Here is a 144,179-nt window from a genome sequence, read left to right as displayed (position 1 = left end):
CAACACCACAATTCTCCTGCTTATGTTTGGGAGTGTTGTATAATACAGAGCCAAATTATGTATTGACATAGTTTGTCTCTTAAACTACAGTCAAGATAGGTAACATCTTGTGCTATTCTCCCAATTGTCGCCCTGATTTTTAAGAGCTTTCTAAAGCCTTCTGAGTTTACATTCTTGTAGAGAAATTTCTCACACAACTTTCTGTAAACAACCTATTGTTTTGCATTCTTTCATAGAGGCGGAGAAATTTGATGTACAAATAGTTTGTCCAGTGTCATTGGAGAGCTGGCACATTCACCCTCCAATCCACTGGCACCTTTTGAGAACTATAAAAGATTGGAGTCAGAGGAAATAAATTAGTCTCTTTTCATCGTGACCATAGCTGTGGTGCGTTGTTTTTCCTTGTGTCATCTGGTGACACCCAATGCCCTATCATAGAAGAAAATGTGGTTATATTTTAATTATTTGTTCTTTTTTTGTTGACAGTTACACTACTCCTTGTGATGACTAATGATTTTTATCTTTGTGTATATTTTTCAAATATTTGTAAATTTTTAATACATAGTTGTATGGTTTCTAGCACTTTTCCTGCCCTTTCTCACAATAAGCTAGTCCTTACTGTCACATTCTTGAAAATATGCTTAATCTTATTCTTAAGAAGAGAATTTCTGACACGGACATCTTGTTTTCCAACAGAACTTAAGAGACATAACAAGAAATGGAGCTAAGAAGCCCCTGGACTGACTCCAAGAGGCTGGCCCAAGGGTGGGTTATTGGGGCCACTGATGTCCTGTTGGATGTACCTGCTAGATATACTAATTAATTAACCTTACAAAAATTGTAGAAATACTTTATCATGTGTGCACAAAGCCACATTTGTGCCCCTGAAAGCTTTCATTAAAGAGTTGTTTTTTACATTATCACTCTTAATACCATTTGGAAAATTTTTATTTCAGGCAACACTTGTTCCAAGTAATTACATAGAATGTGTTGTTGTAGTATTATTCTATGAATTTAAATATGAACTCACCTCCTAGTCTCAGCCAACAAGCTGCACTAACCTCGATTCCCATTTTCTTCACCATGCAAAGGTGGCGAAATTATTTCTGCACCATGGCACAAAAAAGAAAACCAACTAGTACAGTTTCTCGTTTTGCTTTGGCAAAGAATCCCTTTTTCACACTTTTATAGGCACAAAATAAAAATTCAGAGACTTTTTAAGCACCTTGTGGCAAGCCAGAGGTTTCAAGCTAAAATTTCTATCATAAGCAGTTTACTCATCTCTGCTCTCACAGCATTTTTGGCACATAATTTCGGAACCATCATAACTTTCAAGCTCAAGGTTTGGAAAGAAAACAAAAATCAGGAAGTGGTGATAAAAGAAACAGATAAAAGCTTATCAGCAACAAAATAAGAGTCCCCTGGCAGAAACACTTTCTCCCTTAAGGTCCTTGGCCTTCTCACATTTCTTCTGATGTCAGGCTGAAAATTCTCACAGCTCCTCAGCAAAAAGTTAAAACACTTGATAAGTTTCAAGGTGGAATTAGACTGTGGCTTCAATTTCATAATAGCTTTAAATATTGTTGTGATACTTCAGCAGATGCTGAAGCAAGTTAAACTATTACCAAAGCAGGTATCAAAATCTTTCATCAAAGCCATAGAACAACTCTACAGGTCATAAAATTCAATTGCTTACAGGGTCCTTTTAGCTGTATGGAAACTTGAATCCCAAAGTTTTGTTTTCATATTTATCATGCATTTCACTTTCATCATGTATTATGTGTTTATCAGGTGCTTAATATTTATGTTAGGTACATATCTTTAATCTTGGTAAAACATTACTTGAATCTAGATATAGGATAGCCTGAAGAAAAAGACAAAAAATTTGCATTAATTGCTCTGCCAGAGATGCTTTATAAAATGTCTGTCCAACATCACTGTGCTAATAGGAGTCTGAACAACTCATCAACATATCTCCAGTAATTTCTCAAAAAAAGAGCTTTCTCATTCTAACAGTATATTCACCATTAATACCTCCAAAAAACTGCTGTAGTGACACAAACATATAAAGATGGAGATCCTCAGAGTGCTTCTGAAGGGTGGAATCAATGGCAATTGCTACAATGCTATTTATACATCTCCACCATCAGGTACCATGCACAGCTGGGTTTTTTTTGGGATCTGGCCCAGAGATGTGACATATTTATGGGGACCTGCAGTGTATACCAAATTTGTGTACATGGACAGAACGTATGTGATACACAGAACACACCAATCAAAGCACTTCTCATGTGGCACTGTGAAAATACAAACCCTAACACACACACATGAGCCTGATCAGTGTAATTAGCTCCTCTGGTAAGCAGATTGCCTTTATCCATCAAGTACTTGTTATTGTTTTTCAGTTTAACATTAATAGAACCAAGCAAAACTTCATTTACAGATAAGCATGTTTTAAAGAAATTCAGTGGCAGTGGCTTTGGAAGTGCTTTTTCTATCATGGAAGTAATGTATTAGAAAAATTATTAGAAAAAATGTATTAGAAAATTATCATCTCACACTGATTAAGGATGCAACATTTTTATCCACCGAAATGTGCTTTATATCTGGGAGGCTGCAATGTGTCTTGGAAACTACTTCAGTATTTCATAGACAAATTATCTATTTCTCACTTCCATGTGTTCTGTCACTAAGAGAATGGAGATGCTAAAAACTTCAGCTCAAAAAAATGTTGACTGAATTTCTGTTCCAAAACAGTAGTTTCATTACAATCCAACCTTTTTTCAAGGGCTTTAATCCATTTTGAGATGTTTCTCTTCTACTCCCATAGCAGGCTATGATACGGTTAGACATGAGGAAACTTCAGCCCTGTGAACACGCTCAAGAGAGACATGTAATCCCTGGCAGTAGTGCTTAATCACATTCCTCAGTCAGGTGTCAAACAGAGCAAAAGCACAAACACACAAGCAAGTTCTGTTTAGAGGACCTAAAAAAACCAGCCAAGTGGCAAATTTGGACATCTGTGCTAGACTATGGCTGTCCTGTTTTTTCAGTCTAATCTGTCAAGATAACCATTTCCCCATTCTCTTAAACAAACACAGACTTCCTTGTTTAAACACTGCAACAGTTCTAAAAGAGAACAGGTTTTAATCATTCTCTGCTAAGTACACTAGCAAGAGGCTCAGAAAAGAAGCAAAACATCTTAAATGTAAGCTGCTGATTTTGCAGCATTCAAAAGAACAGGGCATGTGACCCTCAGATTTCAGATGAACTGTAAACATTTGGCTTGTAAGAAAAAAAATGTGACTCAAAAGGAGACAAGCTTTTTTTTTTTTGGCCCCTTAATTTAAAAAGGCCAAATTAAATTCAATTATACTCTGAAAAAACAATTAGAATAATTAATCTGGGGGGAGGGTCACTTCTCCTATAGGATAACCTTTCTTACATATTCCTTTTATTACTCAGATTATATTAATGTAGCACTAGTACAAGTTATACCATGAGAATTATAATGACAAAATGTGATAAATGCAGCATATTATTCTATAGATGGCCACTGATTTTAATATCAAAATCTCAGAAGGATATGCCTCTGACAGAAAGACTGTTAGATATAAACAAGCAAATTAATACAATTAAAATCCATCATCTATTTTTTCCCAAATATTGACTCATTTTTATTCTCTTCAGTCTTTTCTCTTCCTTTTCTCTTTTATTAATTATGATTCATTTCATTCACATCTGTATTCTTTATCTTAGATTTTTATTGTTCTGCATGTTGTTCTCTTGCCTCTCTTCAGTAACTATTTGTTCTTTTTCTCCCTGAAAGAAGTGTTTCTTTTTCATTCATTCTTTAACGCTTTTATGCCTATCACCCTTTACTGACTCACACACTTCCTCTCCTTTTACTGTGATCTTTCGTTTTTTCTTTTGTCTGATTCTTTTCATTGCACTCTACTCTTCTTTTCTTGTTTTTTTTTCCTACCACATTAATTTTTCTTTATCCCCGAAGTCTCTTTTTTCTTGATATTGAATCCCTTCCTTTATCTCTTTCTCATCAGGGGATTTCCCTACATCCTAATCTTACATCTTTTCCTACCCAACATATGGTGTCTCCCACCCTCTCATTCCTGATGGCGTCCTTTTTCCTGTAGTGCTTCAGAGGATACGTTTACATTGACAGAAATTCTATTCTCCCATCTTGCCCTTTCACCTCTTGCTTTATTTACACTACAGCACAGGCTGAGTCTTACCACATGCCTCTGCTTTGTTGGGAGCCTCCTTTTCACTTGGGAATGGGGTCTTGAACAAGTCAGGGAAGAAGCTCTCCATCAGAGTTTCCTTGGTAGCTGATATAATCTTCTCATGAAACAGGTCCTCTTTCACAGCGCTCTTGTCAAAAGTGTTTCTCCTTAGAAACCATTATTAAAGAAAGAACAAGGAAGGAATTTTTAAAACACTTCATTCTTGGACAATAAAGGAACCACATCACAAACAAGAATACCTGTGTTTGTCTCTCACACAGAGTTTATCCCTCTCACAGTAACTCTGCAGGCTCAATATCTAATTCAGGCAGCTGTACTCCTTTCTTCTTCTTTGTTACTCTCAAGTTTTCAAGATAATTTTATCAGTGAAGTAGGGAGAAAGAGCAGGTAGGCCTGGAGAAGATACACATCTCCTGCTAGACTTTTCCTTACCTGTCATGTTACTCACCACTTTGTTACTCTGGTCAAAATGTTCATACCTAATTCTCAGAGACAGACTGAGACAAATGGCTTCCATTAGGCAGTCTAACTGCTCTTGGCAAAGACAGCAAACAAAACATCTTCTTCCACTTCTTACATTCAGGCTAAAAATAATTAGGCATCTGGTTTTACAGCACAAGCTGGATAAAACAGTCCAGAAGGAAAGTGTCATGGACAGTGAATCTGAAACACAGCCTGAAACGAGATACAGACAAAACGTCATGTTTTCTTGCACAATGATGTATAGACATTACTTCACAAGTGATGTACAGGCACTGGAAATAGCATGTCACATGTCTGAAAAATATTTCTCCTACCCAAAAGCTGATCTCCTCAGACTAATATTTCAGTTTGAATAAAATAGTAACTCTTAAGTGTTCGAGTGACACAGCTGCTCTTTTTGCTCATTGCTGAATAGTGCCAACTTCCAAACTACCTTTCAGAAAATAGTAGCAGCTGAGGATCATAGGCAGTTCAGATACAGAAAGAAGTGGAAGGTGTGAATCAAAGTCCCAGCAGGCATAAATTCTCAAAACCCCCTGGAAACAAAAGACTGAAAATTCACCTAGAAAGTGTCCCCATAGAAAGTATTAGTTATAGTCATGAGGCAAATGTGAAAAAACAGCCCTGAACTGACAATTGAGAGTGGGGGGAAAAACAAAACAAAAGAAGCAAAACCTGGCTAGGGCCTGTGACCCAGGCTCTGATTGTCTCCAGAGGTGAGTTCCCCTCACACCAATCTCATCAAACCCAAACTGCAGTTTGCTATAGTGGTTCTGAAAGTGCCAAATGCAGAACAGCTGGTTGTCCACACTCCCCTGAAAGCATCAATTTAAAGTTTTGCAAAGATTTCCAGCTGTACTTACACAGAAACCCTCCTGTTGCTGAAGAGTGTGAGCATACTTAGAAAATCATTGACCTTAGAATTTATTTACAACAAATTTTAAACATTTCTAAAATTGTACTGTAATCCTCTTACAAAGACATAGCCATCTTTGGATCCTCTTTAGATGCTACTATCTTGATATTGTGAAAAATTTCATGCTTCACAATTATAAGTCCTGTCTTAGATGATTGCTTTTGTGTACTGTGTTGAGTCATCCATCAAAACTACACATCACTGCTCTGTAGAGCCTCCCACTTAGTGTTGGAAAGTTCTGCTGAAGGCTTTTATGTTTAAGCAATATCATGATGCTTTCCATTAGTTGTGATAAGACGAATAAATTTGTCTCACAAACTAGAGACACAAGATTCAGATATCCTTCCATATATTACTTGCAATCCTGCCCTACAAGGGGTCAACTAAACAATTTCGTAATCTATCAAACACTCAGACATTCTGCAGTACCTAGGGAAATGTACAGCTTGGGGGAAAGGGCATAGTTCCAACATGAATGCAAATATTAGTGAAGGCTGAGGTTATAAAGTTAAAGGATTTACTCACAAAGGGAATATTGCCCTGGAGATTGAAATGTCAGAAGTATATGTGGGAAAATACAATCTCAGTGAAAAAAAATTGGTTTTTCATAGAACTAGATGCAAAAAAAGCATGAAGTAAGGAATCCAGAGAAGACAGCAAAGTTGTGCGAGAGTCCAGAATTGGAATATAAACATCAGGAGCATCAGAATGGAAGAAGAAATTAAACAGGAGAAATCTGAGAATGAAGAAATAGTGTCCTGTCAGACATGGTATAGGAGTCTGACTATGCATATTTCAAACAGATATGACAGCAAGCATAAAATTTGCCCTGATCTGTCCCAGGATTACCTTGCCTTGCTGCTGAAGCACACCCCTAGCTCATGCTCAGATTGGTTGCCCACCAGGAACCAAAGGGCCCCTCCAGACAGATCTCAGCCTGTACTTTTGCTTTGGATTACTGCATCCCAGGAGCAGGAATTCACGTTTCCCTTTGTTGAACCTTGCACATCTCTTCATAACCCAATCTCATCTCTCTGTAGAGTGGCTATTCCTTCCTGAGTATGTACAACTCTTCCTGTCACGTCACACATAAACCTGGAGCAGCAGGTGCACTCAGTGCTATCATCTGGGCCAGTTATTAGGATGTTGAGCACTGCTGATCCCAGCATTCCCCCTGAGGAGCTCTGTTTATGAGTGGCAGACAGTTTGAGCCATTGACTACCACCAGCCAGTCAGACAGTTTTCCATACTCCTCATGGCCCTTATCATAATGGGTTGCCAGCCAAGACACAACGGCACAATTGCATCAAGCATCCTGCTAAAATCCTCAAAGTGGTAAGTGATATCCTTAGCTCTCTGCTCACCACCAAGCAAGTTGTTTCACCAGACATCAGGACAAGAGAGATAAGGCACCATTTATCATTGGTAAATCTGTATTGGTTTTCCCAGTCACATTTGTGCCCTCCACGTTACTGGATAAAATAGCTTGCAAGAAGACCTATCCCATAATTTTCTCAGGGACAGTAGCAAAGCCTGTGACATCCTCTATATGAATCTGCTTTGATCTAATTGTGACTTCATGTAATTGTTTTCAGTTTAACACACGTGTAGTGAAAGGACACAAAGGAAGGGCCTCCAAAGTTTGTGTGTAGCACTTGGCAGATCATGCAAATTAGCACAGCAAAATCAGTTGCTCCTATAACCCCTAGGAAACCCTTTAGACTAATTTGGGTCTTATAGCATTCTATAGGTGAGCTTGAGGAACAACTGGAGAGCTGTAGAAGGAAAAGGAAAGGAAAAGGAAAAAGAAGAAAAAGAAGAAAAAGAAGAAAAAGAAGAAAAAGAAGAAAAAGAAGAAAAAGAAGAAGAAAAAGAAGAAAAAGAAGAAAAAGAAGAAAAAGAAGAAAAAGAAGAAAAAGAAGAAAGAAGAAAAGAAAAGAAGAAAAAGAAGAAAAAGAAGAAAAAGAAGAAAAAGAAGAAAAAGAAGAAAAAGAAGAAAAAGAAGAACCCTGTCTGAGCTGTGAAAAATGTCTTCAGCCCGTGTGTCAGGACAAGGACCAGTGATTGTGCCTCTGCCCTTTTCCCAGGAATTCCATACACATGCAACACTGTGCTGCCCACTGTGAAGCCCTGCATGGCTGTGAAGTCAGCACCTTCACTAGCCTGCCCTCCATGAGAACATAATACTCACATCTCTTGGGGTTCAGCTGCCTGGGAGGATTTATTTATGCAGGCAGGGGGTATTGGCTTACGTCTTAGGGTGTCTCTGTTCAGGAGCTGAATCTCTTGTCTGAGCACCTTAAAGACCCAGGGGAAATCTTGTTTGATAAATTTAATAGTACAGATACCTGGGTGCATTTTCTATAGGACAAGACAAAAGAGGTCTTACAAAATAACAAAGCCGTATTTTGAATATATGCTAAAAGAAGAAATAGATTTGGTAGGACAATAGTAAAGGAATTAAGTTGTGGCTAATATATTTCTACTGTGGTAGAAATACTGCCTTTACTTTTACGCAAGGTTATTTCACTTTTTACACTGTACAATTAGCTCATAAAGTCACAGCAAGGCTACATTCTTTTCCAGAGGAATGTAAATATTAGCTATTCAATAGTGAGATGGATTCAAGGCCTATGTTGGCACAATCGATACAGTTTATGAATACTTAGTTTATTAGTGTCATACATAATTAATTAGACTTCTTCAAAAAGCAATTTGCTAAGCTGTCCAACAATACAGCAAAAAAAAAAAAAAAAACAAAACCAAAAAACTTTGCTAAGAGGCCTAATTAAAAAAATATTAGTTACTAGATTAAAACGATGAGAAATAATTTTCTTCTGAACCTGCAGTTCAACTGCAGCATTGTCTTCACAAAAATTCACAACTAGGTAAGGTAGAAAGACAAACAAAAAATATTATTTTAAATAATAAAGATTTAAAAAATGTAGCTTAGTACAAGAGACATTTCCTATTTAATAGAGGTGGAAAATGAATACATTACTTAGTTCAGAATGATTTAAATATTGCTTAATAATTAATGTGCCACTGTGCTAACATGGCAGTATAGAGAAGAACTAATTCAAAGGTAATTAGTAGTATTAGATAAAAGTTTTGCTTTGGGGACTTTTATTGTTTAGAAGCTATTTTTTACCATCAGTTGAAACTCAATAGCTTACAGTTAGGCTTAGGCAGAGATGCATGTACTCAAGCTGGTGAGTCCTTGCAGCTCAGAAAGGCAGTGCCAGAACAGCTCTCTGAATTCAAGCTGTCCCATGGCTGTGTGAACATTTTTAATCCTGCCATCCCGTCGGCACTGTAGCTAAGATATAAGGGAAGAATGCAGCATCCTGGCATTGTCTTGCACTTCAATACTATGGAGAGGCAAAGGTTAAGAATGAGGAAAATTAGGCAGACAGCCCTGTGTGGCCCAGAGAAAGACAGACTATTCTGTGGGGACCAACTCCCCTGACATAGATGGGAGAAAGCTCTATGAATGAGATCACTTTGACTTCCTTTGCTTACATGCTAATGTGGGCTTTCTTTCCTTGGAGCCGGAGCAGGTCAGCCGTGCGCGGGTCCAGCTCCCGCAGCCCCGGCGCCGCGCTGCTGCTCCGCGCCTGTGCCTCGGGCTCGGCCTGCCTGCAGCCACTGCCAGGGCGTCCTGCACCCTGGAACCCACCACCCTGCTCCCTGCAAGATCCCTGAAGATCCCTGAACACAGGCCCACAGGATCTAGGGGAAGAGGGCTGGATTTCAGAGCACCTTTCAGGAGTTTATTAAAATCACATTTGTGTATGCATTTGCTTTGGACAAGGGGGCAGCATCCCAACATTTAGGAGTGCCAGGGATCATGTACTAGTCACTGTGACCATTCACCAGACAGACACTCTTTCTTCTGCTGCTTCTTTGGTGACTTTTTTTAATCCTTGAGTTACTTTCCAATCAAACTCTTTTATAGTTTGCTCACTGAATTATGTTCACTCCAGAGAAGTGAATCCAGTTCCTTCTGTTCCCACAGTAATCATCAATTCAAGCTGAAGGGAAAGGGTCAAATTTAAAGACAAGAAAACAGTAGTGTAAATTACTCATTAGCAAATCAATGCAAATCTGTGAAATTCAGTGTCATTGAACCACAGTCAGCCCCGCTTTAAGCATAAACAAATTCCATTACTTTCTATGGGAATAGAAGAATATTTTTTACACTCCATTTTGTCCACTGGGCCAAGTTGCCTCTATACCTTTGACACTATTATGAATTTGAATTTATCGGGAAGGTCAGCATCTCTGGCACAGTGAATGTAAATCTATACTATTTACCTGCTGAGAGTGGAGTGGAACTGAAGCAGCAAAAAGAAAAAGTCAGTATAAGAAAATAAACTCAGCCACCATAACATTTTCATCATCCCTTTGAACCTCGCTGGTGGTGGCAGCTTCTACTTCTCAAAATGTGCACTGCAGTACCCTATCCAAACACTCAAGGAAATGATGAGCAGATGCCTGGGAAATAGGACATAGATACCCAAAAGGAGGCTGCCCTACCCAGAAAATGCCATTCGTGCTGTCTCAAAGCTTGCCCTTGACTGGCACTGTCCCCCCAGACTGAGTGATGCTTCTGGGGGAAGAAAAGCAGCAGGACCTCTCTGGAGTATTGGCTAGCCATGTGCTGAAAAGCAGTATATACATGTACTAAAGTCCTCCAGAAAAATTAGAAATACTAATGAAGGAGGAGACCCCAACACAGCCCCCAAAACCTAAAAAATGTCCTCCAACCAACTCACCTCACAGCTGTCCACAAGCATGTGCTGTCTGATCCCCTTCCTAGAGGATCACTGTGTCTGGCGTGCCAGGGAGGGTGCAGGCAGAGTGCCACCCTCACTGCAGTGATGACAGTGGTGGCATCCACTGCTCCTGCAGCATGAAGGGAAACCTGCCACAGGTATCAGCCAGGGCTGGGATGTACTCTGGGCTAGTGGTCAACAGCAGCTCGCAACTTCTACATTGACATTCTTTCTCCGTTTAATTAAAAAACAACTGACATTTCAAAAACAGCCTTTAAAGCTTCTGCACTTAGGGGTAACTTAGTGAACTTTATTTCACTTACGCCTTTGAAAATATAACATGTATTTAAATGTCTGAAAATCAGTTAAAGTTTTACATATTTATGTACATGTATATATACGTAAATATCTTACACATAAAGTTTTAAAAGTAGACTTACATATAATATGTATACATACCTATAATATTAGAAATAAGAAAAAAAGAGACAGAAATGCACTTGACTGTGAAATTTGGTCTAATTACAAGCTTCATAACAAGCCTTTTGTCATTTAAAGTTCGTATCGGAGTGCATTTTCTCGTCTTTTTCAAAAGATCTTACCAATACTCTGTCATATTACAAACCCACTTGTAAGAGACTTAAATTCTTGGGTTGCATGGATGCATCATTCAGACTGGGTCACATTCAGCAGTAATATTGTCAAGGTCAGCCTTGGCTGCTCTTTTTTTTATTATTTGTTTTTCATGTTGTTTTGCATTTTTAGCACTGTTATCTCTGAAAACTAAGATGAAGAACCATTATATCAGATTCATCTTATTATCTCTGAAATAAATATGAACAAAGAAAAACGTGAAGCATAAGCAGTTTGGAAATAATGCCATATTTAACACTGGAAATCACATTCTTTTTGGCCCCTTTAGGCAGAGCTGTTTCTTCTTTGTGCACACACATACACACATACTAATACTAATATTCTAATTCTAATATTCTCTTAAAGGAGATTTTTGTGCCCAGGAGCCTCACAAAACTTCTATCAAGGCTAAAATGAATTTGAGAAGAAGCCAGAACAGGATGATAGTACCTAAAGGTGTCAAGGTCACCAAACTGTATGCCAAAAACATGAGCACTCGCCCACATTCCTGCCATAGCAATCAATATATATTTAGGCAGATCATCTTGTCTGGAGCAAGAACCTAGCTGCTGTTGTGTATCTGACTGCCAAACAAACCTGGAACTGGAGTTTGGTTTGCAATCTGCAGCATTGTTCCTCTTTTGATACTCACTAAATGTTGCAGCGTATTTGGGGGGACCCTCCGGGGTGTCCCCGGGGGGCCCCCTAAGCTGTGAGTTCGCTGGTAGCAGCTGGCAGGCAAGGAGACTCCACACGGGTTCTGAGGGTGCTCATTAGATGAGGGTTTATTGGGAGTCCTACCCCCGGGAGGCAGCGTGGCTTCTGAGGTGGGGCGGGGGGGGAAGGGGGAAGGGAAAGGGGAGGTGGAGAGAGGGGCCGAGAGAGCACCGGCCAGGAGAGCCAGCTAAGAGAGTGAGCCCCATCCCCCCGGCACACTTAACAGGGAGATTCAAAGTGGGTGCGGAATAAGATTGGGCCAATGGGATTACAGGCACGTGATACTTCAGGGGAGGATCACAGGCTTGTAATAAACCGTACATTTTCGAGGCGTGAGACAGAGCATACCATGTAACTAAAATGTAACACCACAACTAAATACACTTTTCTGGAAATGGTAAAGATTTGCAATAAATTTCAGAACCGCAGATGTAAGAACATACAGCTGGAATAAAATTATTGTCTTTGAATATTTTAAATTTCAGACCTGGATTCCAATCTAAGCAGACAGGTTTGGATTTGCTGTGGTCAGTGTCTTGTGAGTTGCCAATTGTATTTCCTATAAAAATAGCAGGAATTTTATGAAAGCAGCTGTTCTGGAGAGATTTTTTTTTGCTGTCCTCCAGATTGATTTCAGCTGATTTGCCTTTACCTACCCATAGGAAATGTACTTCTGTGTGCTCTGTGGAGCAACTGAGAGATGACTCTGTATCACCAGCAGACTGAAAAGACTCACCTTGCCATGGTAGGGTTGTAGATGTGAAATAATGTAATGGCAGACAACTGAGTGGGATAGTACCTAACACAAAAACTCCCAGCACTGTGGTGAAGGCTCTCTCTGCCACTCTGCTGTACAGTTCCATCCCTTCTGCTGGGAACCACAGGAATATCAAGAGCAACACACACAGCTGCTGGGTATTGTAAGACCCCAAGTATGCAAACTAGCAGTTAAGACCTCATCTGGTCTTTTCAGATCTGCTCTGATGGAAATCACTTTAGTCTAAGCTGGAGCATTCTGCATTGCTTCAATTTCTACTAGCTTTTGATGACCCCCTCTGGGATGATTATTCTATTAGGATTTAACTTTGTAGTGAACATGCTCTCTGCCCTCATACGTACTGTACATATTACTACATTCAGCCAATGCTTCAGGAATTAATTAATTGCTGACTTCTAGTGAAATTCTTTAACCTGTTTTTGAGGAACCTAATTAAAAAACTTGTTAAGGATTTATTTCAGCTCTGTGTGGATAACATTTACATCCTGGTCCTGTCCCGTTCATTATTAGGAACAAGAACTGAAACATGCTGTTGCTGCTGGTGCTGTCAAACCAATGCATCAGGTCATAATGGCTAAAAAGATCTGAGTATGTTCAGCCCTGAGAAAGGAAAGAGGAAAGGAGATTTGACTGCTGGCTACAGCTACATGGTGAAAGGATAGGAGAAAGTGGAGCCAGACCCTTTCCAAAGCTTTCCCCCTTCCCAGGGGTGGGTGAAAAGACAAAATATATGAGATGGAACATGGGGAATTTCAACTAAGTAATTTTCACTGTGAAGATAATGACATACTGGAACAGAAGCCTAGAGAGGAGTGGGATTTCCATCCTTTAAAATTAATTTCTTCAGCCCTGAACCTCTTCTAATAAAAATTTTTTGAGCTAGATGCTGGACAGCATACCTTCACAGGTGTCTTCCAAGATAAATTATTCTGTGATTCTAAGAGCAAAATAAGGAGGTAGATTTAATAAAATATGGCTGAGGGTACACGTTTCTCATTTTCCTAAGTTGTTTCCTAAAACAAATGTTAAGGACTGTGTGTCATCTGCTGTATTCCAAGTGTGTCTAAAATCCCAAGATAATTCACAGCATTAGATTAAAATGTCAGAGTGCCTCTAGCTCTAAGTGACTAATTCTCTTTCATTCTGGAAACATTTTAAGCTAGGTTCCTGTATACCATTTCTGGCAAGGGAAGCCCTGCCTCACAAACCTGTTGACAGTCAGGGGACTTGTGTATATGAAAAGGGTGATTCGAGCAGACTGCTCCTATTTGGCTTTCCACAAAGCTTTTGACAGGCACCTTCACCGTGCCTTTTAAAGTATAGAAACACACATAGGAAAGATTACCCAGCTAAAATTAGGAAGACAGGAATAAATAGAATGTTCTACAGCAGAAAGATAGATATGAATCCCTGCATATACAGAGGATATATTAAAATAGAAAAGTTTCGAACAAGAATGGCAAGGATGTTCAATAAGTTCCATATAGGAAGAAGAAAAAAAATTAGGCTGGGAGTCCTTAGTGTGGAACAGAGATGATTTAAGGTAGAATATGTTGGAGATTATAAAATCATTATAGGTATCGAGGGATGTCTAGGAAAGAAATTATTTTGCTTTTTCCTCCAGTACAAGAATCCTTGGTCATCAAAAAAAGGTAAGAAGAACTGTATCCAGGACACAAAGAGAGTCTTTGTGTGATTGGCAATGCATGTGAGAAAATCCTTGGCAAAAGAGGAACATCATGGATACAAAAAGCTCATACTGAGTTCAAGAGGAGATTGAAAAAGCCCTTTGCAGCAAAAAAAAAAAAAAAAAAAGAAAAAATGTTTGTTAATTATTGCATAGAGAAACTATACTAGAAACCCCCTGACTGAAAATTGTCAGAAGATAGAGGAGCACTAGCACTGAAACATTCCCTACTCTTGCTCTTCTCCAGTCATTTAATCATCGCCAGTTCTGATGACTGGGCTACCTGGAAACTGGTTGAGTTTATATTCTCTTACCTTCCTTTGGCCAGGCAAGAGATCCATCAGAGATCCCCATGCCATCCTGAGTGCAGCTGACTCACCCATGGCTGTTGGCCTCCCTGTTTCCTGATGAGGTTCACACAGTGCTTTGGACTCCTGGGATGGCTGATGCACATGTGACCTCCTGAACAACATAGGCATGTCCAGGGGCTGCTGCAGGAGCCCCAGCCATAAGGACAAACATCAGCACAACTGAGATGATGAGACTGGGAACGTGAAACCACTGTTGGCCTCAATTACGTGTTCTGAAGCTTCCTACAGCAGGAGAACCTAGATTTCCAAAAGAATTCAAGCTCTTTGCAGAAATCTCAAAACATGCTTTTCAAGATAGTTACCAGATGCCTAGCTCCCCTTGACTGCAGAGTGATAGCACTTCTGAAAATACATGAGACACCTATCTACATCTTTAGGTGCTTCAATTTCTCCAGTGTGCTGACCCTGTGCCCTCCAGAACTTAAAAATAACTCTGCCTAATTGGGCTCCTACTTGACCCTGTGTGGTTTGAGGCCTGCTCCATCTGCATAGGCTGACAGGGCAAATGAAAATATATTAATCTGAAGTGAAAAGCACTTATTGCAGATGGAGCAGGATCCCTTGAGGCACATACCTGATCCCAAAGTTATGGACAGGCACGGCAATTTTAATATTAATACTATGTTTTAAATAATTGAGAAGGTGCGACATTATCAATTTATGGCTTAACAAAATACAAATCATACTGTTTTACAGGAGGTTAAAGGATTGAAGTCTATAACTTTTCATGATTCTCTATTAGAAGAGTACTTGTAGTGGTAAATACTATGAGACAGGAAATTTCCATATATGGGGCTTTTTTTCTTCAACAAAACAAAGAGAAAGAAAAGAATAATGAAATTATTGGGGACAAGCCTCTTCCTGCAAGTGTATTTCTGCAGCACTAAGCTGAGCAGGTTGGAACCTTTGGTGGGCAGAATAAAATAATTTAAACTCCAAATAAAAGAGTTCAGAAAGACAAAATCAGGAAGCATGCCAGAAAACAGTATTACACTAATTGTGTGTGCATGTGTGCCAAAGATGTACCTGATCACCAGATATCTCACATATATGCATACTTTTCTAAGCATCTCACTATTTTTTTTTTTCCCAGAGAATGCTTTTGTTATCAGACACTTGCATTCCCATGTTTAGCACACTCAGGACTAATTTCTATGCCTTTGCTAATTTTTTTCATTTCTTTTTTTCAATTTCAGTATAAGGCACTGTAAGCACAATTTTTTTGGCTGGTGAATAGGCAGAGAGATCTTGTACAACTCAAGGACACATTCCCTCGCATTTTCAAAGCAGATGATTAGCTGTGCTAGGCTTTGCCAAGACAGTGGGTGTTTCATAGCTATATCCTTGTGCAGGTCTTTGAAATTATTCTCCCTTGATAACTAATTGCAGTAGCTGACCTTCCCAGTTTCACATCCATCCACAGTTTCCCAGCAACAGTGCAATGAGTCACCTACTACACCAGTTATCCACTGACCATTATTTGCAAAACTGCACAAAAAACGTTTACTTAGTACACTGCTTTAAATTCAAAAGCAGGTAAATGGGCAGTGTTGTGATCCTGGATCTGATCCCTGTCATCTGACGTCAGTGGTGACCCAGAGCTTTGGGATATTGCTACCACCAGCTACCCTCGTTACCTTTTTAAAACACAGAAGTCATGCCTGTGTGAGCAGCAGCCAGGCAGGTCGTGTGGGTGTGACCAGCCTGCCCATGGGAGGGGCAGGTGCCACCTCTGTGCCGTGATGCAGGATGTGCCCCCAGCGCAGCAGGCAGGTTCAGCCATGAGGCAAGCAGAGTACGTGTGATGGGAAAATTCCTGTGTTCTCCCCCAGCCTCAGCAGAGGCAGGCTGCAGTGCGCTTGAAAGGCTTCTCTGGAGCACAGTAATTATTAGTGGAGTGTTTACTGGGTCACTTCAAATGGAAACAGAATGTCTTCAGAAACACTACACAGGGCATTTGATTAGCAGTAGAGATGAACCTGTATCAGGAACTTGGATTCAGAGAATCCAAGTTCAGCCTTTGTGGCTGTTCAGCCTTTGTGGCTGTAATTGCTCAAGTCAGGATGCCCTCTTTCCCCAGCTATTTATCCAGCTGAAACACATGATGTTCTTGTTAGTTCAGCTAAGGCTGGATATTTCTTTTTTCTCTGTTCCAAGAGAAGCATTGTTCTACAAAAGAACAGCTTGAGTCTAAAAGTAAATAGGTTAGAAAAATAACCCATGCCAATGGGCAACAGGAGCACTCTGGGTGGTTAAGGAAGAAAATAAGAGTTTGATTTTAGGTGCCCAGGTTTGAAAATATTTGCCTATGCTCCTCACTTAGTTCTCTCACACCCTAATTCAATTCATATTACCCTTTCTGTACAGCAGAATGGTGAATCCTAAAACTGGATGCTTGTTGTAAACAAACTGGAAAAAAAAAAATCACAGCTGCACCTTCAATGGTAGTTATCTGAGCTCATCACAGTAGTGGAAGTATATTCTTTGCATGTATATTCTTTGCATGGTGTTTCTTAACACTGAGTGTACAAGTGCATGAAAGCGAAAAATGATCTCCAGCAGCCGTGCCAACCTCATTTGAACATTAGATTATTCACTTTCCCAACTAATCAATAATTGTTATAATTAAAATTGATAGTTGCAAATAACATGACAGAGTCCTGCTGCCAGAATACTGATTGTGTATTTGGCTTGAAAAGATAGGCAGTAGCATGGAACACTTATTTTCCAATTTGCTTTTAGCTGTGTGCAAATTGCTTTAGCTGTATCCAGCTGATTTAGACCTTGCCTGGAGGTACACTAGATTAATTGGGAACCACACATTCATTGCTTACAGAATGGATTCTGTAATTGGTGAAATTTGTTAGTGCCAGTTATAAAATAACTATATAGTTCTGCTTTTAGTCATCTTTTCATTACTCTTTAGGAAAAGGAAAAAACAATTAGAATCTTTCAGACGTCCAAAATTGCTTTTAAGTCTTTATGTAAAACTACCAGTGTGACTACAGTCAATATTTTATGCAAGCCAACATTAGTGTGAATATAGTATTGATTTTTTTCAAAACTGAAAAGCTCTTCAGCATACATAAGAGGGATTTCTTTGTTCTTGTTGTGACTGAACTTTAGATAATGAAACCATTATATGCTTAATACCCAGAGCTTTCAAAAATAACTTTGTTCTTTTTTTGTACCTTAACTAGCTTATTATTAACCTAGAAAATTCATTGTTGTTTGCTGGCACCCAAAAGCATTTAAAAGAGACTACAGCTTTTCTTAAATCCAGGCTCCTTTTTTGCCTGTGTGTATATTATAATGACACAAAAAGCCTATAGCTAAATACACAAATATAATGGACTACTTCCAAATTATATATTCTCATGATTATTGATGGATTTAAGACTCAATGCATTAACTGGGCTTTTTTCAGTTTCCCTTTTTCATAACTTTATCCTAAGACTAATTAAATTCTGAACAAGTTACTTTTGTTTACCACAGCTGTTAGGCCAGAGATGTTCTGCACTTTACTTGTGGTGCAGAGCATGGTGCAAGGCAGTGGAGTGGAGTTATTTCCAGAAAAGGTCCAGGCTTGGCCCTGAACACCTCCCATCTTTGTGAGGGGAAAAGATGCTCTCAAACACATTGCTGCCTTTCAGCTTTGTAACTGCTCAGGAGACACACACAATAGGGCCATGCAGAGAAGACCCTTGCAAAGCTCTCAGTTAAGTTCCTGTGACCACACCAAGTCTACAGCCTTTCCCTGGCACAAAACATTTGACCCCATTGACCAGTTGCAAATAAACTATATACCCCGAAGACAATCTCTACTTTGAAAAGTATTACTAAAAAGGCAAAGCAGAGATGGCCTGTTAGTGGTCTCATGTAGGAAAAATTAAGAAGATGACTATTTATTAAATATCTGAGGGTCTGAAAAGAGATCCACTGAAAAATGGTCTTTATTAGCCTCACTGGTCACAGAACTATTTGTTGTTGTCTCCTTTCCTTAGTGATTAGCTAGCAATTTGCTTTTGATGGTGTCAGAAGATATGGGTAATTCAGCTGTTGATTCAAGTAGAGCATCTGACCTTGATGTTATCACTAGAGACTAATGGATAGCAAATTTAAGCAGCGACCCAGGGGCAAAGCATAATCTAAAAGGAGTGTGGGAGTTGTGAAAGGAAGATGGTGGTCTGGTCTACATCCCTAACTGCTCTTAAACACTCTGATAAAGCTTCCTGAAAACTGTGTTTGCCTTGCGGATTCAAAATCGAGGTTTTCAATTCGCATCCTACTGACCACTGTATACTAGTCAAATGAGTTTTAGCATGAGTCAGAGGGGTAATAATATTATTAATAAATGTTGTCTTCATTAAGTCAATGACTTGTTTTGAAATTTGTTTTCCCTGTCAGCTACCAAATTCTACCAAATCCTGAATGATTTGGGAATTAATTTTGTCCTTTTGAAAAAATGGGGGGGAAGGCCCCAAAATGTCAAAGCTGAATTCCTGCAAGCCTCTTTTCCTCTTTCAATGAACAAGGTTTAAAACAAACAAACAAACAAACAAACAAACAAACAAAATCACAACAAGGAACAAAACCACAAGACTGTAAAACATTACTAAATATATAGGGCACTTAATATGAAAGTATAGTACCAATTTTGAACTCAGGAACATATGAAATACTGCATCCTGAATATTCAGCTGAGCTCATCTAAGCTGCACACTGAAGTGCTAATATTTAAAACTAGAGCAGTCAAAACGAAAGCAAGTACAAAAGCAAATACAACAACATATCCCATGATGGAAATATCCTTCTTACAGTGAAAAATACTCAAACTGGCTTCTTAAACACACATCAGCTTATTAATGAGGAGACATGGCCCCTTTACACTGGTGACTAGTAATCCAATACTGCGAATTAACGGGGACCAAAAGAATGTAAGAATTAATAATGGTAACAAACAATGAAAGAGAACCATACCAAAGGTTTCAACTTACTACCATGAGAGGAAGTGTAACTGGAGACACACACCTCTGGTTTGTCACATACAAGTCCCTTGACTGATAATTTTCTACTCTGCAATAAAGTTTTTTTCTCTATCATTTACTCCTCCCCTCAGATGTCAGACACAGAAGGTGTATTCTTGCTGTATAGCAGCCTGAAGCAGGAGAACTCATATCCTTTGGGGCAAGTGAGTGGCATGTCAATAATAAGACAAGTGTAGTGCTCTTTAAAGACAACTTTTTGTCAAGGCCATGCTTGAACTTTAAGACTGACCCATGCTTTATCCCGTCTTACTCTCTGTAAGTTGCTCAGATGTATTAGGGTAACTCGGGTCTCTTCAGACTGTAAACACCTTGTCCTTTAATGCTGCAGGCCTCTGCCACTGAGGAAAGCAGAGCACATGGAGAGGGCAGCTCATCAGCTCATAAGCTAGTGGCATGTAGCAAGCACTCAACAGCTTCATAACAGCCAGATCTGCCCCGAGGGCATTTGCTCCATGTTAACTCCACAGTGAAGGTCTGCCTGTCCAATGCCAAGTTTTCTTTACTAGGACTCACTGCAGTTTGTAGTGTCAGTGTCTGGGCACTCACCTGCTCCTGCTCAGTGACTTATGTGACACCACTGCTCCTTGTGCTGCTTGGGTGACCTTGCTGGACCCACAACTCTCGAAAGCCCTGTATGTCACTACAGAGCACAGCACTGAAGTCTTTAGAGCAGACTCAGAAGTTTTCTCCCAAGTCACTTATATGTCAATTCCTCCTGTCCTCCCTACATATCAGGGCCAGATTTAATTGTTCCGTACCCTTTCTGGGTGTACATTGAATAACTTGCCAGGCCAATACACTGATGTACATATCCTGCTCTCTTTTAATACAAATGGATTTTAGTGTATGTTCACTAATCTTTTTAGAAGTAGGACAAGGTTTTAAAAGCTTGTGATCTAGTGTGAACTGCAGATACAAAACTCCAAAGCTGAGCAGTCATTGCTATTGGAGAGCTATTTTATTGCCAGTAGGCTACAAAAGAGACCTCTAAGCAAACTGGCATCAAATTATGCATATGGCATATATATGTGACCCTGTAATAAAGGGGAGAGTGAGTACATGAGCATCTGAAAGAGCACATATGCTCAAGGAAGAAGGAAGGAGCTATACCAAATATCAATTACTTGCTATGCCTCAAGGAACCAAATCCTTATCCTTCTGAGTTGCAGAAGAGTCTGCCTAAGCCTAATGAAAGGTGTTCTAGCATAAAGAACTGGACCCTGTCTGGCTATTTTCAGTGTTTTCTTTCTCTAGCTGTTTCTTCTACAACTTCTTTGGGGAAATAAATCCAAACATGGGGACAGACTTCTGACAGATCAAAGGGAAAGTGGTCAACTGGTTTCAGGAAAGCCACAAGTCATTTAGAGTCTGAGGATCTGGTGATTTCTCTGTTCAAGTAAATCAGCTTCTTTTCAATCAGGAAGATAATTAATTAGGGCTGCAGATACTTGTGGCAAAGCTTGGTATTAAATTGTTATGTTCCAATGCAGGGCATGGAATATGTTGTCATTGACATTTTAATGACCTTTTCTGTCTGGAGCTCTACTTGAAAATCAGTGGCTTGATGAGGCTTATCACTGCAAACACTTAAGTTCACTTAGTGACAGAGTGGGGAAAGGTATGAACAAAAGGAAATTATGAAAAGCAAGCCTTGCTCTGGTTTTTACAAGCAAAGAAAGAGCAGAAATTTCTGCTCTTTTTGCAGTCCACGTAGCCCTTGATGTGGCTCCTTCCACTCTCTTCTGGGGAACAGAACCTCAAAGGAAGAAGGTAGTCAGCTTGCTGAAGCAGGCAGCAGAGCTGACCACTGCTGAATAGGGAGTTCATTAATGAGAAACATGTTCTATATACAGAAGGTGCCTAGTTTGAGTACATGTATTAAGAGCCAGCTCCTTTCACAGCTAACTGTCCCTTTCAGTCACTCTCACTGGAAGGAGAGAAGGAAAAAATGCTCCTGTATCCTCATGTTACTTCTAGTGTCACATGGGACTCTCAAATACAAGTTTATACTGTTGAGGAAAGATGGATTAAAAAATAAGGAAAAAAAAGACTGATTTTTTCATGGTGGCTGTTAACTATGCAGGGGGCTCTTCAATATGGGTTTTTTTATTCCACACCTCATTTCCACTGTTTGATTTGAAACATATAAAGAAAAAAAAAAAATCCTCTTTAACCTTATATTTGTCCATTTAAAAAAAAATATTAGCAGGGGTCTTACCGAAGCCCTTTCCCTGCGTAACATTCTGTAAGAAACAGCCTAAACAAAACTCCCTTAAGAGCAGAAACTGCACATTCTTAGTCATTCTAAAGGTGCAGTCAGGGCTGGAGGTTCCTGGAGCCTGGCAGGTCCCACCCCACTAACCCTACCAAAAGGGAAAGGCTGCTGGGCTACAGCTGTAGCCCAAGGCATCCCTGTCCCTGAGCCAGGGATGAATAGCCGGGACTGAAATGGGAGTCCTAAGCCACTGAGAAGGGGTAAGAAGAGAAAGCTCCGTGGGAGGCTGGGCAGGGAGAGCAAGGCTTGGTAATACCCTCAGGGCCTTGGAAACAATTAAAAGAACCGAAGTCATTTACTTGTCAAGATGGATGCTTTAAAATTAGTCTCCTGTATTAAGGGTTTAAACAGGCTTTCAGAGAGCCTTTGCCTACTGATCTAATTCCACTTTTTATCAGGCATTGCCGCACTCTTTCATGAGGAAGTCCTGTAGCATTATGCCCAAAGCAGTCAGCAAGCACTTTTGTCTTGTCAGCTAACTGAAATGATAGATATTATATAATTAATTAGCATACATCTTTATACCATTCAAAATGGCCACGGAATACTGTGGAAACATCTGTGAGGCTACTGGAACTGAACTACAGGTACCAGCTGGATCTGCAGGAATTCACTTGTTTGTACCAAAATCTACACTTTCATAGCCCTAGAACATTTTTCTATTGCGTTAAGCTGGAGATTAAGTTTTCTTCATGACAAATATTTCTAGGCTGCAAGTAATAATTACCTTTGCTAAACCTTTAAGTTTGCTAATTTATCAGTCCAGATGAGAAATTTCGGAGTTGCAACTGAATTTGAAAGCCCTATTTAGTGTATGTTGCACAGAAATTACTAACAGCTAGTGTAAGAATTTTACAGGGTGTCAATCTCCCCACCACTGGAACATGCACAGCTTCAGCTGATGTCTTCTCTCCTTAATGAAAACCTCTTGCATTTCTTGATAACAGTGATATTTGACCCCTTCCAAAAGAAAAGAAACAAGAATGACGAAAGAAAGGAAAAAAAAAAAGACTGATAAAAAACAAAACAAAACAAACAAACAAACAAACAAACAAACAAAAAAAACCCACAACATTGACAAAAAGGCTGAAGCTATGAGAACTTAGGAAATACTGACCTAGAAAAAAGAAATCTTCCCGAGAGAGAACTGTAGTTCACTGTAATGCTAAAGGGTGTTTAGTGCAGAGAGCTACATAAAGTGCTAAAAGTGAAACCAGAACTCTCCTTCTAAAGCAGAACAAAGCTGGCATATTAAATAATGACTGTTGTGTCTCCAGTTCCCTCTGATGCAGGGAGATAAAGGCTCAGACCTCCTATGTGGGCTTCGTATAATTCACAATTTCGCGTCACTGGATGGTTTCAAAATAACTTTGAAAACTGTAACGTTTTTTGTTAGTTACCTTAGGCTCCTTGTTAACCAGTGGTCTGTCATACCTACTCATGGCATCTTGCACTATCCTCTATGAGGGGCTGTTGCTATTATTAAGAGGTAGCTATAAATATGTACTACACTGTATGAATTTGAAGTGAAATATGTTCTCTGTCTAGGCTAAAGAGAGGCAAGCTACATTAACACAGACAAAGATAAAGGTGCAGGTCAACAGATGAATTGTGATAAAAGGAAAGAGAGAGAACTAATCAAGGGTCAGACTCACAAATGTATGCAGAAAGCTTTTAGATGTGCAAATAGAGTTTTGATGGTATCAGATGGATGTAAGAGGGCTCCTTAAGCTGGCAAGTGGCACAGAGAGGGGAGACTAGAAAAGAGGAGAGAGAGAGTAGCAAGCAAACACTAGAGTGAGATTCTGAGACAGAAACATGAGGACAGTACTTCTGTCAATTGTGACAGTGACAAGACTGATGCCAGGAATGAAATATGAATTAGACTGTCTGCCTGACTCTCACTGGTTCCCTGAGAAGAGCCAGGGTGGAGAGTTGTAGAAGGGGACTATAGTGTCCTTTGTTTATGCCAATATCAACAATCCCTCGTGTGTGTTTTAGGATGGATTCAGGGATTCTCTAAATTCATGTCCTTTGGGGGTCCTTGTTCTGACAGCAGAGTGACAAGTGTAATTCAAGACCAAATGGTTAAGCCCAACCAGTGCACCTATCAGAAGCAAGGAGGGGATGTGTGGCACAAAATTAGCTTTGTGACCTCTCAGGTGTTCCCCAAGGCCACCAAGGAATTCTAAAATTACAAAACTGAAGTTATGTTTCTCTTAGCCCCCATTTTCACCAACTCTAGGCTAGTCCTGGTAATCAGCCAGCTCAGCTGGTTAGACCTCTGTTCTATTTCAGCCCCTAGAGCTACATGATAGCTCAAAAAGCACCCCACCCTCCTCTGCTGTTCTATTTTTCTCCCCCCACAAGCATCACAAGCAGTAGCTCCCTGGCTGGGTTTTTGAGTCTGTGGGATGGGCTTGCACTGACAGACCTTTCATTTCTCTAGCTGCATTTACATGGACAGACTTAGAAACTCAAACGAGCGTACCGCATAAGCCCTGCTTCACCTTTGCAAGACATCCAGCAATGTCTGGATGAAAGACAGAAGCAAGGTCACTGTTAGCTGCTGCTGGAAGGGCAGGGTGGTAGAGATCAGCTAGAGGTAGCAAAAAGTATAATCCCATCCTGTGGAAAACAGAGTGCAAATGTATCTGTATCATGATGCTTCTGCTGCCCCTTTTCAGGGACCGGCCTCTGCAGCTGTTAGTTCCCAGGTGTATAAATTGTCTTCCTTGTATTACTGCTTCAGTTTACTCTTCCTTTGGATGCTCACACAGTGGTGAAATGACCCTGTAATGAGCTGCACATCAGTGCTCAGATGTGTGGTGAACACCCTTTGGCTTTGGGGAGTGCTGAACCAGAGAGTGACATTCACTGTGGCTCAGCCTTTAGGGAGGTCAGTATGGCCTCCCTAAGTATGAGTGTTAAAGCAAAAAGAAGGCTATGAAGCTAGATGGAAGACATAATATCTTAAGTGGAGGAAGGCAATAAATGGCAAGAGATGTTAGCTACTCCTGCAGACTTCAAGGGTACAGTAAAACTATAACATTAATTGTAATTTTAACTGTTGCTTACCTTGTATCAGAGTAATTAATTCCAGCTATGACACTCAAACCACACTAAAAATCACCAAGAGTGTGAATTTGTAAGACCTATTTTGCTGTGGTAGCATTAATGGTTTAGGCAGAAAAAAATAAACGTCAATGGTATGTTTCAACACAAAAGCCATCTGAGCCTTTACTATAGAAGTAATAAGGCATTTATTATTTCAAGAGCCCTGCATTCACAATATCCCCTTTTTCAAAGAAAACACCCCTTCCTTCCCATTTTTTATGAGGCTAACTTGTAGTATGTCACCACTGTGAGACTTCTGAATGTGTTCAGAACAAGACAATAATAGTAAGCCACAGATGAATGATGTGTAGTAAAAATCAATAAACCTTGTAACTATTCACTAAGGGAACTGATTTTATGCCTATAAAAATAAAACAATTATAGCAATATTAATGGCAGATTCATCATAGTAATATAAAAGTCCAAGTGTGCTTGTCTGTTGGGAATCTTTAATTCATCCTTCTGTATTAAGTATTCACAAGGTAGAAGAAATTGAACCAACTTCAAGAACAACCTTTAACTTCCAGTAATTCACCCTGTCAAAAAAAAAAAAGCCCAACAAACACAAAACAAAAACAACCAGTAAAACTTTAAAAACCAGTTTTGACAATCAATGTAACCAGGATATGCAGAAAAGGAAAAAAGTTAAAGCCTCAAAAACCTGACCAGTAAATTTGATTTTTTTTCACATCATGATTAGCGATTTCATGTTACTGTATACTGTGTTAACTGCATTGTAACAAAACAGGTGGTATAGCCACATAAAATATTTATCTTGTGGTAATGCAGGTTAGACACAGCAAAGGATTTTTTTTTTAATTGACAGGTCTTCTGTTTTTAGGCATCTATTAATTTTTGGGTGGAAGGGCAATACAGATTTAATAGGAAAAAAGTTGCCTATAATTTATAGCATACAGAGCTGCTCTAAAGCAGGTATTAGAGACTTCAGTTCCACTAATACCATCCAAAGTGTTACCATGGGCCTTTTTTGAGCCTATCAGGGTCAACAGAAAAAGATCCATCCACCATCTGGCTTGGACCCTACATTGCCCGCTGGGAGAGGACAATGGCAAAGGCCCAGCAGGAGCATGACTAGGAGCTGTGCCATTGCTGCACCCTCTGCTATCTACAGCTATGACACATCTTTCAAAGTGGCTCAAGAACACCCAGAAATTAAAAAAAAAAAATTAAAAATTCAAAGTTTTTCATTATTCTGATTGCCAAATTATTTAAGGCAAGTAAAAAAATGAAAGCATTTGATATAGGTTTTACATAAAATAAACTAGGTTACAGCATAAAACAAGTAAACAGGGAATGGCATTAAAGTCTCTCCTCTAAATCTGGGTAATTGTAAACATTAAAAAAAAGACTGCAGGACTATTCAAGTAATAGAACAATCACAGATGTCTGCTCATATGCAGGCTATTAGGTTATCTGCCATTCAAGATTATAAAAAAAGACATTTCATTATTCACAGATGCTCATTATCTCCATTTAAAATCTATACATTATATACAACACAGTTTTTGTGGTACTAGAATCCCCATGCCTTCCAAAGGTATATTTTTCACAATACACAATTACAATGAAACAGTGAATACAGTAACATTTTACACTGATGCATCTTAATAGGAACCACCAAATAGACATCTACATTGTACCAAAGTGTCATCACAGTTAGCCTCTCTGAGAGCTTGTGGGAAATACCAGAAGGGTATGCAAGGTTCAGGCACACTGATACATAACATTATTTATTTACAATTGGAAAGGAAAAAAGAGAGAAGAAAAAGGAAAGGAAGAAGAAGAGAAAAGAAACAAACAGCCTTTTGCAGTTAACACCTTCCAAACATGACAAATACATATCTCCATTTAGTGTGTGGTTCGCAACTTAGCAGCAGACCCTGTGTGCGAGCCTTGGTACTGATACAAAAAAAGTAAAGAATATATATATATTTTTATATATATATGTATATATATATACGCATATATATATATATATAAAAACAGAAGTCTAATTACAGCAACATTTGTTACTCTGTGATAAAATCTGCAATTTACAAAAATGAAATGACTGGTTTTTGCCTGCCATTAAGGCATTTCAAATTAACACCATGGAACTGATGTCTGTAATAAAGCGCTTCCTCATGTGATCCAGTCACATGACAATGTTCATCCCCAAATTCATCATTCTCTGAAAAGAGAAAGAAGAAGGTTTTTAGTGAGCAGCATCCTTTCCTCACACTTTTTTTTCCCTGTACCTTGAATGCATCATGAAATAAAATCTGTACACATATTCTCAAACCCAAGAAGAAAAGACAGCAAGCCCTGTCCTCATCCCTCCCCTGCCAGGAACAACATCCTGAGAAGTCACCTGTGCCAGGATTTTTCTTCTGGGTTCTGATACCCTATCATCCATCTGCTCTTCCGGGGCTACAAACCTTTCTTACTCAAATAATTATAGCTAAAGGTTGCTTGTTACAGCATCAGCTTTCAGTCAGACACCCGAACATGGAACTTCATGGTTCTATTTGATACATTAAACTCTGAGCCTTAACATGGCAGCAGTGAACAAAACCCTAGTGTTAAAAGATGCTTTGGAATTTTCACTTGATATGGGACCATAATAATGCAGAAGTTTTCCTCTTGACAACCTAGTAAACAACTGAGAGGCTTTCAGGCATGTAATAACATGCCTGACATGGGTATGCAACTTAATGTATGACATTAAGTTGAATACCCATGTATGGCATGTATGACATGGGTGTGCAATTTAAATACAAGACCATCTCTCGTGGGCTTTCAAACAAACCTCTCTAAAAGCAAGATCAGCAAGCCAGGCAGACTTGCAGAATAGATAAAATCCTAAGTTTTTCTGGTCATGCATGGAGCCAACTGAACATTAATTTTAAACTCATTTTATTAAAAGTTTGGATCTCATAAATTATATTTAATAATCTCTTGTTTTATCTTAATACCAATCCTTAAAACACACTCTATGGAAAATCTCAGAAGAACTGTTCTTTCTTAATGATCTATGTTACAATTAAGGAACACAACTAAGGACAAAATATCATTCTAAGGAGAACAAAACTGAAGCAACCCAGAGTACCAAATTTTTCCTCAACCTTAAAAACTGTGTCATACAAGGAAATGCACACCAGCAGGCTACAAAGAATCTGTGATTTGCTTTCTCCTCTGTATGTTACAATATATAATTTATTGGCTATTTACCTTCTTTGTGCAGGAAACATACCAGATGCAGATGCCTGTGCAGCCACCTGCTGAGTGGCAACAAGGGCAGCAGAGGTCAATCCTGTGAAAGAAGAAACAAAGGAATGTTGATGTACCTCTGGTTTTAATGCATTTTTGTGGTCAGAGAAATGGTAGGAAGGATCTCTAAGGCAAACAACCAGAAAATGCAGGGGGGTTATCACTACATAAATAACAAATATTACAGGCAAGATTGTTAAGACAGTCTGCCCAGTATGATCGATATACCTTTCTGTAATAAACTGAATTGTCTTTGATAGATATTCTACAAGAAATTACAGCATTTCTACTTACTGCATTATTTTCCAAATACTGCACTGCATGATGCTAAGTGGTTTGTATGAGAGTTCATGAATAGGAAGCTCAGTAGAAATAATAGGTATCAGGAAACAACAAGAATCAAAAGTCAAAGTGAATTACAGAAACAACATGCCAGCCGCTCAGGATACAATACTTCCATAATAACTTACAATTTTTACAGTTTTGCTGCTGAACATGCATAATACATCCCAAAAAGCGTATGGAATCACTGAATCACACTGAGAAATGTCAAGACTTTTACACAGGAAAAATAAGTGCTGAGGCACCAAGTCTTAAGAAGAAATGTCATTTAGCCACCAATTGTGGTAGCACATACTTTGCTGCATGGGAGAAAACCTCCTTTTAATTCAGCTAGAGTCCATGGTTAGAGAAAAAACATTCAAAGACCGGTATAAAACCTAGGGAGAATAAATTGTATTTCACTGTGCTGCTTTTTCCCTGACTGCAACTTTGTGCACGGCATTTGCCAAAATACAAAGAGTCCTCTTTCAAACAGTCAAATTATAACGAGCACAGACCCTTGTGACTGCAATGCCTTGTACATAAAATATGTTCAGTATAAAAAGCTTTTGTCTTTGCTACACTCTCTCCACTGCTTACACAACCCTAATTATACAAAAAGGAGGTTGTTTGGTTTGGATATTTTACTGCCTTTCAACCAGTTAATGTCAGTTTGCACGAGGAATCAAAACATTCATGTGAATGACAGCCTACCTGGTACATCTTTAATAATGATCTGACACCCAGTTTGAGAAACAAAACTTGGTATTTCTCAGACATGAAACTATTAATTTATTGCTACTACATGCTGTGAATTTTCAAGCCTTCTTCCTAAATGTAAAGCACTTCTGTTCTAATAGCATGCTGTCTATTCAAAATGCTTCATGTAGGCACAATTTCCAGTGTCAATGCAACAGTTCCATGAGGCAAGCTAATCCTACCCATTGACAATTTTCTGCTCACCTTGAAATGGGTCATACTGTCCAGGTATAAGAGGGTAGCCCATTCCAACGTGTGTGTGGTGGTGTGTATGGAGATGCCGCTGGCTGAAAGGAGAATGGCGGTCTCGCTCCCTTTCTGCTTCCCGCTCACGCTCAGCTGGTGATTTTTCCACAGGCTAGTAACAGAAAGAAAACTGATGTGAGAACTTTAAAAGGGATGAAATCACAACAAAACCATGTGCCACTACCTGTCAAAAACTTTTTGAATACAAATTATGAAGATCACTTTTCCTGAAGAAGTGTCTCTACTGGAGTATTTGCACTTGATTCTAATTTTAAGCTAATCTTTCTGGATAATGGAAGATTTCCCAAATCACAAAGATTTTGAGGCAACACACTGCATCTTGAACACACCATGGTGACTTCTAATTTTGGGCTTCCTGAAGCCTGTCTGGCTTGCCAATGCCTGAACAACCTAGGTGAGCTGCTGAAAATGCTCAACCATCTAAAGCTCTCTGGGAATCAAGTTTGACTGAATAGCAGAAAAATCTTTTAGAAAATAAAATGAGAGCCAGTGACTTGCTCACAGTTAAAGCCAGCAACAGCTTATCTGAAAGTGAAATAACAGTATTTGTTCCAACTTATAAATCTTGTTTATAAATCTTCAGAAATGGGGACTGGTAATCAGCTACTTGGAAGATGTGAATTCTTGGCAAATACAAGGAGGGGATATTATCAAATCCCATAGCCCAACTTCTCATTTCATTATGTTTCCAAACAGGAGGTTCCTGTTTAACTGCAGAAATCTGTGCACCAGGAGGTATCTCTGAATCTGTATTTCTGTATGAGTCTATTAAAGACAGGAAACCTCAGCACAGAACTGTATTAGATGTGTTACTTCCAGTTTATGCCACAGAAGAATTCTGACTATAAATTGCTTTTATTGAAAGCAGTACTATAAAGAAGAATCATGCACTCATAGCTTGATGCCAGATTGTGTGCTTCCCACAATTATGTTCCTTCTCTACCCCCTCCTGTATGTGACACTCTCCAGAAAGAACAGATGAAGCCTTACAACAGGTGACTTGCTGCGATACTGGTTGGCATGCTGCTGGAGCAAATCCAGTGCTTTGGACTCAGTGGTTGATTTTGCATTGATGCTCGGGCTGGTATTGACCTTCTCTGCCTCTTCTCTCCCTGACATCTTCCCATAGACTGGATAATGAAATCCTGGAGAGAGATAGGCCCCTGCAGATAAACAATAAATACCACATCAAGTTACTGTTTTTACATTTTGGTTATATCAAGGTAGGAGAAGAGAATATCAGAACTGACAATTACGTCAAAAGTAGATCACATGACTACCAAATGGCACGACTACTCTTCAATTTCATCACCTAATTTACCCTGATGAATGGACATTATAAAGAGGGTTGAGTTGATAACCATTTCAGACATTTATGGGTCCTCTTTAAGTAAAAGGAATAGTAACTATAATGGTTCTGACAGTGAGTACTTAGAATATTTTTATAGGCAATAAACTATTTGTCAGTCTAACAGCAACAGCAGACTGTCAAGTGTTGAGCAACTTGAGAATTCGTAAAGGGAACATCTTGTATTAAACCAGTTTCATCTACAGAATGTTCCCCAGTGGAAGCACAAGCAACACAATGTCACCCATGAAGCTTCTAATTTAGCCTAGCTACTAACAGAAATATTAAAATGCAGGCTTTACTGAACCTGAGGATGCAAATCGTAACTAGCACGCAAGGCGGGTTTTGGAATACATACCAGGATAGCTGTGCATTAGGACAGGAGAGACTGCGCGATAGGCTGGATGGTTGGGATCGTACATCTGCGGATACGGATAAGCATGCAAGTACTGAATGTATGACTGATGCTGACTCATTGGTGAGGAAACTGCTACTCTAGCACCTCGAGAGTCCTTCCAATTTACAGGAGTCTTTTGATCATCGTTTTTTATCTTGCTCTCATCCACTGATTGAGAATCAGAACGTTTGACCTCTTTGGGCTCCTCTTTAATGCTTGCTAATGAGACAGGAAGGTTAGGCAGGGAACTTTCCTTGTTAGGTGTTTTTCTAGGGCTGTCTTCTTTTAACTTTTTCTCACGATCAAGTTCTTCTGATTTTTGCTGATCAAGGTATTTGGGCTGATAGACATAATGATGCCACGTTCGTGAATCTGGATCCTAATAAAGAGGAGAAAAAAATTGTTCTGAACTTAGACATAGAACTAAGTTTGTTATTGATATTTCCCACGTTTCAGTTAATGTATTTTTAATAGCTGTTTTAATACCATATCCTCATTACATAGAGGAAAGCTTTGCTTGCTACAGAGTGCCTCGAGCTCAAAGTCAAACCAATATTCCCATGAAGGAGCAAGAGTCTATTATCAAAATTTAATTCAATTGCTTCATCTTATATCCTTCTTCATGCTTTTAACTAGTTTAATCATGAAATACATGTGCAATGTAATGAAGTTCTGAGACCATGTATTCATAAAACATTTTAATTAAAGCCCACAGAGAGACTTTTCCCACTAGAGAGCAAAAAGTATCTGTGAACCACAAAATTAGAGCTGGCTAATGATATGCCAGAGTACTTAGAATACCTGGAACAATGCACATGAAAGGTGATTTAGCTGGCAAGATTCTAATGTAGTATTACAAACATCCAGGAATCAGTGGAAGTAAAACATTAAAGCAAACTTTTTCAGCTGACAAGCTTATTTTAAGTTTGTAAAGTTAAACGAGGGCAAGTATTTATTGGATCAGGATCTCCTGGTTTGAAGAACATGTACTGGGCACTGTAAATGCTTTTTTAAATAATGTATTACACAGACCAGTTTATAAACATGTTTCAGAACTAGAGAGGGGAGTTCTTCACAACACCACAACAAATCAGGATGGAAAAGTAACAGGAAGACTTCTTTTTCTAATACAGGATATGCAAGAGCTAATTGTCAACATTTTCTTCAACTGACAGACATTTATGGCACATGCCACAGAAATATAAGCACACAACTAAACGCTTGGACAGTCTGGTTCAAATACTCACTTGAATCAGCAGAAATTTTCTCCTTCTTAGGGCTGTACCATCCCACTTCCTTTAGAGATCTCTACTCCCATTCCCCTGATCCCACTGTACCTTGAAAGACAGTCTGTAAGGGTGAAGTCTGGGATGTACCAAACACCAGAACATGAAAGCATCAAGCATTGAGGCTCTAGTTCAGAGCACAGAGACAGTTGCGTTGCCTCACATGAAGGCAATGTGACATCTACGAGGGTCAGCATGAAGCCACTGGATAAAATTCTGGTCTCACTGAAGTCAATAGCAAAACTATCACTGACTTCAATGGAGAGAGGATTTTATCCATTGTGTAGGTCTGTAGGGGCTTGAGGCTGGTTGACGAGAGAAGGGGAACTTAACTGCTTCAGAAAGGTCACCTTGGGTTAAGATAAAGAGCTGTGCTTTAAGCCAACTCTTCAAAGAAGCAGCTCACCCATCTTTAGTAAATGCCAACTGTCATTTAACAAAAAAAGAAACACTTCAAACTATGTTTCAAATGTACTTTAAATCCTCTCACAATGAAAGCTGCTTGTTTTGCTTGAAATTTTTCATTTCTGAACTAAACAAACTTCTTAGAATTTACATCTAAAAGAGAAATCTAAGTCTATTTTATTAATGCATATAATTTAAAATAGTCTGTTCAGATCTTAAGCCTGTGCTCTGTCACCACCTACTAGACTTTTTAATTTTTTTTTTTTATATCTTTTCAAACAGCTCAACTGGAAGGTTTATTGGTCTATTCACAGATTACAATACAATCCAGCATGAAAAAATGACGATGGAGCTTGTTTGGCTGCAGAGGTAGAAGAACGTAGCAGAATCAGAAAGAAAATCTCACAACCTAAAAGATAAACCAAGACACTCTTGTTCCATTTCCTGTGATCTCACCTGTTTAAATCTTGTGGTTGGATCTACTCCTGTTTGCTTCATTGAGTCCATAACAGATTTCATCTCCACAGCCTCCTTTATAAGCTGGTGGTTTTCCATTTGTTTGGCTTTCAAAGTGTCAGACTGAAGCTGCTGCTGGTGATTGGAAAGGATCTGTGATTTGCTTGTCTCCTCACCTTTGTTAGGAGCTGATGACCCTATTTTTGTGTTATTTTTGCTGGACTCCAGAGTTGAAGGGGGCTTTGAAATAGTGGCAGATGGAATATTCTTCTGCTTGTTGTCATCCTTCCCAATCTCTTTTAAGGGGGGGTCATTCTTCCTTTCACAGTCCCTCCCACTTTGTGCCGTTTTCTGTTCTGCTAGTCTCTGGTCCTCATAGTATTTTTCATACTGCTGCCTGTAAGCAGGGTTGGAGGCCATTAAGGACTTTTGGTCCATATAGAGCCCATAGGCATACTGTCCATAATAAAGTGACTGAGCAAGTGCAGGGTGTCTTTGAGTTATTACTGACTGATGTTGTGGCTGCAAATTAGAGGAAGTGCTTTCGCTTTTCTTGGCATCTGAAGATTCTGCCTTCTCTTTCTTTTCAGCCTCTTCCTCAGCCTCTTTTTTAATCTTCAGACCTTGTGGGGTACTGCTGTTCCCAGCTGCTGGGGCACTGACCTGTCCAGAGTGCAAGTAACTTGGGGAATAGTAAGGATCGTAGCCATGGTAATAGGGAGAATGAGAATCTTTTGCTTGAGCTGATTGTGCTGTGGTTGAAGAATGTCCTTTTACAACACCATCTTTATTAGAAATAATATCTGATGGAGAGCTGGCCTTTGACCTCATGCCCTCTGACCTGCTGTCAGAGCCACCATCATCAGCTGCATCAGAAATATCTGAGTAAGCAGGGCTGTTGGTTTTAGTGGCCATGCTGTCTGCACCATTCTGTGTCAACACATGCAGTGGGGCCATGGCAGATTGTCCATTCACCAAAGTGCTACATTCCATCCTGGAGGCACTCCCTATGGAAGGGCTGGGAGCATTGTCTGTGAATGTGTAAACTTTATCAGCTTCAGCCTTAATACTTGCCATCCTGCTCTCTTGAGATTCTGACAGTCCATTAGCTAGCACTTCATTCTTGTTTAGATGGTCCTTTAAAAAATGTCCAGATAAGTCTTTTCCAGACCCTTTTGAATCCTCCAGCTTCCCCAGCTTAGAATCCATCTTAGGGCTGCCAGTCTCTTTGCTTTCTTTGTCCTTCAGCTTGCGCTTCTCCTTTTTCTTTTTGTCTTTGAGTGATGTGAGAGCTGGGTTTACAGTGCTTGGCTCTCCCATAATTGTGGGCTTTGGTTGAATAGGTTTCAGTGGAGGGCTCTTTGGTGTAGCCTGAACAATAGTAGTTGTTAGAGAGGGCAGACCTGGTATTGTCCCTGTAGTGGTGGTTGTAAAGGCTGTAGTAGGTATAGCTATTAAATGGGGAGGAGTTGGTGCTGGTGCTGGGGCAATGGGTCTGGCTGTTTTCATCTTGGAAAGGTTTTTATCCACTTTGCAATTGTTCGATTTTTTGCCTTTATCACCCAAACTCTTCTTGTCAATTAACCCTTCAGCCTCCAATTTTGGCATTTCAGTTTGCAAATTGCCATCTGCTACTGAGCAATTATCCAGTGTGGCTGCCATGTTAGAAATTACTGGAAGGCTGTTCAATTCACTGTTCAGACCCTTCTTTTTGCCAGAATTCTTGCCAGTTTTGGAACTGATAACTGAACCAGGGCCATTGCTGGTCAGTTCCCTCTTTCCCTTGGGAGTCCCTGGGGTAGCAATGGAGGAAGGAGAGGTCGGTGCTTTTAGTGGATCAAAACCTGGCAAATTTGTGCTTTGCTCACTGCATTCAAGTGCCACATTACTCAGTGCTTCCTCACAGTCTGAAATTTTGTCTTCACTGTCAGGCTCAAACTCCAGTTTGTTTTCTGGGTCTAAGTGTGCATGAGCCTGATGGTAACGTAATCCATTAATGTGCTTGTACTTCTTGTTGCAGTTGGGGTGAGGACAGTCAATCAGCACTGGGGAAGAGCAGCCTTGGTCCAAAAAAGTAGTCTCGGGTTTCCCCTGTGGGGTGGTGGGAGTGCTTCTAGAGTTAGTACGAATGCGTTTTCCAGACTTATTGTCCTCTGAACTGGAGTTCAAATCCAGCTCCATAGGAGGCTTTGTTTTCCTCTTGTTTGTGGACGAGGGGCTGGCTTTGACTTCATCCATGGCACAGTTTGGGGGTGTTCTGCGCCCACTTGAGTTAAGGCTGCCCCTTCTCCCCTTCCCATTGGCACCGCCTCGATTTTTATTCTGAAGTCCTCTGGACTCTGCAAAACTCGCATCATTCCCAGGTACAGCTGCAGCTGCAGCGGATCTTGCCCGCTTTCCCCTGCCCCGTCCTCCACGCATTTCCAGGTCACTTGTTGGTGATTCACAAAACCTGTACAAACAATAGATTTCATCAGCAGGAGCCTGAATTGAAAAAATAAAAGCCACCACCATGTCCTGTAAGAGAGCCTTCACACATGTTAAAGCAAAGATGTCCTTCTGACAGATGAGAATGTTACAATGTCAAAGGCAAAGTCCTTAAAAAAGGACAAAAATGGTAAGGATGTATCCACCTGGTTAGAACAATGGAGCGAAAAATTTTCCTAACTTAAAGAAATTCATTTTGAAATTAACTGCTCTCTGACTGAATCCCATGTATTTCCCCTTCCCTCTCAAAAATACAGAAGTAAAATAAAGAAGAGCTTCCACCCCACATTTCACTCGTTTCACTTGTGCATGTTTTCAATTAGAACCAGCTGTGCTTTATTAATCTCTGTACAGTCTCTTGCCTGAGACCAGGGGTTAAAATACAGCAGAGAAAAAACAGACTCAGAATGTTTGCCTACCTAGGAGGGGCCCAGTCATGCTTTGTGCAGTCCAACAGTGTTCCCACGTAAGTCTTGTTCCTCCATGTAACATTTACCACCAGGACACCTGTCAGTGAGCGAAAAACAAAGTATTATCACACGTTAGAACAATAATTGGGATAGGCTTTTTGTTTTGCTCTTTTTTGTTTTTTCTTAGTTTTCTTTTTTTTTTTTTTTTTCCCCTGTCCTTCCCTCACAAAGTAAGAGGTTTACTCTCATTTGCTTTCAAGTATTCTGGTCTATATTCTTCCTCTTTTCTGGTTTCAGTGACCTCAACTTAAAACCCACAGGAAAGACTGCAAATGACAAAGAGCAAGAATGTGTGCACGCATGTGTGTGTGTGTAAGATAGCTTGACTGTGTGACAGTGTGTGTAATCAAGATACAGCTGACAGAAGGAAATGGGTTTTGCCATGTCCTGCTGTAAAACAGCAACACTCACCTCTTAATTTTGCTATTATTGCACATAATTGCTTTCACTTGGCAGCCAGCCAGCATAAACTAAGCACCAGTTACAGTGTTTAAATCAGAAGGTGACTGAGAAGAATAATCTGCTTTGCTTTCAACAATATGATAATGATGCTTCTATTTACTTGAAATTACTCATATCCAAACACAAACATATACATGTATGCACTACAAGTTTTGTTCAGCAGATATAGCTTGAAAAAAATGTATTCTTTGCCTTGCTTTTGGCTCTGTGGAAAGTGAGGGGCTAGATATGAAACTTCAACCATACCACAGTGAAGGTAGGAGTAATTACAATATATATTTATATAGGAAGAGGAATCCTTCAAAAAACCTACTGTAATTTAATTGCTTTTCCATTTACGACCTGTATTAAATGCAAATTTGCCTGCCTAAAGCAGAATTCTAATTTTGTTTTATTTGAATTATCCTTGTAAAATTTGTGAATGATAAGGTTATTGTAAGTAACAAGGAAATAAATGTGGGGGATGTCATTCAAATTTTTTCAGGTTGCCTTTCACATAATTTATCATCATGTTTATGGACTAGCCAGCATGATGACCTCTTTAATTCATTAACTGCTGCAGATAAACAGAAGGTAGTATTATTGAACCAGACATCTCCTCTCATTAGAACACACACTGAAATAAGAAATACATTTTATCTAACAAAGAAAGGCACAATACAGAATGTTCCCAATTTATGAGAGGTGTGAAGACACCAGCTTGCAGCTGACAGCCTTGTTTTCCCTGTACACTTCCCTTGTTCTATCTGCAGTGTCTCTGTAATAGATATGATTATGGTATTATGCCAGAATGTTTCCAGCCCATCTTTTTGCTTTGTCTTACAAATGCAATTTCTAATTTTGCACTAAAACCATCCCTGTCTGCTGCATTGACGTGAAGTTAACACTCAAGCAGCAGCTTATTTCCTTAGGGGTCTTTTAGCAGCAGGGAAGTATTTTAAATGTTGTTAGCAGAGGTACCAGGGAAGAAGGGATTTCCTTGAAAATTCTCTGTAACAGATTTGAAATTTATCCCCCATAGGGGTTTTCACTGCAATTAGGCAACTGGAATTTTGCACACTGGAGTGAACTGGTCTGAAGCATGAAAGGCAAACTGCACTTCCAGCCAGTGTCATCAAGTCCTAGAGGGACCACGGTGAAGATGTTTAAGGAGAGACTTGATGTGGCACTTAGTCCCATGGTCTACTTGACAGGGTGGTGTTAGGTCATAGGTTGGACTCGATGATCTCAGATGTCCTTCCCAACCTAACTGATACTGTGATTCTGTGATCAGGGTTAAAATGCCATGCTGTATTTTTATTACCTCTGCGAATTAGGCAGCCTGCAAAGACACCAAGGCTGTTTTATGCTGCCCCTTGCTTAGGCATGGATGCAGCCAGGAGGTGCTGGGGTCCAGGGAGGAGGAAGAGGAGAACAACCCAGTACATCCAAGAGGAAATAGCTGTTGGTGGAAATGGGGTTTCTTACAATGAGCAACTCTATGCTCCCACTTGCCATTCACAGCCTAGAGAAAAGAGATTGTAAAGGTGTTTCTCTGGCAGCCTTGATGCCTTTCTTCCACTATAAGAGCTTGTCATCTGTGACTCTGTAAGGCTCTAAGTGAAAATCATGAGTATTTTCCACTGGTAAATTGTATTATGCCATGCAGCCCATCTATCTGCAAGCAGCACAGCCCACATACCGGCATTTGTCCAGTCTCCTAAAAGTACCAAGCAAAGAGAGCTCTCTGATATCCCATGGAGTATTACTGAAGAACTATCTTTGTCATTTATTCTTTCCCAGCTAGTTCACTTTTATACTTTTTTTAAAAAGTAATTGTTACTTTGTGTGAATTTCTTGAGTTTGGATTTTTTTTTTGGGAGGGGGGTGGTTTGTTTGTTTTGGGTTTTTTGTGGGGACGTGTTAATAAAGCTTTATTCTCACTTATGTCTCCATCTTCCTTGATAATTGTAATCTTGCCTATCTATACGTGCACTTTATTCATTCATTTATGTACCAGACCTAGGTACATAGGTTTGTTAACATAAGTTACATAAGTAACATAATTTGTTACTTATTGACAGAAAAGAGGGCAAGCATAGAATAGTGAAAATAATAAAAGCCTCTGAAATCAATACGTATTTCAATAAATCCAAAAAGACATTTAAATGACCTTCCAGTGTAAGAAAGTCAGTATTTCAAAAGCAAACACAAGTAAGTTCCTCCCTTAAATTGCTACATATAGAATCTCATTAAATTTGTTAAGCTTAGCAAAGGTAGGAGAGAATATTCATCTCCATGCTGTGTTAGCTGTGTCAAGGAATACATTTCCTTTCCCTAATGGACAGCACATTGCTCAGCCACACGTAAGACTCCACAGAACTGGCAGGTAAGGTAACTCGTTTACTCTTTTAAGATTATCATAGAAATGGGTGAGGAGAATATAAGTAACATGGGAGGTAGGACTGATCTAGGGAAATGAGTGACTTGGAGAGGCTTATTAGGCCAAAGCACCAAAAAATGAAAATGGAGATGACTGAGTTGGTAATCCACACAATGTACTTGATGCTGAAGAGAATGGATTATTCTTCTAAATCGGGTGCACTGTTTGTCCTGGCACAGCGTTCAAAGTCAAACCAAGAACCTCTGCTGAGCCTAGCAGAGGCAATGCTAGAGCAGTGTCCAGCTCACTCCCAGTATCACCTCTGAGTACACTGCCATGCACTCAGGGATGCACTAGCCCTTCTCTGGGTCATTCCAGCTCCTCTCTGTGCGCGTATGTGCCCACATACTGCCTCCATCTTGTGAAGGAACACATCACACACAGGATCAAACCTCTCAGAGGCTGTGTTAAATCATAAGAAATTCCTGTAATGAGAGTTCCTATTACATCAGACTACATATAATGTAGCAATAACTTATTTAACATTGCCTGAACAAGAGAGAAAATGCAAAGACAGTCTGAGGAACCCACAGGTTTCATACTGTCTGAAACAAGACATGCATTTTCAGCTTAAAAAAAAAGCCCAAGAGGCGAAACTTTTTAAAATACCCTTTACAGAAGAATGGGGAAAAAAAATCAGGTGCTTGTAATGAAATGTACCTGAGGGTATTTGGACTCTCTAAGATTCTGATTCAGGAGGAAACTTAGCCAAATATCCAATTCTGTTATTGTGAGGTTGGATAAAACAACAGTGAATATATACTAAACACAAATGCTTCTTTGAGCAACTAAGGGTGTCATCTTAAAGAGTTTGACCAATTACCAGAGCATAGTTCAAAAGAATTGGATGTAGTAGAGAAAAACTTATCTCGCCGAAATGCAGATATAAATTTCTTGGTTTAATTTGGTTGATTATTCCATTTGCAAACTATATAACTATTCACAGTTACAGTATATCCTAAATTAGCAGTATTTTCTGCAGTCTTCAGTGTCATATATCCTACACTAAAGCAAAAAAAGAATATGAAAATTAAAAGTTCTGAAGTTACCACCCATGCTACTCTTTGTCACTGAAGAGTAGACACAGTAAGTAGACAATGTTTTATGTGTGGGAATTACAAAATGGTGTTATAATGTAAGAAAAATGGGTAATGTTACCCGTAAGTTTTACAGTTCACCAACTGTAGGTCTTCTGCCAAAATCCATTATTAGCTAAGGCAGGATCCTATGCAAAAGCATTAATGTATGACAGTGGTACACCCAGGATGTCATCTGGTGCCCATCTCTGTCAATAGAAGCTCCTCCTTTAACATCAAATATTGTCAGCCTTTTAGGAACAAGACAAGATTCTGTATTTTGCTGTTTTCCTTCACAGTTTGTGTACCATTATGAGCTCTTTTTTGTTACTCATCATAATAATAACCACAAAGTTAAATGAAAAAGATTTTCAGGCAGGAAAAACTTAACACATGCCAATGGGAGCACCAAATATAAGCACTACTGATAGGTAACGTACAAAAAAACTGTGACAATTTGTATTTGAACTTTATTATGGAATGAAAGGTCAAATATCACAAAAGTAGTATGTAAGAAAATAATTTCAGAAACCTACAGCAAAAAACTCACTTTTTATGAGTTCTCTGGATATGATGTATCTCTTCTTCCCCTGTCCCTTCTTCCTCCTTTTCAGTGAGTACATATCAAAGGCCAGAACCAAAATTTGCTGTTTACTGTTAACTATTTCTCACAGAATCAAATATGTCATCACAAGCTGAAAATGAAGTAACTAAACCTGTTTGCTAAGAAATGCAGATGTGCTATTTTGACATAAAAACATCACAATCAAAGGCATTTTCAGTACCTAGTAAGGGTATTGTTCACATGGATTACTCTGGCACTGCACATTTAGCAGACACATCTACACTCTTGCAGACCTTCCTTCATTTAAAGACAAAAAAATCCTTAAGTACCTAGTCTAAAACAAATACTAATTTCTTGGTTTTCTTGACTCTGTTTTCTGCAATGATCATAAGCCAAGAATGTTTATGTTTGTATTCAAAACTTTGAAAATGAGATCATGTGGTGAGGAATCAAATTATCACATCACTCACTACCTTAAATGCAGGCCCCAACTTTTAAAAATACTGAATTTAGAAAACAAACACATTCAAATTCCAATACAAGTAGATGCTATGAAATTAATCAGATTGGAAAGCCTGACTTAATTTTTACAGCATAGGCTGCTTTTGTGTTTAGATCACAGCAAATGCTACAAAATCCTGGTTTAGTGCAAACTGATTATTTTACCAGGGAACTCAGCAGACCAGTTATCTGAGAGGGTAAGCCTTCATTTTTGCAAAAGGAGCTGCTCCCTAGCTCTTAGTAGAGAATCTGGCCAAAAGTGTTTGTAAAATTCTAGAGAAACCAGATCTGCAAAAAGTCTTTCTGAACACTTCTGTAACTGATTTGTTGAAGAGTATTTAAATGATCTTTCAAAACTAGGAATGATTTGTCTACTCTTCAGTCATCAGAAGTCACGTATGTATGACAAGTCATGTATATTTTAAGAGTTACATAAGTCACTTAGCCTTAAACATAAGTGGAATCCTTTGTGATCAAAATTCCAAAATTAACAGTTCTGCCTACTACCATTACTATCCTGAGTATAATTTTAAAACTATTTTTCCTGATGCCAGAGGAAGATCTCTAAAGTGTACTACACTTTCCAGATTTTTTTTAGTAAGATTACTTCTTTAAAAGGTTAATATGATAAATTCTTGTAGCAAAAATCTCTGTGGCATAGTAGCTCTTCAAGGTTGAGATGCAAACCTTGGTATATAGAGAAGTGTCACATCATTACTTTATTACTGTTATAAGTATTACTTGTAACACTACAGCATAATCAATTCCTTGTATCTTTATGATTAGTGAATCCACAAATATGTTTGCAAGTCAAATTTGATTTGCCTCTTGTCCTTGCCGTGCCAAGCACAAATAATACAGATATGCCTGGGACAGTCAAACCATAGCATATCTGTCATCAATGAGTATACCACCACCATCAATTAAACATGTTTTATTCCACATCTGGCACTGCAATTCTTTTTGGTCCCACATGTATCTATTTGACATCAATCTCTAACAATAGCTAAAATATATGAAACGCAAAAAGCTTCAAGATGAAAATCTATATTCTTAGGATTATCTCAAGCTCTTTTGTTGCCACTGGTTTAGTAAAACCAGTACAACTCATTTGCCTCACAACCACCATATCTGCCACATCATCATCAATCCTACATCCACATATACACCTGCAATTCATCCAGGCATAAAAAAATACAGAATAATTTTTATATTAGACTTGCAATGCAAATTGATTGATTCCATCCAGAAAGTAATCTAAAATTACAGTAAACACTCTACCTATGAAGCCACATCTTATACACTGAATGCTGATCTGGGACACATACAGTTTATTTACTACTTTAATCACACTTTCTGTCTAGCATGGCACAAGAACTTAACTACATCTACAGCAGGTGCACATGTAACAGGCATCAACATCAGCCAGCCTGAGAATGTAATGATTGTCAGGTGGCCTGAAATTGCAAGACTGGTGGGTTTGCTTTTTCTGTTTTGGTTTGCTGGTGGGATTCTTGAGCTTTTTTTTTTTTTTTTTTTTTTCTTCTTTTTTTCTGTTGCAGCAGAGAATGTTTGAAAAGTCACTTTAACCACATCTGTAATCAGACCATCTGGAGCACAGATCTGCAATTAGTCATTTTGGGCACTGGACTTTATCTGAACAAATACTGTACAGCAGTGAAGATGAGAAGATTGGATAGCATCAAGGAAAAGAAGCATAATGAAATACTGATGGTGTAGTCATAAACCACTGAGGTGCTTAGCTGTGGTGTTAATTCTGTATTCTGTACTTTATGAAAACATAGCAAGTTTAAAGGTTAGAGGCCTGAGAGGCTAAACCCTGCTATTTTAGTTAATGTTGCCCTGTTGGTGGCTAAAGCTGTGCTACAAACTACAATAGCTTCTGCAGCAGCCTAACAGAGTAAGATCACATCTGTGTGATTTCCAGTAAGTTCTGAGTAATGACAACCTACATTTCATGGATACTTTGAATGTCATACCCATTCTTTTCTTTTCATTATGAAGTCATTGGTAAAATAAAGGTAATATTGAAAATAGGAACTACCACCTTAGTTTAAAAATAGCTGTTTTATAGAACCTATTCCCTGGATTTGCATTACATACTCCCATTTGCATTCCAAAAAGAAGCAGCAATTATACAGTGAGGAGTAGCTCTTGGAAACATGGAGCTGGGCCATCAAGCAGACAACTTTTTAATCCCACCTAATAATTACTGTAATTTTCTTAATCTAGAAGTTTTTCCCAGTGCATAAAAAAGAATAAACACTGACATAACTGAAGAAATCCTGTTTCCCCATGAGCCCATGTGCTTAATACACAAAAGAACACAAGCTACTTCCATCACTGTCATGTCTCCCACATCCTTTGTTCTGAAAGCCTCATGGGCTGAATTGATTTGGGGAAATCATTGAACTTCTTGGAAAACTAGACTCTAGCTTATTCACCACCATCTATTTCTTTCTCATGAAGACAGCTGGTCAATATTCAGTTGAACGGTCAGCTAAAAGAAGCTCTGGTTTAATTTCTTTTTCCTGCCTCCCTAGCAATATTACCCTTTTCCAGCTTTAGTATAAAAAAACCCCAGCGTGTTAGGAAGACATGTAGCTGAGGTTAGCTGAAATGACAGTTTCTCCAGACAAAGCTATGACTGAAATGCAGGGGGCAGGTTGGTTCTGGAAGACAGGACAGCATCTAATCTAAGAGCTCATATCCCTGATTAGTAGTAATGATGACTGTTACATTTTTTTTCAGTGCATATATTTTTTCTAAAGCTGGTCTGCCTAACAAATAACCAGTGACCAAGATCTAAATACAAATTGCAAGCCAAAAGAAAAATGAATGGTCCTAATCAAATATAAGGCTAAATTTCACACTCATTAAAAGAACAACAAAAGTCTCAATGAAAACTGGGTAATGCCCCAGAAATTACATCAGATTGGGTCCCAAATGGCTTGTTGATTTATCAACAACTAAACAGTTCTACTAAAATATGAGCTACTTAGAGTGGTGATTTTGAAAACTATGAAGCCACAGCAACCCACATAATTTTCTCCTGCCAGATTTTTATAAAAATTATTAAAATTTGGCAGGATTAGGAAAACTTTTGGACAAACTGCTGTTACACCTCTTGAATGTCAGAACCACATGACTGCAGTGCTTACAAGAAAATGTGCAATTAATGTTATTATAAACTAACCATAGGCTTCTGACCTCTGGAGTACAACTAAACAGCTAGTTTTTGTGCAGCCCTTACCTTTTCTTTGGCCAGAGTAACTGAACAACTTCACTGTTTCACTGCAGCTTGAGAATAAAACTGTAGTCTTACTTTATTTCTGCTGATACTAAAAATGCAATTTGAAAATCATTTAACATTTGTATGTTCTGAAGAAAATCGTATCTGTTTCTGAAATAAAGTATTCTGTTTCTAGCAGATTTTTTTTCTTTTTTACTTCAGTAATCATAACTGTGATTCACATAGCCTGACACTGAAAAGTGTCACAGTCTCAATTTTAGAAGAAGGAAATGCTGTTCTGTAATCCCCTGAGTTTCCCACTCACTTCTCAAGGAGTGTTATTTCAGCTCCTGTGTTGCTGGGCTGTTGAACACATGGACACTCTTCTGACTTCCTTAGAGCAAAAGAAAAAGAAGCCCCACAATCCACTGCCTTTGCTCTTACTCCAGGACCATATGTCACTTGAGATAAACAACAGAATACAGGGCTTTTCAACTAATCTGTCACACTTGCTTCCTGCACTTTATATTAATTACAGGAATTCTTCAGCTACTTACTTCTCTCCCAAACTCTTTCTCCCTCAAGAGCAAGTAAGTAGCAAAGCAAAACAAGTTTGGAGCATGGGGGAAAAAGCTATTGTTTCAGTGCAAGAAGTAGGGCCAAAAAAAGGGAAAACCAAACCAATTTTTTCTCACCCAGACAAGCATTCAGAAGTTCCTTTTAAGAATTATCTGTCTCATTTGCATTCTTCTTCTCAGACACCATACCACAGAGATACTGTTTTCATCAGCAGACTGTTGAGAAACAGCTGCAGAAATAGGGAAGCTGGTATAAATTTATGTGTGTATGCATGTGTGTATATCTATTAAAAAAAATCTGACAAAACCCCCAAAACTTCTTAAGGAGCTCAGACTTTTTTTTTTTTTTCTTCCTAAGGCAAGTATTAGGGCATCTCAATAGAAGTTTGTCTCCCAGCTCTGAACTCTGCTACTGTAGGAACTTGATGAGCAAATCCCAAGCAAGTAACAGGTGCCAAAATGCACCTATAAACCTTCAGGTGTCTTTGGTGATTTGTTTCCCAAAGCTGTACATCATGATAAAGAGCTGCTAGGTGCAAACATTGGTACAATTATTTATCAAACAGTAGACTAGCCAAAGAAACATAAAGAAATGGAAGACAGAAGAGAGACAATTTATGGAAAAGAAACAGCATGAACAAAGAAACAATTCCAATCCCCAAACCATGAAAATTCTTCCACATCTGTAGACTGCAGATACCAGAATTGCAGTTAAGCCAGACAGACAATTCTACTCAACCTCAAAGAGCTGCTGCTGATCCATGTACCTCACTGGGACTGAGAAGCAGAGCTCCTTATAAATTATGATCCTTTATTTAAAGTCAACGCATTTATTTGCTTTTGTGCCAGCTTTGGATCCTTTTCATCTCTAGCTTCCAGGCCCAAGAGAGAACACACTCCTGTAGCTCTGCTGGCAGCCAGCTGTGGGCCTCAGTAAATCATAAAGCCTCCTAACAAGCCATTCTTTACAAAGGCCAGCTGCAGTTAGTAGACATGATACCTTCTCCATTATTCCACTCACTAGAATTTAAAACAGCAATTTAAAGCAGTAGCTGAAAACATTGAAATCTACAGAACTGCATTTTACATCTTTCTCTCTGTTTTAAGCTTCACTGATTTCATGAAGACTTCATTGTCTTCAGCCTGGGAAAAGGGTAAGTAAACACCTACAACAGACACATCCAAGACAAAGGGGAGGGAAATAAAAACATCTGGGATTTCATCTGGAGAACTCCCTCAGGTTTTCTTGCAACAGCTAACAGGAGACAAATACTTTCATTTAGTTTGTGGGACTCACAGGGACATAAACTCTGTTAAGATCTTAATATAGTAATATGCCACCAAGAAACCTCATGGCAAAATACATAAAGATGAAAGTGGTGTATAGTTAAGCATTGTGTGTACACAGGAGTTCTATGAAAACTGCAAGTGTGAATGATGAATTCTCTTTCTTCTAACTCTTTCCCACTGATGCACCAAAAAGGAATCAGTTTGGTGTGGCCAGGCCCAGCACTCCTATTTTTCCTCTGTATAATGAACAAATTAAAAAAACCTTACAGATATGGGGCTCTTCTTCCTACATAATTGCTACGGTTTAGGATTTGGTATAACCTAATTTTAAGGTCTTTTGTTACTATAGCTAACAGATTATAAACCAAATTATGCTTGAAACTTCACCTTCTAGATTTGAAAAGCTAAATTCTTAAAATTCTTGCAATTTTGTGGTGGAAAAGATGCCCCCAGCAGTCAGAAATGTTTCAGTTACACACTTGAGATACCAGTTCAGTTTTGTAAACAAGCCTAATGAACTGTGACTAATAGTGTTCTCCTTGAGCAGAAGTAAGGTAAAAGGGCTTTTGTTAGCATCTACTGAAGTGAAGTAGTAATTTTGCTGGGACAGAACAAAAGTGAGCTACTTGTCAGCTAACCTACTTCAGTGGTGTCAAAATTCTGCAGAGAAGTTCACCATGATTTTCTTTCCTATGTTTTGAATTATCTTCCAAGTGGGTTAACTAGTAAAACATCTAGTTAACCAGATAGCTTACTCTAGGTGCTCGACAATACTGATGCAATGCAAAGGAAAGCTACCAGCAAAATGTGTACCCACTAGAAATGAGTATACTTTCTGTGAGACTTTCCTTCTCTTGTAAAAATGAAATGTCTCTTGTCTTGGTTCAACAATTTTCCTGTAAGTATCCTTTGTGCATGCTGTCCCAGTTTCTCCACTTATTAATAACAGTCTGGCTAGTTTACCCTGGCCTTCTGTGATGTATGCCTCTACTACAGCTTCTCTTGCCTTTTTCATGCACTGGAACTGACCAACCTTTGACTCTCATAGGTTTAGAAACAAAACTATTTAGACACTGAAGACAGACCAGTGTTGCATAAAATGTAGGCAAAAAATTAGGATGCTAGGAAACCTAATATAATCAGCTAAAAATCTCACTAAAGGGTAGGGGGGAGAGGGGGAAGGACTGGACTTTCAGACATGACTTAATTACTTCTTTGGTCAGACAGTTTCAAGATAAAGCTTGCTTTACTCCAGAACCTATACACAAATTTCTGTATAAATTATTGACTGTACTTTGGCTTCATCTGAAATGTTGGCCCCTGAGGCTGATAAGCTCTGACCCCAGGTGACACATCCAGCCCTCTCACAAGAGGCAGGAACATTATTGCTTGCACTGAGGACTGCAGCCCAAGAGCCAATCAATCAAGCTCCCTGACAGCTTTTACAGCCTCCTCACATTAGGCCTAAGTCAAACTCCAGGGCTCCTATTGTTCACATTATTCTTTTCTTCCTCTGCCCTGATGAAGTTAGAGCAAGTCCAAGGCTTCAATGAGAAAGAAAAGCTATTATGAGCAGCTCAGATTTTACTGACTCTGAGCTGTACAACAATGGCCCCAAAGGCTTTTTCTTGAAAGCAACACATTCCTAATTGCTAATAATCATAGGTAACTAACATCAGTCCTTAGACTCAAACTTATATGAAAGAAAGGTGGAACACTGAAACAGACAGGATTGTCATCTTTACATAATAAGAAAGATTTTGGAAGATAATTCTATGCACACCAATAAGAATAACCTTTCAGTCACACAGAATTGTCATACATATGTTGTCATGTACCATAATATAGTGTATTAACACTAATATTGTGTATTAACATTAATATTGTGTGTTAGAAAACCAGTGACCATAACAGATTTGATTAAAAATATCCCTAGTGGAGTTGTGCTATGCTAACTGTGGACAAATGGATATTTTCTTCTTTAGTCACCCTATAGTATTTCAAGATCAATATCACATTGTGCTCGAAATGGAAAAACACTTTCAGAACTAATTTAAATTAACTTAGCTGTAGCCTTAGATGATTCTGCCATTGTAACTTCAGCTTTTAGGAAAGGATAATCTCATTTTAAATTACAGACAAGAAATTGGTAGCCATAAGTGAAGAATTATTTACTTTCTTAAACCTGAACACCAATACTAAGGCAGTGAGACATATTTTCAATTAAACTGTTTCATCCACATATTTTTAGTGCTCCGACTTCACAAGTGCACTGAACTGGTATAAGACCCAGAGAGCTTTCTGGGAAGGTGCTAGCTGAAAGAACAGCAGTTTCCTTCTGCTAAATCCTCTGACACAGCAGCTTGCCTTTTCAGCTGTCATTCAGTCCAATGTGGCTTTTCATACAAAACCAGAGGAGATCAAGTACAGACTAAAAGATTGTTTCAAAGGAAGGATTCCACTCCCTCCCTGGCTTTCAGCTGAAAGCATATTTATGCCCTGAAGAATGAGAAGAACTCATAATTCACAGTTCATCAAGTAGCTTGTTTTCAGATTGTGGTGAAAATGAAGTTTCACAGTTATTTTGGTGGACATCTGAATACAGAACAGTAAGCACTGGTGGTGCTGGAATAGCATAATAAAAAGCAAAAATACAGCGGGCCTTTCAATTTATTTATGTAGACACGGTGGAACAGTCACAATATTAGTAACTCAAGTTTTTATCTTTACAAATGTTCTTTTATTTCCTTTCTTTTAAATAGTACTGACATTAAATTTTTTGTCCCTACAGGGACATAAAACGTGACTAAAAAAAACCAGCCAAGCAGTGTGAAAGGGTAAGCACTGCAGCACCTGGGACTGTACAGGACTTGTAGTGTGCAATGATTCTTATTTACAGTGCTGTCAATTAGCTCTCACTCTAAGCACTGTGTTAGGCTTGATCATTTTTTTTTTTAAGGGAAATAAATGTAATGCTATTCTTGTCAACTTACAAAGCCGACAACTAATGCTGCTATATTTAAGCTAAATGCTGTTTTTCATGGGCACTCTGAATGATATCTAATTTGGAAAAATGACAGTGATTTTGCTGAGCTTTCCAAAATCAACACCCATTTTAGCTGAACAAAACAAAAGGCTGCTGAAGCACATTTATCTCCCTGATGATGTATATTCACTAAATATAGCCCATAACCCACCTACTCAGAGCAGCTTTAGACAGCTAGCCTCATCTACAGACCCTTACCATTTAATGAACAATCATAGCCAACAAATCTTTTACCAACAGCCTCATGGGCCATTCTTCATTCATACTCTGGGCCCAAAAGAGAAATTTGTCACAGCTTAAACAAATTTTACAGATATAATAAGGTAATTGCAATAAAGAAAACAGGGCTTTTATAAAACAAATCGACAGAGCAGAAAGCTGTACTTCAAGACTGTGCGCAGGAGCAAGGGGCTTCTGCTGAAGTGAAATAGACAATGAAGTTTAGGAAGCATGAAATGACAGCCGTCTTTGCTTTTCAGGGAACGTAAATTTTATTCACAGAACGTAAATCTCAAAGTCATGGTTTTCAATCTGCATGCATGAACACACAAGATTGATTTCAAGGAGATTTGGAAGTATTTAACTCATTGCTCAGAGATGCAAATCCCATCTTGTATAATCATTATTGTAAAAATAAGAGAAAAAAAATGGGTTACGTTTCAAGAGCTCTGCCTATACATTTTCATTTTTCAGATAGTCACAGATCATTAAGCTTCCATTTCAAATATGGACATGTCTATATTGAAGGACACAAATAAAGCTGTGTAAGTTCTGCATGTATTAGGGCAGCTTAAAACTGTTAATGAATAATACAGCTTAAGTGAAAGACAATCCTGAATATGTTTGCCACAACATAAGATGCCCATGACTGAACAGTCCTCCCTAAATGAGCAGGAAAACATAGTTCAAATGCTTCAATAAACATAGCAGCAGTTCTAATGAGGATGCTGAAAAATTTTTGGAAATGTGGTGATAAATTTTTGGAAATGCTGATAAATATTTTTTGACATTGGCACATTTGTTGCCGCTCAGACTGGTTTTCTTATAATTCAGTACCTCTTTCATGATACTTCACTGCTTATCATAAAACCAACCAGGTAGAAAAAACTGTTGTTGCTAAATTAAAAATCCCAAACCACAGATTCTTAAACATGGTGCATCAATACATTATATCGTTAAAAAGTTCTCTGAAGTGCAGCCTTTTCTAACAGAAAACAGATCTCTTCTCGAACACAGAGAACTTCATTCTGTTATGCAGATTTGTGCTGGTGAGCACACCATACACTGACCAAAAGCCCCAAGGGCCTAATTCTGATTTCCACACCTCACCTGCTACTTCTTCATAAATTTTGGCAAAAAACAATTTCATTTCCTATCTTTGTGATGACAGTGCTTGTAAACTCGATCACCACTACTTTGTGAGTGCTTAGTAATGCAGTATAACTGATGGGGGGAGGGGAAATACCTCTATTTATGATACTGAAAATATCAACAAATTTGAATGTTTGCAACGCCTGCCTAGTAGCAAGAGGGAGGGGAAATTAACTGAATGCCTTAAAATATAAGTCTGTAACAGCAGGAGCAGAAAAGACTGATAAAGACTTTATGTACAGCATTTAGTCAGATTAAGTACAACTCCTCACTCCATGCTTTATTGTCATTTATGTTCTTTCTGGTCACACGAAGAAAGCTGCTTCTGACAGGCCACAAAAACAAGGCTTCTGGGAATGTTTTATTCTTTCTCTTCAAATCCTCTGATGCATTAGTTTTCTGATCTCTCTCCTAATATAAAACTACAGCTCACTTCTTACATGATTGTCTTTGTCAGAACAACTTCCACTCAGACAGCAGCTAATCCACTACAGCTAATGGTTTCTGTCAGGATGGAAGCAAGGGAAATGATGCCATCATTTACTACATGGAATAATCTGCATATCTCAAATGGACCTCCTCTTTCATAAAATGCCAGTGTGATGTGTTAAATCCTTATAAAATCTACCTCCCTCAGTCCTAACCTGTGAATGTGGTTTCATAAATACATTTAGCCAATGTTTTTTTTTTCTGTACCCCTAGAGATTGTGGGGGTTCACTGGGATAGAAATTCACCCTCCTACCGGCTGGGAGATAATTGCATGGTAAGACTGCTCTTCTGCTCTTGGCTCTCCACACTATTTATATAGTTGGTATCTTTCAACTCACCTACCCACCTTATGAAGAGGATTCTTATATTTCAGGAGACAAGGTTGCCTGAAGAGATTGGTAATCACCCACCATAAAAAGTTTAACAAGGGAAAGTGCCGGATTCTGCATCTGAGATGGAACAATCCTGGATGTACAGACAGACTGGGGAATGAGAGGCTGGACAGAAGAAATAAGTGCAGGAAGGGCCCTGTGTCTGGGATTCCTGGTCAATGATAAGGTGAATATGAGTAAGCAGTGCTGTGGCAGCCAGGAGGGCCCCCATGTCCTGGGGTGCATCAGGCACAGCATCACCAGCCAGGCAAGGGACAGGATTGTCCTGCTCTGCTTTGCACTGGTGCAGCTTCACCTCGAGTGCTGGGGCAGTTCTGGGTGCCACAACACCAAAAAGACATTGAGCTGTTAGAGAGTGTCTAGAGGAGGGCCATGAGGATGGTGAAGGGCCTTGGGGTGAAGCCATGTAAGGAGGGGCTGAGGTCACTTGGTTTGTTCAGCCTAGAGAAGACTGAGGGGAGACCTCACTGAAGTTACAGCTTCCTCCTGAGGGGAATAGGAGGGGCAGGCACTGATCTTTCCTCTCTGGTGTCCAGTGACAGAACATGATGGAGTGGCCTGAAGTTGTTTCAGGGGAGGTTTAAGTTCAGTACTAGAAAAAAGTTAATTCACCCACAGGGTGGTTGGGCACTGGAAGAGGCTCCCCAGGGAGGAGGTCAGAGCACCAAGCCTGACAGAGTTCAAGAAATATTTGGACAATGCTCTCCGGCATGTGGTGTTACTCTTGGGATGTCCTGGATAAGGCTAGGAGTTGGACTTGATGATCCTTGTGGGTCCCTTCCAACTCAGCATATTCTATAATTTTATGAAGATGACCATCTGAAACAACAAAAGTAATCAGCAAAAACTGTACTTGCTTTTTGTTCTCTTATGCTTCCTGTACAATATTCACCAGCAGATTAAGGCTCTTAAAAGAAAGGATAAAGTAGAATCTCTCAGATTCAGAGCATTTCATCAGGTAAAAAAAAAAAAAAAAAAGCACTGACAAAGGAAGGGTGGCAATGGGGAAAAAAAAAGTCAGACCTCCATATGTCTCCACCCATGAGCTCCCTGTTGATGAACTGCATCTCTGAGCAGTAGACAACCAAATGTAGTAACAACAGATGCCACAACAAGAAGTTTGTAACACGTCAGGAAGGTGTGAAAGGAATGACAGTTGGCTGCCTTTTTCAAATCTCTAGCAGAAGCTTCTCTCCTCACCCAGAAGGCAAGCAAGGTTGTGGCACCTTTTCCTCACAGTTTCACTGTGTTCAGAGGTTCTCTCAATGATCTTTGAGTATTTTATTAAAATAATTGCTTAGAGGCTGCATTTCTTGTCACAGACTTTCCCCTGTGACAGAGACAGAGAAGAGTACTAGAGATCAATGTAAGGTCACATATTTGTTTCAGCTGTTCGGGGACACAAGAATATAGATGTCTTTTTGCCTCTTTTGGGAGCTGAACAAAATAGGACTGGTGTCCACTGGTAAAGGGATGTTTTCTCCTGGAAGACTTTTCCAGTTCTGTTGAAAATAAATGTCATTTTGTGAAAGAAAATTACAATTATCTAAGAAAACTCTAAGGAAGGAAGAAACTTGCCTTTGAAACAAGGGACACCAGTGAAGATTTGAAGACTGCAGATTTAATAACAGAAACTGATATATTCTTGTTAACAAAGATCTGAAACTACGTAAAATGGCTACCAGACTACTTTAAAAAAACCCAAACGCTAGAATTTTAATGTGTTCATGGAATACATTTGTAGAGGGTTTGTCTTTTTCCCTTCATCAATCATATTAGAAACAGCCCAAATCCACTTAGGATCTTACTTTTGAGAAGCCTTATTTCATTTTGCATAGGCCCATGCACAATCAGAAACATTTGCTTTTCAGTAGGAAACCTTTTGGGGACAGACAGATAAAAAGACTGCTTGGTGAACTGAATCAGATTCCAAGGAAGAAGGCTGGAGGACACACAAGAGCTATACCAAAAGAAATGCACATCAAGTTTTTGTGATCTCTTTCCAGCTGAGGATTGATAGGCTGGTAGAAAGCTGTTACCTTTACCCTTCATTTGGATGTTTTTAAAACAGGAGAATTCCATTGAAAAACCTCTAGGGCAAAGCTTCTCTGTTGCCCAACAGATGCATTCTAACTTTCCTGTAAGATTTGCAAGGTTGTATTACTTTGAGCTTCTGTCCTCTACCCTTTTTTTCCCTTGATAAAATTGCCAAGTAACTAAGAATTATTTCTAAGAACACCAGAATCTGCATTTGTTCCATTAGAAATGCAAACTTGACCAAAGAGTTCATAAGGACTATATGTATGCTGTTTACTATGATAGGATCCTGAAGATATAACCATGCTCATGAAAAAATCTGTATTTCATAAATAACAATTTAACAACTATTCCTTTCAAAAAGTTTCATTCTGAATTTTTTTACTATTTTTAATCACCTATAGATTGGTCCAAAGACTTGACTGTACTTCAGACAAAAAAAAGACAGAAGGCAAATCTGGTAAACTTGAAAAACTGGCAGCTGGAAGCAAAACATCCTTAAACCAGAAGACTGCAAAATTATTATTTCAGTAGCTAGACTAAGGTAGTTCAGAAATTATTCCAAGTAAAATTATATCCACTGTGTTTATTTCAAGTACTTTTAAATTTCACAAGTCAACAGCCAGTGTTTTAGAAAAATTTAGACCAGTATCTTTGGGAATTGCTGAAAATGAGACCATAGACCTCCAAGGATAGGAGGCTGTACTCTACAGAAGGCTGTCAGAAACACTCAGAGAGTAAAAAGATAATTTATTCTCTCCAATGTTTAACCATCACATGACAGTCAAGGAAGAATACTTCTAGTAAGGTTTAAGCCAATTTCAGTCTTTGTGTTTGAAAGCAAAAGCATTTCATAAAGAATCTTCCAAATTTATCTGGATTTCAGAGGTTCACAATGATCATAAGGATCATAGACACACAAAGGATGAAACTGTGTCTCGATTCTAAACAACTTTAAACTTACTTTTCTGACTCTACATTTCACCTGTCCTGCCTAGGGAATGTAGCAGGCACAACCAAAAGGTATGTACTTATTTGTTAAAGATTTTTTTTCTTAAAAGTCTTTCCAATAGGAGATTAGTAAATTATCTGCCTACACGATTAGAAAAGTATGAAGCTTTCTCTTGATGTCTGTGAGATAACATCCTCTTTCGTTTAGAGACACTGGACAGAAAGAAACGTAAAACATTTGTAAGCTAGTTGCTTACTGCCAAGGAGATTCATGGTTAGATAACGAAATGGACAATGACTGCTCTTTGACAAAACTATATGACTGAGCAACTGAGAAATTCATATGATATATTTAGATTTCATAAAATTTCTGGAGTGTAAGGGAAGAGTTTGGAAAAAGACCAAATGAAGGATGAATCAAAGAGAACATTAGTGGTTGTCTAAGGCTGCAATGCAAGATGTGGCTGGGGGTGTGTATTCTATTACCATCAGTTAGAGATGGGGCAGGTATCCTCTGTTAATTGGTCAGTTTTCTTTATCTCTTCCACAACCAATCCTCCCTCCAGGAAATATCTTCTGTTAATAGGCCATTGAGTGTCACTGCATGACTGATAAAATTACAGCATCCCACTGTGAGATGCTCCGCCCAGAGGGTGAAGCCAAGCATTCCTACCTGGATATAATCTGAGCTCTGGAACACCACAGTCAGCCTTTTGCCATTGGATTCCCAGAGGAAGACCAGGCCCATCTACACCACCACTGGATCTTCAAAGGAAGACTACACCCTTCTACAGGATCACTGCCCCAACAGAACCACACCTGCTACTCCAGGAGGACTGCAGCCACCATTTCAATTGGACTACTACCAACACCCTGATCCACAGGATATCAGGTCGTTTTCTGACTTGGTCAATGTTGCTTTGCATTACTGCATTTTTATTTTTATTTTTATTTTTTTCTAATAACTGTTATTCCTACTCCCATATCTTTGTCTGAGAGTCCCTTAATTTCAAAATTATAATAATTTGGGGGGAGGGAGTTTACATTTTCCATTTCAAGAGAAGATCTGGCCCTCCTTAGCAGACACTTGTTTTTTCAAACCAAGACAGTGGTAAAGCTCACTAATGCTCTTTCTCTGTCACAGGGAAATCAGCTACAAGGAAAACAACACAAAACTAGGAAAACCTTAAATACTATTACCATTGAATGGCAGGAAGAAGGAGAAAAGTGGGAAGACTAAGAGTGAAACTCTGTCTCTTGAAGACTGTCTGCCAACTGTTTTATGGATGGCATAAATAAAATAGATCTGGCCATGTCTTTGAGACCTTGAAGAATTGGTTTTTTTGGTTCTCTCCAAGCAAAACTCAGCATACAACCAATACCCCTAGAAGAAACAAACAAAAATGCTAATGAAGATTTACTGCTAGAAAACATTCCATTGAAAATAGTTTGATAAACTGAAGAAGAGCAGTATATCCTCATTACTCTCCAAACTGAAACCAATAGCTGTCCTCACAGAAGGAAGATGAGTGTTATTTACGTGCCTCCCTCAGACTTGATGGCATTCTTGTATCTCAATATGCTGTACTATGTTTACAACACTGCCTTCCCTCACTCCTCCTAAGACACTTTTGAAAGATTGTGTTGCAAAACACAAAGGTTACTGGAGAAGCATTCTTCAAAATGATGAGGTATTTTCCAGCTAGATACTGGTATGAAAAATTAAAGCTGAAGACAAGCACAGGGTTAACTTCCTAGTAAAGAGTATCTGCACTCTTTCCTTATTCTTCCTCTAGCTGTATGGAGTGAACAGTTGGTCTCCATTAGACTGTCCATAAGAGACTTGTACTCTGTTTCATATTTGGTTCCCATGAGCCCTTGATTAATAGCTGTCTGCTATAATTTATATGTAGTCCTTGTTTAGGCAAAACAATTTCCTTTTATGTCCTTTTAAAAATATTTCACTAATGCTGTTCAACTAATTTTTAATCTAAGGGGAAAAAGAAAGGAGGAAGGTGACACATCATGTCCTAATTTCCTAGGAAATCTCCATGTGAGAAGCAAAAAAAACCCAAACCAAACCAATACAATAAAACAAAAACCCAAAACGAAAACTAGACCCAAAAGTATCCTGTTCTCAGAACTGGAATAAGAGTAAAGAGGAATTCAGGAGTTGACCAGTCCATGCTGCTCCTACTTCTGAAGCAGTATCAGCATATATCTTGAAAAAGGTTTTTATTTAATGGAAGACTCCACAAGCTGCCAAACAACCTAATCCACAGTCTCATTCTCTTTGGTGTTAGACATGCTTTTCTAATATTTCACTTGAATCTCTCTTGCCACAACTTAAGATCACTGTTTCCTGTCCTTTCTACTACCATAGTCACAAAGAACAGACCAACCTGTGATAAACAAGATCTCATCCAGCATTATATCCTCTCCAAACCAACTAAAAAACTCCCAAAACAACAGAAAACCCATACATGAAAAAAACCTAAAAAATCCTATGTCAATAAATACTGTGATATATTTTCCAGCCTCTGCAGTGAGATTGTTTTCGAGCCTTTTCCAGTCAAGACTTGAGTTTGAATAGAGCTGAGGGCAAAATGAAACTTATTAAATCCTGTGATTAGGAACATAATGATATTTACTAGTCAATTTCCATCAAATGATAAATGCACTGTGGCTGACCCAGGCATTCTGCCATAAACTTCATACTACAGCAGCAGTTAAGTATTACATATTTACCAAAAAGTATTTAAAGGAATATGTGTGGAGGAGAGGGGTGTTTTTAAGGACCAACTAGGAAAGACTGTTTTGCATTGCTTATAATAGAAACCTCTTGTGAGGTCTTCTAAAACAACAATTCAGCAAAAAGTGACTGTGAAGCCACTGAGTCAGCTCCTATAAGCTTTTTTTTTTTTTTAAGGCAGCTTTCAATGAATCCATTTTAAATGTTTCTCATTCCCCTTCCCCAGTTATTCTTATATAAAAACTCTGCCTCCCAACCCTTTCTCTTTGGAAATTTGGTAACCATAGTTTCTGTGTCCTGCTGAGACTCGCTATGTAGAGCTGTATTATACCTGCTATTTAGCTGCTGATAGCAGTGTTTCTGTTGCAATTTATGAGAAATGTCAGTTAAAGGCAGAAAGTATTGTACACACTATATTTTTCCAGCTGGATATCTCCGTGAGCAGAAAGCAAAAAACATGAATACACATGCATCATACATTTGGGGGAGGGTAGGAAGGAGACTGCAGGGCTGCAAGTTCGATGTCATGCTGGGTAGTCTAAAGAAAATGAGCTTGTCAATGGGAAGGTACATCTAATATTATTAGAGAACACCAGAGGTTTTTAACGCAGTCCTTGGTGCTATAGCACCAATACAAAGACCCCACTGTTGACTCTGCAGATGCCTCTTTCCTTTACACATGGAAATTGTACTGTGGCATTTTGAAAGCTGTCACATTCAGCTATCTGTTTCTCTGACTCAGGTTTGTAGGTTCTTGTGTAATGTTTAGCACAAGGACATTTTAATCCTGAATACAGTTTAGTCACTTTAACAGTATTTATACCTGAGGGTATTTTGGGTTTTCCCCAGAGAAAAATGAAAATCAAATCACCAAGTACAGGAAATACAGTTGTGTCTCATCATGTTCTTCGGTAGTACTTTACTCACTATGATGACAGTGATATCATATTGCAATATGTTCCCTTGGGAAAGTGTCTTTCCTGGATAACAATGATAGCAATTTTCATGCTGCTTCATCACACTGACAGCTGAAGGTGGTAAGACTTCACAAGAGAGGAACTGAAGTCCAGTTCAGCGAAGAGTAGGGATTAAAGCAAAATACTGGCTCTGTCTCCCAAAGACGTGATGTAAAAATAATTTTTTCTTCACCAGAAAGTACTGAAGATTACAGTAGAAGGTATACACCAAAGCTTGCTAGTCTTCAAGCACTACCCTTTTGAAGCTAAGCACTTCATGGCCATGACATTTTCTTGAGAGTGTGCTGTATTAAACCAAAGGTTTGATTGCAAATAGTTTAAAAAATCCCATAATTTATGTATACTTCACTGTCCACTCTGTACAGAAATATGAATATGTCAGTAAGGAGCTCCTCTAGATGCAAAAGTCACCAGTAAAGAAGGGAAAAATTATTAGAGCAGCAAAATCATTCATTATGGAGCACATATTGCTCAATAGTCTATGTGACTTCCTAAACTCTTGTCACTAGCAACTAGCTTCCAAATATGCAATTAATCTTTGTCATTGCCCAAATCACCTCCTCCATTAGAAGCACAGAACTGAAAATAATGAAAATCCTAAGTCTACCGAAGTTAAAATACTCACAGTTGAACTGAGGATAGATCCAATTACCATTAAAAAAAAAACGTGAAACTCTTTGAAGGAAAGGCCTTTTGATCTCAAGGATCCAAATGCCGAGTGAGCAGTAAAGAACTCAGTTAAAATTTCCAGAGGAAAAGCAACAAAAAAATAAAGACTATGACCCAGGCTGTCTGACATGTGCTTAAATTTCTAGCAGTTTTTACTGTTAAATGTAGCCCTCTTGGTGTGTAATTAGTGGCTACATCATCATCAATACCACAGTTAATAAAAGCTTTAATAACTTTTGCTTGCAGATTCTTCTGGTGAGGAGGTGCCAAAAGTAGCATGAAGTGGTGAGGGACAGACCAAAGGTGAAACATTTCTTCTTTCTCCCTTGCAACTTTTAAATTTAGGATATCCAAGTTTTGATCAACTCACACTTGGTTATTACTACATATTTTGAAAATATGAATGTCTTGTTAATTTCAAATACAAAACAGTGCAAGGTCAAATGGTATTAAAATTCTCATTTGGGCAGAATTACAAGCCCTGTGCCTTTTGAATGCCAAAGAAAAACAATAAAATTGTACTGAACTGCAGTTCAAATTTCTGTCATTTTTTAATTCTTTCTCTGGAGAGCTGTGAATGAACGATGCTTTGAAAAGTGCTTTAGCCTTTAACAGTCTATGGAGTTTGCTGATGTCACATTTCCTAATTGACACAACACAGGGTCTGCATGGCACACTGCTACAACATTTGTTTTACAAGTGCACATTTCACAGGAAGCCAGTGATTAATTTCTCAAAGACTTATAGGCATACATTTTCTAAAAAGGGGAAAATAAAACTGTTACATATCCATACAAATCAAAATTTACAGAATTGTGGCAGCCAGCCAGCAAAACCACTCCAGGTCTGCTTCCCCATCTGTTTGGCCTGTTAGCTGAAAGAAAATAAAATCAAACTCCTCCTTCTGTAACTAATTCTCAGAACTCCCAAAAAAACCCAATTTCCATGACACAATTTTAATAACTCAGGACGCCTTACAACAATCAGTAAACCCTGTAAGCACTGTGTAATGTAGACACCATAGTTCAGAAAGGGGTACTGAGACAAGGAGATTTCAATCCTCCCCAGCATTGAAAAGGTGCCATGCCAAGTCACTACTGCTGGTCACAAAAGTGACCTCTTGACCCTTCCAGCAAATGGTGCCCTCCAGCAGACCAATGTGGCCAAATCTTGGCGTAAGGAATCTTGGCTACACCCTCCTGTACATCAGCGCCTGCCCTCTTCTTGAGGCTATGGACCTTGAAACAGGGAAGATAGAAATAAATGTGTGTCAGCTCCTTGGTCACCTGCAACCACAGCATTAATGTAAATTAAACTAGCACTGGCTTACGCAGGTCTGTGAACTTGCTGGCAGTGGGAGCATGCACAATCCCCACTGCTGCCTCTGCTAAACAGGAGGCAACTTACACAGATCAACTGGCTGAGCAGCTGGGGTCAACAATGCCTTCAGCTATTTGTCTGCTGGAGCCTTGACAAGTGATTTTCATTTTATGGCAATGTACCATGTCAAAATCATTACTTTTTTCCTTTTAATCTTTAATTTATAAATTAAAAACTCGTTGTAAAAACTTGAACAGCTTTTTTCTGTCTACCACTGGAATGGTATACAGTAATTAATATACTACAGGTTTCTACTTCACAGATTAAAAAATGATTTAACTAGGAGCACTTTCAACATCTGCCCATAAATCAGCCCACTCTCAAGAGTTCAACTCAAGAGTTATTGTGTCTATTGTGCATCTTAAGGTTCAAAGACAGATTATTCATGCATTCATTCATAGCCAAGAATGTATCCCAGCAATGAAATTTACCCTTTAAAGCTGACCCAAGCTTAACCACTGGATTGACTAAATAATTTAATTGCTCAATGATGTGCTACATGCCTTTACTGAAGATTGTAGTTTTGGTGAATTGAGCTAGGTTTAAACCAGTGGTATATTAATGGCACATATTCCAAAAGCATAAGCAGCTGCTGCCCATCAACAATGCCAAACTGAATAATAGGAATGCAAACAAATCTCCTGGTGCACAGTTAGCTTTTTTTGCAGTACTTAAAAATTGTAGTGTTACAAAATTACTTCTGTGAAAGAAAGAGGCAGAAAATAGATTAAAGCAAAGCTGTTATTTACAGAGACCCTCTAATAGCTAAGTAATGTTGCCAGTGCAAAAACATTAGTTCTGTCAACTCCCTTTCATACCCCACAATTTATTTTCCATTCTGCTTAAAAGGGTTTCTGCTACTAGATGCAACAATGAAAAGAACAGCCAGTGTTCTTCTCTCATACTACAAAGTCAAGAGTGCTGGAATAACTTCTCTTCACCTGTTAGGGTAAGCTATCTCGTGCAGCTAATTCAGTCAACATTCCAGCCCTCTCCTAACCACATTAAGCCAATGCATCTAGACTGAAGATTAAGGGGCAAGGAGACAATTACATTGTGTGTCACTGCCAAAGATGCAAAGACTCTAAATCTCCTTGAAGCTGAAAACAAATTAGAAGCTTTGCCTGTATCAAGCTGTCCGTCCAAATGGAGGTTTCTTTTCACAACAGCATTACTAACTGTGCTTCTCAAAGATAATGCTTTGGGGATACAAAAACATTTTCTCTAAGTTATTTCCTGTCACTTGCTTGAAGCAAAACCAGCTACAGATTTACTCCTGCCCCTCAAGAGTCCCTCTTCCCCCTGATTTATATTAATTTCATGTGCCACTTGCATGGGCAGAATCAAAGTAAAAAGAAATGGCATTAGCCTATCCACTTATATTTCATATCAAAATGCGTCAGTTACTAAATCTGGACTTCTGTGCTGCCTTTAATCTTTATCCAACAGAGAAACTGATTGTCAGCTCTTGCAGAACCACCTTCAGTGAGTATCATCAAATAAATGATATACTAACATTATACTACTTCATCCCCATTGACATCAGGAAGGTGTTTGCAGGGGAGGTGCAGTCATTCAAAACCCATCTCAAGTCAGCTGGCACCTACAGCGTCCCTGTTGAGCAAGTGGCAGCACCTTGGCACACCAGCTCCGTGGCTGAGGCTCACAGTCTAGGTGCTGGAATAAGGGAAGTTCAAGGAAGCCAGACTATCCATCTTTTGGGATACATACATCCTCCCCAAAAAAAAAACCCAAAAAATCAAACAAAACAAAACAAACCCCAACAAACAACAACAACAACAGAAGTATCTATATCTATCTATATCTATATCTATCTCCAGCAACATTTCCACCACCAATACTGCTGCTGCCTTTTCTCCCACCCCTGAAGTATGTTTGGACATTTTCCTGGACAAATCGTTTTTTAACCAACCTTGACTATGCAGTTTAATGAAAAATAAACATCTATGTAATTATGTTTCAGATCCCAGAACTTTCACTCCTATCTTAAGTAACACACACCCTGAAAGAAAAGGGCCCAAGTGGGGTTTGCAAAAAATTGATGAAGTTGAAAAGTCTCAGAAATTAGATATTGTCAAAGCACTAAATTATTTTTCCACTGAAGAATCAAATGTGCTTAAAAATGCTGAATTTTAAATTTTTATAAGAATATCAAGGAATTTTTTTTTTACACAATAACAGAAAAATGAAAGACTTTTTCAAGTGTGTGCAACTATATGGGGATGCCATTCTCTCCAGCATTCAGCAAAAAATAATCTGATCTTCATTAAAAGAATGAACATTAGTAGCATCTATTGGCTTTCTTTCTGCTTATATCACTTCTAACTTTTAACTTTTTTTAATTGCTCAGTCTTATAACCAGTGATTCTTCCTAGTGTGAAGCTATATGAAGTCTACCAACAGCTAGTGATTCTTCTGGATGAAACTGGCCTGGATGCAGACAAACTTGTACTGCCTTCACTGTCAAAGGTGAGAGTGACATTTGAACAAAATCTCTCAATATTAATTTATTGCAAAACTTTCTCCACAGAACCAACAGTCAACTTTTAGGACTTTCAGAAAATTGTAGAGAATAACCTATAAAGTAAGCTTCTTTTTAAAATCTGTAACACACTATAAGTCATACTCTGCTAAAAAGTGACATCAGCTTCTCTCTTCCCTAAGGAAAACAGCTCTTTAGTGAAACCTGAGACTCTTCTTACTGTTTCTAAATCCCAGCTAGAGCGGGTCATATAGCTTTAGGGCTTTCAAAGATCCACAAAAGCCAGCTCAATATGAATGCAAGGTTAAGAAGTACAGGTTTGGTCACTGCAGGGGAAAGTAAACAGGCAGTAAAACATAATCGCTTGCTTCAACCAACTTAAATTAAGAAGTTTTAAGTGATAGGGAAAAAAGAAAAACCCACCTCTAGATTAATTGAAAATTAATTTGGAACTACCCCTGCTTGAAACTGATTTTCCACGACACTTATCCTCAGTGTTAGGGGCTGGTGACAGAATTGCCATCTCCTGACAACTAATGTCAGTTGCATTTTATTAACAGAGATCGTTATACTGTTAACTAAATTACTACAGTAATAGCAAATAGCCTGATCTTCCTCTAACACTCAAACAGAAACAACAACAAAACTCAAACAAAGCAAAATCATTTAAATACACGAAGTGCTGACCCAAGTGAAGGCCTAGTAAATATCCCAGATAAACTTAACTAACATCTTAAAACAGAGGGGGAAAAAAAGTAGGGGAAAAGAGGGTGTTTAAGGCTTTTCTTAAATATTCTTCTTTGTTCTGATTAAATCTTTAATATGGATGGTAAAAAAATCTGCCCTTAAAAATTAATTCTACAGTCTTTTATTTCCACAGCTATATCCCCTTTAAGTTCTATTAAGATTTAAATTTACAGCTAGTATACTCAAATCAGTGCTAATTTTGATCGATGTGTGTTTTGCTTTAGTTGATACGCCTTAAAAAAAAAAACAAACAAAAACAAACAAACAAAAAAAAAACCCAAAAAAACCCCCAAAAAAACCCAAAAAACCAACCAAAAAACCCAAAATAAAGCAAAATGCTCTAATACTGGTCTTTTGTTTTTCATCCCAGATGTTTCTAGGGGATTTTATTACCCTAAATTTCATAGCACTTGGGGATATAAAATTAATAAACTTCAATTGTGCTTTCTATGGCAACACTAGCTTTTGTAAATCCAGACTTACTTTTTCAGACTAAATCAAGAAAGCTATTTCCCTTAAGCTTTTCTTTTTTAAGTATACTCTTTTTCTTCTTCCTCAAGCTTTACATTTTCATTCTCTGTGTTTCCTGCCTCCCTCTTCTAGAACAAACACATAAGCAGTAATTTTTATTAACCCTGAAGGTCAAAGGGCTCTTCACTGTTCAAAATTTTTAATTGAGTTTTTCCTCCTGCTTTTTGGATTGCTACTTCCCACCAAATATTCCAGATTAGTTGCTAGTTACTACTACATCAGTAGCAACTAGAAAGAATTACAGATATGCCTCAGGATACCAAAATATAAGTGCCTACTATTTCTTTAAAAAATGAAAAGCTGCTTGTTAGGCCAGCCACTGATCTGGTACTGCAAAATTAATCCCAATACCAAAAGCAGCTTTTCATGACGTAGCCTCAAACAGTGGAGAAAAAGGATTCTTTTTAAAATTGATATTAATCTGTATTAGTAAAAAACATGCAGTCTTATCAACTGAGAGAACCTCTCATTCACTAATGCACAAGGCTGGTGCCAATTAGGAGTATAGCAAAACTGGAATACAACAGTTTGTCCCAACTATTTAAACTACGCACAAAATTAATACTGACCAAGATAACATCTTTAAATAAGTGGATTAATCTCTGAAGCACACCAACTAAAGATGCCATTACAGTTGTGATTTCCTTCCCTACTCCAATGGTATTTATTCAGTAAGGAAACACTTGGATGCACACACACTTCATTAGCAGTCATCTCTCCCCCTGCTATCTATAAATCCAAACATCACGTGTTGCAAGTATTTCGTACTGGAACAGTCTCACTTCTAAGCAATCTGCTGCTACTGAGATTTTGCTTTTGAGCAATAAATGCTCAAAACTGTTGCTTTTCTTGAAGCAGCTCCTTCAGTGTTCATAACCTCACAGCTTGATCAGGCTCAGTTTCACATTCAAATAGCTCCAAGCAAATGTTTCCAATCTCAATTATCCTCCTTCCTTTTTCCAGGCACCCTCCCTGCCCCCATATGCTTGTTTGTAAAGGGGATAATTTTCTATGTATGTACAAGCAGTGCAGGGAGCCTTCCTCTGTAGGAGTCTGGCAATATGCAGAGTTTTATGTAAGCACTGTCTGGAATTTGTTAAGTTTTTTCATTCTCTGCTTTGGGTTATACCAAGAGAATTCCACCCAGATTCTCATTCAGTTGGAAAATGTGGCATTTGCCAGATCCCTTTCAATAAGCTGCCTGTTAGTACCCGGGGTAAATAAGATGCTTCTGATGTTTTTGGTCAGTTATTGGGACTGCATTGTAGCTACACTTTGCTTAGCATTACATCAGTATATTAAGAGTGGACCAACAAGAGAAGCACTAGTCAGTACAGAAATCAAACATTCCTCCATGCAACAGAGGCGTACAGCCTCTCTAAACAAATCTGTAGGACTAGCACTGGCTAGACCCTGTGGTGTGTTTATGTTCAAGGAGGAATGCTGACATTTAAATACCAAATTTAACATTTAACAGCATAAATTTCCTAAGTGCTTTTCTTCCAGTGTTGGTCTGCAGTCTTCAAAAATCTGAAGCAATGGTATTGGGAAGAAATGGAAGGGGTGATGAGCTAGCTTAACTTCTCTGCTGCACTTAGAAAACCTGAAAATTAACAAAGGTTCTGTTTTCAACTCTTTTTTTTTTTTTTTTTCTTTTTACAGCTCTTTACTAATCTGTGGTGCTTTACATCACCTAATTGAACAGCTTCAAACTTAAATTTATGTTTATATGAATGACTAATTGAAATTTTTGGGAAAAGGAGCTCTTTGCAACAGAATCAAAATTAAAACTCAAGAAAGTCAGAATATCTCCCATCTCCCTTCCTCTGCCAACAGGGACCATCCATAACCTATTTTGAATTTCTGCTTCACTGATGTTTATACTGACATGATTTATGTCAGTGATTTGCTGAGAACAAAGAGCCTGCAAAGATTATTGGTTATTGTGACCCAGCTGATTCAAGGCAACTTACTGAAGCTACATCACAACCATGTGCACCTGGTTCATAAAGTCAGTCCCAATGGTTTAAAACCAATTGAGTGGCTTCTGGGGATACTCTAAAATTACTAATTGCTTCATTTATTTAAGATGAAAATGGTATAAAATAGGCTACAAGTAGTAGGCATTCCTTGGCTCTAACACTGGCCAGCACACTATGTTTTAAGGAAATTCACAAGAAACAATGTAGAAGCCAGTTAGAGGACAATGCCAAAATGTATGTCCCTAAATAAATGCATACTCTGATAAGGTCAGACAAACAGCTGAGATGGTCAAAATGGCCCCTTCAGACATGACAAATCTTGGTTTAACTACAGCTAAATCCATCTTGTAGTATGAATCCTACAACTCTTAAAACTTGTTTCAGACAGTCGGTGCACATCCCAGATTCCTTCTGTAAAGTAGGTAGAGCTCCCACAAACCACAAACATTGTTTATGCAAGACTGTGGCTTTCCATTGTGAGATGAAGAGCATATCTCTTCTGCTGCAAGTTTCTGTGTAACACATAATACATGTCAGACTCCAAGTACCTGAGATAATACAATGGGACAGCTGGAAGTCTATAGAAAAATCCCATATTTAAGGCTTCCTTAAATCCACTGATTTACTGGGTCTGGCATCACATACAGTAGAAAGAGCAAAAATTAAACATAGTATGTAAAAATATAAATACATGTAAAGGCTTTTTCTTGACAGATGGCATTTTGATAGTGGGTGATGTTCATACTCGGTCAGCAGACAACCCATGAAGCAGGAGAAAACAGCTGGATTTTAGGTGTTCTGTTAATGTAGCTAGCCAAAAACCCTGCTTATCTCCACAGACCACTTCTCTGTAACGTTGACATAACAAAGCCTGATTTTTGAGCAGTAGTTTTCTTTATGCTTCTGTCATATAAATACACAATTCTGAATTAAATATGGTGGTTAACAATACCCAGCCCCTGTACTCAGCAAATCAATGGTCTACATCACACAGAAATATAAATGCACCCAGTCTAAAAGCAAACCTGTTCTTTACAACTGTATCACTTAGTTTAATAAAGCATATTGCCTCTCCCAATAAACCTTGCTTGAGTTCAAGACAAAAGTGTGATTTAACATGTTTCTCGAAATTTCTACAAATTGTTGTAATGTTCTTTAACAAAAATCTCTAATTTCTACATTTGTTTCCTTACATATTTGACATGGTTTTCACTATTACAAGTTTCATTGTTTGATCAACCCTCTGTATTTGTGAAAGTAAGTTGTTAAACCACAAAAATTGTTAACAGCACTAACAGAAATCCAGACTACTCATTCTTCTAATTCTATTTCTGTTGACACATACACACATGCACAAACACGTATCTAAACAAAGTTATTTAAAACAGACTGTTGTTTTAAAGTAGTCTTTGCAAAACTAAGACCACATAGTAAGGCAGAGAGGAATCCCCATCAGCTCTGTGCAACAGATAACATTTTCAAAACAAACTATGCATATTAGTTGCAAAAGTGGCAGGCTGGAAAACCATATACACAACAAATACCAGCATGTCTTTTGTCATCTAAGCCTTCTCCTTTCTACTAAATTTCTCTAAAGATTCTGCAAAATAGTGTCAGAACTGATGCTATGACAAATTTGGAATACCCTAGAAATTATCCCATCAGGCTTCTGAGATCCAGCAGGTTCCTGTTTCTTCTATTTGGCAACCAGTCTCAGGTTATAAAGACCAACAAGCAAACACTGATTAAAAAACACAACTCATTTCCCCATTATTTGTTACTGTACAGCAGCAGCTTGCACCTGTTCTGCACAAAGAGGAAGAATGTCACCACATGTAGACAGCTTGTTCTGCACACAAAGGCATCAAGTGCTGTCTCCTGCACAGTTTTCAGGAAAAGAAGACATAAGAACTACCGGTCCCCACCTAAAGGCAGACTCTACTACTAGATGCAGAACCAAAACCAGGACGTGACCCAGGGCAACTGCGTGTGAGAAGCTGAACAAAAACACGAGCTCTAAGCAATTTATAAGGTTGGTTGGTGGTTTCCCTTTTTTTCTGGTCATTTTTATTTCCTCCAGGCAGTAAGAAGCAATTATTGCTCACTTAGAAATTGTTTTCCCAGAAGAAAATCACACAATTTAGCAAGTATGTGATTCAAGATAAACTTTTTTCTCAGTATAGCAATAGAGACTTTTAGCAGCTGTTTCCCAGAACATGAGAATAACCAACCAAACGAAAACACACATTCCAGTTAATGCTACCAAGCTGCTCTCTGTGAAGGACTTTTACTGCAGATAGCTTCTGGTCTCAAATATCTACATCAGCTGCCAGTTTCAGGTTGACTTGTCCACATAATAATTGCTCTTTCTTCTCCCACAGGATAGCCTCAGACAGGCCCTTTAGTGCTCTGTTTCACAGCCATTACCACCACTTTGGACCCACTACCAAGTCATATCCAAACAATGTTGGTATACAGATGATAATGCCTATGGCATACATACTAGCAAGTAAACACTACAAAGCTTAGTGGAGCAACTGAGAAATGCCCATGTGAAAACCATGTAAGAGTAACCACCGATGGTTAGTTACCACCCCCTGTAATTAAATATCACAGACTTCAGATGCCAGCTGCCCTCTACACCTCTAAAGATTAAAACACTCTGGGAAAAATGATCTGTCTGATTTATTAAAACAATTCAACTAAAAAAAGTGGTGAGGAAGTGATGAGAAGAGCTGTAACAATGCCCTTTTTGATCTTTCAGAATTTTGTCTGAAATCCATGTTGCTTTCTTCCCCTGCCCCCCACCCTTGAAGTGATTATCTTAAAAATATTACTCATAAGCCTGAAAATAAGCCTTTTTCTGACCTCAAAGAACAAACGCAACAGAATGTGTCAACTTGCTTAACATACATAAGAGAAAACTGGGTATTTCAGATAGCTTCATAAAGGAATTCTCAGCATATACCTTTTCTTTTATGAAGTATGTTTTACATTTATGCTAATAATGAGTTCAGCATAAACTATTTGATTTTATCTTTCTCCACTCAGGCTACTATTGTTGTAACAACTGTGATTCACCATATCCTTTCTGTATTTGCATTCCCACAACTAGTTGCTGCAGCACATGAAGTCTGCTCAGCGGCACATTTGGTTCCTATGAGTATGCAGCCAGCCTACAAGCCTATCCTTATCACATCACAACTCATTTTACAGAGTGGCTAAACTAGATACAAAATAATTCCAATATCTCAAAACACAATCCAGGATTAAAAATGTTCATACATTCCTTAGCTTCTTCAAATTGTTTTATGTTAAGAAGCTATGGGATATATAGACAGCCAGAGAAGTGTCAGTTTGCATGGGTTGTTTTTATTTACTTTTGAAAAGCAGTAAAGGGAGTGAAAACTAAAGAAACACATGAAAATCACAAAAAAAATTGTGTTTCATCATGAACGTCAAGATGGTTTTTGATATGCCTAGTTACAAAGACTTTGGTTAAAGTAAGGTGGATTTACACCAGTTCAGAAAACGTTGTGTTCTGCCCTAAAGTCAAAATCAGAACTTAAGAAAATGAGTATCTGATAATATTTTTTTTTCTGTTAAAGGTAAAAAGAAGACCCATCTGTATGCTGTTTCCTAGAATTTGGCAGAAATGGCCCCATGCAAGCTTCTATATAGCTGCTTTCATGAACATGTCATAAAGTTTGAAAACATGTAAATATATACTTATATGTGTGCTCCAAACATCAAAAGTTAATTAAAATGCAAAAATCATCATTAGGAACTATTTTTTCTTAATACAGTGTTGATTGTGGACTCTGGGATAAAACAGTCAAATTTGTATTATTTTCTTCAGTCAGCAGGGTCTGAAACACTCAAACAGCATGGTACAAACCACACAATATGGTATCATATCAACTGTCTTCAGTTTCTTAATCTACACTCTAGCTATATTTCTAGAGTATTGTAGAATCCTATTTTATCTACATTTGTAGTCACTCGTAGTGTTCTCAAAGAGTGTTTTTAAGGCTGTGAAAACAGGCACACTCATAAAGTTTCACTCAAACATGCCATCACTGAATTGAGTTGTTTCAGAAAATTGTTTTAGACAAAACTAGGAAAAGGCTAAGGGAGTTCATTTCCATTAACTAACAAGAAGTTTTTAAACCATTACAGTGCTGAGATACTGGTAAATGGAATGTCACCCTGACCAGAATACACTTTTTAAAATACTTCATTTCTGGTGCCAAACCTTTCGCAAGGAAGGCCTCTTAAATTCAGTGGGGGTCAGGAGTTTAGTTTATTCAGCAAGAATAACACTATTAACAGCTACTGCTCTTTCATGTCAACACAGTTAACACCCACACATTCCAACTCTGGTTAATACAGGCTAGTCAAGAAAGATTGGAGTTGCTGAGGGCACTCATCTTTGCAGGGATATTTTAAAACAGAATTTATACTGTGCTTTAAAAACAATCTAAAAGGATCAATCTACCTTATGAATCTGCTGTAGACATACACAGAGAGAAAGATGGATGGATGAAAGCATATAAAAGCAAGTAAATCTGACTCTCTATTGATTTTTGAGAGGACAGCGTAGAGCACTTTGGTGAGGTCTTATATATCACTGCAAAGGATGAAATGCCATTGTGCATATGGTCTGAAGCATGTCAAGATTTATCATGAAGTAATACATTGCTGTATTCTGTCATTATATCATTTTGTAAATAATCTTGTTGAGGAAGGTAGATCACTAAAAATTAAATAATCCTCAAAAGAAATGTAAGAACTATCACAGGAAGATTTTCACACAGCTATAAATGAAAACATCTGCTATTATTAAATGAAAAATTATAGAAGTTTAGCATACACATGCAGTATTTTTAGCAGGAGAAGCTGATATTTTAATAATGAGCTTTTGAAATCCAAAATGGAAAAATCTGCATATCACAGCATAATCCTCTTCCTACTTACTTTGTTCTAAATCATAGCAAATCAACGTTTAGTGTTCCCCAAGCACTCCTACTTGGACAAATGTCTTCAAAGGATATTAAAGAAATCAATCTGGTTTTGATAGCACTTCTTCACCGCATGAAATGGTTTTCTACAAGGCTGAAAGCTTTCCTCTTAAAGCATATTTTAGATAACCAAAAAGCAAAAATAATCACATCAAATTGAATTTTTGCAGGGTCTCTGGGGCCTCTATTGTTATGTAATTGTGGCATTTCTTATCAGCTGAAATATTCAGCTTTCTAAGTTTTCATCTAAACTATTCATATATCCACTCCGATCACACAAACACCCCCCCATGATGTACATTTAAATAGCACATTTATGCTATTCTATTAGCAATTTCTTCATATATTTTTCTTAATATAGCAAGAGGAAACAATTCAATTATTAGCTGCGGTTACATGGTGGGTCATTTGGAAAACACAGTTGCTTTAAATAATAAAAAGACCTGTCATTTGTTTTCAAAATAAAAGCTCACTAGCTGAACTGTAAAGCTGTGAATGTCATAGCATACAATGATGTCCCAACAGACTAGCAAGCCTTTAGCTAGCACCCAGGGAGATACAGCATATACCCTCTTGTCAACATATCTCAGAGACATACCTAATGGAAAAAACAATTTACCTTCTTCAGTTTCATGCCACACAATTCCTTCCAAGTTCACGCTGGTCCCAGGCTCACAGGGTCCAAGGCATTCGGGTTCTGTTACTACTCCAATCTCGCAAGTATTTACACCCACTGAACGTGTCCGTACCAAAAGCTGCTCGACTGGTGCTGCAATATTGGATGAAGATGGGGAAAAGTAGGAAGGCAGAATCTGAGGTGTGATACTGCTGGAAATCGGAGGTGGAGGTGCAGGCACTGTAAACAGGGGATCAACCTGAAAACAACAGACAAACTTACTATAATGGTGCTGTCAGAGTTAAAAAATTAAAAATAAAAGAAAATAATATAAAATAAAATACATAAATTTTTTTTTAAGTTATAGAAAGTCCAGTTTGCCATGTCAGCATTTCTTTATGTAGGGATTTGGTGTATCACAGGTAATTTCAGTCTTATGAATTCAATTTTTTTGGCATTAGCACAAATGTTGCACATGAAAAATTAAGTACAAAAATATCTATCATACATGCTAAACAAGGCAATTTGCTATGTTTCTACTAGATTATTCCCTGTTGTCATAGACTGTTAGTATGAAATAATAATACATTTTTACAACAAAGATTAAGTTTACTTTTTTCTTGGCACTGACAGAGACTGATTTGTGGATGGAAATTAATTTTGTTAACTGGGAGCTTCATTTTCTGTTTACAGAAAAACATTTATAAAGACAGGTACAAAGACACAAATGCTATTCTTTCATGTGTATCATAGAGAAATGAGTAGCTGGAACAATTCTAATATCCATATGGCAGCAAGTACAATCTCTTGTCATCCAATCATTTAAAATACATTAGGATGATCTATCTAATACCTTACAGATAGCATTTAGATCTTTCTATTTGGAATAACAGAGAGGACTTTTATAAGAATTGAGCCAAACCATCTAATTTCTCAGGGTTTCCAAAATGTATATTTAGAAGAATGCATCTTGCCTGACAATCAGTCTGAACACAATACAATTCACAGAGACAGTATGTTGATACATATCAACTGAAGAAGTCATCTCTCCCGTATGACTTCCAGTTTACTCAGGAACAGATTTTCTGTACTTTCTATATTTTATTTGGCTGAGGGTTTTCAATACTGTACTCTGGCTCTAAGGTCCCTTGTCCCATGAAAGACAGCTAGATAAGGATATGAGTGTGTCAAGTCAACTAGCTACACCACCTGGAACTCACGTTCATTTGGCCCATTGGATCACAGATACCACTCTCAGAGAAATCACTCTTCAACCTGATGATTTTTTACAAATAGCTGCTTTTTAGCTGCACTGAAATAGATGATCAAATGTCTTCATGACTATGCTGCTTTTAATTTTGCACCTCATAAGAAGACTCAACAGAAAAGATGTAATGACTAGGTTTTTGCTCAAATGTATCTTAACACAGATCAAAGTTAATTTTCGTTTTTGTAAAGCAAAAGGGGGATACAAAGAAAAGGACAGACTAAAAGGTATTATACATGTATCATAGATCAGCTCACTTCATCAGATGGACACTTTGTTATGAGAACATAAAATGACAAATTAAGAAGAACTTTTTAAAAATTGTAACAATTGCTACCATTGGCCTTTGTAACAATTATGTTGTTTTTAGCATTATTTTTAGATGCAAACTGAGCGCCAAGACTTTTAATCATATGCGCAAGCCTTATGTGTGCTAAATAATTCTCAATAACTTTGTAAAAATGTTTTGCATGATCTTGGTAAAACCAGCCTAGAGTCTGATGTCAATTATGTTAGAACTAAGCAGGAGCGGGGAAGGACCTATAACCACATTCTTCTCTAAAGTATTCCTCATTTAGAGGGAATGAAATCTTCAGGTTAGAGGTAAGTAAAAAACAAACAAAAAAACCCAATAAACCAAGCAAAAAAACAGAACAAACAAATAAAAACCCCAACAAAAATAAACAAACAGAACTCACAAACATATACTCAAACAAACAAACAAACAAACACAAAATCCACAACACCAAAACCAAAGCAAAACATAAATACTGAAAGCATCCCTAAGGAGTAAAAACCTGCTAATACCATCAAAGCAGTTCCTGTGGCATAGAACAATGCACTCAAGCAATTATGTCTTTATTCTTCTCTTTATGCCAAGAGAGTTGCGGAGTTACAGAACAGACAGAAAGCTTTGCAAAGCAGACTTGAATGCACACAGGAAAGTCAAATATCAACTGACCCTCAGCAGCAGCTGCTACTTGCAGTATCTAATAGCACACATCACACAAAACCACAGCTGTGGATGCTGTGCATGGGAAGACACTGATCCTGCGCTCTGCAGCTCCTGCTGCCTGATGCCAAGTGAAGGCACACGGTTGGATGGCACGGAGCCCTACTCCCTGGCACTGGCTGTGTAATAGTGCTCTGTCAGTGAAACCAGGTCAACGAGTACCTCCACATCATTTAGGTGTTCTTAACATATGTTACTTCAAACCAGAAGAGAACCTGAGTCAATAACCAGCAGGTAAATGGAGCCTAGCACTTAGGAAAAGCTAAACCACATCCCATTATAAACCCAAGAAATGCTGATGAATAGCCTGTTTGATAGTTTACATGGTGTTCTGTAAATCTGTGCAAAACCTCCTACCACGCATACATCATTCTTCCATAAAATAGAGTTATCACAAAACCAGAGGAAGAAAAATTCTAAGTGTTTTCTGTGGTCATACTAAACTAGCCAATGTTTTAAACTACCTAAATTGACAGATGTGTTTTCTGTTTTTGACTATTATAAACAGTAAGGGGGAGCTAGCAAAAGCATGGATCTGACAGTGTATCCTATTAAGTTCTCTGTTACAAATATTTGTGCTTAGTTCTGGTTTATTTAGACCTGCTAATAAATGTTCATGTTTTCCACTAGAAACATTCATTCAGGACAAGGCCAAATAGGGGTGCTTGCACTAAATGGGGCTGCTTCTCTGTAAATTAAAGCACTAAAACTTTGGCTGAGAAATAAGTGGACACTTACTGTCTCTGAGACACATGTTCATTGCACAAGTATGACTTTAGCCACAGGAAAAAAAACAATAGGCTTAAACATTGCTCCAAATTTCCATGTTTTAAAATTATCCTGTCTTGTTTGATAATCATAACAGCACTGCAAAGTGGTGGTTCTTAGAGATCATCGTGGTGACACAATTGTTTTGGTGAATTCTCCAAAGGGCACTGATGTAAGCTATTAGAGGCAAAGAGAGGCAGGAAGGCTGCCATCTCCAGTGGAAAAAAGGCACATAAAACTAACATCTGGTGGTGGCAGTCTGTCAAACTGAGGAAAGTTAATGTCAAGAACAGATGCTCTGCAGTTTCTCACTGTTATTTTTTCGTTATTATTCCCAGGTGTTGGCGCATACTGAGCAGTAGCCTTGCTGTTTATCACACAAGAGATTCCAATATGAGATTGAAAATCTGAATCTGAAGAAGGCTATTTACATAGACACTCTCTTTAGACACACAATCAAAGGAGTACAAAAAGACAGAAATATTCAAGCAATATTTTCTTCACCTAATTCCAAGATCTTTTGACAACTGATTGGTGAAAAAGGCTACAAATCTGCAGTGTTATTCATGGCAGTTTTCCACTGACAAGTGTTGGATTATATCAGGGAGCTATGATGCTTAGTAGCAGAAAGTTCACAGAAAATGAAGACTGCCTGCCAAGCAATGTAGTCACTGCTCCTTGGAGCAATCATTTATCTGAATAGTTACCCAAAAAAAAAAATTCCCAGTGGGAATGTCTGCTCTAATAGAAAGAATGTGAAAAGAAGATGTGAATCCTATTATAGGATCTAACTAAAAAACCAAGTCTGGCCCTTTGCAAACCTAAATCCTCCATCTAGAGGACGGCAACATAAAGGTAGAAAGGACTAAGAATCTTCCAGCCTTGAAAATTACATTGACAAGTTCTTTAGAGTTATGAATTAACACATCACAGAATCAGTATGTCTGGAAAGGAGAACAGGAAATAAAGGAATTCAGCCCTATCTGGAAGTTTTGAATCTTACAAATTGCTTTCTTTAGATTTAATAGTGAAAAGGACACTAGCTTGTTTATACATAAAGTATACTTGCCTCCAACTTAATTTTCTAAAGCAACAGTGACTCCAGAAGACCTCATGCACAGCATCACAAATCAGAAGCAATTTTAATGAAATTACCCTAACTGCTTTGGAAGAGAACAAATATGGGAGAATGTGACATGAGAAAAATGTCTGTGTGCTCAGAAGCATGTCTGCACTTCCAGATAATTCTCCTCATGCTACAGACCTTGCCCCACAGAGAATTTACGTATTCAAAACCTAAAGCTATTCCTTCATATTCTACCATGTAACAGGAATTACTACTGTGAATAATCTCCATTTTGTCTGAAAGATCTCATTTGCATCTCAGTTCAGTATTTCATGCCTGTAAATCATATCAGAGGCCAACTCAGAAGCATTATGACATCATGCTTAAAAGAAATGGTATTTTGTTTTCTTCAAATATTCTGCATCAAATTGTTGGGGAAGGAAAAAGGCCAGTGCCATAAACGACAGCACAGAAAAAAAGAAATACTGTAAAACATATATGTAGAAAGGAATTTCTGCCATAGGACAGACATATCTATTACATAATTTACATTCAAAGCTCAGGAAGGTCAGCGGTACTAAGAAAATGACTTATTTTTGTGAACTTAGTTTCAAATCACAAGAGCTTAAATATAAAAGAATGACAAAGGTGATTAAAACTGCCTAAATAGAATCCAAATATTACACTTTGAAACCTTTGTTTGAGAATATTTTTCTTAAAAAATATATTTGTGCTTTACAAATATTGTACTATAAACCTGTTGCATAATTGCATTGAACTGAGTAACACAAGTAGCAACTTCTTGCAGTTTCCAAGTATTTGCCACTCTTAAAATTAACTTCTCCACTTCAATCTGCTGAGTAGCTGGAGAGTGCAAAAAGACATTATCAGAACTGTCAGGTTTTTTTCCCAGTAAAGCAGCAAATCACCCACATCTGGAATGATTTCAATATTCTGAACAATTGCTATTAAGAAAAAAAAAACAAAAAAAACCAAAAAAAACCAAAAAACCAACAAAAAAACACCCGCTTAAAATGTACTCTGCTACTAAGCTTTCAATACAGAGAACAAGGAAGAAAAGTCTCCCTTGTACCAAAGATATTCTTTGTCATTTGCATCAGCCACATTAACCAGCACAAACTCTGAAAACTCATCTTTTGACAGTTGCATGTTCTTTTTATGTGGTGACCTCCAGACCTCCTCAGACTTTATGTGACTATGTGACATTATGGATTTGCAACACCTCCACAGACATGATAATGCTAGTATTTTATTTTTAGAACAGTATTAATGAAGACTATGATGAAAAGTCAAAGTTCTGAGCAGGGTCTGGTCTAATGCCGCACAACAGTGCTGAACAACAGGCAAGGAAACTTCCTTGTCCTTTCTTGGATCTCATATTCCAGCTCAGATGAGTGGGATTTCCCAACCTATTCACCCATTTTACTGTGAGAGAGATTAGCATTTGACAGCTGCCAGTGACAGCCTTTTGCCAAGGCTGAGTCTGTGAAAAATTGTATGTCAACTCTAATGCTTGGCAGAGTTCTGGGAGGATGCCCAGATCATCACCTGCAAATTTCTTGTAGAGACATTTCTCCTCATTCAGTCTATGTAAATCACATTCGTTGAGATAACTGTCTCTAGAACACCTTACTGCATTGAATCTTAATTTCCCCTGGTCAGTCTGCACTTCCAAACTTTTCTTCAGTCAGCCACTAAGCTTTGCTAAGCTTTAATATGAAAAGAACAAGTACTAAAATTCACTCAAGATACCTATCCTGTGTAGAGAGGTACACTATTCCACAATCAAGAAAGGAATTTATTCTGAACAGTAAATGAAGAAATTTCTCTGGGGCTAGATAGAAACTGTGTAATGATGTCCAGTATCTGTCAGTATCATGCAACTGAATATGGTAAAAAACAAGGCATATCCACTTGATGGTGAAGGTTAGATACTGCTTTATGAAGTTATATGAGCCTTTACAAGCTTTTCATTTTAACAATGGCAATCACTTATTTTTATTCCAAAGTTTCTGCTACTTTCGGGGTTCTGATCCTGAAAATAGATATGGTATTTGCTTACATAGGTCTCACAGCATTATAAATAAATATTTTCCTCAGTCTTCCTATGTTTATTTCTAATACATGTGAGACTTCAACCTGAGGAAATAAGTATGGCTGCTCTAGGACAGATCACGACTACAAGAGACCAAGGAAAATTTTCTCATTCTCAATTGTACCTAGGAAGATAATGTTTAACTTGATGGTATCATCGTTTAACTGCTCCACTGTGAATTTTCCTTCTTAATGTCCAAACAAATAATGACCTATGATTCCAAAGCAGAAGTTCTCCACTTCCAAAAGATGGTTTCAGTTACTTGATGATGCAACCACAGTCTGGTGGAAGAGCTGCCATTTCAGCCATTCTGGAGTACAGAGGACATTTAATAAAACATTGTGAGTTTTTCCAGGACTCCAGTACAATATATAATAAAGTGGCAACAAAACTCAGAAGAGAAATGGCTTCTATGTACTTTTATGACTTTCTGCATGTCAATACCCCACTGCTGCCTTTTACCCATTTGCTGACCGCTCACTTTGCGAGTGCAAAGTTGCAGACATTATGACTGAGGTTGTTGCTTCCTGAATTCAATAATTTTTTATTAAGAAAAATTGTCTAAATTAATCATTCCTCTTCCAAAAGGCTGTGAAGGACCTTCTGTAATCCTCCAGAACAGAACTGAAGTTCCTTGATGACCTATGTATATCAAAAGCTTTAACAGGCCTGACTACATTCTTATGGATGGCATTTTTAGCATGTTCTGAAAATTGAGCATTTGACTTAATGGCTCCATATTTATTGGTGTCTACAGACCCTAAATTTCTTAATTTAAAAAGCCCTTAGGCTTTTTAGGCAAGACATGTGGGTCTTTGACAAATATATTCCTGTAATATTGCCTCAGAGGTCTCCTTCTTGTGCTTTTTGATATGGTGTAGAAGCCCATATCTATTAGAATTTTTTCTGTATTCCTTAGACCTTAAATATTCACGGTATTAGCTACAAACACTACTAAGTGTAGGATATTGCGCCCTAATTTTATTTAAAGAAGAGAACAGTATTATTACTTTCAGGAATGGAACATACACATTCATGATTATTTAGCAAATCATTAAAGGAAAAGCTTCTAAAATGACCTTTCACCTTTCCTTTTCACTTTGACAGTTCAAAAAGCAAAAAACCTTGACGTGTTATTGTTTAGCTCTCCTTGAAATTGAGCTATTTACAGTATCTTCAGGAAAGACAATTAATGGCAAATCTTTTTTATTTCTCCCAACTGGTGGACACTTTCACTGGTGTAAATCCAGAGTAAGTCCACTGAAGCATAACTGTGGGCAGCACCTGGACTGTAGTGGTTGTTTTAGCAGGGAGAAAAGTGGATAGTATTTCAAATAAGAGCTCTAAAAACAATCTGAAAATAAAACATGTAAAGACTTTTTTAAAAGGAAAATAATCCTTTAGGGAAGGAAGCCACTGATACCTGTTCCCTCCAAACTACTGTGCCAATTATGGTGCCAGTTTCTGACACAAAGTGTTCAATAACCCTTAGCAATGAGACTCAAGGATTAATTTTACAGTGTGAAGGCAAATACAAGAACCAGAGTCAGCAAGAAAAACCTTTCAAAATTTGGTTACCTACTTGCCTCAACTCTAAGGCCATTCAGTTTGGGCAGAGAAGAGAAACTGAGATTTAGTGTTATCTTAGTTCTTTTTCATGAGAGCATCTACACTATCAGCACCAAAGTTATCTGATTAGAGGCTATCTAACAGACAGACAAATCTTATCCTTTCAGTGGCTCAGAATTCAGGTCACCTTGAGATCTCTGTTTTCATGCCCCTATCTCAATAACATTTTTACCTGTTGATTTTGCCTTAGTTTTCAGATTTACCTTAAGATCCTCGTTAGCATGCTTTCTAGGAACCCAAACACAGACAGAAGTTTGTATTTTAAGACTTTTAGTAAGGATTTTTCATTCTTGTTCTGCTGGAAAGCAGGGAGGCATGCTGAAAGGAACTGGTTTCATCCAGAAAATCCCAGATGCCATTGTTGAAATGCCTTGTGTTTGCCTATGTCTTTTCTTATACTCTCATAGACTATTTTTATAGTGTACCAGCATGATCAACACATACTACAAACAAAGCTCCCTTTCTGTTCAAATAAAGAAATTGACAGTCCAAGTATTCCACTTTTCATGTGTTATTTTCTCCAATTATTTGCACCTTCTAGGATGATCTGCCCTAACTGTGCATATCCTTTCTATTCTACCCACTGCACAATAAGTTTAAAACAAAGACAAACAGAAAGAAACATTTTTGAGTGCTTGGTAGAAATTCAAATACCTTGCTCATAAAAATAAACCTAATCTAAGCTGTCATGAAATCATGAAATGGCTCTGGTAGTTGTATCAAACTATATAGACATGTACAGACCCTTTGAAGAAATGAAACTGCACTTTATCAAGTGTGATTTATAAGCAACACTGATTTAGCTGGGAGATAACACTGCTGTCTAATCATTAGTAGTCAGACAACGGCCATGTGAACACATCAATTATGGGCCACTGCCAAAAGCCCTTGAGATCCCAGAGATTAACAGCCAATCCTCTGTTTTACAAGCTCACATCAAAAAGAATATTAATAAGAGGAGGGGCGATGTGGAAGCTTGTCAGAGTAATATGTGCACTAAAACAAGGCATTTTTCCCTTTGCTCTGCCTCGAACTGGTCTATGAAAAAAGCTGGCATTAGCTACAAAGCATGAAGCTGCCAATTTCTCAGAAAATGTTTTTGATTAACATATGTGAAGTTGTGAAAGGTTGGAAAAGCTCTATTTGGTGGACAAAGGCAACAACTTCCGTGCATTCCTTTCCGAATGTATCAATCCTGCAACTATTATTCAGATATTTGGAAATGAACATACACAGAAGTGTTTGATGACTTTTCTCATCCTCAAAACCAGATCTATTTACCATTATATACAAATTAGCCAGACTTCAAGGCATGCATTACTCTGTATTGCTAATGATTTTGAAAAACTGAAGCAGAAATACTACCAACACATTTTCAGGTTTATGTGTGTCTTCAAACATGTGGAGGGAAAAAAAATCCACAATTATGCCTTTCTGACTGACTTCTATGGAGTGTGGTTGACTAGAGGTTTACTCTTCTTGCATATAAATGAATGGAAACAAGCCAAGAATGTGACTCCAAAGGGAACAGTTGCTCCTCTGTACAAAAGTAAACATACCTATAAAGATGGACCTCAAACAACTTGTTGCTGACATTTTAAATGTAGCACTTTTTGGTGGATGGTTTATTCCCTTCACTGTCCTCCCTCTCTGGACTCTACTCAAGGGTCTAAAAATAGAGAAGTTTCACAGCATGGCTGCAAACAACCTGAATCCGATCCTGCCAATACTGTGTATTTAAGGGAAGAGAGAATTTATTTATGGGGATTTTCCAGAGATAGCTTTTATAAAAGCTATCTCAGTTACTGCCAGTAATTAACCTCTGAGCAAAGAGGAAGCAAGAAGCAGGAACCTTTTAGACTCTTCACTGTCCTAGAGGCAGTAGCTTTAGGGACAGCACCAGAATATATATTCTGTTCTGATATGAACCAGTTTTAAAAGTTCCCACTTTGCTGTGGTCTTCCAGACAATCATTCCCTCCACATTTCTTACATGGAGTACCACACATCTCATATCCTACTTCAGGATGGCATACTGTGAGTCAAATTGACACAGTTAAGAGAGTTTTTACTACTCAAGGAAGCACATAAAGGTACCAAGTATGTCAAGCAACAGATTAATATTGTGGAACTCCTCCTTTGGTATACAGCTGGCCTAAGGAGGTATCAGTCCCAGACTGTTTGCTCAGGCAGCCATGGCAATGATAGCTTCCACAGCTTTACTGCTCCAGGGACAACTGTAGTGACAATTTTAGCTAAGGATACAGTCTTACATCTTTAGGTTCTGACCTAAATCCCACAACTCATCTCATACTTTTGGTGGCATTCATCTTGAAATGTCAGTTCATTGTACAAGGTCCAGGAGAAAGTGTGGCAGTGAAGTGACAGCTCAGTCTGAAATCAGCTTCTGCAGAGGTGGAACCACAGCCTCCATGTGAGCCTTGCACCAAAGGAGACAGAACTCTCTCCCACAATCATTCTGTCAGCACATGCAGGTGGCAACTGCTGCTAGAGAAATATAACATCCTAAACTCACTCGATTAAGCATCAGTGAGCTTAATCACATAGCTTAATACTGTGTGTGTCCCCTTGTTCACTCAGTTTTACACTTATTTTCCCATAGCAAAAGCAATGTCTCGAACACGAGACCCTTAAGTACAGATCACCTGTAGCTTAATGGCTGACACAATTTTAGAAATATATTTTATCCTGTCCTGATATGTTTTTGGAATAGATCTGCTTTTAAAATTATCTCTGAAATACACCCAAAAAAGAACACCATGCTATGAGCTTCACCCTAAAACATCTCAAGATTTTAATTTCAATGTGTTCCCTCTTTCTGTCATTCTATGTGATCTTACAATTCAATTGCTTAAAAGCTAACCTGGGGAAATACTCATCAGGCAGACCTCTTCCAAAGCAGTAACTTTATAAGCACAGCATTAAAACAAGAAAGTGATTCAACCATTATATGTATAACTGATAATGACAAAAAAAAAATCTGATTCAAAGAAGTTAAATTTATTAAGAGGCCATGTTTTTGTTAAGCTGGCTGAGGCAAAATTTGTTTTCCAGGCATTCTCTAATATTGTCTTCAAATTTGAACGATGAACCAATACAAACTAACACCAAATGTTGAAGTCAATGCACCAAGTGGCATGAGTTTAGTTTCATGGGAGTGGCCTCCCAGTATCTAGCAAATTAAAGAGACACTGTTTATATATTTTTAGACTCTTACAAAAGGGGCCAAGACATTCTAAATGTCCAGCTAAAATACATCATTTCCAGAAAGAACTCCATGATCAGTCTTTGTACAAAAATATGGGAGTATTCAGATTAGATCTCTTAAATCATCACTGAAAATGTCAAGAGCATAAACAACTAACACAGCATCTGGATCAATAGGATTCTACCAGAAAAGCAACTTTAGGTGACCACAATGACTCTTACATTGGCTCTTACTATGCCTCCTAAGTCACTACTAATAAACGCTGAACAAAAGAGTAAGTGAAAAGAAACCCTTTTATAAAGTGGAGGGCAGTACTTAAATGAATTAAGTTATTTTTGTGGCAGTCCTGTACAAAGTGCTCTGCAGGTTCTACACAACACCACTCTCAAGGAAGTGTCAAAACAGTACAGACAAGAGTGCTGTAAAACAGGGAATGGATTAGAATGGAATAACTGGATGACAGCCCTAATACAGAGCTCCCGATGACGCACAGCAGCACAATCTTTATTCCAAGGAACACTGGTTACTTTTCAAATTTACCATTAGAAAGGTTTTCAGCACTAAGTGTGTCAAGCTCTAAACACTTACTTGCTTTAAGATAGTGTTAATGAGTTGGCTAATCACACAATTTTATAGTTCTATAATGTTCTGTGCTGTAAAAATTAAATCAGTGTTTATTTACACCTCTGCTGCCTTTCCTTTCCTTCTCATTGGACTGACTATTGGATGGATTAAATGGATTAAAGCAGGAGTATAAAATGTGTGCTGGCTGACAACACTTCTCAGTATGTATGTAAACAGTATTTTAGTTCAAAGCCTACCTATGAACAAAGTAATTCAAATACCATTTTCAGATACTGAAATTGAGGACATGTTTATTTTTCAATTTGGAGGGAGCTGCTTTGTTTTTTATTTGCTTCTGGAATTTCTCTCCTCTTGGATATTAAAACCAACCTGCTCAGTTTTCCTTTCCCTATCTCAAATACAAAAGACAACATATAACTGAGTTTGTATTTTTGCAAAATTACACGTTTTTGTGAATTCTTTGATGTCAACAGTGTTTCTGTGACAGACCTTGATGCTGAACTGTTAAAACTGCATTGAGAACAAAGCTTCCTTTATCACTGGAGAATCAATATGACTAATGGCCAACCAGAAAAGACTGGATCAAAGACACCTGAAGATGCATTGCTTGTTTGAGGGTAGAGAAAGAAGGCAGACACATACAGACATTGGAAAAATCATACACCCAAGATACAGAGGTAGAATTAGTGGATCATTGAATACAAACAAAGAACTTAATACACATTCTTATATTTCAACCTAACGTTTCTACAGAGGAAAAAAATAGCAAAAAGAATTGGATAAACACAACCTTCTCTGATTTCAATAGGTATGATATAGAAAGTTCTCCTCTCTTACATAGCAAAGAAATACATATTTAAGCTACCCTAGATTAGATTGAGTACTTCCTGAAGACTGACCACTTGCTTTCAATATTTTTTATAATTAGAAGAGAATTATCATGCATTTTATTAAAATTTGTGTCACAGCACTTGAATTCTGATGAGTATTTGTTTACTGCTCTATAGAACAAAGTATCTGTTGTTCTGCCCTCAAACAACTAAAATGTATTTTGCAGTCTCAAATCACAGTAAACAGTCTGATGATAATCCAGGAATGGATATAATCATGTATTACACTATGGCATTGCATGGCTAATTTTCATGCCATAATGTCAGAACTTGCTTTGTGGTCTTAAAACCTAAGAATTCTGAGATCACAGACACATTTGTTTTGGTCTGTATGTAGGCACTAAAAGCCCCTTCTGAAGGACATATTTAGTATCAAAATATATTGACCATTTTCAATAACTCTATGGTGTCACCATCTCAATTCCACTGACTATAAAATAAACATAGCTTTTTTCTCCCTTCTTCCTTTCCTCAGTGTATTGCAAAGCTTATGGCCAGACGGTGTACTTTATTTAATTAGAACTTAAACCCCAGAACTGATGCCAGATTTTCAAGATAGCTCACAAATCAAAACAAGGTGCCAGATGTTCGAAAGGACAAAGCACATTAGGTACATGAGCTTTCCCTCAGATCCTCATAATGACAAAAGGAGATGCTAGCCTATTAAAAAAAAAAAATCTTGCCTAAGTTGTAGGTGTTAACCTCATAAAAAACCCGCCCTTCATAAATGAAGTCATAATGCTTCCTAGTGCAATTCGGTTCTTGGAAGACGAGTGAAATCACCATGCATTGAAATATTTAGACCAAATTCCACAGTTCATAAAAAAAAAAATTACTGTGCTTAATTTTCCCTCTGTTTGAGGGCAATTTTGGAGGCAAGAAATAGACTGTTTCTTGACTTGTTTTTTTCCTGAGTATCATGCAGAAAATTTTCAGGTGTTTTTTGTTTGGTTTGGGTTTTTTGCACATGTTTGTTCTGAACGAAATAAAGAAAAGACAGCTAAAACTGAAATAGGATAGGATACCAGTGGATAACTGATAAATTATGCTGTGTGTCCTTTTGCCTCACACAAGTCTTCAGCTTAGTCCAATACATCACACAAGCACAAGAGAGAAGGATGTATTGGATTTTTCTGCTACACTCACATTTGCATGAAAAGGAGCAGTCAAACGAAAATTAAGCACTTAAAAAGCTTAAAAAAAGCACTGCTTCAGAATACTGTATTTCAATAAAACATTCATTGTTATTCAATGCTTGGCAAATGACATTGCCATCACATACTAGAAGAAGAACCGTGAAGAATAAATGCTGTCTGAAAAAGAGGCTTGTACTCATGCAGCGCTAATGACCATCTAAAAGAGCGATTCTGCATGGTTACATTCTCTTTGAGATTCACAGCTGCAGCTTCACAAGAGCAATCATACATCATAATCTGCAGCCATTTTAGGCTACCCCTGTGCTTTGGAGAGCAATATGGGAACTAAGGAACTGCTAATCTGTAAAGTTACAATCAAAACCAACTTTATTCAGCGGTGATGAGTGAATGTGATGACCCACCTTCCCCTTAAGGGTGGGTCATCACACTGAGGAGGAGGTGGTATTTAAATTTTGACACTGACAACACCCTTGACTGTAACAGCAGTGACACACAGGGAAAAGATCTCCGTATTTAGTTTCTCTCGAGAGAAAACATACTCATTATTAGATTCAATATAACAGTGGCACAGAGTAGCACACAAGCCGTTCTTTCTAAAGGTCAGATAACTGCATTTTAAGATTGTAACACTCACATTTTAATTAATGTGAAGGATTTGCTTATTGCACAACATGCTGATCCTATAAACATCATTAATTAACTGAAATGCAGTGACTTTTCAGAAAGTTAACAGCTTAGGAACAAACAGTATTCACCGTACTTTGAAACTGATAATCAAAGGCTATATTATTATCTCCTAGATTAACCACAGATTTTGCAGGCAAACCAGAGACAGCATCCCTTTCTCTATGCTCAAAATTGCAGACACACCCATCCCACGAAAATCTTTCCTGCAATTACGCACACTTCTTTAAACTTAGTTTTATGGAAGTAACTATGGCTCTCAGCACAATACACGGCGTATAAAATAACTCTGGATCTTTAATTACGCTAGACAAAGGAGAACCGTCTGGAACCGTCTGTCATTACTAGGCTTGTTTGCCTCACACATTAAATATCTTCGTCTCTAGAACTACTTAAAGCTCATTTCTCACATCAGGTCAATCAAGCTAGCCCTCCACTGCCCTGTAAATGGCATCTGTCATCATCCTAGTAACTCCCACATATCTGTATGTACAAATTTGGATGAGGACGCTCTGGAAGAAATGGGGCTGGTGCCAGTTTGAGTAGTTAAGAGTTCAACTAGAGGTTAACTGTAACCAGGAAAGAAAGATAATGTTTTGATTTCAGCCCTCAGTACTTACACAATCAATATACATCTCTTGTGTTTCTTAGGCTTCTCTTGATGAAAGTAGCTTGAAATCCAAGTAACTACACACATAAGCATCTATATAGAAATGCTGGCATACTGAAGAAAAAACTAACTCTTCAGCAATTAGTGCCATAGCCTTTTCTGCACTGTGAAAACACATGTAACAGGAAGGAAATTACAAATGTTTGTTGATTTATAATGGTTACTAGAAGCTACATTTCAGCATTAAACACAGCACCATCAATAGTATGTGGCCTAGGCCACACAGAGAAATAAGGCAAGAGTCACTTTTGTGCCACGAGATGGGCAACACAGTCAGTGAAGAGACTGTCTTTCCCTTGCCAAAGGCTTACACTCACTTGCTTCCTATTCCTTTACAAAGAGGTGATTTTTAATTTCCTCACCACTGAATATCTTATGGAAAGCTGCCTAACATGTATTAAACGCAGAGGAAAAGAATGTCATACCTGGAGCCTGCAGTTCTTTGCACTAGTAACTGTATGCTTACCTATTTCTATTGGTTATCATAAATTAATTCATTGGGTACACAAGACAATCGACAGACCAATGAAGGAGCAACAGACTGTTAAACATAAAGATGAGGCTGTTCCTATCTCAAGCCAGCTACAGCAGATGTTTTCCAGAGTCTGGTGGTATGAAAACAGTGGCCAGAAAACAAAAATAAAACAAAACCACAAAAACAAACAACCAAAAAAACAAAAACAAAAACAAAAACAAAAAAAAAAAAAAAAAAAAACAAAAAAAAACAACAACAAAAAAAAACAACAACAACAAAAAAATCCCAAACTCCTCATGATCAGGTAACAGACATTAAATCTCCACCCCTGCCAAATAAATAAACAAACCAACAAAAAAACCTTCCCCTGAGGAACTTAAGTGTAAATTTTAAGTGAGCTTCATTTATATCAAGTGACTCAGTTCCAACTCCAACCACTATGCTCAAAAAATCTCTCCTTCTCACCATCTGTGATATTCTTCCTAGTTATATCCAGAGCACCTAGCCATCAGACAGCCAGATAAGAATTTAAAATGTTGCTAAAGAGATGATGCCACAAAGATGGAGAGTTGCAAAGCAGGACAGCAAACAGAGACTGGGATTTCAGCAATTAGGTTTCTACAAGCACTGTCCCTGCAGGTTAATGACAGCTTTTAAAAAAAGAAAGCCCTGACAAAGTGTTACAGATACACAGCTGATCCTCGAGACTTCTGTAAATTTTTGCGGTTTCACAACACATTTTCCTATTAATTTGGAAATACTTCTCTCAGTAACAAGCTGATAAGTTCACAGAAACAACAGGGGAGACAGACAGTACACCACAGAACCAGAGACTTGATTTCATATACAACCTGTCAAATGAACAGGGGAGTCTTGAGGAAACTTTTCTTCTTACATTCCACCTCTTCTACTAACACTGAATGTAGAATAAGATGGGAAAAATATTACAAATCACTACAATGTGCAAGGAACAAAAGTATCTCACAAATTCAAGAAAAAATTTGAATAATCGTTCATCTTGTGGGAAAGAGGAGAAAGAATTATACATAAAGTAGAGATAGCCTTCATGAAGAAAACATGCAATGCAGTGCTTACTTTTTTAATAAATTGAGGTTTATCCAGGAGATGCCAAACCTCAGCCTAGATTCCCAAATAAATTCAATTGATTTAGGTTGCAGTCATATATCCTTTTACAGCTGAGTTAAATAGAAGTGAGGGTATCAAAGCTAGGTACTCATCACCAGCCCATCACACCTGTTCTGGAGATCACTGCCTTTCCATTCACATTGTCTGTGTACCCTCCCCTTTCACCCCAGTCAACTTGGACACTAGGTTAGAAAAAGCATACTCTTGTGGATCACCTGGACCTTTTCTTGAAGCAGGCTTGGGAACACGCCTCAGTGATATGTATTGATAGTATTCTGGGAAGATGCCGTTAGAACCACACGTGGGATTACAGCTCAAGTTTCATTTTCAGAAACCTAACAAAACTTCCACTGATACCTGCAGGCTGAGTCATGCTCTGGTCATCAGCTTCCAATTTTGTCCTGTCACTGCTCCATTCCTCCACTTGCCACAGATACAGCTTCACTGCTTAGCCAGATGCAAAGACTAAGGTACAGCCAAGACCTGTGCAGACACAATTGCATAAGCACTGTGCAAAACCTTTTGTGGGAGAACTGAGCAAAAACAGGACTTTTGTGTCCAGAACTGAAGAAAACAAGATTTACCATAGCCCACTTCCACAGAGGAAAAGCCAGACTGAAGAACTTCTATAGTGCTGTAAGAGGAGTTAGTCTTGGATATACTGGCTCCTCTAAGTGCAGCTTAACTTAGACCAAACCAAAGTGAATATGTTTTCCTACTCTGAAGATATGTAATGATGCTTTCCTCTTACCCCAAACCAACAACTGCAGTAATTCAACTCTAAAGTGGGCTACAAGTTTGGTTTTAAATAAAGCCGCAATTTAAAAGGAGATTAATTTGACAGTCATTTCAGAGCCTAGGGAGAATCCAAAGGGGTGTAAACATGTTTACAATTAATATATTGCACATAAAAGACACAATTCTTACATAACCTCCACAGCAGCATTCTTCTTGCAGAGATGTCTGTGCTCATGCTGCTGCTCATTTGGAGGCAGTCGGCTTCTGTGCCTAAAAATGGAATGGGTGAAGTGGCCTGTTACTAGGGAATGCAGCTAGGAGCGCTTTTCCGTGCACTATCTCTCATTCTTGTGATCAGGAAATGCAGCAGAAACTAAATTTGAAGCAAGCAACGCTATTAAGAATACTTTCCAGGAGGTTGCTACTTAGTAGACTCTAGTTTGAGGGAGATATATTCTTAACAGCACAACTACTGGCAACACACTCTGGATTTGTTTATACATAAGTAGAGTGCAACATTTTGTATCACATCAGTGAATTTCAATAAAGCAATATGTAAAGAAACAAGGCACAGCATTGCCAAGCACTTAAGCACTTAAAAGGTCACACCTGAGCTCATTAACTTTTTCCTTGTTCCCTCACGAAAATTACACACTAAAAACTTTCCTGTTCTTATACTGGATTTCAAATAAGAACAACTGAAAAGATTTTTTTTTTTAATTTATGCATCTTTTGATTTTTATTTACATGAACTTAGCCAAAGGGGAAAAAATGTCCATTTTTTATGTTTTTTTTATTATAAGTCAAACTAAAAATGTATGTTATTACTAGAAATGACCAGGCACAACTTACCAAACTCAGCTATATCAACTCTTTTTCCCATGCAAATTACTACAGCACTGAAGACAGAAAATTGAATAGCTGTTTTACATAGGCCAAACATATTCTTCAGATGATTTATAATCTGATCAAATCAAAGCCTATTTCCACACAAATAATCATGACTTGTTTTCTCAGAAGGCTTTGCCAACCAAAATACAGCAGGGATGTTCTGTAAAATAAAATGGTTTATTTTCTATGACCTGTGGACCTATTTCCTTATTCTGACTTTGTAAATTCATTTTCACAGCAGTGATGAAGAGAAGAAGTCATAGAAAATTCAGCTCGGAAGGTAAGAATTTTGAAAGGCTATAAATTACTGAAAAAGTGAGTTTTAACTGAAGAAGTTTAAACAACTTTTACTGCAGAGGTTACTCCATTTCTGCTATAATGCTTTTTTGGCTTTGATCTTTAAACCAATGATTCATGAAAATGATATCTTCAAATTTACAGGCCACCAGTAAGTGGGTCTTTAAAAAAATGTTGTACAACAATAAAACAGGAACCACAAGCACTTCTTAACCATTTGAACTGTCAACTAATCAGTTATGATACTGAAACAAAGGCCTATTTAAAAAATTTGCTCTTAAAAAGGAGAGAAGAAAAAAGCAAGACAGAAAAAAAGCGGGGTAGGCAGTTCTAGTGAACAAACTACACGGCATATTGGGCAGACAGGTTCAAGAAAATGTATTATGTTTGCTCAAATTAACAGAAGCATTTCTCCCCCACCCCATTCAAAATGAAAACAAAATAGGGCAGCTCTCTTGCCACAGACTGGTGCCCCTTAGCTGGAAGCAGCTCCAGTTGTCAGGTTCCTGTCAGCACGTAAGTGCACCAACACTTTCCTTCTCCCACTCTTTTGTTCCTACTTAATATGTGTGCTTTGTTCAGCAGTCTTTGCTGTTAAACAATTCATTTTTTTTCCTTGCCTCCTCTGCTTTGGGAGGAGGCAAAAATAGCAGGACTTAGGCACAAAATATAAAGCTCATTTCCTGTACCTTAGTGCCTCATTCTTTCACCTCCTTGTCCATAGGATTTAGCTACCAAATAGGTTTTAATCCGTAAACAAATGATTTGCTCTACAATTAAGCCATTCACTTCTTTTTTTTTTTTTTTTTTTTCCTACCTCTCTTTCTTTGGCTGCTTGGCTGCTGTCCAGTGTGGAGGCTCATAGGTTCTTCTATTATTTAGTGCTGGTTAAAAGGCAATAAGCTCATTCAGAGTTTATAAAACTATAAGCTATCAACAAAAGCATTTAATGCTTCTCTGAAGCACTGTGATTTCTGCCTGAAAAATTAATCATGTGTGGTTGCATGTTTATGTGTGTGTACACATACATGTGGATGATGTGTGGGGGTGTTTTTTTTCATGTACTGGCCTGGTTATTCACTCGGCATGTCTTTAAAAAGTCAGTTGTTGTAAGCTACAAATACATATATTTCACTCGAATTTTAATTGACTATGTACTTTTTTATCAAAAACTGACAATCACAGGAACTGTGATTCACCATGGCTACAAAGCTGAACCTCAAGTGCTTTGATGTTGTATGAGGGGAAAAAAAATGCCATGCTACTGCAGCATTTCACAATGTTTGCAAATATTGTTTCTTCATAGAACAATGTTGTGAATCACAGGAGTCTACTGGAGTAAGCGAAACCTTCAGAGAAGTAAATAACATGTTAGCTTTTTCATCTCTGCAGTTAAAAGTCACTGATGTCTCAAAAGAAAATAACACTGAGATAATTTTCCTTTACCTCTATTTTTAACTTTTTGTTCTTTCTGGAAAATACATTCTCAGGGATTAAAACCAGAACACAACATGCATGTATTTGCCTTCATGGAGATATTTCTATATACAACACAGGATTAGCAGGCTACCACCTCAACGTGCGACAGTAAAGACAATTTAAAAAAAAAAAAAACATGTCTGTATGTTTTTAATACTTAATACTTTAAATAAGTAAAGTACTGTAAGTGGATGGATAAATTTACAGGTGTAAATCTCATTTAGAAATGACAGGTACTTAGCCACTTCAATTTCAGCAATATACTTCCAATGTAATTCTGCAAGCCTATTTGAAGTCTGTTATGGCTGCTGACATCAATCTGCCAGGCTTTAGAGTGCTAATCTCCACTAAAGATTTTCATCTACAGGTTTAGCTACTGATATATTTGAATTAAATACTCAGTGCTTCTCTGCATAGGCAGCTACAGAGATAAGGTATTAGAGGTGGGTGGACAATAGGCAGAATTGACACACAGCACCTAATGCTAGTTTTGCCTGTATAAGGAATGAAGTTCCAGCTCCCCTTAGATTTCCACACTTCCCACTCAAAATTTCACTTTTTCCCCATTGAATAAAACATATTCCTACTGTAGCTATTCATAGGAGAATGAACACTACAGGAAAACCCTCTTAATTTAAGGTATCCTAGTTTAAATATACACCCATGTACTCATGCATATGGATGCATACACAAGCACAGGTCCATACAAAAGGACACACAAAAATATTTTAATGAGCTGTACCTTTTAAGACTCACCAGAGATCAAATTAGTCTCCTTGCCTCCCCCCAGCCAAATGACAACTTCTGAAGTTGCAGATAAGAGGTGGCAGCCAGACAGGTGTCAGGTATGCACGTTCATCCTGAAAAACTACTTAAAGGTTCAAAAAAAAATTGTGCTGATCCTGCAGAAAAGAAATGCCTCTTATCCTGAACTGACACAGCAATCACATCCATATTTAAATGTTAATTATGTGTATTGTTAACGTGTTTAATTTATCGCAATACAATGTACCCGCAATAATTACCAACCAGTTGAAAAGGGTTTGTGAAAATTTAGCAGTAAGAGGCATTTCAAATCTATAAGAAATATTTCACTTTAAGAAAAAATATAAATCTTGGATGTAGTTTGAATGTAGTTGGCAACTTTTCCACCTAGAGTAAATCTGAAGGCCCAAAAATAAATATTCAAGAGCATTCATTTGTTTGTAGATGTGTGCGTGCAAGTAAAACAGCAGCCATAATGTGGAAATTTGAGTCACATTTTGCAACTAATTGGAAGCAGATTAGAATTCTGCCTCAGGGGAACATTGTCAAACTAGAAACTGGAGCAAATTAAGAAAGAGGTGAAAGCATCGTGAAGAACTGACAGATTTACAGTGCTCAAGGCAATAAACGGGTACTAGATGAAAATGAATGTGCTTCACTGTACTGCATGCAGTTTTCAGTCATATCTCAGCAATAAGAGCATACAGCCATGAAACAATTATTTTCAAAGAGATGGTGAAGGAAAGAGCAAGAATGAACAAAACACTATTCAGGTGGAGTGCAAAAAAACCTATAAATCATACAGTGGCTCAAGTTGTTACAAGAATAATATAATTGGTCATAGTAGGTCCTATTCTGCAACCTGGACTCATCTCAAGTAAGGGATTACAGAAACATAACACAAGGAAGTACTTACTTGAGTTGAAAAAGGATGGTAAGCCCTTGCTCAGTGTGAGTAAGAGTCAAAGCATTAAGCTCTTAGGGAAAAAAAAAAAACACACACACAGATTTTACATTTTTAAAGCTAAGAAAAACACAGAACCCTGCAGACAGATAAATCAAAGGCAGAAGGGGAAAAGCCTTTTTAGGGGGTGATTAGGAAAGATTGGAGGAGATCATAAAATGAAAATAAAGTGCAGAAGCTAATGTACCAATGCTGTAACGGAAACAGCTGCTAGCTTTCTCCTTCAGTGCTTGGTATCCGTTGCAGCGTCACAGGAAAGACTGTTAAAAGATCTGGACATGAAATGTAAACAAAACTATTAGCCAAAAGTCAGTTGCTGTATTTATAAAACAGTAGCAGCTCTTTTTTCTATTTTTGTACATACATGTATGTATGTGCATGTGTGTGTATATACACACACACCTCCAGCATATATGTGAATATCTATATTGATATATGTACACACACGTGTTCGCATAACCGTCTCCTTAAACAGCAACTAGTAACACTATTACATAATATTGCACCTTAGTATTGGCTGATGTGGACAAAAACATCAATTTATGTTTCCAGTAAAACTGGGTGTGGAACAACCACCTTCATTGTTCTCAAAATGCAGCAGTATTTTTCCTTCACATTCCAGAGCTCTAGTGCAATACAACATATAGTGCCTAACATTAAACCCAGAGTAAATATTAACTATCAAAACTTTATGTCAATATGTTTATTATATCCATAAATACTCTTGGAATATTAGATCCTTGTAGTCAGGGCAAGCTAACTAAACAAATGCCTCAACATTTACTAAATCAGATTTAAAACTCCTACCAGCAAAACAAAGTTCAACAAAGTAACAAGGTCCATTTCTAATTGTGTTTGCTTCTAACTATTACCTTTTTTTCGAAGAGATACAGACCTAGTTTCATTTCCCTCCTTCAAAAAGAATTGGCAAGAACATGAAACCCTGAAACATGCAAATACTGCCATTACTTCACTGCTACAAGCATATAATAAAGCACAGATTTGATAGCACTATCCATGTAGTGTGGCCAACCACATTCAAATAAACAGTTCTCCATGAAGAATGAAAACCCGAAGACCAAACCCTTCCAGTTCAAACATTATTTTTGCTTTTAACATAAGCCATCCACAGAAATCAGCCAAGGAAGTGACAGGAAATCCCAAAATAATTTGGTTTGGCCCTGTGCACTATGAGAAAGATTACAGTTTGCTTTTCACTCTTCTTACTGGTTGAGGCAAGTGGTGAAAACTACGAAGGCTATGCTTATTTAACAAGCAACCATGGTACCCACAGACCTATTTTTAACAGAGTTCAGCACAGCATCACTGAAATTCATCAATAAAGGTGGCATTTGAATAGCATGAACTTGTGTTGCAGGGGGGATGGGCTTAACAAAACTGCTGAATTAATTCAATGGATAATGCAAATGACTAAATGTGTGCAAAATCAAACTGTCCAGCAAACACAGTTAAAGAGGCCAGATGTGCCTCAAAATTTCCTGGGAAACACAGCCTAAACTTGGCGCTTTCTTTTATCAGAATGAAGAAAGCAAGCTCTCAGAGTTTACCAAAGTGTGACCAATTGGAGCTTAGTCTTCTGTTGCTAATTGAAACAAAATGCCAGTTTCTGACAGCAAACTACAAACATATATTTTTATATTCCAGTGCCATATGATAAAAAACAGAATAAAAAAAAAAACAAAAAAAAAAACCAACCAAACAAAAAAAACCCAAAAAACAAAACAAAACCCCCCCCAAAAAAACCAAAAAACAAAAACAAAACAAAAACAAACAAACAAAAAAAAACACAAAAAAAAAAAAAACCACAACAACAACAACAACAAAACAACAGAAAAAAAAAACACAAAGCAAAAAAAACCACAAGCTGACTGGTAGAAATTTGACTGGCAACCAAAGACCAGCCTATTATTTCAAACTGTTATGGGAAAGCAATAAAATTACTACCAGGTTTCCTCATGTTACTCTTCAAAAAAAAAGAAGCCATCGGGGAAATAAGAGGAAAAGAAAACACATCAAAACCTCTAAAGTTTCTTTAAGTAAAAGTACACTTCTGTGGTGTTATGCCATCTGCTTCTTGGTTAACATGACAAGACAACTCAACAATTAGAATGCTAGTGTTTTGAAAACACCAAGTAACCACAATCAATAGATTTTAGTTTGCTCTTTTGACTGCAAAAACTGCATTCACATGCCACTATTGGCATATGCTTCAAACATCCTCATGAGGTTATTTCCCTTCCAGTCTTATTTGGTGGAGTTTCTCTGGAGACAAACACCTCAAACTCTGTGCACAAAAGTGAGATTTAGGCTAGGAAGAATCGGAAGCTGTGAGAAGATAAAGGAACCAAATGTTTGGCATTTTTTTCTGAAGATGGGCAGACAAAGATTTATCATAAAGGACATACAACTGAATGTAGCATAATTTCACTTCAAAATTAGTGAAACAAAGAGCTTCACATTTAATTCCTAAGAGGTATTACAGGCAGATGCTAGAGAAGTTGATCCTTTCACCTTAAGATTTAGCAGTATTTGTCAGCTTACCATAAAAGCAGACATATTATAAATCTCTGTCACTAAATGCAACTTTCTTACTTGCAGAGTTGGCTTAAGACTTCAGAAAATTTAATCAATGCCATAGTGGCTCTAGAGCTGGAAAACCTATCTATACAGACATAATTCCTACTTCATTGTATGCAACTTGACCTGAATGCTCACTTGAACAGTTTAATCAAGTAGTGTTACACATATATAAGCATATATATTATGGAAGCATACATGGGGCGTCAGAGCAAACTACCTATTCCTATTCCAGTCCTTGATGTTTCTCTCAGCTTTTTCAAAAAAGAAAAAGAAATTACAAAGAACTTGCTTGTCAGTCAAGTCGCTCTGAATAGTTTTACAACCTTTCATTCAAATGTAAAGGCTTTGTTCCAATTGCCAAGACCATTTTTTAAAAGTTAAAAGAGAAAGTGCAACAGAGAGTGCTTATTGAAATCCTACAGCACAACCAAAAGTCATTCTCTGACATTCCTCCTTGTCCAAATGGCTACTCACTGCCTTCAGTACATTGTGCTATTAAATCAATAATGTAATAATAACTTTTTAAAATTGTGATTTAAAATCTCATTTAAGAAAACCCCTCAAATCCTGCTATAACAATTGGTAATTATATTTATTAAAAGTATCACATCTCAAACATATTTTTAAGCAAATTAAAAAATTATAGATTGTGTTACTGTTCACTCTGGTGAAAGGCTGCACTGAAAAAAGCTGCACTGGACAGAAATAGTGCTACAAAAAAAGAAAAAGGAAGAGGTTTATAAAACAGAATTTTTTGATAGATAGATAGATTAACTTTTCTGATTTTTTAGAAAGGTATTTACTTTTTGCAATTATTACATCATCAGAAATTTTCATGAAAGACTGTTTTGCTGTCTTTCACCCAACAAGACATGTTATGTACAGACCACATTTTTTAAAAAAAAATCCACATATATTCTGTGATTGTTAAGAAATAAAAATAACTCCTTGATATGTAAACACACTAAAACAAATGCTAGTTTTTATCAAAAAATATGGCCAGCCCTTGAGTTGAAGTCAATCCATAGATCCACAGGTGTGAGCCTATATGAGGACTGAGGGCAAGATGTATTTCTGTTGTAAGAAATGAAGCACAGTTAAGAAGTCAGACAACCTCCAGCCATTCAGGGCACGTAGCAATATATCACCATGTGAATTTAGAACATCATATAAGTACAATAAAAGCTGGTACAAAGTTAAGAATACTATAAAAATAATAACCTGGTCGTTGGATCATTTGTACAAAGTATAGTTCAGACCACAGTAGACTCTAAAACCTGGTTATATTCAGCAATTCCAACTATATATCATGCAACAAATCTGGAACATGCCACTCAAAAAGCGAATTCTGTATTTGAGAAATACGGACCATGTGGCAGTAACACAAAACAGCCTGAACTTCTGCAGAAGAAACCCAACCTTTTTCAAGGGTGGGTGACAGAAATCCAAAATATAAGTATGTCCTTATCCAAAATGGAAGTAAAGTATAGCTGAAATGTTAGTACTTCTGCAACGATACTCCTGATGATGCTTGTGAAACATGCTCAATATCACGTGTATCAATAAAGAGTGTAAGACGTGAAGAAACACAGGGGTTTTTTAAATTCTTTTAGAAATGCAAATAGCATGGATAACACAGGGCACATAAAGGGGAACCTGCATTCAACGTGCAAAGGATGTGTCCATTTAACAGAAAGCAGAACCCAGGCCCTCCCACTAATGTCAGTACTATGGAGATAACTCATTTCTTACACGGTGGAGAAAAAAAAGGCACTAGTTTGAGCACGCAAAAAACCCTACAGATTTCAGATTTATGATTTACGTTGTTGTCGATAAAATGGCTTTCTAGTTATGACGGAATGCATTCTGTGTTAATGATCACAACCAGGGGTCCAAGCTTTTCTCTTTTGTCAGAACTACAGCAGATCCTCCCCGCAGCTTCACCATTAACATGTCTGTTTCCTGTCAGACCACTCAGAGATAATGTCATTTATCTCAAGGCGGCACAAGACCAGTCATTAGCTTCAGTAAAAGACCTCAAACAAAGGCCGGATGGCGTTTTATCCAGGGCTTATAGGCTACAGCCAAGAATCTCATTGCCTAACAGTTTAGAACAAGTTATCTTTAAAAGAGTCATTTTCTCCCTATCAAGAATTCTAGAACACTTCTCTGAACAGCAGTAAAGTCTGCATGGAAAATTTTAGTCAATGTTTTTATCATATGCAATTAGGTGCCTGATAAGAGCTTGCTAAAGTTATCCTTTGCGAGGTGGGGGTGGGTTTTTTGGTTGTTGTTGTTGGGGCGATTGTGGGGTTTTTTCCCCCCCCTTCGTTTTTACTTCGTAAGGAAGGACAGAGTAAATCAGGTTCTACCTCAATAGCAAAACCTTTGAAGGACTGACCCTTATTGTGTTTGCCTGCAGGCGGTGATTCACTATTAGAAATTCTTCAATGACTGAGCTTCTGGAAATCTCTTTAAATTAAAGTGGAACTGGTTAACTGTATGTATGAACATGTGTTTTCACAGTCTCTCTTGTATTATTGCATTTCAGAAAGCTTCTATAAAGTGCCAGGTGAACTTTTTAAAATAATGATAATAATAATTTAAAAAAGAAAGAGTCGGAAAAATACAAGCAAATCTCAGCTTTTCAATTCCTGGGCTTATGCTGAAAACTAGAAACAGATGGTACTTTCCATGTTACTTGAATCTGGTTATTGAACACCTCTATGGTTACGGGAGATTTTGCTTAGCACTTTTAACATACATTTCATTTATTGGACTATAAAATGCTACTTTGGAAAAACAAGTCTTTATATGGCTATAATTAAAAGAGTCTTGCAGGAAAGCCCTTTAATATGGAGAACACAGTTAACCTTATGACATCTGGACAATCAATCCTTCCCTCTTTACTGGGTATTAATTAAGTTATTAAAATTGTAAAATTACTAATGCCCAAATTGAAATATTTTTCCCGTAGTCCCGAATATGGTTATCAGCTTCCCTACTTTCTTTGAAAGATGCTCTAGACCAGCCTCCATTGTGCTACTCTAACTCTTGCTTTGCACAGGAATTCAATGGAAGATCTGGTCATACATATTGGCAGAGGTCAGCAGGTTCACACGGAAAGCTTTCCTCGGCCAAAGGGCAACACCTCTTCACCCAGCTCAAAAAGCACTGTCACACTACTAGACAGCACTACAGAACTTTAAGAACCTTGAGCTGTGCTTATTGTTAGACACCCATACTTATCAATGTTTTTAACAGCTAAATCCCTTATGTAGCTTTCAAAACAGTTTGCTGTCAAACAACAATAGAGTTTGTTCTTTAATTACAGCAAGTGACCTCCCTGCCCTTTTATTTCACAGTGAATAAACTACACACAAGGCCAGCAAGGAAAGTACATGAAGAGCATATCTCCATACCATCATTAATCAAAGCATGTACTTATATGATTTACATCAATAGGTAAAATTCACTCAGAGATTCCTGATAGCATACAAAACACTAAATCCTAACACTAAAACACAAGAAGGAAAGTGAAGATAAAATAAATAATACTCACCAACATGCTAATTTACTAAAGACAACTTTCAAATGTGAATGCAGTCTTAATGAGAAGCACTAAACTAAAAAAAGAGAAAGATTCCATCCTGGAATATCACTAGACTGATACCTTAAGAAGGTCTAAAGAAGGTTTAAAACCTTCTGATTACAGCTTTAAATCTTCTGCATTAATTTCATGTAAACATACTGTTTTTCACATACCAACTGAAGTCTTCCCATATCTCAGAGTAAATTATGACTGAATTAATTCCAAAATCTCCTCACAATGCATACAAAGCAAATTTTGTAGCTATTCTGAACACTTTTAAATGTAACAGCTGTTAAAAAACAAAAAAAACTTAGCTGGAACAGATGATGAGTTCATGCTGACAGTCAGTAACTGTGCTAAAAACAGTATGGATAAGAAATGGAAAATGGAGACAGGTTTTAACACCAAAAATCTTAGGAGGGGTTAGCCTACCTGTCAAAGCTACTTATTCAGACATGTCAGTGTTGGCTTAGCCACAAAATGGACTGCACAAATATAGCTCAAACATCTTAGAATTACAGCACACTTTGACTTTATCCACATATTAGGGGAGTGGCAACTTTTACAACATACTTGCGGTTTCTGCATAAAAGAGCCAGCAGAACACAGTCATTGATTTAATTAGGCTTCGTAAGATCCAATTTATCATGTTTTACATGACTTTCTGCAGCAAGGAAACATAATAAATAGACTAAAAATAGAATTGAAGCATGCTGTGAAAGTTAAACAGTGACTACAACTCCTGGGAATCTGCTCCAAGCTTTTCACAAATAGTAAATAAATGCAGTATTATATTCCACGCCACATATAAAAGCATGTAGATTTTTAATCAGCAGTCATGAACTCATCTGATTCTAAAAGGAAACTTCCAAATTCATGAGGCATGTCTTGCACAACTGTAAAAATAACTGAACATTGATTTCAACATGCAGGCTGAAAATTAGGTATTCATCTACAGATACAAGTTGCTTTCTGCAAGTATGGCACATATGTTCCGGCATATAAACAGTCAAAGCAATAACACTTCAACAATCTAAAACCTTTAAAGAATTCTTTCCAAAGACAATCATTTGGGAAAAAAAAAAAAAAAAAGGCAGATCAACAAACATAAAACACTCGAATGTTACTAATGTTGCCACTGGCTGGACTTATAAGATCAAACATTATCATCAACGAGTTACATTATTATTATTATAAAAGGGAACATTCTTGGCTAAGAAAAACGCTAAGGGACTTCAGATAGCAAGCAAGCACACCATTGTGCAAGACAAAGGCCAAGGCTGCACGATTCTGGTGTGCAAAGCCTGTATTAAAGTCGGTGTGTGCCAACAGCAGCGGCTGTTGCTGGAAATGCAAGCTCCAGACCCTCCTCCTGGAGCGACATCTACAACACACAGAGTGTGTCACTGACGCTGAACTCCTCCATACGTGTTTGCTCTGAATTTGCATGCCATCCCATTTATACTGCACATAAGATTACTCGCACGTATATAGATTCTTCATACAATTTCCTGTGTGACTAGAGAGCTGAAAGAACACAAAAACGGGAGAAACCACACCACCCTCTAATCTCCGTTGCCATGGCAGCAGCCTTTGAGATACTGAAATGTTCAGATTGCCAGCTAAACAAAATTGTTGAATGTGAACATTTGGCTGAGAGATTAAAAGGCTAAGGGGGTTGCAAAAGGGCAGTACCTCCCACATTCCAGGCAGCCACTGAATCCAATCAAATGGCTCTGACTCTTTAACCACAGCCATTGTGAAGACCGGATTAGGGCAATTTATCTAGATAGTTAAAACAGATTAGAGAACTGCAATTTGAAGACTATTGGCAACAGAAGTAAATGCCTACTGTACTAAGATAATAAAGAGACCATGAGATTTTTGGACAGCTTTCTGCCGTGAACAGCACTTTTTCATAAATCAAAATGCAAACATATACACATGAATTACACAGCAATCTCGTTTTCTCCTCTGCATTTAGACAAGGTCATAAGGCTCATTCAAATTCATCCATAGATATGCTATCTTAAAAGCAATAATATGCATACAATATGATATTTAATTTGTTCCTTGGCTTGAACAGAAATCCCTTGGAATTATCTACCAGTACTAACAAGTATCTGCTATCACAAATACCCAAATCTAATCCTCCAGTCGACTTAGTATTACAAAAACTTCATTACTGAAATACAAAAAGCTGGTAACCAGTCATAAGAAGACATAACTCCCCACTCCTTGAGACCTTCAGCCCTTCAAGACACTTGCAGACCATACAGTTAACACCGACCTGAAAGTTTCCCCATTGCTGAATGTTCACTGGGGAAGTTGTAAAAGCAGGTAATTTGGGACAAACAGCTGTCACAATCTTAACACCCTGAGATTGTTCATCTGGAGGGTGTTGGTTTGCTTTATTTTTCAGGCAGAGCAGGTTCTCTTTGTTTAACAACCTGTAGAATTTACTGTACTTGTAATCATGGGCCAACACTCGCCCTCTGGACCCCAGGAAATAGCTTCTGCCCTAGGGACTGAACTCCCACTAACACCAGAACATCCTTGAATCAGCAGTTGACAAAAGACAACAAGATCTCACTCCACCTTTCCCAAATAATAGAGTAGCAGCCATCTATTCATACAGAAAGCATCTGAAATAGAAAGTAATAAAACCGCACACTCCCATCTAATTTCTGTCACACATTTCAACTGGTAAACAAACAAGCAGTTCAAATCCAAGAGCCAGCATGGCTCAGAGAGGAAAACTCCTCCAGACAGGAGACAAACGGCTCCACTCTGTTCCAAAAGCTGTTTTGCACACACCATTCTCAGCACAAGGTGCGTTTCCCTGCTCCCAGCATCCTCCTTCGAGGAAGACAAGAGTCACTGCCTGTCTGCTGGCTCCTTCCTCCCAGTTGCTACATCAGCTTCTGGGGCCTCTGGGCTACAGTGAACGGAAGACCCCAACACAATAAGTAAGCATCCTGTGTCTCCTTGAAGCGCAATGGCAGAGCCCCGTCTCTGCCGACAGCTCCTGTTTCCTCCCCAAGCACAATCTCAGCTCTAGGCAGAGGGTCAGAGAAAGGGAGAGGGGTTCCTTTAGCCTTTGGGAGAGGAATGGCCGCGAATGCCTGCTGATGCCGTGGTAGAGTCAGCAGCATATTCAAGACCTGCTGCGCCTGGAGCCTGAGCTATGCAGCCTGCGAACACATGCCATCCCATTGGTACTGCTGCTCTCTCCTAAAACTGGGGACCGCTTAGTCAGGGTCATCTCTGTGTTTCTCCTTCTGGATAAATGCAATTAAAATGAACAGACAAAACAGAAACGTTCTCTAGATCTGAAGACAGGAGAGAAAATCACAAGGAAGAGCAGCACACTGGAAAAATGGTATCTTCCATGTAGTGAAGAGGTCTCTGGGGTGGTTTTGGTAGGGTTTTTTTTGGTTTTTTTTGTTTGTTTGTTTTTTTTTAAGGAAAGGAGAGGAAGGACATATGCATGTCACAAATACACAGCAGAGAAGACAGAGGAGCCAGACATACAGTCATGGGACAGTCATGGGACACTTATTACAGACATGGAAAAACACAGAAGAGGTGGAGAGGAGCTTTGTCCTACCTTTTCTGTTTTCAATTTCTTGATTCGCCTGTGGCTCTCCTCCTCCTCCTCTTCCTTCTTTACCAAAACAGAGTTCCCCATTAACCCTGAATCCGGTGTACTTTTGCTCACCTCCCCCACAGCAGAGGAGGTGCAGTGGAAGGGACTGCTGCTTCCACCATTGCCTCCCTTAGCCCCGAAGCCATAGAGGTGCCCAGAGGGAATTTGGCTATTGCCATTGGGGTGGCCCTGCTGCAGGTCATGCTGCTTGTCCTTCCTGGATTTTCCTGCATCCTTATCCCGCTTGGAGCCTCTGCTGCCTGGGGCTTTACCTGGTTTCTCCTCTTTGTTTTTCCCACAAGAGGCAAAGGTGGTGGTGTTGCTGGTGTTGTTATTATTGCCGTTTGGGTTACTGCTCACACTTTGACCCAGTGCTGAATTCATGCCAGTTGCCTCTCCAGGGCGCCCTTGGACTTCCTGCCTTTTGCCAGCACTGCTGATCTCAGGAATCCCATACAAGGCAGCAGAAGGCAGAGATTTATTAGCATCCTTAGAAGTTTTACTCCTTTTCACTTTTGATTTGCTAGTCTCTTTGTGAGAGGAATTCCCCTGGGGAGCAGAGGGCTGAACAGAAGCGAATTTTAGGCCATCAGCTAAGGCTGAGGTAGCATTAACCCCACTGGAAGCCAGACCCCCACAATCCTTGGAGCTGGTATTGCTGCTGCTGGTGGTATTAGAATTATTCATCTCAAATTTCTGTCTGTCCTTCTCTAAGTCAGCGTCCAAATCAATTATTAAATTCCCAACACCGATTTCCCAATCATCACCACTGTCATAAGTGTCAACTGCGTTTGGATCCACACCTTTTCCTGCAGTGGAAGTGTTCAATGACATCCTGAAGATAAGATCTCTAGAGTAAAACTCCGATGAACTTTTCTCTGGAGATGTGGGGACATTCGTTTATCTCCGTTGGGCTCTCTCTTAAGTTCAACTCTTCTTGTCTTCCTCCCCTAGGTGTGTCTAGGCTCAAAACCTGCAGTCCACATCCACGTTGTCCTGTGAGGAGGGAAACAGTCAAGTATGTCTTGTCTGGGTGTTACCACAATATAACATCACTCAATAAAAAGGGGGCAAGGTAGGGGGGAGCAAAAACATTCAGCATTGCCACGTTCTTAAGTTTGTTAAACCAGAGACGGTGGCTGTGATGTTTTTATAATGAGCACTTTTATTCTAGTTGTATCCCAACATCCACAACCTCTCGTTAAGAGCCATGTCCATAAAAAAGAAGGAAAAAAAAAAAAGGAAGAAAAAAAAAGGAAGAAAAAATTATCTACATTATTTAAATCCACAAAATTCAGGAAATACAGTCAAAGAAGTGGTGCCTAGCTGTTGGAGCACATGTTGTAATCTAACCCCTTGGACCACCACCTAGGCACGAAAAGGAGAAAAGGAAGGACACAGATTCACTCTTCAGTGCATTCCATGGATTTTGTGGCTTTAAACCAGACCCTTGAAGTTTTGTGACTCTCCTGTATTATCTTTTAACCCCCCTTTCCACTTAATCTCTTGGGGGGGGGGGGGAAAGAGAGTGCTAAGGGAAGTGGGAAACCTCATTTTCCCTGCCACAATACACCTTCTGTTAAAAACAATAACCTACAAACTCAAATGTTTACTGGAAAATATTAAAATCCGTAGGTTAAAATTTAAAAAAATGTGAGAAGAAATAAAAATTCTCATTTCTTTAAAAAAAATATCCTTAAGATAACAGTCCTAAAAGCAGCTCTAATGTATTCCTAGGTCACACAATTGTTAGGTCTGTTAAATATAGTATTACTGACTGTACAGGAAACTGATTAAGACATACACTCTTTAAGTGATCTGCACCAAGGTGGCCTCAGTGACCGCAAATGAGTGTGTGTTTGACAAAGCTTAGTTAAAACGATTTTTAAAGGGATCTCTCCCTTTTACAGTCGACTGCCGAAATATTTATACATATATATGCATAATGCTTACCTTTAATCCTTTATCATTTTTAATTAAACCAGCAAATCAAAATGCTGTTCCCATTCGTCTCAGCAACAACTCTGTGCCTCATTTTACTTAAAGAGCAAGTGATCAAGAAGTAGAAAGCAAGTATCATCTCAGCCAGTATAAATCGGTCAATAACATATCTCCCCCTACTTTGGCACACGGATCAGAAGTCCTTTTTTTTTTTGTTTGTTTGTCTAGTTTTTTTTCGTCCTTGCTTAAAGAAAAAAAAAAAAAAAAGCAAAAAAGGCAAAAAAAAAAAAAATTCTGTGCCTCACAACTTTACGAGCTGGGAGGTAATATTTCACATTCAAAAGTGAAGCATCAAGGACCAGATTTTTGTTTGTTTGCTTTTCCTGAATAAGCACCGAGAGGTAATAATCACCACAATAATATTAAAAAAAAAAAAAACACAAAAAAAAAAAAAAAAAAAAAAAAAGAGAGAAAGGAAAAAAAAAATGTTTCCCCAACTTCACACTCCGTCTTCAGCCCCAGACCTGGGAGCCATCCCGATCACTAAGTAATGATCCCACGAAACAAACCTACAGGCGCCCGGGTGTTACAAGGCAGAATGTGCTAACATCGGGATAAATTAGTGAAAGGGAGGAAGGAAAAAAAGAAGAAAGGACTGAAAATCTGGGCTGGATTCCGTCTGTTAGTTGGGAAGTGGCATTTTTTTCGCCCGTCCTGACAGATCTGATTTCTTGAAGTAACTTGAGGGGAAACGGGCGGGGGAGGCGGGGGGAGGGGGAAGAGGGGGGGCGAGGAAGAGGAGGAGGAGCGGGAGAGGGGGAATCACTGATCTGATAAACCGGTTATCAAAACATTTTGTGGGAGTGGAGGAAGGACTGCGTGCTCTCAAACGAACTAAATTTTCCCAGGGGTAAGATTTCGGGGCGGGGGGGGGATGCCTGTCCCCGTCCGTTCTTCTGTCCGTCCCTCCCCCACCAGCGTTAGATCAGAGCTTTTTAAAAACAGGAATTAGAAAAAAAAAAAAAAATAGGCACGTATCAGTTTCGAATGGCTGTCTCGGGGCGGGAGAGGGGGGGAATAATAACAACGAAAAACCCGTGAGCTTGGGCTAGTCAGTCATGCGGTAAGTAATTCAGTAATTAGAGTCCGAGGAGATAAAGCAGACGACCTTTTTGTCAGGACAGATCGCTCCCACCTTATTGTCTCAGCAAACCTCGCAGTCTACCGTTATCACCCCCTCCCCCTTCCCTATGCCTCCCTCCTCCCTCCCCAAGTCAGACGGTCTCGGAGCTTTAGCTTAGTATTTTTAATTAGCCAGCGATGGGAAGCTAAAAGCCGTAATGAATTGCCGGTGGCGGGAGGGCGGGGGAGGTGCGGCGGGTCCCGCTGCCCGCGTCACGTGACGCCGCCGGGCTCCATTGGCCGCCGCCGAGCGGAGCCGGAGCGCGGCCGGGGCCGCCCCTCACACACCCAGCGGGGCGGGCCGCGCCCGGCCCCGGCCCGGGCCCTGCGCCGCCCCGCCGCCTCTGCTGGAGTCTGGGGGTGCCCCCCAGGAACGCCTCGCCGAGCCCCCCGCCACCTCCCCGGGGTGGCCCATTTACCTCAGGGCTTTCCCTTTCCTGCGCCTCAGGGTCGGCAGAACGAGACGGCGATGGAAACGGGCAGCCGCCGAGGGACCATCCCACCCCCACCCCCCAGCTCCAGCCTCGCGTTTGGTGTCTCGGTGTGACATGCGGGGTGCCTCCCGGTCTGTCGGTGGCCCATCGCTCCTGCTAACGAGCGCAGTGCTCTGGGAGCCCGGGGGGGCGGGAACCAATGCAGACTTGGGTGTAATGGTGTCACTTTTATTTCCCCCCCCCTCCCCCACCCTGGGTTAGTTAAAACCCAAAAAAGGCACTACGCTTTAACGCCCCCCAAGTGCATCGTCAAGTATGATTTGTGTGGCTACAGTGCTTGCACCCTCTTACTTCCCTCAAATAACTCACCCTGTTTGTGGGATTGGTTTGGGGTTTTCTTCCTCCTTTAAAAATCCCCAAGAATCCTAGTTATTTCAAGTCCCAAAACTCTAACACTCCCGTTTGCAGAAAAAAAAAAAATCCCCTCTAAGTGCTATAGACACACCACGCAACCGTACTTACGGTCTGTATTGGATCGAGTTGACCTTTTCCTTCTAACTGCATTGAGTGTGTTTTTGTTGCAGCCGCTTTTTATTTTAGAAAAAAAAAAAATCTAATGTCTTCAACAGATTTATTGTGTTTGGAGGAAGAGCACCAGATACTATGAACCTTCCTTTCTTTCTAGAAACAAAATTAAAACAACGACCAAAAAAAAAAAAAACCAAAATAAAATAAAAATAAAAACTGGGCAGAGAAGGCAAACGCGGCATGTGTGTCTGTCCCCCTCACAGGCTGACACAGAAGCATAGGGGACAGGGGCGCTGCCCCCACGGCAGCGGCCGAGGCGGGGGAGCGGGAGCCTCGCTCCGCGCGGTACCTGAGAGGGACTTTTCTTTGTTCGCGATGCCCTTTCCCTGCCGGCCAATCAGCACCCAGCTTTTATGAAACCGGGCCCTGCCATTGGTCCGCCGCTCCTCCTGCCTGCCGGCGAGGGCGAAAGACACAAACACGCACCCGCTCACACCCCCGGCACCCGCTCGCACTCGCGCCTTGTAGCCCCGCACGTACTGCACCCCCGAACACATGCCCACTACCCTCACCCCGCACACACTGCACACCCGCCCGGTACCCTCACATCACCCCACCCCCCACGCATTGTACACTCACACGTTCTGCACTCACACGCACACTACGCACACGCACGCAGCCTCGCGCTCTGCAGTCCGCAGCCTACACCGAGCCTCCGTGCTGCAGCCAGATACAAAATCGTGTTTCCCATTTCAATTATCCTACATAACATTTAAAGCTGAGGGAGAGGAAAAGAAATGACGGGAGAAAAAAAAAAAAAAAAAAAAAAAGAGAGGGGGAGGAGGGGAAAAAAATAGAAAACCAAGGTGAAGTGTAGCTCTGCCAAGACTCACACGTCGGGAGGAAGACTCCCTCATTTCGTTTTAATTTCAGGGCAGTTTTCAAAGCCATGATGAATGATTTTTCTGTGCCGGTTTCAAAGAGGCAATTTAGAATCTCAGTCATAATTTTTAAATGCCCCCTCATTCAAAATTATAACAGCTTGAAGCCAGCGAGAGAGGGTTGCTGATACACATGTGCGATTATTTTCGTGCTTAGTGAAGGAGAAAAGCAAACAGTGTCTGGAGGAAGGGGCTGAGGGGAGGTTTAGGGTAGGGCAGGACCCCCACCTCTGCTTGGGGGTCACCGAGGCGCTGCTCCGCTCTCCGATCAGTCTTCTTTCTTGCGTTCACTTTTTCAGCTCCTCATGTATTTTATTACATGTTCATTTTTACGATATGGCTTAAGTTAGACAGGTCGGGTTTTATTCTTTCTTCCTTTTTTTTTATTTTTTTCTTCCTCTTTTTCGGAAGGAAGGGGAGCAGAAAATAACCCTTTTGTTTCCAGACTGCTGATTTACTGCCGCACGCACTGAAGTGTGGATGCCAGCGACCCTATAACTACCACGTGAACATCCTTTCACAGGAATTAGTAACACAAATCTTCCCTATCGGGCTTTGTGTAGCTCGAAAATATCCCCCTTAATAATTCCTTTTGTTTACGTTGGGAGCCATTATGCTACACCACTGCGTTAAATTGCGTTTAACCCTTCGCGGACGGCGGGGATGGAATGGGGGCGGCGGCGGCCGCCGCCCGCGGGCACAGGAGGGTCATGAGGTGGGGGGCACTAGCCCCGCAGACACCCTGTTCCTTTTAACACCCTTAAGCACGATCTACTATTTTTTTCTTCTTCTTTTTCTTTTTTTTTTTTTTTTTTTCCTTTCCCCTCTCTTTGACTTCCCCCCCCCCTCTTCCTTTTCCCCTTGATCTTGCTGGGACTGATCTCCCTGTGAAAATCGATACGGGATGTTTTTCTTGCCAAACGTTCGCATCGCCCAAGTCAAAATTTCCGGCAAGAAGTCAAAGCGTGGCATTTACGATGTCCTGCACACCCAAGACAGGGTGATAAAATACCTCTTTGGATTTCGTCCAGCTGAGCAAATCACGCGCGTCAGCGTGCCCGCGTTGCAGGCTTCCCAATCAAAGGGGCGATTAGTGGAGAACTACCAGAGGAGCAAACCCCCCTCACACCTGGCTTTGCTGCGGGGGCTTTGCATAAGGTGAAACAAGACTAGTGGGGAAAAAAACCGTCCGTGGCGTGGCACCCGACCGCGCTATGGCCACCAGGTCACCGTGACCAGGGGCCCCGGAGAAGAGGCTGCCCTCCAGGTCCTTTGAGCCCTTCAGGCCGCGGGCACTGCGGTCACCAACATACGCAGCCTTGAGAGGCCTTGATGCTGCCTGGTCTGAGACTGCTCCGTTTTTCCTGTGTAAAAATAGTTCCCCTTCAGGGGCTGATAATGAAGGGTTTATTAGCAGGGATATGTTCATTGTCAAGGAGGCCCTTGATCACATGAAATGTTTAAGCCATTACAAAGGGGAAGAAGGAAGCTAAAAAAAAAAGCCATTACAAAGGGGGAGAAGGAAGCTAAAAAAAAAAAGCCATTACAAAGGGGGAGAAGGAAGCTAAAAAAAAAAAAAAACCTTCGTGGCAAACAAGAAATGCTGAGGTGTGAACAGTGAACACATCCTTGCCCTCCCTCCCGGGCGCTGGGACGACGCACAAATAATTGCACGGAGGACCTGTGAGCGGCCGCTTCCCAGCCGGTGTAGTAGCGGAGACGGCTGGAGACCCTACCACCCTCCCCCCAGAGAGGGGACACTTGTGCCCAGCATGTGCAATTTGTGGAGCAGTGGGCATGCATAATGTTACAAGGCACCGAAAGTCACTGTTTCCCCGGGATAGCTCTTGAGTGATGTCACTCGCTGGTTAGCAAAAATTTAAAATCAGCAACACCAAGCTTTTGGTCTACTTAGTCGTGGATCACTATTCCTGTTTCCTTACAGTATGTACTTTTCAGATTTAGGTAATGACCCTGATTTTTCAGTATCGACCTCTGTTTAGACACGTTTCACTTTGGGCTGCTTCTCGTCTGCAAAATTACAGTAATTTACACATTATTATACAGTGAGTAGGAGACGGTTTGTATTTAGCATTGGGTGGGGGAAGGGGTATTATGGGAAGTGATCTGCTATGGTCAGCACATAATTTCAGCCCAAAGAAAATTGCTTCTGAATAGATGGTCTGTTAACTAGCCAAGGAACAGTCACTGGGGGAGATTACAAAAATGCCTCTGCTTTATCTGTCTTACACCATCATTTTAATTTTTGAAAGCAACGGTCAGTGGAAGAGCCAGCCACAGAGGGTTACTAATCACAGAGGCCAACTGATGAGTAAAATATCCTTAAAAACCTCCTTATATTAAAAATTTCGGAAGGGAGCCCCCTCTCTCGCCCCATTCCCTCCCAGTTTTCTGTGCATGATTCTACAGGGAAGGAGCCTGTCCAGCGTACCGCATGGTTGCCGAAGCAGGGTTTTATTTATCCATTTCTGTGGCAGAAATTACAGCAAGACTGCTCGCCAGCCCATGGGTGCATCTGCAGCAGCCGATTCCCACGAGTGGATGCAAAAAGATCACTGAACTCACATTGTCTTGTCAGGCTGAGAATGTCGGTATTTCAAAAAGCAGCCAGGGTCTGCTGTGTGATTTAGTGGCTTTTCCACCTTAATTTCTACCTGCTCGCCAAATTAGATTACAACTTTGTATTTCTGTGCATTTTACAAGACAGACAAAAGGCCAATAAATTAGTGATGTTTGTCTAAAATAGGGCATCCGTACTTAACTGGTGCAGCTGCAGACCGCTAATAATACCAAGAGATCACCATTCACCCGCCCTGGTCCCTGTGCGATTTCTGTTTTGTTTTGTTTTGTTGGGAGCGTTGTTTGGTTTTTGTCGGTTTTGGTTTTGTTGGTGTTTTTTTTTAGCCTTGCCAGACATATGCACCGCACACGTAACGAAGAATCACCGTCGAAGGTCTCTTTGGCGGAGGCCCGCGACGCCGGCCTCGCTGCCCCGGGCCGGCCGCAGCCCGCGAACGCCGTGAGGAGAAGCACCTTCCCACCCCTCCTGCGGCCGCGGGCCCCGCGCGCTGCCCGCTCCCCCGGCCGCTGAGCGGGCAGCGCCCAATCAGCGCGCCACAAATCGCTTTTGCGGTCCGCCATTGGTCGGCGGAGCGCGGGGCGGGGCGGGGACCCCGCGCGCGGGCCCCGGGGGAGCGTCGGCACAGAGCTTGTGAGGAGCGGGGCGGGCCCTGTGGCCCGGCCCACCCCCGCTGGCAGCACTGGGGTTAAACTTGCCGGGCTGAACCGCAGTAATGCCACCTAGGCCTATCGTCATTTGTAGCAAAGCCTTAATTGCCTTCTCTCATTCAGTCTCTCTCCACTTCTCCCTTTGTTCCCGCGTTCCATGTTGCAGGACCACGGATACGGGCCCGTACCTCCGATCTCGGCATTATAGACAGCATGTCTGCAAAGATAAACCCATCGTTCTCTTCAACTTGTGCCAAAGAAAGGGCATAAATCCATTTCCCGCCAAGACTGACTTGTCAGACTAATTACGTAAACAATGAGTGGCGTTTCTCTCCTGTACAACGTTTTGCACGTAAAAGTTTTCTCATAACAAGATTTGAAAGTAGTGCACTGGAAATTGTACTGATCGGAAAATTTTGGGTTAGTGCATCCTTAGAACCCTCAGAATATCCCATAGTATTATGGACAAACTTTCAATTAATGTGTACAAACTACTGGCTCTGCAGATTAGTTGTGGATAATTTATTGTAGCATTGGTGACTGCCAGTGATCCATAGACCCGAGTGTGGGAACTGATGATACAAACTACAGAGGAGTCATTATACACTTGGCAGATAGTTCTGTTAGATACCACTTTTTTTTTTTTTCCAGAGGCAATGTTGACAATGTTTCCTTCTTCTTTAGAACAGTCAATAGACTCTTCTGCATTTATCTGCATATTCACAAGGAGTCTCAGTTTGATACCTAATCTAGAGGTCAGTGTCTCTGATGTTTCAGCATACAAATACAGTTTCTATATGGAAGCAAAGTGCTGCTATGTTGTTTATTGAAGAAGCAACAAAGATGACCTGACAACTAGATGGAATGATTTATGAAAGAGCATCTATGTGCATATGTGTATTTATTTGGGAGTAGAGAGAGAGTGTAAAAGGTAAACAGGATAAAAACTATCCTCCTGAGAGTGTAGAGAAAGAAAAGAAAACACAAAAAAAAAAAAAAGAAGAAGAAAACAAAAGAGAACAAAACAAAATAAAAGTGGGGGGAAATGTAGAAGAGGAGAAAAAAAAAGGGAAAGGAAAATAAAAAAATAGAAGAGGAAAAGAGAAAAGCAACAGCTGAAAATAAATAAATAAAAATCCTACCAGTGAAATGTGCTAATCAGTGAAATAAATACAGAAGGAATAAATAAGAAGGAAATTCCAAAGTCCCATGGCATAGAACTGGAAAAAACACTAAAAAAATATATTATGGGTAATTACTCCATTTTGGCATTGGAGTGGACTGAATGATCCAGTAAATATTTTGAATTTTGTAAATTAACAGCTCTCCAGAGTTCTGCTGTAGAATTTGAATTACAAACCTTTTACCTAGACATGAGTATAGCCTTCAGTTCACTGCATAGATAGTCAAATTTTCAAGTAATTTAAACAGCATATTTATTTATGTAGTGCTTTGTATAAACATTCAGATAATGTTAAAAACATTTTTTTTTCTTTCATAATAGAGAGTGTGTTCTGGGAAACAAGCAATACATGTTGAAATCTGTTACAGTCTTGTCATAGCCTAAACTTAATGTTTCACAGTCCATTATAATTTGTAATAGAAATGATAGATGCAGTTTCAGTATTTTAGTAGGGGAGCATGTCCATGTTGTAGTCTTGCTAAGGTGAAAAATGTACAAAAGGCCAGTGTCTGGGTACAGTACTTCACATTTTCAGAGAGAACAAATGAGCATGGGGAAATAAAATTGAGGCTTAGTGAATAGGATTGGATTGCTTTATTAGAGGAAAGGTTAGGAGTCATAGGCCAGGGAGAGGAAAGATGAGTCTTGAAATGGAATTGGCAGAGGAGTAGCCAGTTAGGCATAAGGAGTCTGCAGGAGAAGCGGGTTTGAGAGGGACTTTCCCAATGTGAAAGGAGAGCAAGAAGCATGATGTTGAATAAGCAGAAGGAATAGGCCAGATATAAGATCAGATAGCATATACCAGGAATAAGATAAAGGTGACAGTCAGAAAGTGTAGTGTCTGGTAAAGTGAGGAATACCTCCTAAAGTTTTCAGAGCCAAGGTTAGATACATCATCCGTGTGGGAAGAGTGAAGAAAACATGCTGATACATTTTTGACAGAAAGGAGCTCAAAGACTAATGACCTTTGAAAATCCTCCAGAGAAGAATAAGAGTCTGTTTTGCTGTAGGTTTGAACTGCAGAGGTGTGGAAGGAGAAATCCTATGCTCTGGGACAACACAAATACCAAAGATTTTGATAATCAGGATGAGAAGCATTTAAACAAACTAAATATGTTAGGTACTGGAGATGCAAGTGAAGAAAACAACCCTCTCTATGTGTACCAGAATATCTCTATGTGTACCAGAGCAAACAACTGTGACCTCTTGCTTTCCTGACTGTCCTTGTTGCTCTTTTGTTGTTTTCTTTGCTGTACTGCAGCAGGAGGGGCAGGAGAGAAACACAAAGAAAGCTTTGTACCCTCAACTACACAAGAAGTGACCTGCTCTAAAAGCAGCATAAGGAAACAGGATTGAGACAGTAGGAGAGAAGGAGAGGGGATGATGAGACCAAGAGAGGGAGACAGTAAAGACGACAATGTAAATACAAAAAAAGAAGATTAGTACAGAAGATGGGGAACTGCAGCAGTCTGGTCTCAGCTGTCTCACAATCGTTATGTGACAACTTCTGTGATTTGGCCGTCTTGCCTTGAAATAATAACTAAAGCAACAAGTGAATGTAAAAACATCAATGATTCCTTTAGCCAAAAGTAACACAGCTATGTTTTTTTGTTGATGATGAAACACAATCAGGTGAGACATTACTCATTTCAAGGCTTTCATTCTCCATGGAGCTACCTGAAACACTGCAGAACTGCAGTATAGACATTTGAGGAGAAAACCCATCCAGCTTTTAGAGATTTTCTTCAGAGGTATGATTGCAAACATTTAATTTAGAAAGAAGCCTGGTAAATAAAAGACAAAATGAAAAAAAACAAAATAACAACAGCAAACTACAAAACAAACCAAACAAAACCAAAACCAAACCCCCAAAACTGAAAAAAAAAAAAAACCCAAAGAACAAACTAACAACAAACCAAACCAAAGCTCCAGGGAATGCACCAAGACAGAAGTAAGAAATATCAAGTTTAAAAAAAAATAAACTTGCAATGGGAATTTCCCACTAAAGGCAGTAAAACACTTGGGAATCTAGAATATATTATACAACATGCAAAGTTATTTCAGTAAGTTCTTGCTCTGTTAATATGTGGTATGTGTATAACTTGTTATGCACCTTTTTATATACAACTTCCAGGAGCTGTACCACAGCAAGGGCCATGAAACATAGCTGGTGTTGCACACCACAGCTGTAGTACAAGAAAGTAACATAATCATATCTGCTTGATCATTCTTCGTATTAATGGAAGCAAGTTGTGATTGTAGCTAAACTGAACATCTCACATCTGTCTGTTTTAGAGCAGTGGTGTGTGCTCAGACCTAGCACTGTTTGTGTCAGGCAAGAGGGCAGAGGTGGTCTGTTTAGTTGGTGAGCCTCTGCACAATCTGGACTTTGAAACCTGCAGGTATTCTCATCACAAAGTTTCTGCCTCCTCACTTGTAATTTCGTGTAACAGTGATTACTTACCTTACAGGGTAACCACTCCGGGTGCCCTGAGGACTGTATTTGTTAAGCATATTGAGATCAAGTGTAATGTGATTAAGAACATCTGCATTAGATTTAGACTTGTACTGCAAATAGCTGCTATTAAAGCAGACTTTCCAGTGACTGCTCTCTTCTTTGGGACCAGAGAAAAGAATGACAAGTCCCAAGAATCGCACAGGGGTCTCAGTTTTATCTGCCTTATGTAAAGATCCTCTGTGATTTCAAACCCTTAAGCTGGCATGGAAGCAGACTTTTTGTCCTGTTCTCTGAACTTCCACTGGGGATGTGGGAAAAAGAAAAACGTGGTGCACTTTTTGTAATTCTTGTGAAAGAAGTCTTGAGTCCTTAGGAGATGTTTAGGAATTGTTCTGCAGCCTACGCCTGTGATGTCCTGGAGCCAGAAGTGCTGTTTCAACCATCTTCCCACAGATGTACGACTGAAAAAAATCCTGTGAGGATCACTGCTTCTACAGAGCGTATTCTAGCAGATATTCATCAACAATGCCTAGAAGATTTCTTGTATTTAAATGACAAGAATACTTATTAATTATTCCATGCTCTGGCCTATGGAATATTCTTTTGCAGACTACATACCTCTCCTTCCTTTTGTCTCCAGATTTGAAATTTAGGAATAAATTATATGTTTATTATTATAAAATTTTACTTTTTCATTTTAAACTTCTATAATTTTAAGGGCACAAATGTAATGCTCTCAAAAAAAAAGTATTAATATTTTGTCCGAATCAAAGTTTTACATTATTTAAACAGATTTGTTCGGTTTTAATTTTAATGGTAATATAAAAATATATCTGCAAGTATATCAATATTAATCAGGTGTATTAAAGTGCAGTGGTTTTTTATTTGGAGAAATGAGTTTATGTGAACAGTTTCTGGCTCTAAATAATTTTATCTAGCACTTTGTATTTTGCTGGTTAAAAGCATTCCTCTGAGATCAAATAAAAATTTGTAATCAAATGCAGGCCAACTCTCTCATACTGCTGTTCAAAATGGTGAACTAGTTCTGAAATATAATCTGTTAACATATTGTTAATGAAAACCCTTAGCACCAAGGTCAAGGCTTTTTGGGGGAAGGAAAAAAAAGGAAAATACACTTCTTTTTTTTTTTTTTTTTCCCCAGAGAATATTCATTGTCTAGCCTTCTTCATTGTTCTTTGTAAACATACATAGATTATGGTTTAGGCAAAATATTGTTGAGAGGAATGCATGGCAAATGCACAAAATAAGTGGGTAATTTCTTTTACATGATTACTTGCAAGGAATAAGTATGAGAACTGTCCTGTGTTGAGCACTACATTTATTGCATCCTTAGGCTTTAGGATGACGAAGAATGCCAGTGTGACTTTAAGCAGAAAATATGCAACCCTAAGTCATAGTGCCTAAAATTTGAATATGTTCACATACTTCATAATGATCAGAAACTTTCATGAATAGTTTGCTATGTTCACACTGTCCCAACAACTCAGAATACAGATAATTGTTCCTAAGTTCAGTTATCCAGAAGGCATTTATAGAAAGAGCTTTGAGGAAAATGTGATTGTGTTCCTTTTATTTCTTTCTATTTTTGCCTTATTAAAAGGAAAAATGATGCATTTCAAAAGAAAAACATGAAGAAGAGACCCCGTTGCCATTACTTTGGAGAGCTGAGATGTGGAGAATGAAGAAGCCATTGGTCTCAGTTTTACTACCACAATGGTCTTTTATGAGAGGGATTAGATACGCCTAGAGCTGATGCAGCATTCAGTGCTGCCCAGGACAACAATCTGGAAAGAAAGATGATAAAAATCATTTGTCATAAGGTTAAATCACTACAGACTAGCTAGATTGGCTTTTCAAATTGTTTTTCATTTGGGGAAACAAGGAAAAAAAAACAGAAAGAAAGAGAGAAATATGGCTTTAAAACTGCTTGGGTTGTCTTTTTATTTTTTTTTCCCTTCTCTCTCTCTTTTTTTTTTTTTTTCTTTCCTGCAAGATGTAGCATTCAGAAAACATGTTGAGCGAGTTGAGGCATTAAAAAGATCAGTCTTTCACTGAATGAAAGACTGTGTGCGTGTGACTCACATACTAAACAGAAATCTGCCTTCAAAGCCTATTTTACTGCCTAATTATATATACACAAAATGTAGCTGTCTGTTTCAAACAAATCCTAGGAAAAAGAATAAAACTCCTCTTAAGATGCAATTTTCATGTTTTTTCATAACCTTAGAACACACACTGCTAATGCAAAAGGGGGAAGTACAGCTGGAAGGTCCAGATAAGGCACCAGTCATTATTTTGTATTTTTTTAAAATTATTACTTTATAAAGACATTATACCTCCTACTCAGAATGAGGAAAATTAGTGTCCTCTCATTATTTTTTCTCTTTACAGGTAGAGTTTTTTTCCTTGAAGTCTTGTTATGCATTTCAGGAGCAGCCAGTAGCTATGGAAAAGTTTTTTTTTTTTCAAGCAATCTCTGTTAATAGTAGCAAGCTTTGAAGAGAAATCTAGGAATTCCAAGACTATACAAACCTTTGTATTGCACTGAGTATTCCATATGAGCAAAACGAAATACAGAGTGAAAGAATGCATCATAAAACAAAATAATTGCTGGCAATCAGCTCTCTTGGAAACTTTCAAACCGGACAACATGTGTGAACCATTTCTTTTGTGAGAAACAAAAAAATAGTTGGTTTTAGCTCTTTCTGTAGTAATATAAGTGTGAGACTACATGTGTATACATATATATACACATATCTCTATATATACATATACATATCTATATATATACATATACATATATATATAGATATATATATATGGGTTTTTGAAAAACCTACAATTCAGAAGTCTTTTTAAATAACTTGAACTGTAAAGTTTGATAAGCCATTACTAATTTATGTCCTCTTGCAGATACAAATCATTAAAATGAAATAATGTTTTAATGGCTTATTTGATATATGTCTAAAATTTCTTACTCTGAACATATCCCTGGCTTTCTCCCTGGGAGACTGCAGCAGTAAACGGTGTACTCTGCAAATAGCTGTGCCAGTGAAGACATACAGCTCATCATCTGCCTGGGGACAGTACATCATATTCCCTCCACCTGAGCACTGTCTAGATAATTTCAAACAAAATGAGGCAAATTAGCAAAACTATTTTCCCCACTGCTTAAGGAGTCGAACCCATTTCACCAGAAGTGATTTAGAGGGGGGTCTTCCTGGAAGAGATGCTATTTAGTTACTGCTGGGAAGAGACATGGGAGTGCAGTAATAAGCAAGTCACAACAGACTTAGAAAATAACTCTATTTCATCTGCAATGGTTGTTTACAGCCCAATAGTAATATCCTGGAGCTGCCTCTATTGTTGTTAAGCCATTGATTCTTGTAGAATATTCTTGCAAATTACTGAAGGGAATAGGTCAAAACTGGTCAATGAAAACTTATTTCAAACCCACATTTTCTGTCCCAGTCCCTGTCATTACTTGCGCTCACAAAAAGGCTGATCTCTCCAAAACAGGGCAATGTCTGTTAATTACAGAATTAATTAGATGAGAGGCCCGACATGTTCTGCTGTGCAATGTATGTGCATCCAGCCAGAAAAGTTTTCTGGCAAACCTTTCTCTCACCTAATCAGTGTCTAGTAATTTGAACTCTGACATAATGCAGCGATGGGGTGAACGGGTAAGATTTAGGATTTCTGGTTGGCGTGGTGAGCTTGCAGGTTTTCTGTATTTCTGAATGCCCTGGCAAATGGGTATCCAAGTCACGTGGATTGTGTCTTCTGTCTCCCAGATTCGTTACAATGGAGGCTTGTTGAACATAATGACTGTACTTTAGATAGACAATAGGTATGCTAAGGGGATTAGCTGAAGCTACTTCCCTTACCTGCCTGCAGGGAGGGAATTTGGAGAACAAACAGAGAACAAAAGAGTTATGGCTCAAGTGAAGTTACTGCAAAGTATGCAGGGGTGTGACTTTACAGCATACTACTGCACTCTTTCTCGTATGGGCATCCTTTGTGCACGGTGAGGGTGCAGTTCAGACACTTCAGCTGCTCTAACAGCTTGCTGCTGCCAAGAGAGGAAATTCCTTCCTCTAAGGCCCGGGTTTCCCACTTTTTTTGCAGCCCTTCAAGTTGTGTGGTCTCATCCTCTCCATTGCACAGATCTGGCAGTCATTTGACCCCTAAGTGAGTCGGTGGAGTTTGTTAAGCCAACAAAAACTGTTGACTGTTTTGTGGGGTTAGTTTGCTGCTGGCTCAGTGAACTGAATGAGTGCACTCTGCAGTCAGAGAGGACCAGATGTGTTACCTCTTAAGGGGCTCAGTGGTAGCATATAGTTTAGGTGGGAGTGAGGATGAGGAAACTGAGGCCTGAACAGCACAAGACAACCCCTTTTAATTGCAGTAAACCGTGAAATTATGTTATACCATTTCATACAACTGTACCATAAGAACAGAGACCTACCGTCACCAGATCTGTGGGTTAAATTGCAAAAAAAAAAAAAAAAAAAAAGCCCCAAAACAACCACATTTTAGACATAACCTGCTCCCATTCGTTTTTCCAAGAGCAGGCTAAGACATACTTATGAAAGCACCTCATTCAGAGGAATAACTAAAAAGTTTTGCTACCTAGTGATAGAAATCCCTTCCTTTGGCACAGGTGCAGTAAAATGAAATTATCTGCCTCTATCCTTAGAGCATCAGCATTGTGAAGGATTTAGTGCAGAAGAACGACTGTGTTATAAATTCACAAGAGTATACTTTGAAGTAACTTTCTCAGTAAAAAGAATATATCAAAGAAATCAAGGTGGAACTCACAGAGACACATGGGAAATTCTAAGCAAATAAAGGGAAGAAATAAACCTGCTTTCATAGCAAACTAAGGAGATTTGGCTGTGAGATCAATGTATGCAATAGATGATGAGCTGAGCTGAAGGCAGTAAATGGTTTGGGTAGAAAATTATTTGGAAAAGTCAGAGAGACTATTCAGGTTGTTGACTACAAAATAATCTTCCAAATTTGTAAGAAATCTTAGAAATTAATAGTAAATCTTGTGTGACTTCTTTCAGGTACCTGGGCTCAATGCAAAGTGACCTGATTTCTTGCTATGTTATACCCATTGGCTTTTTCCAGGTCTTTTGGGCAGGCTGTTAATTTACCTGTTAATCAGACTTACCCATGAGGAATATTTTGTGTGGTAGCTCCCTTGGCATTCAGTGCATCAGTCTGGGAAGCATTTACTACAAACACTTGAAGCCACAGTTCCATTTTTTTTTTTCACGGAAGATTTCAACAGTCTTATCTTTGCTGTGATTAATTTTACTAACCTAGGACCATTTAGTGGCATTGTTGAAACATTCATTTTGTCTCTTTAGCTCTAAAGCTGAGATGGATAGATGGATAATTATCTCGAAGAGGCATCCCTACTTTTAGGACTGGCATAGATTTACTATTCATTCCAAATCTGTAATAGGGTATCAGGAATTCATTCAATCTGTCAGTCAATCAATCAATCAATCAATCAACAAACAAACAAAACCAAACAACCAAACCACAAAAAAAAAAGCAACAAAAACAACAACAGCAGCAACAGCAAAAGAAGCCAAAAACAACAACAAAAAAACGAAACAACCTCCCTCCCACAAAATAGCAACCAAAAAAAAAAAAAAAAAAGAAACAAAACAGATCAAAAAATACTCAGAAAAATATTGTCAAGTTGTTACAGTGATGAAACTTTAACTGTGTGAATTTTTTTTACTCTAGCATAATATTATGACATCACCTAAAGCCAATGGCAAAGGTACAAATGGGGGTCCTGGTTGAGGACAAGGTGAAAATGAGACCACAGTGCTGTGGCAGCCAGGAGGGCCCCATGTCGTGGGGGGGCATCAGGCACAGCACCACCAGCCAGGCAAGGGACAGGATTGTCCTGCTCTGCTTTGCACTGTGCAGCTTCACCTCGAGTGCTGGGGGCAGTTCTGGGTGCCACAACACCAAAAAGACATTGAGCTGTTAGAGAGTGTCCAGAGGAGGGCCATGAGGATGGTGAAAGGCCTTGGGGTGAAAGCCGTGTGAGGAGTGGCTGAGGTCACTTGGTCTGTTCAGCCTGGAGAAGAGACTGAGGGGAGACCTCACTGCAGTTACAACTTCCTCCTGAGGGGAAGAGGAGGGGCAGGCACTGATCTCTTCTCTGTGGTGACAGTGACAGGACCCAGGGGAATGGCCTGAATTTGTTTCAGGAGAGATTTAGGCTGGATGTCAGGAAAATTCTTCACCCAGAGGGTGATTGGGCACTGGAACAGGCTTGCCAGGAAAGTGGTCACAGCACCAAGCCTGACAGAGCTCAAGAAGTGTTTGGACAATGATCTCAGGCTCATGATGTGACTCTTGTGATGTCTTGCATAAGACCAGAAGCTAAATGCAATGATCCTTGTGGCTTCCTTCTAACTCAGCATATTCTGTGAGTCTATGAATTTGGTCTTGAATGAAGCCAGTGGTAAACTGATTTCCAAGGAAAACATATGCAGTTTGATAAACTGCAGGCATGCAAAATCCTTCCAGTTGACTTTTAACTTGCAGTAATAAAGTTTTTGGGAGCAAAAGGCAAAAAAAGAGAGACCAGTACTCCTTTTTTATATTGTCTTTTGGATTTTTTTTGGTAAGTTTTATTTACTTTTATTTTCTACAAAGAGTTTAAAAAAACTGAGCAGGTGTGTTTATTTCTCATAAATACTCTTTTAGACTATGAAGCAGAAGCCAAAATATTACAGACACCTAGTAGACAAACTGCTAAATAGACAGGTAGTATATGGAGAAGAACAAGATCAAATGTCATGCATGACTTCTGTGGCAAAACAGTCAAAATCACTGAATCCCTGGAGTATGGGTTTGGAGAGGACACTGTGTAAGAAACCCCAATCCCTGCCATTGCAGAAAATCATGCAATAAGTATTTTAGAAGGTTCATAGAATATACATTCTACATACTACTGGAACATCAAAGGCCACAGAATTCATTCCCATGTCCTACAGCAAATATGAGACCGATAAAAAAAATGTGAAAATTCACAGCTATAGTATGTCTAAGGAGGGCAGCAGACTTTTTATCCTATGTTGTAAGCCTCTGCAGCAGAGAGGAACCTCACACACAACCACAAGGAAAAGATTAATTCTATGGAAGAACATCAAGAATATATGCCAATTAGATCTGAAGATTTTTTCCAGACATCAGTTTAGCATAAAATTGTGGCAAACACACATGACACAGATGTCTCATAAATGTCATTGCTACTAGAAGTATCTCCTGCCTTCAGCTGTGATCATTGCCTCTGATGATTCACAAGAGGAAGGCTGTTCTCTAAGTGCAGGGAAACATTAAACTTCCTCACTTCTTTCTGTGCTGGTCTACTACAAAAAGCCCACTCTTGCTGAGTGAAGGTTCATAAAGAAGGAGATAAAAAAATGTTATCATGTCTGAACCTTTGCAGAAAGGTGCTAGGCATCCATTTCCAGAGAGATTTTGTCATGATGAAATGCCACTTACCTTTCCTGTAGAATACAGCCTTTCTCTTGAGGACCCTGAGGTGAGGATATTGCTCCTGCTGGTCACAGAAGTCAGGCAGGCTGTGGAGAACTTTCCAAGCAGAGAAGGATTGCCTTCAATGCATGGTCCATCCATCCTCAGCTTGGAGTGTTTTGTGTGTTTGGATGAGTCGGTGGTGTGAGATCGTGTTTTATATACTTCTGTGACCCTGTACTGCTGTATAAGGACACAACCGTACATAGTTAGTTATGGCAAGCCCAGGTTTTGGATGTTGCTGTATGAAAAAACTTCTGTTATCTTTGGGAAAAAAAAGCATTTGGTATTGAAGGCCATCACTAAGCCATTGCAGAATGGCAAAATAATGTTAATCTGCTTCGTTTAATTTTATAGTTCAGCAGTTTAGTTCCCATTTATGTTGCTGAATTGTTGAGTTTCCTAATTTTTTTTAAAACATGAATCTAGTCTTTTTGACATGTCAGTATATTCTCAAGACAGAAATAACTGACTGTAAACTTCATGTCACAACGGGGTTTTCTCCTTGGGGTTTTGAGTGGAAATTATTTTGTCCTTCAATTATCCTTTTATGACTGTGTGACATAAAAAAACCAAACAAATGTTTAATGGAAGTTTACAAGAATGGACAAACGAATTCTAACTGTTTACCATGTAGAACATAAAGACATAGTGTAAAATGCATCTTCCAGCAACATCAGCACAAAATGTGAAGCTTTATGGCACTGATGTATGTGCATATACAAAAATAAGTGAAAGTATAAAAGACAATTGATATGAAATACTATTTGATTATTAACTTTTCTATCTGAAAATATCTCAGGATTTTACCACCTGTTCATTAAGAATCTCAGAAGCCAAATTTCAGTAATAAAAAAATACATTAATGCATTTTTTAAATATATGAATTAATAAAAAAGTGGCAAAATAATTCCTACAATCTAGAAATTATTGTAGTGGTTTTATTTAGAACTTCTTAAAAATGGGCTAAATGAAGGAGACAGCAACAAGGCCTTAAATATAGATGAGCTGACAAGAGCACGGGAGGTAAAAATCTTCTAAAAGCTTGCTACAATAATGCTAACATATGTTGTTACAGTGCTTTCTTAGTCCTTCACCAAATGTTTAATTTCAGATCTGCTGCACATGCTTTCCTTTCAGGGTTTAATGTACGTGATTAATCTTGACTTGGCTTAATACTGCTAGGAATGTGGCAATGACCTCAGTTGAACACTGGCAAAGTGATTAATGTTACATGAACTGGGATATTTTTTACTCACGATCCTGAATAAACACAGACATGCTGTATTCTGTTACAGACCTTTGCTCAATTGAAAATGTACTGTGGTGTCAAAGAGTAATGTTTCAGATGAAATAAACAACGTTAGAGGAAACATGGCTCTTGTTAAAGAAAATGCTGTTTCAGGCTAAAGTCCCAGTGATCATAAAAGATATATGATGCAATAAACAAAATGAACCACAGGCAAGACAGGTTCATTTGATGACTAACCTCTGATTGAATTTTCCAACACTCTTTAGCATTCTGTGAGATAAACTATTCAGAAAAGGTTCTCTATTAAATATAAGGTTACAATTTCCTTTTTTTCTTCTTTTTTTTTATTTTTATGGTGAGGTCTAAGAACTGTGTGAATGTCTCCTATAGGTTGTTTGTGTTTTTGAATATTTTATGATATGGGAAGACAGGCAAACAGTTGCTATGATTGTCAAATGTTTTAAATCAAGTAGAGAAAATGCAATAAAACACAGTTTCCATGGCAACACATTGTAACCCAGTACCTCTGGATTATGAACCAGCTCACATCTATGATCATTATTTGTTGACAAGCATAAATTGAGCCTAAAAGCATAAATTTCCAAGATAAAACTGAAAGCTCGAGCTCAGTAATAATAATATTTAAATATTTCCAAGGTAGTGGCAGCAAATCAAGACTAGTTATGTTGTCATTTGCATAATGTTAATAAGCTAAATGGAAATGCTTTTATTTTCAGGCCTTTCAGGAAAGATGTAACAAATATATACATTTCCAAACCTGCAAATAGTAACTGATGTCTGTTGTGCCCTGCTGAAGGAATACAATAGGACCAGTAATACAGAATGATACACAAGACTTTGCAATCAAATATTTAATCCTGAGTTGCAGTTGTTTGACAAAAAACAGGAGAAAAAAAAGAACAAATATTTGAACACCTGATTGCTAACACCATCTCCTCTTCTTTGCAGTGTTTTCCCTGTTGCCCATTGGAGGTTTTTGTGGGTCACCATGACACACTAAAGCAGAAAAAGGGAAATTAACTTTGCTGGCAGAATTTATGTATGTCTTTCATCACCACATACATTTCAAAAGCAGAAAGGTGATCACTTTGTTTTTCACAACTGAGTAAGAACTGACCAAAACAAAAGGGTAATGAATCTTGTTTCTGAGTGCTCCTCACTCTTTACTGTTCCTATGCACAATCACCGATCACTGAACATGGAGTTGCAGGTCTCCATTCTTAGAGGCTCCAACAGACAGTGCACAAGGCTCAACCCCAGGAATGCTGGACCTATTGTACAATCTCTACAATCTCTACAGCCCTGCAGGTTCCTGAAGCTGCCTGGGCAGCAACGGTCAGATACAAAGCAATAGAGGGTTGCCCACTTACTGGAAGTCTGATCTTTCCACCTCACTGTACGGTCACAGAAACCATAGCCCAATTATTTGAGATTATCCTGTTTCCACAGAGGATCCAGTTTGTTAGTCTGTGGTTTTTCTACAAGCAAGTTCACTGTTTCAGAAACCTTCTGGTGGCTTATGAATAGGCAGGAATGGATGTTCATCCTCCTTGCTGAATCAAAATCCTTTTTTGAAGACTGTATTTTGTTGCCTTTATGTCATTGATAGAGTTTAGGGAAGAAACTCGATAATATAGATCCTAAACACAGATCTTTGCTTGCATGAACTTGGAACCTTAGTGGTTTGTGTAAATAAAATTAATTGTTCTGCTTTGCACTAAAAACTAGGCAGGTCTGACCAGCACTAAAAACTGTAATGGGCCAATTCAATAAGTACATGAAGCAGATTTGAGACCAGTGGAAGCATACAGCCACTTACAGCTGTGAAGTCTAGTTATGTGAATGAATAAATCCTTCTTAAAATGCAGATTTATTTTTTTCTGGCTACCTGACAACAACTTTGTAGACATTCCTACAAGGCTTTGTAACAACCTCTTGCCAGTTCCAGAAAGAAGTGACTCACAGAGGTTTTTCTAGCACAACATACCTAGTGGGTCTTCACAGGCATTGTCTTGTAAATATCCACTTGAAGACCTTTAAAATTACAAGTTACTTGGGCTTCTTTATGTACAACAATTGCTGTGACATATCTTAATGTGTATAAATAATACAGCATGCCATTATGCATTACAGCTTTTGACATTTTCTATGGCTTAGGGAAAAATACAGAATTGACTTTCATACAAGTATGGTGGAGTTGGAATTTTATATTCTAAAGATCACAGACATTCCCAGATATTGTCTGGGTACCTGAAGGGCAACACCAGTCCCTTAGGTGATTGAGGGAAGGTTGAAGTACTAAAGATAGTTTCATCTGTTTTTGGAAAATTTTGTGTGGAACCGAGGTTCTTATAAGTTTACTGATTCACTAAATGGTGTATTATGCTTGAAAAGAATCTTCAGTATAAAGGGAACAAAATGATATTTAAAAATTAGAGGCATGTAGTTCCTGTCACTTTATCAGTTGCCTACCATAAATAAACTCCATGAGGAAATGAAAAATTACCAATTAAAGTAAAGTATGTTCACAGCACGCTGTACTTGAAGCAGAACCTTTTCCTCCTGATGTCCCTGTGATCTGAACACGTTGTCCATATCTTGGTCAATGACTTTTATTGTAAAGTTTTTGCCTTTAGAATAAGGATCCTGCTTGGATTGTTCATCCGGTAAGAGTATCTACCTTAGAGGCTAGATGTCCTTAGCTTAGCACTTCTGCATTAAATAATGTCTGAGATGAGCCCTCTTGCTCTGTGTTCTGTATTGGATCTCAGACCTTCACATGTCTTGCATATTGCATCTTCTCTGTGGTTTGTTAATGATAAGGTGACTTTGAAATCAGTCAAAAAACTAGAATTTTTTAATATAATCTGAATTCTGAGTGTGATTTCTGAAGCATATTTCTATATGAATGAATAACCCCGTAATTCTCTATGCTATATTTCTCAAGACAGTGCTAAATGGTCAAGCCCTACAGTGATGGACAAAGTGTAAAAAAACTCATTCAGCTGAGGTAGCTATAAACTTTTCTCAATCAAGCTACTAAAACAAGAATTCATAAGAAAAGTAACTAGAAACACTGAACTTGGTAGCATCAAGTATAGCCTTTCTTCAGAAGGGACTATAGTGTTGTAATTTTAAGGTGATTCTTGGGTTATATTGGTTGAGGGAGATGCTTGTGATTTCAGTGACAGGATCAAGCATTCTTCAATACTCAATAGGGTTTGCAATCGCAAAGTTTACTTTTAGTGTCAGTGGCTGAAACATATCTCAGTGATTGGTGCTGCTTTTGGGGAGGCTGTTTCAGCAGACACCATAATTACTTACCTTGTTTTACATCTGGATTTGCTTCTTCTATGGTGGTGTACATCCTGCTCTTTTTTTCCAGCAGCAACATTTTCATGGGCCTGTTGCTCTGCCTTTTTATTTTTTTAAATTGTTCTAAATGTAACTTTCTCAAAGTCAGTAGAGTTATCTGGAAGTAAAAGCAGAACATAATTGTGAATTGGAAAAGCACAGGAACATGTATTTAATCATTGAATTCCCAATTAAACACATCATTGGTCCAAATCATTTGCAAAGGCCAGAGCAAGGTCATGTAGTTTATGTCACTTAGGCAGAATAGTTCATAGTTGGCTTATCTGTCCTGCTGAGCAGATGATATTCAAATAGGAAATGTCTAAGAATTTTAAGGGGCCCAAGCAAAATCCACAGGAATGCTTTAGGCTGAAGAAACTGTTTAAAGTTTGGCACATAATACATGTTTAGAGACTGTTTCCTTTGCCTTGCTTTGCCTTCCCTTCCATTCCTTTCCATCCCCTCCTTTACCCCTGCACTTTTTTTTTTTCCATTTTCTTTTTCTCCCCCTTCCTCCCCTTTTCTTTCAAACTGCTTATATGCTTCTATGGATATTCATGACACTTATTAATATATCATGGTTTATATACTCACAGTTTTACGCTAAAATCACAATGAAATTTGTAAAGCAGAATTGGTGAATATATGACATATCCACTTTCTGCATTAGCTCTTGTGTTTAAGTGGTGTAGCTCAATAAGTTCACTGAGAATTTCCACAGAAAACCAAATTAGGGCTTGAGTTAATCCAAATGAAATTACATCATACATGAGTTTAAAATTGGGCTTCCTGCATCTTGGCCATTAACGCCTGTCTCTCTTCGATTCAAAAGTAGCTTCATCCACATTACAAAGTATTTCAGCGGGACGGGATAATCTATGTGGAGTTACAGAAGCTTAGAAGTAATAATGCAACATAAAACTCAAGGGTGTTTATACTGCTGTTTGTCCAGGGACACCCCTAGGGATGAATTTACTAGCGGTAAATTCGTGGGATTTGTGGGGTGTTATAATATAGTGCAGCTTCACGTTGCAGCCTTCTGCTGGTCACTGTTCCCCTTTCCAAAGGGTACAGGAGGGCCCACAAGTGCATTGCTAAACAGCCTGGAGGATTGTCCTTGGCTGCAACACAAACCCCTGCAGTGCAGCCGTGACCTCCCGGCTGAGGTCAAGGCACCACCTCTTGAGCACCGATGAGTCTCGCAGGGCAGCTCAGGCACTGCTGCTCACAGCGTAGCTGCTGAGCCACAGGGACACAATATCAGCTGACAAAGCTGTTTGGAAGTCCTTCTTCCTTCACTGTGCAGGCTGCCCCATGAATGGCACATTACATTTGCATTTACTCTAATGCAAGTATGGCTATTGACTTGCATATATTAAGATTATGTCGCACTGGGATCAGCATTTTTCTGGGTATTTTTTGATTTTCACTTCATGCTTCACAGAGAGTATTTTTTACTCTGCTTTAATTACTTTGCTCTTCTCTTTGGTTTAGGAGGTGAATGATGTATTTTTCTAGCTGCAAGTATAGGTTCTGTATTCTCCAGCTTCACAGAATGAAGTAGTAGCTGTCATAGCAAATTCACAGCATTTAATTTTCTAAAATCACCTTTGAGAGGGAAAAAAACCCATAAAAACAAGCATCAAACAACCAACCTTCGTACCTTGGGAAAAGAAATAAGACCAACCTAAACTTGAGATAGTTGAAATTATGACCTACTGTGATTAAGTGGGTGAAGGAAAGGCTGCTCTACTGACATGCCCTTATTCCACCTCCTCTTATTGTTAGTAATTCTATTCCATTCTTATCTGATTATGCAGGGACATATTAACTCACTGGCAAATGAATACACTATGGAAAAAGCTCCCTCAAATGCAAATTAAACAGGAATTGCTGATACTGAACACAAGGAATCTTCTTGTACTCCTACCTGTCTCCTGACAAGGAGCTGTCAGCCACTCTTCCTACAAGAATAAAAGCCATAATCTAGCAAATATTGCAGAAATTATGTCTTTCTCATCTCCTTGGATGAAATCTGATATTCAGTAAACCTTTAACATTCATCCTTTTTTCTTATCTGACATTATGTTTTTGAAATGCCACATTCCAACCTTTAAAATAAAGCAAAGAGCAAGAATTAGATTGCATGTTTGCATCAAGCTCAGTTGTTGAACCCATAGACACACTTGGGCCTCAGTGGTGTATAATTTTTCCAGGGGTTTATCGTCTCTCTCTCAGATCAGATCAATGTCAACAGTAAAACTCTAGCATCTTGCCGGGTCTGACAGACAGGACAAGAACCCACATTTTAATGTATTTTTCAGGGATTTCACTCTGGTCATCTTTATGAAGTTCACTAACACCCCTTCTTTTGAGTTTTAGGCGTAGAAAGCGTCATACGTATAAGAAAAATGGCAATCAAAACAAAAAGAAAAAACCTCCGAAAAAGTTTAAAGATAATTCCAAAGAGACTATAGACCAAAATGCACACACACACACTGGAAAATTACTTGTATCTTTTCAATTAAACTATTATTCAATTTTTATTCTTGGAAAGAGAAAGTCTTGCTTAAGTTGTTTTTAGAGCTATACTAGGTAATTTTTGTTTTTTTAGTCTACCAGTGATTTTGTGTTGAACATGCCATCATATTTTAGAAAAATGACACTTATTATTATTTTTTCATAGGGTGAAGATACAGGTGGGCAGGAGAGCATGTGATGTATCATGTGTTTCTAGGCTGAGTACCTACTATGCCTGATTTGCAGGCAAAACAAGGATCTGTACCTCAAGCTAATGTGTGCAAAGCATTGCAAACCAAATATTCAGGAACATTTAGTTTTGAAAGTACATGCAGGCCTTTATGTTCATAAGCCATTTATGTTAAGCAGATGCTTGTATTATGGAGAACTATACCCATTGAGACAGCCAAAATCCACTGAATATGTTGTCAGGTGCACAGTCAAAATTCCTATTTTGTATCGACAATACAAAGCATTTAGGTAGCAAGCATGGAAGATGCAAAAAACACAGGGTACAAATGGCAGCTTGTGTTCTTTGAACTGCTTTCAGGAAAAATAAGCTGATTTGCTGACGTTCTATGTAAACTGGCTGAGTGAAAACAATTATTTACTATTTTATATATGTCATGTCGTGTTACTCATACCTTTCTTTTTTTGTTATGTTTTTATCTAATGTAGTTGTATTTTGCTTCATCTTTCAAATTAAAACAATGAAAACAAAGAACTGCCACACTATGAACTTACAATTTATTTAATACTTTGACTTTCCAGAGCTCAAATACCTCTGATCCATTTGTTTGATGGTGTTAGTTGGCTTAACCTTTCGAGATTTCTCCAAACAAAATAACTTGAGCTGCAGCAAGCTGTTTGCTAGGGATTTGAACTCTGTAAAGAATGGGGAAAAAAGTCCTTAGCTCCTTTAGTGTGTTGAAGAAAATATATTTATTCTCATCTGTGTGTTAGACTCCTGGTCACCTGTCTTCATTGTTGTGACTATGTCAATTCTGCCTGCACAATATGCTCCCGTTTCCCTCACTAATCCTGGCAACTGCTTCTTGAAATGTACAGGGCATTAATAAAAATAATAGCAAAAATAGTATTCAATATTAATGCCGTTTTTATATAAGGTAAAATGTTAATATAACAATATAAATACAGAATATAGTCTGTATTTATTCAATAGAAAAACTATTGAAACTATATGGCAACTGCATAAAAGGATCCCCTGTATTTGCTCACTCAGGTTCTTTACACACAGTATTTTAAAGCATGGCTTATTTCATTTTCACACAACACTATGGCTATTCTTTTTCCAACAAAAGGAAGGAGAAAAGAACCAGACCTACCATATAGCAATTTAGCTTGGAATAAATAATAGAAGCCAGTATTTCAGGGTAGAGGACTTCAGGAGCTCTGAAAATGAGTGGAGGCCTATGGGGAATAGTCAACTGAATAACAAAGCTGGGTGACTCTCAAATAAGTTTCAAAATATTTTTAGTATGATAGTTCATATAGGAGCACTCTGTTCAAGTAAATTGTTGATATTCCAGAGAAAATGCAGAAAGAATTAGAAGATAAATTGAAAGACTGGAGAACAAACCTCATAGTGAAAGTTTTGGGGTATGCTGTCAGATTTATTTATCACAGACAAGTTGAATGAGAATGTTGGTCATTCCAATAAGGAATCAGGAATTTGATGACATGGAGCTCCATTAGAGATATAACTGCATGGAATGTATTGGTGATAAACTTAGATAAACACAGATCACCTCAGTGCCATCTTGATAGGCAGCGGTCTTTCTAAAAATAAAGGTCATTAACTATTTTTATATTTTCTTAGTTTCTCCCTTGCTGGTCCAAACACTCTGGCCCAAGCAATGAGGAGAATATATTCCCAGTTCTGGTCATGACTTACAACCAGTTTAATTGGCTTTCTTCCTCCAGGCTTCTTGGTCAGCAGCACAGCATCAGTGTAGTGCAGGGCTTCACTTTCTGAGCAGCAATGACTTGATAAAACCAGCTTCTCAAGGCAGAGAGTGCCTATGAAGACATGACACACGCCTTGCTTTCTAGAATGGAGACAGGGAATGGCAAGGGGTAGTGCAGGGACTGCCAGCATATTCTGGCTCTGCTACCCCAAAGGGCAGTCATCACCACTGTCCACAGCTTGGCAGGAGACACGGGAAGCCGGCAGGGCTGGGGAATGCGCGGCGTGGCCACTGGATCCATGATGTGTGCTGTATTTGTCGTCCTAAGGCAGCGGCTCTCCCGCTCGAAGGTGAGAGAGCAGCATTAGCTTAGACCATTAGAGTGGTCCAGCAATCACCCAGTCCTTGCATCAGCCTGGGGAAACAACATGTGTGTTTCTTGCCTGAATTTTAGTTGAGTTTTTTGTGATAGGGATAAATTACTGAGAGAAAAAAGAAAGCAAAAATCACCAAACAAAAGAGCACCAATTCTTTTTGTATGAGTCACTAGAGACACACAAGACACACATGTCTTCAAGTCATGATGACATTGAAATACTGATGGCCCTGCTGAGATAAACTCAGCTTCTAAATGAAATGCCCATGTTATTTGAACATCTTTTTGGGCAGCTTCATTTAAAATGGGCTGTCTTCAAACTATCAGTGCCCTTCATGAGCTCCACCTGAGTCTCCGTATTATCTTTGGGTCAAATTACACATCTCATTTAGCCAGTCATTGTGGCTGGCTTAGGGCAATGAAAGTTACAGTCAGAGTAATAGGAAATAATTTCAAATAATATCTTATTACTTCTGTGAATTCTGAGGTTTTGGTTTTCTGAAATATATGTAAATATAAAAACATGCACACATGAAAAGAGAGAGAATCTGTCAAACGTAGCATTTGGTATGTTTTCCAAACTTTTACAGCTGCAGAAATGTTCTATGGAAGATTTTATGGTGAATGTTTTCCAATTTAGCATAGTTATAGCAACTGAATATTTGATCCATTTTCCTTGGAGAAGTATTTTCAATGGATCCTTATACAGCAACAATCTGTCTACTCTTGTGAAAACTGTGGGTTTGGGCTCAGGTTTTTTTGTTTGGTTTGTTGGCTTTTTAATTTATTTATTTTTTTAAATTTAATGACTGCCAGATTCCACTGCAAAAACATTATCACTGTACTCTCTCCCTTATGTCTCTGCTCCTTTTCATTTCAGGTGGATGGTGTAAAGTCTTACTAATGAAGAAACAATCTGTGATCAGCATCTGAGAGCTCTTTATACCCTGTGCTAACAATGTTTTGAAATAGTCTCCCCCTCTCCCTCCCTCAGCTGGCTTCCCGTGTGTTCTGGAGCCCTTGCTGGCAGCTTGCCCGGCAAGCAGTGCTCCTGTAGATTTCAGCCTCTCTCCAGGAGTTGCCTGCCTTCAGCATAATGGACAACATTGAAAGCAGCAAGGCATTCGGTCGGCAAGGTCAGAGGGCCTTTCATTCCTGCAATAATCAACCAGTGTAGCTCTTCCTCAGACCTGGGGAGAGAGAAGATAGAGGTCAAAAGAGCAATTACATTTCACGTTGACTCCAGGAAAGGCTTGGAACACAAAACTGAAAAGAAAACAGCATAGAGCCTCCCTCTCCCACATTCCTTTTCCTGGTCATTATTATTAGAACAGTGCAGCAACCATGTCCATTATCAGCACTATAACATGAAGAATCATTTTCCTCTGGTGGATGAGATCTTTCTTCTCAGATGTTTAGTGCTGTCAGCATCTTGCAAAGGAATGTAAATGAGAAACACCATGTATAACCAGAGACAGTGAGTAAAGGCTATTAATTACATTTAAATTTTAATACTCTGGAGCAAGTAGTTGCGCTTGTTTCCGTCTGTAATCTGTCTTTGAATTATCATAGCTTTATTTATTTAGTGTTAAGATGATAATTTAGGGAATATAATTTAGATGAAAATGTCAATAATTTTCATTTGCCATATTGTCATTTACAGAGCTGTCTTTATTTGACCCTACAGCTGCTGGGCCTAATTACTTTAATGGCATTAATTGTAGTGACCATTGAGATATTTCAGCTTTTAATTGCTATTGCTGCACAGCTGACATCACTGCAAAACCATCATGTTTGTTTCACAGACATCTTCTGTTGCTTGTTTGTATTCCTAAAGCATAGTCTGCCAATGATTTAGCCAAAAAAATCCCTGTGAAACATAAATTTTAGACAGCCCTTTCAGCAAAGCAACCTGTAAACGCTAATGTTAATGTAGTGCGATAGTAGAAGAATGTGACTGATCCATTTGCTCATTGTCCTACCCTGTCTTTATGAAAGCTGAATAAGCTCGGTGTTGACAAAGGATTAAGGAACTTGGTAGTGACATTCCTCACAGTAAACCAAACCTTTCTCATTCCACATTTCACACTGAAGGCAGCCAGTTCAAGAGTATACACTTCTTTGTTTCCAGCTATAGAGTGCAAACATGGCTTTATTCCATGGTTTTCTATGAAATGAAATTTGAGTACAATGTCTCTATCCCACAGAACACCTGGTATTATTCACTCCTCTGTTGAAAGCACTATGTCACTAATGGATTAAAAAACATATTTATTTTATCAACCATGACAAGAAACACGACTTTTTTTTTTTTTTTTTTTTTTTTTTTTTTTTTTTTTTGTGGTGTTACTGTTGCATGGCAAGACGAAAAGAGACATAAAATTTTGTTCAAGACCTTTTGAGTTCAGGTCTCTTCAAGTACAATACAACTAGTAGCCAACATTTAAAAATCACATGTAAACATTGCTCTAGGCAAGGTCCTAAAACTTAGACCTCACCAAGGCAAAACAAACTGAGGATTCAAGAGCAGCTGAGTCAACATGAAATAGGGATTTGTTTAGATGGTGGAAGCTGTTCACACCCCAGTGGACTGCACTGCTCTAGCCCTACCAGCTTTGTCATCTCCCTGGCCATGTCAACATTTGACCTATTGGGAACAGAGGTTAAAATCAGTTGTATGAGTTGGCACCATTTTTTCTTTCATTGCAGTGATATCTGCTAGAGACAAATGCTATTCAAATGATTCACATAAGCTTTTGCAACCGTGGGTGGTGTTGTTCTCTGTTTGTTTGGTTGGGTTGTTTGTTTGTTTGTTTGTTTTCCAGTGGCTACCATTTGCTAGAAGAATAATTATGAAGTGGGAGTTCTCTAATGTGTATCATCATGGTGTATTACTGTGAAAGACATGACCCTAAAAGAAGGTTTAGGATGGTATTGTAATGGAAAATACTGTTCTTTTCTCTTTCCTTAAGTACAAATGAACTTTACTGGTCTTTCCTGGACAGGTCATGGGAAATAAGGCATTTGTAAAAGCGTTCCTCTGGTAACAGTCCTCCAATTATAATCAGCTAGACAGTCTGTGTGGAGAAAGATAGAGGAATATAAATGTTAACTTTCTCATTACTGTTCTACTAATTGCACACAATTCTTTCAGAGTATGACAATATGCATCAGTTTTCCCTTTGTAGTGTTTCCCTACCATGATGACTTTTTCTGAATTAGTAGAAATATATATGATGAAAGTCTTCTCTGTTGAACAGATACATTGATTGCTCACCTCTGCATTACCTGGGATAATCTTGACAAAGGAGATCCTGCATCCATATATGATCTTTATTGTGTATTGTTTCTGTCACTAAAACAGATCATAAGAAAAGGCCATCCTGTACAGCTAAGAAGAGATTACTTTAATAAAGAGAGGGCTTAACTGAATGACTTCATGCTGTGAACAGAGACAGAAAGGAGAAAAATGCAGTTCTGGTAAATTATTTCTAAGTCTGCATTGCCTGTGTGTTTCCATTCCTACTTTATTTATAAGTTCTGTACCGGTAGTATACAGAATTTTTCGGTCGTGTCTAATTTATAAGACAAAAGAATTCATGGAACCCTTGTGTCATGAAGCCTTATCATTTATTGACAATCTTAGGCTGCAGGATTAGGCACCTGTAAACTGGCAGTGCTGCAAAATCACAGCCATTCCCATGCACACCTCATGTTGCCCATTCCCTCCACTGTGCTGACCAGCAGCCTGCCAGAAGCAGCACTTGTGAAGCAGAGACTAAAAGCAGATGAGGGAACTGATCCATCTGAAACACATGGAGACAGACAAGGGCAGTCTCTGAGCTGTATCAGTTTCCTGATCCCAGCTTACAGCACAGCACATAAGCACTTGTGGTGTCTCAGTCTGCAAGGTGACACCAGTCTGGAGAGGATCAGCTAGCAGCTAAGAAGGCAGAGACCTCTGCAGCACCAGGAACGGCATATGGACCTCATAGTACGGCTTTAACCTCCTGACATACTTCTGTGATCTCTTCCCTCAGCTCTTCTCTACTTAAGGGAAGTTGACATTATAGCAAACAAAATGCAATGGTTAATTGGCTAAGTGTGTCTGACAACAGCATTAGAACTGCTCAGAGATACATTCATGGCTGTGATTCACCTTGTTAAACTGCATACCTTATGAGATGTAGTTTTCCTACTTTATATCTCTCATGGTAAAAGTGGAAGTGTTCAAACTGGTGGTCTCAGTGCATGAAGAGATGACGAGCAAGGCCTTGATGTGTACTAGCTACAGAAAGGTGAGGTGTCCCAGCTGACCTCAGTGACTGTAACAGAGCTTTGGGTAGACCTCATTTACTGAAACGAGCCTTTGGGATAGCTGACTTACAGAAGTACTTCTTCCAAAGAAGAAAGTCTATTAGACTCTAGTTAGTCACTATAAAGAATAGCTTAGAAAAATACCAACAGGACATGATATAGTTCACTCATTAAAAAAAAAAAAACAGAAAACAGCAAACCAAAACTAAAAGCCAAAAATCTTTCCCATAAAAGTCAGGAGAAAAACTCTCATCGACATTGTTCAGAACAGGAAAAAGATCAATAGCCTGTAAAATGTGTGTATGTGCTCTGTTTTTGGAAAACTAAGCAATATAAAACATATGGCAATGCCACATGGAAAGAAATATTTCAAAAAGTATTTGCTGTAGGAATAAGCCTGTTAAGGGAAGAGTTAGTGATGGAGCTCTTTAAACAATGTTAAACATTTCAATCCAGACTTGACCTTGTTTTGTACCTTCATCTCTTACTGATTTGAATTACTTATTTAATTCCATTTTATTTTATTTCCTGGTAACTCTCCAGACTTCTTGGAATCCTCTAAAACTTAATACTCAATCAGAAAATGTAGTATTTCCCAGTAAAACCCCTTATTCATTAAATTGCCTATTATGAATTTTCCTGTTAACAGATTCTCACAGACTCCTGAAGAAGGTCCAGAAATAGCACATCATAAAAAAATCAGCAAAGTCTTCTATAATCTTCAGCTCATTCTCTTAGAAACCTGCAGACTTGCTAAATACCTAAGAAAGACTTTGTGGCATGCCCCAAAGAGTAATGAATGTACAGTATGGGACGTGGATGAAACTAGTAGGCTAAAATTCTGCAAAGTCTTTTATTGTCAGAAACTGCTCTTGGAACTGAAACTGTTTCCTTTCAGGCTGATTGTTACCTGACTGTGATAACCTATAGAAAACTAGGAGGTGAAATTATCCTTAAGGATGACTCCAAAACATCTCAGTGTGGGCAATCCCTGAATCTCCAGCGATGGCTTTCCAAAAACATCTCAATCTCCATAAATTCCATCAAGACTTACTTTAACAGTGCTGGTTGCCAGCGCTGTCGTTTGAAGGGATTCCTGACCTCTGATCACATGGGAGAAAACGCAGCTTCTAAGAACACACATCTGGAAGCACTATAATAAACAGCATGTGCTCACACTGATCCTTCTCTGCCATTTCACCTGCACATTGTCAGCAGGCAAAGTGCCACCTTTCCCGTACAGACTGAAACAGAAAATGGCCCAACTTCTGCTGTCACAACATTTATTTCAGTGCTTCAAGTCAGGACTTCATGTCTTCATGTTTGCCTCACTGAAGTTAAAAGACAGGTAACCTGCATGTGCTACAGCTTGTAATTACATTGCATGTTTGATGGTGAAACAAGCTGAGATGTTCTTCCCTCCATCTGTCCATGGCTGCTTGCTTGTACTTTCACACAAGCAGGAAATTACACCATAATATCTTAATATTATTACACCATAATAATATGGTGTAATATTATTACACCATAATAACATTAATATCTTAAAAAAAAAAAAAAAAGCTGGGAATTACTGTTTAGAGGACATCTCCATTAAATTTGATGAAAAAATTGCCTTCAGATTCACTGCTGTAAAAGAAGCAGTGGTTACTTCTGGGATGAAGAACCTTGAGAACTGCTGAGGAAAAGTGCTATGAAAACCTAGAAGAAAATGTATGTAGGGAAAATCTGCATATTGTGTCCCAGCATACTTTGTAAGATTTCTGTTAATTAAAGGGTGTTTGATGAAAAACAAGATCCATTTTAAATAAATTAATTCACAACTGATGTATCACAGAAAGTTGTGATTAATTTTCTCTGGTGGTGTAGTCCAGCTTAATAGACAGTTAAGACCTTTCAAAAATAGGTTTACATATACTGTTTTTCCCCCCAAATTATGGAATAAAATATTGTTATGAATTCTGCAGGAGCTATTATGGATAATAGGAAGTCCACAGAAATAAGTGACAGCCCAGTTCTCACACCATGAAGTGCAGTTATCTCAAGTATCTATCAGGACAAAATATTTTAATTTATTATAAATAAAAGCAGTGAATCAGCAAAGTCTTGGGGAAAATGAGAAAGATATGAAAGAGTAGTGCCCAGATGAACATCATATATGCATGAGAACCTACACTATTATTTTTTTCCCAATAAATGCATGAAAATGTTTCAGAGGGGGTGAGCAAAGATGCTAAAATCTTTTCAGTGATTCCTTATATAGTTGCCGAAACTATGTCTGTAGCTTCTTCTTTGTCCAGTTTCTATCAGTCAGCATTCTTTAGTCCCAAATGAAATCCCTCTGGAGACTTTATAAAATCCAGGAATAATATAATTCACTTTTTATGTGCAAAAGCCAGAGGTGCCTCTCAGCATGGCTTCTCAAAAGTGTGACTTGGTTGTCAGGCAAGAGTATCCCACTAGGCATTGCATCCTGAGCTTTCCAGAATGGGAAGGGGAGGTTTTCTCAAACTCAATTGACATTCATCTAATCCCTAAGCCAATGAATAAATAACACAAAGATAAAATTGAAATAAATACTAATACATTTTATTTTACTGTTTATTTGTAGATCATATTTTGGTATAATTATATTTAATTTATTATTTATTAGTTAGGTATTTTCATTATTAGCTTACTTATTTTAATATAAATGTAAATAATTAACAATAACTAAACTAGTTAAAACAATTTGGGGGATTTTTCTTTTTGGAAAATAAATCTATGCTGGACATATTGTCTGAAGAAAGTCTCAGTGGTTCTTTAAAGCATTTCTCAAGATTAAAAATACTGCAGAACTATTAATTATGTTGATTTTCTCCATTTTTTTTCCCAATAAAATGTCCAGAATTGAATTTTTGTTCCACATTGTGGTTTACAAGACTATTATGGAGACATCTTGAACAAGAAACAATTGAAACAGCAATTAATGTCTGAGCGTATTTGCCATCTTCAAATTTTCTATGCTTTGCTCATGAGGAAAAGTAGAATTGAAAATACACCAAACAATGTGCAATGAAGCTTGGGCTGCTCATTTGGAAATTCAAGCTTGTAGCATGATTTTCTCACCTCCTGGGCTCAATGGCATCATAGACAGATTTGTCTATGATGGATGCTATTCAGTCTAAGAACTGGGAATGGTAATTTTCCTCCCTTTTCAGTATATGAGACAGAAAGACAAGAAAAGAAACTTCAGAATAATTTCTTCAGGTGAGTTTTAACAATCACTGAGTGAAAAGGTATTTCTTCAATTTCCTTTAACAATTTTCTTGTAACTTTTGAAAAAACGGAATCATTATCCACAGAGTAGGTGGTGTAATTTTCATTATGATCCACATTTGCTCTTTTGCTTAATAAGTGGATGTAAGCTTCATTTTATCAGAAAAAGCCAACCCTTCTTTTAACAGTGAAATAACTAATGGCCTGATATTATTTTCATAAATGTTTTAACTGCTCTCTTCTTTATTGCCTCTCTTGCTGTTTACAGCTTTTGGCCTTTATAGCTTTGCTTGTCTGCATTCTTTTCAGTTTTCTACTTTTTTTTGGTCCTCCTTTCTTTCTGACTAAACAACTTCTGATGCTCCCTGGTAGTCTCATCAATTGCAATTAGCTTTGCCTGTTTACACGTCTCCTTTTTAAAATTAATATTCCATGCACTTACGCAGTCCAACTGTCTCCTAGCTGTGCCTTTGTGGACTAATATAACAAAATTATCTGTTTAATAAGACGTGTTGTGTCTATCTTTGTCCCTTTCCTATGTGCACAGCACATAGAAGAAAGAATCAGAAAAAATTCTAGACAACCTCTTCCCACTTTGTGGTCCTGGTAATCTTATATTATTTTCTTTCAAATGAAATAGCTGCAGCAAAAAAGGCTTATGAGTTCCTTAGACCATAAATGCCCTATCATTTGGTAAAAAAGAAGAGAGGAGGTGATGGTTTAATTTCCCTCAGGCTGGAGAGACACGTGATGAGATTACTTTCTGTGAAAGTTTTACACTTCCTGTTTAAAGGAGAGAGGAATGATCCTCAAAGAAAAGTTTTCAGATAGCTTTCCACAGGAGGGTGTTCCAGTCTGTAGACTTTTTTCAGAACAAGGATGCTTTGCCAGTTGTCTGGCTAGCATGGTAACACCAGCACTCTGTGTGCTGGCTGTGCTGCACCCTTTTGGGGTGTGTCTAGCTCCCCCCAAGCCATCCAAAGGCACACCATGCAGCTCACTCAGGGAACCCTCTCTAGCACCCTGGCCAATTTAAAGTGGTCTGATGTGGCTAGACCTGTTAGGAAAATCTGGCCCTAAGTAATCTGTGGAAGAGGTGTTATGATAAAATTTGGAAAAAAAACCCCTAAATTAAAGCACTTAGTTTTGGAAGGCTATTTCTTACCAAACTAACAGAGAAAATTAGGTTCTGTCTGACAAAGCAGGTACTTAAACAAGCTGACTTACCCACTGAAGTATAACATTCCAGTTTAGGTTTTTTGGTAGAAATACAACATGATATAGAAAGAATACTGCTCTTAAAATCTGCCACCTTGGGGAATTAGATTCTACTGATATTCCATTGTCACCTTGTTGATAAAATGCTTGACCTGTTGTTCTTACACTGGTAGTCACAGTTATGAAAATGTATATTTCGCTTAGGAAGTGTGTTAATATGATACTTCAGTAGCACCAAAGTAGGAGACAAGTTCTCTTTGATAGTAGAACCGTGTTCTCTTCTGCAACATTTTTTTTTATTATAGTTGCATATAAGCAAATGCAGGTAGGAGTGATGCTGACACTGGTGAAAGAAAGGAAGCCCTAATGTTAATATTTTCCCAGGAAAAACTTTTTGGGTAAATCACTGTATTGAATATATGGAGGTTTTATATAACACGACCAATGAGGCTATCCCAAATGCATTTATGCATTTGCTATAAATAGTCCATGCTGAAAATCATACAGGAATTCTTGTGTTATAGATATAAATTGAGATTTCTGATCAAGGATTCAAATTTTATTGGCTTGTTAGGTAAATGATTTATCATTTACATTTGCAAGGATTGAAGGAATGTTGAAGGTGTGTCCTTATGTAAAATTGTGTCTAGCTAGATATGTTAATTGCTGATTGTCCTTGAGGATCATGATATGGTCATTTTATTTTTTTGGTACTCTTCAAAAAAAAAAAAAAAAAAAACGTGAAAAATAGTCAAATTTTGCCACAAATGTGGTGAGAGAATTTTATTTTGTTTTACAGACTTTTGGAAGGACTGAGAAAGGCCTAAGTCAGCTTGCAATAGTAGACAATTGTAATAAATATTATTCAAGTTCTAGGGGCAATCCATAACATTTGTACATAACTACTCTCAAGTTCCAGCTTATTTGTCATTTAACCACTTGAATGCTACACAAAAGCTAGCGTGGTCCAGATGTCCTGGTATGAAAAGATCAGTGAAAAAAAGGGTGTTTTCTCCCATTCTCCCAACAAGAAGGAGGAATGTTTCCTGCACATGTAGCAGGAGACACACAGCAAGGAAAGAAATGAATAGATGAAGGTAGCAGTAAAGAAGGAAGCAAAACCAACAAGCAAGCAAGCAAGCAAGAAAGCAAGCAAGAAAGCAAACAAACATTCTCCATGAGGCAGATTACAGTCCAGGTTTCAAGAATGCTTCTCTAAAAGAATGCTTTCTTGTCAAAGAAAAAACTCTGCAAACCAATTTTGTCCTGGCTGTCCTTTGAACAAACAACTCTGTGGATCCCTAGACTCTTTCTTAGCTGTGGCTACTTGCCACAGATTCACTGTGTCTTATTTTTGAGTCATGCAAAGGGAAAAATGTGTGCAATAAGCAAAATTAACATGTGTAATACAACAAACAAAGGTTCCTCTATAATCCTGGGGTTAACCACATAATAATAAAAAGGAAGGGGAATAGTAAAAACAATTACACCGCTAGAGTTGTATAACAAACAAAAATATTTATCACTGACATTTCAGGCTAGAATTTGAAAGGTCAAATGTGCAATCATGCAGAAAAACCTTGCATGTGGTAGCTTGTTTAACCTGTTGTGAGTTGCCATAGCTGAGAGGGGATCAGTCTTGCTGCATGCAGTTGTCTCCTGACAATTATGTAACTCCCCACCTGCAAATATCAAATTCATATGCTCAGTCTTTTTTAGAGAAGATATGCACTTACACATGCAATGTATTTTTGACTCTTTAAAACAATAGAGTGCTCAGCCTGTATTTTATGATGGAAGTTCTTATCCAGAAAGTGGCAGGAATTTGAAGGCTGGGCCATCACCCACTCTGTTGGGATTACGGGTGACAGAAAAGCACTGAGTCCTACCCTTCACATGTATGACCTGCCCCAAAATGCTTTGCTGTAGCAAGGTAGCAAGCCTTTCATACAGAATAACAATGGGACAACAAATTACAGGAAAAGAATAAAGGAGATCAAAGACAATTCTAGTCTCCATTTTAATTTCTTATATGGGAGTGCAAACAAATAGCGCTATTATGGTTACTGATTAAGAGAATGTACTGGTTGGAAACCTGCAGAAACTTAGGTGTCACAAGCAATAGATGTGTAGCATAATAAAAGCCTCTCCACTACACAAGATTTCACAATTTCTTTTGTCTCCCTCCGCTAGTTTATCCACTAGTATTAAATAGTGTGCTATCATAGTGCCCAGATGCACTCTGATGAAGTCCTCAGAGTTATCTCTGCAAAGAAAACAAAGCTTTCTTCTCTAGCAGCTCCTTGCTAATGTGAGGCTCTCTTCAGAGTGCAGGTTTCAGCTGAAAACCTTCAGCACTTAGCTTTTTTACACTCGTCTTAAAACACAGCTTTTTTACTCTGTAAAATTAAGTGACGTAATTCACAAAAACTTTGTGAGGAAATTTAAGAGTGGTCAGCGTAGCTGATTTGGATGCATAAGTAAAGTGTGTATGTGCCTCCAGATACCTGCAGAATTTCTGTTTGTAAGCCTAAGGTCTGCACAGACCTGTTTGCCTGTTTGCACAGACTTACGTGAGTGTTAATGTGTCTTACCAGACTAAATA

The 144,179-nt window shown here is 38.6% G+C and overlaps 1 protein-coding gene across 1 annotated transcript; it reads right to left on the bottom strand.

The window, feature by feature from the left end:
- Positions 1-28,295: 28,295 nt before the first annotated feature.
- Positions 28,296-104,649, bottom strand: ZNF608 (zinc finger protein 608). Its single transcript, XM_053931861.1, has 8 exons — positions 103,777-104,649; positions 72,150-72,405; positions 36,484-36,571; positions 33,578-36,029; positions 31,392-31,809; positions 30,676-30,848; positions 29,623-29,776; positions 28,296-28,381 (listed from the first exon to the last, which is right to left on the bottom strand). Exons 1-8 carry the CDS (start codon positions 104,647-104,649, stop codon positions 28,296-28,298), a joined length of 4,500 nt encoding a protein of 1,499 aa, XP_053787836.1.
- Positions 104,650-144,179: the final 39,530 nt, after the last annotated feature.

This window comes from Vidua chalybeata, chromosome Z (assembly GCF_026979565.1).
Source record: "Vidua chalybeata isolate OUT-0048 chromosome Z, bVidCha1 merged haplotype, whole genome shotgun sequence".
Lineage (NCBI taxonomy): Eukaryota > Metazoa > Chordata > Aves > Passeriformes > Viduidae > Vidua > Vidua chalybeata.
The sequence above is the reverse complement of the archived record's forward strand: the minus strand, read 5'-3'. Positions and strand labels throughout refer to the sequence as shown.

What these genes read in the sequence shown, in the direction of transcription:
- ZNF608 (XM_053931861.1), bottom strand. Translation starts at nt 104,649, where the DNA reads ATGTCATTGAACACTTCCACTGCAGGAAAAGGTGTGGATCCAAACGCA. An exon ending in CCTAATGCACAGCTATCCTG is followed by an intron (nt 30,849 to 31,391) that starts GTATGTATTCCA and finishes GTTTATCTGCAG; the next exon opens with GGGCCTATCTCTCTCCAGGA. An exon ending in ACAGTATGACCCATTTCAAG is followed by an intron (nt 28,382 to 29,622) that starts GTGAGCAGAAAA and finishes CTTCTTTCACAG; the next exon opens with GATTGACCTCTGCTGCCCTT.